Genomic DNA, 144,179 nt, shown 5'->3' on the forward strand with positions numbered 1-144,179 from the left:
CTCCGTGCAATTGGTATACTTGTCCTGCAGGTGAGCTGACCTTCCCTTTATATTCAAAGAAAGAGGCGTATCATTGCACAGTAGCACTTCTTCTGTCCGGTAATGTAATTCTAAGTATCTCTTCTGGCTCCTATTCTGGTCTTTATGGGGTGTGGTCTTTAGGGGGCATGCCAAATGTCCTTAAAAATTTTAGGCTCTCCGGAAATTTGGCAACTCTGACTCTGATATCATCCAATTGATATTGAGTAAAGACAAACCTGGGGGACAGCAACAGGCTTGACCCAAAGGAGTTTCCTGGGCCTGCCTTGACTGTGGGAGGATAAGGTTTTTGATAGCACACAGGAGAGAGTGAGAAGGTGCTGGGACAGTTCTGTTGTGAGCAGGAGAAGCTGAGGAGCTGCACATGTACGTCAGCCTCTGCAGCACAGAGGAGAGTGTGTTACTTGTATGTGATGTATCTGTAGTGTGGATGTGTGTTTGTGTGTGTGTGTACACTTGTCCAGAATACATGTGCTGTGTATATGATGTGTACCTGCTGAGCATTTGTTATATAGCATGTGTGAACTATGTACATGTATGATGTTTGTGTGACCATATGATGTGTATGTAATGTGTTTGTTGTCCAGTATATGTGTGCTGTGTACTTGTACATATTGTATGTCTAAGTGTGGATGTTTATATGTTTTATACATTATGCAGTATTCAAAAATTGTATGAAATTTAAAGGGAAGCTGTCGGCAGGGACGAGCACACTTCGCAGAATGAAGGGATGGATCAGAGCAGAACCGGAGAACACTACAAGAAGATAAAACTACAGTTTAATGTGCAATACAGCCTGCAATGTAAAATTACATACTGTGTGCATGTGAATGGAGAAGTGAGGAAACTGAGATATAATGAGCAGAGCAACATTAATAAGATACGTGTATGTGCAATATGTATTGTGCAAAAAAAGGAGGGAGGGATAATTGTACATACAGTAGTGTGAAAAAGTGTTTGCCCCCTTCCTGATTTCTTATTCTTTTTCATATTTGTCACACTTAAATATTTAAGATCACAAAACAAATTTAAATATTAGACAAAGAGAACACAAGTAAACACAGAATACAGTTTTTAAATGAAGGTCTTTATTATTAACGGATAAAGAAATTCAAACCTACAGGGCCCTGTGTGAAAAAGTGATTGCTTCTAAACCTAATAACTGGTTGGGCCACCCTTAGCAGTAACAACTGCAATCAAGTATTTGCGATACCTGGCAATGAGTCTTTTACAACGCTCTGGAGGAATTTTGCCCCACTTATCTTTGCAAAATTGCTGTAATTCAGCCACATTGGAGGGTTTCCGAGCACGAATCGCCTTTTTAAGGTCATGCCATAGCATCTCAATCGGATTAAAGTTAGGCAGAGGCGTAGCTAGGGTTTTCGTTCGGGGGGGGGAGGGCGAAACTTCTGAGTGGGCCCCTAACCAGGTAACCCTGATTACAACTATGGTGGCGCATCCTAATAGAGGATATAGGAGAACCTCAGCAGATGACCGGCTGTTACTGAAAAAAATCTCTATACAAAGACCAACACTGACATTACTGTCATATTGTGACATATATTGATAGATGCCAGTCCTGCAGAATATATAACAGATTACAGTAAAGTTATATATAGTAACTTACGGCTGATGAAATCATTCACTTTTCCTGTCTTTTCCTGTCTTCTGATGAAATCATTCACTTTTCCTGTCTTTTCCTGTCTTCTGATGAAATCATTCACTTTTCCTGTCTTTCCATCTGGCCCAGACCAACATGACGACTTCTCCAGCCAGGACTCGGCTGCAGAGATTACAACAAAGACACATTTGACTCCTTACATTTCAGGCACCGTCTCCATCTATTTCCAACCTGCACAAACTCCTCATCCTGCTGATACCCCAATACTGAGCCGTTGCTGTCGTATGTGTCCCTACTACTGCACCTACTGTGTGCCCTCTAGATGGTAAAACAAACCTCTAGAATAAAGTAATGCGGTGTGCAAGTGCCCCAGAAAACAGTGCCCACATTGTGCCCCATATAAAGAAATAATGCCCTCTGTGTGCTCCTTTGACAGTCACAATAACCTGAGTTCCCCTATAACAATAAGTGCCCACTTAACATTTAATAATGTCCTGTGTCTCCCCCCATGTACAGCTCACCTCTACACAGTATGATTCTTTCTTATACACAGTATAATGCCCCTTCACTATATAGTACCGCCCCACGCAGTATACTGACTCCTTAGTAGCCCCCAAACTGATGGCTCCAAAACTGTATGATGGCCCCCACACTCTACAAAGACCCCACATTATCTCTCACACTGTATGATGGATCTCACTATAATCCCCACTGTTATCCCTTAAATAGCCTTCATATAGTATAATGCACCAGATAGTCATGAATATAGTATAATGCACTCCCCATAGGCCTTTATATAGTATAATGTACTCCTCATAGGCCTCTCTATAGTATAATGAACTCCATACAATATAATGCACTCCCCATAGGCAGACTTTATATAGTTTACTGCACCTCATAGGCTTCTATAGTATAATGCATTCCCATAGGCTTCCATATAGTATAATGCACTCCCCATATGCAGACTCTATATAATATAATGCACACCCATAGGCCTCTATAGTACAATGCACCCCCAATATGCAAACTCTATATAGTATAATGCACTCCCCATATGCCTCTATAGTATAATGCACTCCCTATATGCCTCTATAGTATAATGCACCCCCATAAGCAGACTTTATATAGTTTACTGCACCCCATAGGCTTCTATAGTATAATGCACTCCCATAAGCTTCCATATAGTATAATGCACTTTCCATATGCATTCCCATATGCCTCTATAGTATAAAGCACTCCCCATATGCAGACTCTATGTAGTATAATGCACCCCCATCAGCCTCTATAGTATAATGCACCCCCCATATGCAGACTCTATATAGTATAATGCACCCTCCATATGCAGACGCTATATAATATAATGCTCCCCCATAGGCAACTATAGCATAATGCACCCCCTCATATTCAGGCTCTATATAGGAGATGCACCACCATATGCCTCTATAGTATAATGCACTCCCCATATGCAGACTCTATATAATCTAATGCTCCCCATAAGTCCTCTATAGTATAATGAAACCCCATATGCAGACTCTATATAGTATAATGCACCTCCATATGCAAACTCTATATAGTATAATGCACCCCCCATATGCAGACTCTATATAGTATAATGCACCCCATATGCCTCTATAGTATAATGCACCCCCCATATGCAGACTGTATATAGTATAATGCACCCCCATATGCCTCTATAGTATAATTCACCCCCGATATGCAGACTCTATATAGTATAATGCACCCTCATAGGCCTCTATAGTAAAATGACCCCCCATATGCAGACTCTATATAGTATAATGTATCCCCATATGCCTCTATAGTATAATGCACCCCCATATGCAAACTCTATATAGTATAATGCACCCCCCATATGCAGACTCTATATAGTATAATGCACCCCCATATGCCTCTATAGCATAATACACCCCCCATATGCAGACTCTATATAGTATAATGCACCCCCCATATGCAGACTCTATAGTATAATGCACCCCCATATGCCTCTATAGTATAATGCACTCCCCATAAAAAAAAAACAAATACAATACTCAACTGTCCTCCTCGTTCCCCGTACTGATCCGAGCGCCTGCACATCTCAGGACAGGTTCAAGTGATGACGTCATCGTGCCCGGTCAGTGTCGAAGTCAGATGCAGAGGAGGACTGATGGGAGAGGGAGCGTCGTGCTCCCGCTCTCATCATTGAACTTGCGGTGGTAGACCCAATGCTGGCACTGGGGGCCACCCACCCTCCTGCTCAAGGGCCCCATAGCGGCTGCCTGGCAGTGCAGGGACATCGAGTCTCCCTGCTCTGCGCCAGAGTGTAACAGTAACGGTGTGCTGCGCATGAAGATACAGTTACACTGGTGTGGCTCCAGGTGGGCCCCCTCAGAGCGTGGGGCCTGGGCCACTGCCCCCTCTTCCCCCCCGGTAGCTACGCTACTGAGGTCAGGGCTTTGACTAGGCCACTCCAAAGTCTTAATTTTGTTTTCTTAAGCCATTCAGAGGTGGACTTGCTTGTGTGTTTTGGATCATTGTCCTGCTGCATAACCCAAGTACGCTTCACCTTGAGGTCACGAACAGATGGCCGGACATTCTCCTTCAGGAATTTTTGGTAGACAGCAGAATTCATAGTTCCATTTACCACAACAAGTATTCCAGGTCTCGACACAGCAAAATAGCCCCAGACCATCACACTACCACCACCATATTTTACTGTTGATATGATGTTCCTTTTCTGAAATGCTGTGTTACTTCTTAGCCAGATGTAATGGAACACACACCTTCAAAAAAGTTCAACTTTTGTCTCATAGTCCACAGAGTATTCTCCCAAAATTCTTGGCGATCATCAAGATGTTTTCTGGAAAAACTGAGACAAGCCTTTGTGTTCTTTTCCTCAGCAGTGGTTTTCTTTTTGGAACTCTGCCATGCATGCATTTTTGCTCAGTCTCTTTCTTATGGTGGAGTCATGAACACTGACCTTAACTGATGCAAGTGAGGCCTGCAGTTCTTTGGATGTTGTTGTGGGGTGTTTTGTGACTTTTGGAAGTCGTCTCTGTGCTCTTGGGGTAATTTTGGTCGGCCGACCACTCCTGCAAGGTTCACCACTGTTCCATGTTTTCGCCATTTGTGGATAATGGCTGGCACATGGTTCGCTGGAGTACCAAAGCTTTAGAAATGGCTTTATAACCTTTTCCAGACTGATAGATCTCAATTACTTTGTTTCTCAGTTGTTTCCGAATTTCTTTGGATCGCAGTATGATGTCTAGCTTTTGAGGATCTTTTGATCTACTTCACTTTGTCAGGCAAGTCCTATTTACGTTATTTCTTGATTGAGAACAGGTATTGCAGTAATCAGGGCTGTGTGTGGCTAGGGAAATTGTACTCAACTTCTCAGAAATGTGATAACCACAGTTAATTCATATTTTGGGGGGGCAATCACTTTTTCACACAGGGCCCTGTAGGTTTGGATTTCTTTTTTCCTTAATGATAAAGACCTTCATTTAAAAATTGCATTTTGTGTTTACTTGTGTTATCTTTGTCAAATATCTAAATTTGTTTTGTCATCTGAAACATTTAAGTGTGAAAAACATGCAAAAGAATAAGAAATCAGGAAGGGGGCAAACACTTTTTCACACCACTGTATAATAATATGTTGGGAGTAAAAAAAATATAAAAAATATATATAAAAATATATATATATAAAATAGGTGGAATACATGTGAAATTAAAAACTGTCATGGTGAAACAGAGCATCGTAGTGTAAAAATGTATGAATTGAGATGCGAAAATGTGAGAATTGAAAAAGAAAGAGAAAAGATGAAAGTGAGAAGTGAAAAAGAAAAGAAATAATAATAATAAAAAAAGATAAAAAATAAATGATAAAATATATAATAAAATATAAAGTATAAAAAGGTGTGTAGAAATAATAGAGTAGGGCATGACAAATACAATTTCATGATTCACAATGTACAAGTGAGAAAAGAAAAAATAATAAATCAAAAATATTAAATAAAAAATATTGCACACATGCACATGACTTGTGCCAATATAATAATGTTCATGTACATGTGTACATGAAAGGTAGATGTATAGTCATGTGACATTAGGGACCCATGAAGGCACAAAAAAAACAAAAAGAAAAAATAATTATTTTGCATGGAGATGAAGGTCATCAAAATCCATCCTGATTGAAGTGGTGGAGTCCACAACAGGACCTCGTTAAGTTCTTTTTAGAAACCCAAACGCTGCCAATAAAGGAAGCGAGTGACATGAAACAGTGTGGTGATGGACTTTGCTATGGGTAATTACCTGCGCTGATATACTTTTCATTAGATTTATAGGTGCAACTCTGCATCAGATGTGCGTTTGTGGGTACTATTACAAACAGTATAACTCTATGTGTATATACCCAGGCCTGCACATGTTATGTGGTTGTAGATGTTACTAGGAACAACCACTTAATATCATATGATTTTCTGCATGACTGATACATTTATTGTACTTAGAGATAGCATTGTTTAGCCCGTCATCATTTTTTCACCAGTGATAAGTCTGAGAACCTCAATAATGGTGTTTTAATTTAATTAAATAAAAGTTTGATAATTTTTACTGAATTATGACTCCTTTTTCTCTTTTTTTGTGGTAGCATATATGAGGCTGTAAAGTTCAGGTCAGGAGACCTGTGGTCAGTTGGTGAATAACTGTCTGCACTCAGCCTGTGACACATAGATGTGCTGCTGCTCTCTCACTTCCTCCGGATGTATGTGATACTTCCGAAGGCAGGTAGAGTGAAGCCAGCACTGATTGGCTACAGGAATCGCGTGACATAACATTGATACACGATCCGAGTGCCGACACCTCTGGAACGGCGCTGGAGCTGGAGGTGAGTATAAGTTTTATTATTTTAAAAGGAGAAAACATTTGGATTGAGAAGAGGTTGTCCGAGTAGTGGGCAACCCCGTTAAAGTGGTTATCCAACATGTTTAAGCAAGTGGTGCAAGAAGTAAAGCAAAATTCGACATGACCTGTCAGTGTTCTTTGTTTGGGTTGAGGACACTTATTGTATGTCGGCTGGTGAATTTTGTGTGCCAGGGCTGCTTTTTAGTCTCAGTCTGGCCCTGAATCACCCCTATTATCTCAGTGCAAGGAAGAGTGTGAACTTGTGCTAATTGTGCAGTAACACTTTGTCATCTATGCTCTGTCCTGTCTTCCAGCACAGGCTTAAAAATGCTCTGACTCCATATCTGGCTTCATGGCTTGATCATAGATGATGGATCCTGATTCCCAAGAAAATCCCACCAACCCAAGATTGTGAAACAATTACACAAAACACTTTTATTGGATGTTAAATAGACCGAATTTTATTACCAATCAGATTATTATTACTTCATTCAGTGTCTGAAATTTAGAATTAGCTAAATGCTATGGAAAAGACACTGAAAATGGCAAACCTCTGACTCACAAAGAATCATCCTTCAGCACTCAGGAGAGGAAAACCACCTGTGGAGGAAACCTCTAGGGAACCATGGCTGGAGGACTGCCCTTTCCTTGGGCTTAGAAGGTTAATGCCAATACATAACAGCAAATTGTACGAGAATTTGTGCATTGTATTATATTTACAGAGAGACATAATATACATACACTATAGATATGATAGCAGTGACATCACATAGTCACACAAATTACACATTACATCTGCAGAAAACAGACAGTAATGGAGGTCAAAGCAGGTGCTCTGTGCGAGCGCCATATGGAGAAGCCTAGTGCAACCTCTCCAGGCTGTGCACATAAAGGTGAAAGCGGCTAGTACAGGACGTGAGGGAGATCTGGCTGCAACATCTGTCACTCCATTGATCGCTAGGGTTAGTTTGATCTGGCTGGCTTGGTGGTATGGCTGATCTAGCTGGTTAGGTGGTATGGCTGATCTGGCTGGCTAGGCGGTATGGCTGATCTGGCTGGCTAGGCGGTATGGCTGATCTGGCTGGCTAGGCGTTATCCCCTTCCTCCCTTATAGATTGTGGAGTGATGAAGCTTCAGGTCTCCAGACACATCAAGTACGGCGCTTCATACGGCTGAATGACTTGTGGTTCTGGAATCTTCTTTTCTATCATAGATGTATGTGTTTATGACATCAGCACAGTTGCCATAGTTACCACAGGTGTTTAATACTGATGCTTCATTGGACAGAAAGGCCCTCTCAGTGTTCCAAAGAATTAACCCTTGAATGACTGACATTGTGCCTTTCTCCAGAAGTCTGTAAATTAATCTTGTCACTAGGCAGGACCATTATCATGATTATATTTTAACGTTTCACTAACCAAAGTCTAATTAGTGAGCGCATCTACAGATTTGATGTGCAACGTGGTTATCCAACATGTTTAAGCAAGTTGAGTAACAAGTATAGCAAAATTCGTCACGACATGTCAGTGTTCTACGATTTGGGTTGAGGACATTTATTGTATGTGGGCTGGTGAATTTTGTGTACCAGGGCTGATTTTTAGTCCCAGTCTGGCCATGCATACTATAATATAAATAAGCCTCTTATGGTATATAACATCCACATTGTCCGCCTTAATGAGTTACACCCGCCACACTGTCCACCTTAATGAGATTTAACCATCACACTGTCTGCCATTATCAGCTCTAAAAGCCACACCGTCCACCCCTATGAACCATGGCCTATACAATGGCTGTCCCTTCTCCACTGTTTTCCCTGACACTCGCTATTTCTCCACACTGTTCCCCTGCCATTCTAACCGCTCTCCATACTGTGCCCCCATTTCACGCTGTTCCCTCTCCATGTCCATTCTGTAGCCCCTCATCACACTATGTCCTCATACTGCCCACCACATTGTCTTCTTTAAATTGTACCTCATCTTCATACTGTCCCCTACACAGTATGATGGTCAACACAGTTGCCCATACAGTATGATATCCACAACAGACCCCAATATACACTATGATGTCCACCACAGCCCCCATGCAGTATGATGTCCACAACAGCCCCCATTATACAGTATGTTGGCCCTCACAGAACCGCATACAATATTATGGCCCCCCAGTCACTGATACAGTATAATGGCCCCACAACCCCTTATATACAGTATAATGTCCCCCACAGCACCCACATGTATGATATTCACCACAGCCCCCAATATACAGTATGATGTAAACCAGAGCCCTGTATACAGTATGGTCACCACAGCCCCCAATATAAGGTCACCGACCACCCCCAATGCAGTATGGTCAACACAGCCTCCTTTACAGTATGTTGTCAGCACAGCCCTCAGTATAATGTCTGCCACAGTCTCCCATATAATATGATGCCCCCACCGCTCCTCTTGTAATGTCCCCACATGCCTCTCTTTTGATAGCTCCCATTCATTAGGAAAATAAAAAAATCTCACCTACTCCAGGCTACCTGTCCAGTGCAGTTGCCGTATTTTCTTCTATGAAGTACAGAAGTGGGCGGTGGATGGGGCAACAACGTCACTGTATCGCACCATCCGAAGTTCCCTGCATGCACCATCTCTAACAGGGCACAGGCCGGAAGTAGCCTGCATTCTGATGGAGTTCCTAGTGGTGGTCACAGCAATTGTATTTGAGTCTTATAGACGTGTATACAATTGAGTGCAGGGAGGGAGTGACAGCCAGGGAGGAGACAGAGAGAGGGGTGAGCAGTGTCAATGACTGACACTGCACACCTGTGTGCCCGCACCCCGTCTGTCAGTGTGCTGAACGCCTGTGGCCAGAGGAGGATGCCAGGCCGCCGCAGACATTCAGCAATGACAGTTGTTTTGTTTTATTTTCCCCAAAGTGCGCCCCTCTCAGGGAGACAAGAGGTAGTGCCCTAGACGGGTGCCTTCCCTGCCTACCCCTCGTCCTGGCCCTGTTCTGAGTTAATAGAGGTGCTCTTAAGTTCTAGATCCTCCTCTCTTGACCAGTGTGGAGAGTGGCTACAAAATGTTTGAACACTTACAGCCAGGTTTCTTCACAGATCACTGCTGTTGGTTGTGAACTGTAAAGAAAATTGGCAGAAAGTGTTCAAAGCCTAGTCACCTGGTTAATAACTAGGCTCCTAGGTAATATATATTTACAATCCTAAGTAAACTATGTATTCTTACCACTCTGATCATACCACTCTTCCACCAGCATGTTACCAATTCTTATCTATATTCCTTCCCCCAGTGAGATCCATGTATATGATGGTCGAAGTTGATAACGGAAACATCATACACAGTTTACTTTGAATTGTTAATAAATATGGCCTTAATCACATAGCTGATTACATATGCATGATCAAATTGAGAATTGGAGTCCATGTCAACACCTTGATCTTTTTCTCCTGTTCTTCAATGCATTCCTGAATATTTTTTTCCAGTGTAATTGGATTATCTTTCTGACAAATGCCACTACTATTAGGGAATAGCATTACAACGAAGAAGGTTGTAAAAATGTTTGGGTAGGTGGTATGTGCCAAAGCAAAATGTCAGTACCCAATGTACACTGCCTCCCAAAGATTGCCTTCTTCCCATAGTGCATTCTGGTGCGATTCTTTGTTAAGATAAGTGATGGACATGCATGATGGACACAGTCGTCTACATGATGTAACAGCAAAGATTTCTCAGACCAGGCTGCATTTTTCCAATGCTCCATAGTCCATTAAGTACACTTTACAGGGGGACGCATGGACAGTCCCTCTAACAGGTCTGCAGCTAGCTAGCTAGCTCCATACAAGCTGCGATGTACTGATACTACTGACACTAGGATGTTATGACATGAGGGCAGGGTCAAGTTTTCACAAGTGTGTCAGGTGTGACAGACACGTAAAGGATAATCAGCCGCACTCGTCAATGAGGTGCTAGTCTTTTTATTGCATTTTTCAAAAAAGAGTCCACCACAGTGCAAGTACAGGATATTAGACGTTTTAGCGATTTTCTTAGCGAATTTTCAACGTTTCGACCCAAGCCTGGGTCTTTTTCAAGAATCGCTATTTAGCATTTCACAGTTTATATGGGATCAAGATAAAGTTGTATGGTGTACCCAGTAGGGCATTGGTGCCAGTGGAGTCTCCTGGATAGCGCAGTCTGTGCTCTCTGTGTAAACATTGAAACTTCGCTAAGAAAATCGCTAAAATGTCTAATGTTCTGTACTTGCACTGTAGTGGACTCTTTTTTGAAAAATGCAATAAAAAGACTAACACTTCATTGATGAGTGCGGCAGATTATCCTTTACGTGGTTATTTGGATGCTGAATCCACTCCAGCCTGCACCATCTGAACTGAGTGAGCATCCTTTTCTTCTACATAGGTGTGACAGACAGTCGCTCTAGATCCGGCTGTAGAAGGTCACTGCGCTTGGCATTGCAGACGCCTTCTTGATCCTCTCATATCTGTAGTATAGTTATATCCGTCTTCCTTTAGGACCCAGCAGCGACCTCCACCTTCTGCTGCTGATTGACACACCCTTGCTTGGTAGTTAAAAACTCTCAGTTTCTCCAGAGAGTTGACGGTGATAGTTCTATGTACCTCTGTGCAGACTTGGAGTACTGGCAGTCGGCTAGTTTCATCTTTGGTGCCCTTGGAGGACAGTTGGCGTTATCTCTCTGGTGTCCGCTCAAGCTAAGTGTATCCCTTTTGTTTGTTTACCTTGTTGTCTTTAGTTTGTAGTGGGGCCTGACAAGTGCTCAGCCCTTCCCTATCTAGGGCCTAGCTCTAGAGACATTCAGGGCTTAGGTTCCTGCTCGGCGATAGGTGCAGAACCTATGTAGGAACGATAGGGTAGACAGGGTGATATTAGATCTTCCTAGGAGTCTCCACTTTCCCTTTCCCTAGTTGTTGCGCTCCCTTCCCTTCGTTGTACACTTATTCCTTCCCTCACCTTGTGTGACACATGTACTAGAAAGGATATTTTTTTTTTTGTTAAAAAAATAAATAAACCTAGTTAAAAGAATAGTGATTTGAAAAAAGACAAGATATACTTAATGCAAGACTCCTAGTCCTGATACCCAGTTATAATTAGCTATAGCGGACATTATATTTACCTTTTTAACCCCCCACTCCAATGTACCACAGCAATTCTGCAATAATGTTATGTCCATCTTTCACGTGACTGCAGTAGCTGAGCCTGCTCCAAATAAGCAGTGTGCTCTTCCACTATATTACACTATATATTGTATGTATGGCTGATGTCATTAAAGGGTCAAAGAAAAATAGGCTAGTCAAAAGATTTTTCTTCAATTTAGTATCTACAGTATATCTAAAATAAAAAAAAAATAATCAAAATGTACAACTTGGTTCACGTCAATCTTTACTTCCATATTATTTTGTCATTTCCTTGATTCTGTCTCATTTTCAGTAAGCACTTCTCATTTAGAGTAAATGAAATGCACATGTATACAATAAATACCAGTAATAGGAACAATATGCTTTATCAGTATGTCTCTTACTAGAGGTTAATATTACAATTTACCGAAGCCTGCCACTTCTTCATGACCCCTAATTATCCCTGTAAATATATCCCTCCTATGATTTCAACCAAAAATGACTAATGAAAATATTTTGCTCTAGCACTAATTGCCTTCCCTAATTAGTAATTGCATATCTGCTTTAAATTTGTTCCTTCTGTTACTTAGTGGGACCTGCATCATATCACCTACTTTACTAATGTCCTTTATCAACATAGTCTGTATTTTGTAATCCTGAGACGTTCACCACTATATGGTTATGTATTTGATAAAGTTAAAAGTCCAACTTCAAATAGTACCATGTTGATTCAGTGGAAGGCAAGAACCGTGGATGCTACTTACCCACTATTAGTAATATTATTGAAGACATTCCTTCCTGACTCCAAATATAACAGTTGGACTAAAACCATGAATCAACACCTCATCTCCAGAATCTGGTGTTGCAATAATCTATTTTTCAAGAAAGGTATCTAAACTCCTCAAGAACGTGTTCAATTAAATAATTACCACAAAATGGAGTAGCAGAGTTCGACAGTAAAGAATCCCCCTCTACGCCGACGGTGAAACCTTCTTTCTTCTAGACATAGAAAATGCTCCCTGTCATGGTTGTAGGCCTAGGTGTGAAAAGAAAATTTGAAAGATCTCTATACTGTTCATTCATATTTGTCTTCATTGAAATCTGTATGTTACGGATCCGGATAGTGGAACCTCTGTGTTGTGATACAAGGAGGGAACAGAGGGGCGTAACTAAGTGCCTACCCGGACCGACCCTGGCCACACGGCGGCTTAGTCGACTCCGTGAACCAAGGAGGGACCGGGAAGGTGAACCAGGCGCCACTCTGGGACTGACCCTGTGTGAGAGCAGGTGACTCCCACGGGACTAATGGACGAGGCCGACAGGCACAGCAGATGAGCATGGCTGGTAGACAGGCAGGTGATACGGGTAGACAGGCACGGCCGATAGGCAGGCTGGTGGGCATGGCAGATAGACAGGCAGGCTGGCTCGACTGATAGGCAGGCGGGCATGGCTGATAGACAGGCTGGCGGGCACGGCTGATACACAGGCTGGCGGGCACGGCTGATAGGCTGGCGGGTACTGGAACCTGAGGGCTGAGGAGAGTGTTAGCACACAAACAATCTTGCACAGGCACCTCCATTTTGGAGGAGGTGCCTTATATAGGGGAAGTCCTCCGGCCATTGGCCGGGGACTCTTTAGGACGGCGTGCGCGGCCCCTTTAAGAGGGAGGGAGCGCAAGCTTTAAGCATAGTGCCTGGGGAACTGCACGCGGTGCGCGCACCCCGGGCATGCTCAGGAGGGGAGCCGGAGGATGACGGACCGGGACCGCGGCGGTGAGGTGATCAGCGTCTCTGCCCGGCAGGAGGCAGAGACGCCGATGCTACAGTACCCCCCCCCCTTTACGCCCCCTCTTCTCCCATAAATGTTCTCCCTGGGCTCCCAAGACCTCTCCTCAGGACCAAACCCCTTCCAATCCACAAGAAAGAAGGTCATTCCTCTTACCCTCTTGATGGCCAAAATGTTCTCTACCTCAAAGACATCCTCTGAGGAGACTGGAGCTGGAGTGGTACCTGGATCGTCAAAGAAAGGATTAAGGACAACAGGCTTGAGGAGAGACACATGAAAGGAATTGGGAATCCGTAAGGAGGCAGGGAGTTTCAGCTTGTACGCCACTGGATTTATTTGGTTCAGAATCTCGAAAGGACCGAAGAACCGCGGGCCCAACTTATATGATGGTATCTTGAGACTGACATATTTGGAGGAAAGCCAGACCTTGTCTCCCGGACGATATAGAGGCGGATCCAGATGTCTCTTATCAGAATGTTTCTTCATCTGCTTGGAGGACTGAAGAAGCGCAGATCTAGTGTCTTCCCAAATCACCGAAAATTCACTGATGAGAGACTCCGCGGCAGGATTGTCCACTGAAGAAGAGACGGAAAACGGAATTCGGGGGTGTCGACCGTAAACCACAAAAAACGGAGACTTAGCAGAGGACTCACTCACATGGTTGTTATAAGAAAACTCGGCCCAAGGCACGAGTTCTACCCAATCGCTATGGTAAGCGTTGACAAAGTGCCGAAGAAAACTGGTAAGGATCTGATTAATACGTTTCACTTGAACATTGGACTGAGGATGATAGGCAGAAGAAAAGTCCAAAGAGACATCCAGCAGCTTGCTTGTGGCTCTCCAGAAGCGAGAAGTGAACAGAACTCCTCGGTTCGAGACAATGTGTAGGGGTAAGCCGTGGAGACGAAAGATGTGATGGATGAAGTCCTTAGCCAGCACAGGTGTGGATGAAGACCAGGCAGAGGGATGAAGTGAGCCATCTTGGAGAAGTGGTCAGCGACCACCCAAATGACGGTAGAACCGGAAGATACCGAGATATCAGTGATGAAGTCCAAAGCAATGTGTTGCCAAGGAGCAGAAGGCACGGGAAGAGGAAGAAGAAGCTGGAAGTTGCCTAGGTATCTTGTTACGGGCACAAGAGGAACAAGCTGCAACAAAATCTGCAACATCCTTGCGCGTGGTGGGCCACCAATAATGTCGGGCAATGAGCAGAAGCATCTTCCTCGGGCCGGCATGACCAGCCAGGTTAGACGAATGACCCCAGAGTAAGACCCTCTTCCGATCCTGAGCCGCTACAAAGGTCTTACCAGGAGGTAAATGAGACAGGTCGAACGGAGCAACAGTCATTATTCTGGCGGGGTCAATGATGCATAGAGGCTCCTCCTCTTGGTCGGTAGACAGAAAAGAGCGGGATAGAGCGTCAGCTTTAATATTCTTGTCTGCCGGGCGGTAATGGAGAGAGAAGCAGAAACGAGCAAAGAACGAAGGCCATCTGGCCTGACGCGGATTTAGTCTTTGGGCGGTCTGCAAGTAAGCGAGGTTTTTATGGTCAATGTAGATGACCACCGAGTGCAGAGCCCCCTCAAGCAAGTAGCGCCACTCCTCCAGCGCTAATTTGATGGCCAGCAGTTCTCTATCTCCTATGGAGTAATTGCGCTCGGACGAAGAAAAGAGTTTGGAGAAGCCGCAGGTCACCATTCGCCCGGACGAGGATTTCTGGGTGAGCACTGCTCCAGCCCCGGAGGAAGAGACATCAACCTCCAGGAAGAACTGTTTATTGCAATCAGGACGATGTAGCACTGGAGCGGAGGAGAAGGCTTGCTTAAGAGAAACAAAGGCATTTTCCACCTCGGAAGTCCATTCCTTGGGATTTGCTCCTTTACAGGTGAGAGCAGAGATGGGAGCAGTCCGGGAGGAGAAATGAGGAATGAAGAGGCGGTAATAGTTAGCGAATCCCAGAAACCGCTGAATAGCCATCAACACCTCGGGTCGGGACCACTTTAAGACAGCAGACACCTTCTCGGGATCCATCCGCAGTCCGGTCTCAGAGATGATATATCCCAGAAATGGTAGGGAGGTCTGCTCAAAGAGGCATTTCTCGCACTTAGCGTACAGGCGATTCTTCCAAAGCCGCAGTAGTACCTGACGAACATCCCTCCGGTGAGAGGGCAGATCAGGGGAGAACACCAAGATATCGTCCAGGTACACCACCACACAGGAATATAGGGGATCTCGGAAGATGTCGTTTACTAACTCCTGGAAGATGGCTGGAGCATGACAGAGACGGAAGGGCATCGCGCGGTAATCGTAATGATCATCCCGAGTGTTGAATACCGTCTTCCACTCGTCTCCCTGGCGAATCCGGACCAGATTGTACGCCCCACGAAGATCGAGCTTAGTGAAGATCTTCGCGCCTTTCAGGCGGTCAAACAGCTCCGAGATGAGAGGCAGGGGGTACTTATTTTTGATGGTAATCTGGTTTAGACCCCTATAGTCAACACATGGATGAAGAGAGCCGTCTTTCTTCTTGACGAAGAAGAAACCTGCTCCAGCCGGAGAGGTGCATTTCTGGATAAATCCCCTAGCAAGATTCTCCTCTATGTATTCAGACATAGCATGGGTCCTGGCCAGCGACAAGGGGTAGATTCGCCTGCGAGGAGGTGAATCACCAGTATTAGGTCGATGGGGCAATCATATGGCCTATGAGGTGGTAGTGTCTCTGCCTCCTTTTTATCAAAGAAGTCCGCATATCACCAGTAGGGTGCCGGCAGGCCAGGTAGGTTAGCTGGAGTAGACGGAGGTCGAGCAGGACGAACCGGAAACAGATAGGACTTATGACATTCCTGACCCCAACGGAGCACCTCACCCGAGCTCCAATTCAGGATGGGCTCATGTCTCTGTAACCAAGCAGAAGGGGATGAGAGAGACCGGACAGCACGTAAAAGGAGATCTTCTCCGAATGTAGCATTCCCACCTGAAGAGTTACAGTCTCAGTGACAAACAGGATGGTCTCAGAGAGAAGCTTTCCATCCACAAAGGAAACCGCTAAAGGATCAGCCAGATGTATGGTAGGAATCTGATAACGCTCCACAATGGCCTGTTGAATGAGATTCCCAGCGGCTCAGAAATCCAGATAGGCAGTCTCGAAGAAGCGGGTCTCATCACTGGTAACTGAAACGGACAGAGTCAAGGGCGGAGAGGAAGAACTTTTGCCTAGGACGACCTCTCCGAGTGGTCCTAGGCACTGGAGTTTCCCGGTCTCACCGGACAGGAGCGGATCTGATGCTCTATACTGCCACAGTAGAAGCAACTCCCCTCGGCGCGGCGGACTCCTGGCGAGACTTGACCATCTTAACTTGGTCTATTTGCATAGAAATGACACTGGGGGAAATGCTGGCTGGTTGCGAGACTGGCCTTTGGAAGGTTGGTGCGAGGCGCAGGGGTCTTCTCTCATGGGTCGTCTCCTTAGAACGCTCCTGAAAACGGATGTCAATCCGGGTAGCTAATGACACCAGGTCATCCAGAGAGGGAGGTATGTCACAACAGGCTAGCTCATCCTTGATCCGTCCGGAAAGGCCCTCCCAAAAGGTGGACACCAGAGCCTCATTGTTCCAGGCAAGTTCAGATGCGAGGGTGTGGAAACGCACGGCATACTGTCCCACAGAGAGACTCCCTTGGCGGAGTCGGAGAAGAGAGGAGACAGTCGAAGATCTTCTTCCAGGCTCATCGAAAACCTTCCGGAAAGCCGCGAGGAAGGCCTATAGATCGGATACCAGAGTATCCCCTCTCTCCCACAGAGGGTTAAGCCACGCCAACGTCTCTCCGGTGAGGTGAGACATGATGTATGCCACCTTGGCCCGGTCGGAGGTGAGCTGGTATGCCAGGAGCTCAAAGTGCAGCGTGCACTGATTTATGAAGCTCTGACATAGGGCAGGGTCACCACCAAAACGTGAAGGCGCAGAAAGCCGGGGTCCAAAGCCGGACACCACAGTGCCACTGGGTTGAGGTTCCGCCGGAGCGGGTGGTGCTCGGTTGGAGGCGGACACAGTCAGGGTGGACAGCGCGTCCAGGCGGGAGTTGACTGTCCACAGATAGGACAGGATAGTATCCTGCTGGGCTCTCTGGCGAGAGACCTCTTGGTACAGGTCTGAGAGCGAAGGAGCCTGGGAGCCACCGGATTCCATGGCCTGTGCAAACTGTTACGGATCCAGGGACCGGGAAGGTGAACCAGGTGCCACTCTGGGACCGACCCTGTGTGAGAGCAGGTGACTCCCACGGGACTGATGGACGAGGCCGACAGGCACAGCAGATGAGCATGGCTGGTAGACAGGAAGGTGATACGGGTAGACAGGCACGGCAGATAAACATGCAGGCGGGTACGGCAGATAGACATGCAGGCGGGTACGGCAGATAGACAGGCTGGCGGGCACGGCTGATAGGCTAGCGAGCACGGCTGATTGACAGGCAGGCGGGCATGGCTGATAGACAAGCTGGTGGGTACTGGAACCTGAGGACTGAGGAGAGTGTTAGCACACAAACAACAATCTTGCACAGGCACCTCCATTTTGGAGGAGGTGCCTTATATAGGGGAAGTCCTCCGGCCATTGGCCGGGGACTCTTTAGGACGGCACACCAAAAGACTGAAAAACACAAGAAGCGGCTTAGTATACATTTTTTGCAAAAAACATGTCAACCAAATACTCTGTTTTTTATCACCTTTTTACTAGCACTTGCTGTTTACTGTTACTTTTTTACAACAGAGTATTTTTATACGTTTGTTTTACTGTGTCCTTGTGTTTTTAAGTCTTTTGGTGGTGTGAACACTGTCCTACAGACTTGTTCACCGTGTGCATGGCCCATGTGTTTGTATTCAATTTGTTTCTTGCTCTTGCAAGATTAGGGAGGTCTCCACCAGCTATTTGCAGGTGGTTCGGACGTAACCACCCACAGGGCCACTGAATGTGGGGACGAACGAATGCAGTGTGAAAGCACACTTACACGTACAATATGTGTATTTATTACACATGTGTATTTTTCTAACAGAGACTGTTGTGGTCTCTTTAAAAAATGTAAACATATTTATTTATTTTACTCACTTATATAGCGTCATTAATTCCACAGCGTTTTACAGACATTATCTATGTCTATGGTTGTAAATAACAATATCTATTAAAAACAACCTTTTATAAGCATAAACAAGTCACGTAGAGAACACATTATTCTAATTACCAGCAACAAGAACAGAGTAGACGCACATATATAGGACAACTTCTGGAAGCCAAGGGAAACACTACATCCCTAAGATTTATGCTCAAACACTATAACTACGGCCTCCTCTTGGTTGATATTTTGTTGTTCTACAGCTTCTAACCCTAAGGCACACGTGCCACGTATCACAGCCCACTGACAGGTATTGGCTGTGCACTGTGCCATTAACTGACATAGAGCTTTCTGATATCACCCTAGCAAAAATACCAACACGAAACTTTATACCATTCGTTTCTGAATGGACCTTCAATAAGTGGTGGCTTTCTGTTAATGTGTATGTGGCAGGATCGAGACAAGGGGTAGGAAGGGCACCAGCCTAGGGTGCTACCTCTTGTTTCCCTCAGCTGAGCACAGGGTAAAAATACCAAACACCTGAGAGTGCTGTGCCTGTGGCCGCCACCTAACGGCTGTGGTGTAGGCGCACAGGTGAGCAGTATCAATGAGTCACTATCACCGTTCACCACCAGGATCCTGGCCGTCGTTCCATTCCTGCACTCAATTCTATTTGCGTCTTCAAGACACAAATACAATTGATGTAGCACAGCCTGGGACAGGAGCAGAATAGCTCTAAAGAGCTTCCAGCTCCAATGGTAACTCCAGTAGGACACAGACTTCTTCTGGCTTGAAAGAATGGCACCACGAAGGGGACATCACTGCCTCATGCTGTCCAGTGCACACTCCTATACCAGATAGAAGAGGAAACGGCGACCACGGTGGACGGGGAGCCTGGATTAGGTGAGTTTATGACACCTAACGTATAGGAGGATGTGGGGGACATTATACCTGGGCTGTGGAGACATCACATTATATGGGGGGTTGTGGGGGACATTATACCTGGGCTGTGGGGACATCATATTCTATGGGGTGGTTGTGGGGGACAATATACCTGGACTGTGGGGACATTATATTATATGGGGGCTGTGGGGTACATTATACCTGAGCTGTGGAGATATCACATTATATGGAGGGCTGTGGGGGACATTGTAACTGGGCCGTGGGGACATCATATTATATGGGGTGGTTGTGGGGAACATTATACCTGGACTGTGGGGACATTATATTATATGGGGGACTATGGGGGACATTATACCTGGGCTGTGTAGACATCACATTATATGGAGGTTGTGGGGTACGTTATACCTCGATTGTGAGGACATCATATTATATGGTGGGCTGTGGAGGACATTATACCTGGGCTGTGGGGGATATTATAATGTATAGGGGGCTAGGGAGGATATTATACTGGGGGCTGTGAGGACATCATACTGTATAGGGGGCTGTGGATACATTATACTGAATGTGTGCACATACCCTTGGCTACACGCTATACAACTACACAAATAGCTCGAATGTCAACCCAAATGTTTTGGTCCGACATGCCTTTTGAATATCCTTCCAATAAATACTTTTTTTAAAAAAAATATTTAAAAGGGGTTGTTTGCTAAAGGACAACCCCTTACTGACATATGACGTACAGTTCCGTCATATGCAACTTGGAGTTGCACCTAAATCTTGCAACTTTAGGTGTTTTCTTGCAGGTTTCTCCAAGCTCCACCAAAATGGACAGACCTGGTTTTGGGACGGAGGTGCGATCTACAGCTCATCTGATTCATGACAAGCTGTGGCGATTCCAGTGCTAGAAATCTCACCCTAGTCAGGAGTGGAGTGAGATTCCTGGCATAACGCACAGAGGAGCACGCCACTTGTCATACGCTACAAATTCATGAAAAGGCGTGAATCAGGTGCGTCTGCCTCCAGCACTCCCACTCAAGACCGGCATGAACAATGCCAGTTTTGATTAATCGGGCTCATAGTATGGATGTTGAAGAGTGAAAATTACAAATATGCCACCTTAGTGCCCAATACTTGGTGCAAAACTTGTGATTCTGGAGACATGCACCGTGTACATTAAATTGTTTCTCCTCGCTTCACCAATGGTGTGAATGTTAACGCTAACTGAGGTTTAGGCACATTGTGGGGCTCAGAGAAGAGTGGAAGCCATTTGAATTTGGGAGCTCAGATTTTGCTGGATTGGTTTTTGGACGCTATGTCGCTTTTCCAGGGCAATTGAGCTACCAGTAGGGCCGGGTTCATAGTCCATATTCGGACTGCAATGCACAGACTACCTGCAGGTTTCCCTCCCAAAATTACAGTCTCGTATGTGTCTTTGATGCATTTTTTTCATTGACTGATTACTCACCTTAGTGAGGACTTGTTATTTGTTGGATAAGTAGAAATTTTTATTGTTGCCATTTTCGGATACATAACATTTTTTGATCGCTTTTTATTCAGGTTTTTTTGTCACAGAATGAATAGAAAGCTGCAACTCACTAGTTGTTTTATTTTTTCACTCTGTTCACTGTACGGTGAAAGTGATAAGACAGTGTTGTTTTTTGGGCCAATACAATTACAGCAATACTAGATTTATGTAGGTTTTTTTTATGCTTTGTTACTTTTGGACACTAAAAAACATTATTTTTACAAAAAATATTGGTTTTAACAAGGCCATTTTCTGAGAACTGTCATTTTTTACATTTTTTTTGCCATGACAGCTGAGAGCTTGTTTTTTTGTGGGATAAGATGACATTTTCAGTGATAAAACTTTTTTTAAATACATTTTTTATCAACTTATTTTCAATTTTTTTTTTATGTCACTATGGTACCTGCAGGTCTCCGGTGTCCAGGATAGCGGTTTTCATTAAACGGTCACAGTGCAAATTCATGATGTGATAGTTTAATGAAAATCATGTACAGTATACAGTATGTATAGCAGAATGCACCACATCCCCTAATGCCAACATGATTTTGCATTAAAGTGTTAATAGTGGCATTCAATAGGAAGCTACTTAACCTTTTCATCCCCGGAGATTTTCCATTTTTTCGTTTTTTCCTTCCCTTCTTTCAAGAGCCATAACTTTTTTTATTTTTCCGTCAATATGGCCATACGAGGGCTTGTTTTTTGCGGGACGAGTTGCACTTTTGAATGACACCATTGAGTTTACCATATCTTGTACTGAAAAATGGAAAAACAATTCCAAGTGCGGTGAAATTGCAAAAACAAGTTCAATTCCACAATAGTTTTTTTTTATTTTTTATTTACCATGTTCACTATATGGAAAAACCGACATGGTAATATGATTCCCCAGGTCATTACGAGTATGCAGATACCAAACATATATAATTTCTTTTTTATTTAAATACTGAAAAAAAAAATCGAAATGTGTATGAAAAAAAGTTTTTGCGTTTGTCGCCATTTTCCAAGACCCGTAGCGTTTTCATTTTTCGGGTGGGTGAGGGCTTATTTTTTATGCCCTGAGCTGACGTTTTTATTGATGCCATTTTGAGGTAGATATGATACTTTGATCGCCTGTTATTGCATTTTATTGCAATTTTAATGTAATTCTGCAGTTTAGATTTTTTTTTCTTGTTACACCGTTTACTAATCTGATTAATTTAATTTACTTTATACTTTCAAAGATCGGACTGCTATGTATAGCAAAAATCACGATCTATGAACGCTGGCCATGAGCTGGTGTTCACGGGAGATTCACAATGACAAGCACGGGGGTCTTCTGTAGACCCCCAGATGACATGACAACCCATGACGTGACAGGGGCGCCGATGGGCGGGACTTGTGACTAGCTGCAGGACTGCGCTTTAAATCAGTGATTGACAGTGGTATTTAACTTGTTAACAGCCGCGGGTAGATCTCGGATCCTAACAAACAAGCAATCCCTGCATGTGTAGCTGCTGTCTAACACAGTGAGACATGCAGCCGTGGTGACGGAAACATATTTTTCGAGCACGCTGAAGACACTCTGTTAGCACACGTGCATGCTCAGATAACGCCTTACCCGAGCACGTTCGCTCAACACTAGTAAATATACGTCATCGGTCATGAAGGGGTTAAAGGGAATCTGTCACCAGGTTTTTGCCTCCTAATCTGAGAGCAACATGATGTAGAGACAAAGTCCCTGATTCCAAAGATGTGTCACTTGCTGGGCTGCTTAGTGTAGTTTTGATACAAATGAAATCACTGTTTTATCAGCAGGAGATCATCACTAGAGGACTAGTATACCAGCTGCCAGGTAGTCGTCCATATTCATAAGCTCGGTATAACCCTACCTCCCACCACTGATTGGCAGCTTTCGGTGTACACTGTACATGGGCAGTGAACGGCCAATCAGTGGTGTTGGCGGGGTTATAGAGAGCTCAGCATTCAGAGAACTGCTAGATGTGTAGCGAATAAAACAATTATTTTATCAAAATGACAGCAAGCAGAGCAGTAAGTGATACATCACTGGAATCAGGGTCTCTGCTCCTATATCATGCTTCTTTCAGATAGGGTAGCAAGCCACTGGTGACAGATTTCCTTTAAGGGTACACACAATGTATTTAACAGGTAGATTCCTCCTGGACCCGCCTGAAACAGTGCTAAAAAACAAAAAAAAATAATATATGCACTGCAATGTCAAAACGCCTTGTTGTAAATATGTTCTGTTTTAGTAACTTCTTTTAACTGCTCCAGGCTTCTAAAGCCATGAAGTGGCTAAGAGTCATTCTTCAGACTTTTAAGAAAAATTTGCCACAATTGACGTCATAAAAGACACTTCAGGACGTCTGGAATCTACAAGAGAAAGCACCGCAAAAAATGGACATAATGCACAGCAATGTAAAAGCGACATTGCTGTGCACATATTCAGTATTTTGTTGCTTCTTTTTTCGGCTTCAGGGTTTGGAAACTAGGAGCGGATAAAAGAAGAAACGTGTTAATTCTTCAGGTGGCTTCTGTTCTCTTATTGAAGGTATAAAGGAAAAGACGCTGGCGGAGGAGCGCTGCCCAGAGACACGTCAGTTGTTCCTGAAGCAGCTTCGCCTGGAAAGCTCGGGGCAAGGCTGGCATCTAAGAGACGCCGTGTACACATCGCCATTGAGCGGAAACTACATAAATCCCCCTCAGAAGCTCAAATCTCCTTAAAGAAGTGGTCCCTGCTTCCTCAGTGTCTTCATGAGAGGCGTAAAGCACTTTGATAAGTTGCTACATTTTTGCAACTGAAATTTTTTGCAATTCCTGACGAGATGCGGTGTTCTTTACACCAAAAATCTTACTCCAGTCCCTGTAGCTGTGTGTGAACATACCCTAACAACTGTCCTCTACCAGTAGGTGCACACTGAGGTTTTTGAGGAAGTTATGGAGCAGAAATTCTCCAAATCCTCCTCAAAAAAGTGGAGTTTCTGCTCCAAAGACTCAGTGTGCACGTGATATAACCTTATCTTCATGGCCCATAAGTTTTCTAACTGTACCCTCCTAAGGCAGGGACTGCATCCAGTAACAAAAATGGCGCCCAATACTCAGACGTGTGACGTCACTGCGCTCGCCATCCTGCCTCCTGACGCTCCGCCTTTGCTGCGGTGATCAGTGAACATGCTATGAAGCTAGTGACCCGGTCTTCAGCCCGGCGACCTCGCCTCACAGTGATGAGTGCAGGCACATGTGTGCCATATCTCCATCAGTGCGGGCAATGCAGCTGCTCCGTTCAATCAGCTGTCAGCCAGCAGCACGGGGTCTCCACCCCGGCCCCTCCCCCTCACGTGTTGCCGGGTGTCAGTAGGTGCAGTGTAGGGCAAAAGTGTCTCCTCCGGGTGAGGACTGACCGGCACCATGCTGCTCTCCGCCGTCCTGCACACCTACTCCCTGCGGTACATGCTCCCCGCCACTGTCATGCTGGGCACGGCGCCCACCTACTTGCTGGCATGGGGCTGCTGGAGGGCCCTGAGCGCGGTGCTGCCGGAAAGCGTATACCGGCGGTGGGACGACCGGCTGTACAACGTCTACCAGAGCATGGTGCTCTTCTTCTTCCAGCACTACACCGGGGTGCAGGTCAGGCTAACGGCCGGGGATGGGGGAGACACCGGGGGCAGGTGGTGCGGGCACAGGAGCTGCTGCTACACGTGCTATAGATCGAATATAGGTGAATGGTGTCCGCTGATATGTATACATGTCACCAGGATATACTATATACAGAGGACATACATCACCGGTGTATAGTGTACAGCGCAGTATACAGAGGACATACATCACCGGTGTATAGTGTACAGCGCAGTATACAGAGGATATACATCACCGGTATATAGTGTACAGTGCAGTATACAGAGGACATACATCACCGGTGTATAGTGTACAGCGCAGTATACAGAGGACATACATCACCTGTATATAGTATACAGCGCAGTATACAGAGGACATACATCACCTGTATATAGTATACAGCGCAGTATACAGAGGATATACATCACCGGTATACTGTATAGTGTACAGCGCAGTATACAGATGACATACATCACCTGTATATAGTATACAGCACAGTATACAGAGGATATACATCACCGGTATATAGTGTACAGCGCAGTATACAGAGGATATACATCACCGGTATACTGTATAGTGTACAGCGCAGTATACAGAGGATATACATCACCTGTATATAGTATACAGCACAGTATACAGAGGATATACATCACCGGTATATAGTGTACAGCGCAGTATACAGAGGATATACATCACCGGTATACTGTATAGTGTACAGCGCAGTATACAGAGGATATACATCACCTGTATATAGTATACAGCACAGTATACAGAGGATATACATCACCGGTATATAGTGTACAGCGCAGTATACAGAGGATATACATCACCGGTATACTGTATAGTGTACAGCGCAGTATACAGAGGATATACATCACCTGTATATAGTATACAGCACAGTATACAGAGGATATACATCACCGGTATATAGTGTACAGCGCAGTATACAGAGGATATACATCACCGGTATACTGTATGGTGTACAGCGCAGTATACAGAGGATATACATCACCGGTATACTGTATGGTGTACAGCGCAGTATACAGAGGATATACATCACCGGTATACTGTATGGTGTACAGCGCAGTATACAGAGGATATACATCACCGGTATACTGTATGGTGTACAGCGCAGTATACAGAGGATATACATCACCGGTATATAGTGTACAGTGCAGTATACAGAGGATATACATCACCGGTATATAGTGTACAGTGCAGTATACAGAGGATATACATCACCGGTATATAGTGCAGTGTACAGAAGATATACACCGGTATATAGTATACAGCGCAGTATACGGAGGATATACATCACCGGTATATAGTGTACAGCGCAGTATACTGAGGATATACATCACCGGTATATAGTGTACAGCGCAGTATACAGAGGATATACATCACCGGTATATAGTGTACAGCGCAGTATACAGAGGATATACATCACCGGTATATAGTGTACAGCGCAGTATACAGAGGATATACATCACCGGTATATAGTGTACAGCGCAGTATACAGAGGATATAAATCACCGGTATATAGTGTACAGCGCAGTATACAGAGGATATACATCACCGGTATATAGTGTACAGCGCAGTATACAGAGGATATACATCACCGGTATATAGTGTACAGCGCAGTATACAGAGGATATACATCACCGGTATATAGTGTACAGCGCAGTATACAGAGGATATACATCACCGGTATATAGTGTACAGCGCAGTATACAGAGGATATACATCACCGGTATATAGTGTACAGCGCAGTATACAGAGGATATACATCACCGGTATATAGTGTACAGTGCAGTATACAGAGAACATACATCACCGGTGTATAGTGTACAGCACAGTATAGAGAGGATATACATCACCTGTATATAGTATACAGCGCAGTATACAGAGGATATACATCACCGGTATACTGTATAGTGTACAGCGCAGTATACAGAGGACATACATCACTGGTATATAGTCTACAGCGCAGTATACAGAGGATATACATCACCGGTATATAGCGCAGTGTACAGAGGATATACACCGGTATATAGTGTACAGCGCAGTATACAGAGGATATACATCACCGGTATATAGTGTACAGCGCAGTATACAGAGGATATACATCACCGGTATATAGTGTACAGTGCAGTATACAGAGGATATACATCACCGGTATATAGTGTACAGTGCAGTATACAGAGGATATACATCACCGGTATATAGCGCAGTGTACAGAAGATATACACCGGTATATAGTATACAGCGCAGTATACGGAGGATATACATCACCGGTATATAGTGTACAGCGCAGTATACAGAGGATATACATCACCGGTATATAGTGTACAGCGCAGTATACAGAGGATATACATCACCGGTATATAGTGTACAGCGCAGTATACAGAGGATATACATCACCGGTATATAGTGTACAGCGCAGTATACAGAGGATATACATCACCGGTATATAGTGTACAGCGCAGTATACAGAGGATATACATCACCGGTATATAGTGTACAGCGCAGTATACAGAGGATATACATCACCGGTATATAGTGTACAGCGCAGTATACAGAGGATATACATCACCGGTATATAGTGTACAGCGCAGTATACAGAGGATATACATCACCGGTATATAGTGTACAGCGCAGTATACAGAGGATATACATCACCGGTATACTGTATAGCGCAGTATACATGGGATATACATCACTAGTATATAGTGTACAGCGCAGTATACAGAGGATATACATCACCGGTATATAGTGTACAGCGCAGTATACAGAGGATATACATCACCGGTATACTGTATAGTGTACAGCGCAGTATACAGAGGATATACATCACCGGTATAGTGTACAGCGCAGTATAGAGAGGATATACATCACGGGTATACTGTATAGTGTACAGCGCAGTATAGAGAGGATATACATCACCGGTATAGTGTACAGCGCAGTATAGAGAGGATATACATCACCGGTATACTGTATAGTGTACAGCGCAGTATAGAGAGGATATACATCACCGGTATACTGTATAGTGTACAGCGCAGTATAGAGAGGATATACATCACCGGTATACTGTATAGTGTACAGCGCAGTATACAGAGGACATACATCACCTGTATATAGTATACAGCGCAGTATACAGAGGACATACATCACCTGTATATAGTATACAGCGCAGTATACAGAGGATATACATCACCGGTATACTGTATAGTGTACAGCGCAGTATACAGATGACATACATCACCTGTATATAGTATACAGCACAGTATACAGAGGATATACATCACCGGTATATAGTGTACAGCGCAGTATACAGAGGATATACATCACCGGTATACTGTATAGTGTACAGCGCAGTATACAGAGGATATACATCACCTGTATATAGTATACAGCACAGTATACAGAGGATATACATCACCGGTATATAGTGTACAGCGCAGTATACAGAGGATATACATCACCGGTATACTGTATAGTGTACAGCGCAGTATACAGAGGATATACATCACCTGTATATAGTATACAGCACAGTATACAGAGGATATACATCACCGGTATATAGTGTACAGCGCAGTATACAGAGGATATACATCACCGGTATACTGTATAGTGTACAGCGCAGTATACAGAGGATATACATCACCTGTATATAGTATACAGCACAGTATACAGAGGATATACATCACCGGTATATAGTGTACAGCGCAGTATACAGAGGATATACATCACCGGTATACTGTATGGTGTACAGCGCAGTATACAGAGGATATACATCACCGGTATACTGTATGGTGTACAGCGCAGTATACAGAGGATATACATCACCGGTATACTGTATGGTGTACAGCGCAGTATACAGAGGATATACATCACCGGTATACTGTATGGTGTACAGCGCAGTATACAGAGGATATACATCACCGGTATATAGTGTACAGTGCAGTATACAGAGGATATACATCACCGGTATATAGTGTACAGTGCAGTATACAGAGGATATACATCACCGGTATATAGTGCAGTGTACAGAAGATATACACCGGTATATAGTATACAGCGCAGTATACGGAGGATATACATCACCGGTATATAGTGTACAGCGCAGTATACTGAGGATATACATCACCGGTATATAGTGTACAGCGCAGTATACAGAGGATATACATCACCGGTATATAGTGTACAGCGCAGTATACAGAGGATATACATCACCGGTATATAGTGTACAGCGCAGTATACAGAGGATATACATCACCGGTATATAGTGTACAGCGCAGTATACAGAGGATATAAATCACCGGTATATAGTGTACAGCGCAGTATACAGAGGATATACATCACCGGTATATAGTGTACAGCGCAGTATACAGAGGATATACATCACCGGTATATAGTGTACAGCGCAGTATACAGAGGATATACATCACCGGTATATAGTGTACAGCGCAGTATACAGAGGATATACATCACCGGTATATAGTGTACAGCGCAGTATACAGAGGATATACATCACCGGTATATAGTGTACAGCGCAGTATACAGAGGATATACATCACCGGTATATAGTGTACAGTGCAGTATACAGAGAACATACATCACCGGTGTATAGTGTACAGCACAGTATAGAGAGGATATACATCACCTGTATATAGTATACAGCGCAGTATACAGAGGATATACATCACCGGTATACTGTATAGTGTACAGCGCAGTATACAGAGGACATACATCACTGGTATATAGTCTACAGCGCAGTATACAGAGGATATACATCACCGGTATATAGCGCAGTGTACAGAGGATATACACCGGTATATAGTGTACAGCGCAGTATACAGAGGATATACATCACCGGTATATAGTGTACAGCGCAGTATACAGAGGATATACATCACCGGTATATAGTGTACAGTGCAGTATACAGAGGATATACATCACCGGTATATAGTGTACAGTGCAGTATACAGAGGATATACATCACCGGTATATAGCGCAGTGTACAGAAGATATACACCGGTATATAGTATACAGCGCAGTATACGGAGGATATACATCACCGGTATATAGTGTACAGCGCAGTATACAGAGGATATACATCACCGGTATATAGTGTACAGCGCAGTATACAGAGGATATACATCACCGGTATATAGTGTACAGCGCAGTATACAGAGGATATACATCACCGGTATATAGTGTACAGCGCAGTATACAGAGGATATACATCACCGGTATATAGTGTACAGCGCAGTATACAGAGGATATACATCACCGGTATATAGTGTACAGCGCAGTATACAGAGGATATACATCACCGGTATATAGTGTACAGCGCAGTATACAGAGGATATACATCACCGGTATATAGTGTACAGCGCAGTATACAGAGGATATACATCACCGGTATATAGTGTACAGCGCAGTATACAGAGGATATACATCACCGGTATACTGTATAGCGCAGTATACATGGGATATACATCACTAGTATATAGTGTACAGCGCAGTATACAGAGGATATACATCACCGGTATATAGTGTACAGCGCAGTATACAGAGGATATACATCACCGGTATACTGTATAGTGTACAGCGCAGTATACAGAGGATATACATCACCGGTATAGTGTACAGCGCAGTATAGAGAGGATATACATCACGGGTATACTGTATAGTGTACAGCGCAGTATAGAGAGGATATACATCACCGGTATAGTGTACAGCGCAGTATAGAGAGGATATACATCACCGGTATACTGTATAGTGTACAGCGCAGTATAGAGAGGATATACATCACCGGTATACTGTATAGTGTACAGCGCAGTATAGAGAGGATATACATCACCGGTATACTGTATAGTGTACAGCGCAGTATACAGAGGATATACATCACCGGTATAGTGTACAGCGCAGTATACAGAGGATATACATCACCGGTATATAGTGTACAGCGCAGTATACAGAGGATATAAATCACCGGTATACTGTATAGTGTACAGCGCAGTATACAGAGGATATACATCACCGGTATACTGTATAGTGTACAGCGCAGTATACAGAGGATATACATCACCGGTATACTGTATAGTGTACAGCGCAGTATACAGAGGATATACATCACCGGTATACTGTATAGTGTACAGCGCAGTATACAGAGGATATACATCACCGGTATAGTGTACAGCGCAGTATACCGAGGATATACATCACCGGTATACTGTATAGTGTACAGCGCAGTATACAGAGGATATACATCACCGGTATACTGTATGGTGTACAGCGCAGTATACAGAGGATATACATCACCGGTATACTGTATGGTGTACAGCGCAGTATACAGAGGATATACATCACCGGTATACTGTATGGTGTACAGCGCAGTATACAGAGGATAAACATCACCGGTATACTGTATGGTGTACAGCGCAGTATACAGAGGATATACATCAGCGGTATACTGTATAGTGTACAGCGCAGTATACAGAGGATATACATCACCGGTATATAGTGTACAGCGCAGTATACAGAGGATATACATCACCGGTATATAGTGTACAGCGCAGTATACAGAGGATATACATCACCGGTATATAGTGTACAGCGCAGTATACAGAGGATATACATCACCGGTATATAGTGTACAGCGCAGTATACAGAGGATATACATCACCGGTATATAGTGTACAGCGCAGTATACAGAGGATATACATCACCGGTATATAGTGTACAGCGCAGTATACAGAGGATATACATCACCGGTATACTGTATGGTGTACAGCGCAGTATACAGAGGATATACATCACCGGTATACTGTATGGTGTACAGCGCAGTATACAGAGGATATACATCACCGGTATACTGTATGGTGTACAGCGCAGTATACAGAGGATATACATCACCGGTATACTGTATAGTGTACAGCGCAGTATACAGAGGATATACATCACCTGTATATAGTATACAGCACAGTATACAGAGGATATACATCACCGGTATATAGTGTACAGCGCAGTATACAGAGGATATACATCACCGGTATACTGTATAGTGTACAGCGCAGTATACAGAGGATATACATCACCTGTATATAGTATACAGCACAGTATACAGAGGATATACATCACCGGTATATAGTGTACAGCGCAGTATACAGAGGATATACATCACCGGTATACTGTATAGTGTACAGCGCAGTATACAGAGGATATACATCACCTGTATATAGTATACAGCACAGTATACAGAGGATATACATCACCGGTATATAGTGTACAGCGCAGTATACAGAGGATATACATCACCGGTATACTGTATGGTGTACAGCGCAGTATACAGAGGATATACATCACCGGTATACTGTATGGTGTACAGCGCAGTATACAGAGGATATACATCACCGGTATACTGTATGGTGTACAGCGCAGTATACAGAGGATATACATCACCGGTATACTGTATGGTGTACAGCGCAGTATACAGAGGATATACATCACCGGTATATAGTGTACAGTGCAGTATACAGAGGATATACATCACCGGTATATAGTGTACAGTGCAGTATACAGAGGATATACATCACCGGTATATAGTGCAGTGTACAGAAGATATACACCGGTATATAGTATACAGCGCAGTATACGGAGGATATACATCACCGGTATATAGTGTACAGCGCAGTATACTGAGGATATACATCACCGGTATATAGTGTACAGCGCAGTATACAGAGGATATACATCACCGGTATATAGTGTACAGCGCAGTATACAGAGGATATACATCACCGGTATAGTGTACAGCGCAGTATACAGAGGATATACATCACCGGTATATAGTGTACAGCGCAGTATACAGAGGATATAAATCACCGGTATACTGTATAGTGTACAGCGCAGTATACAGAGGATATACATCACCGGTATACTGTATAGTGTACAGCGCAGTATACAGAGGATATACATCACCGGTATACTGTATAGTGTACAGCGCAGTATACAGAGGATATACATCACCGGTATACTGTATAGTGTACAGCGCAGTATACAGAGGATATACATCACCGGTATAGTGTACAGCGCAGTATACCGAGGATATACATCACCGGTATACTGTATAGTGTACAGCGCAGTATACAGAGGATATACATCACCGGTATACTGTATGGTGTACAGCGCAGTATACAGAGGATATACATCACCGGTATACTGTATGGTGTACAGCGCAGTATACAGAGGATATACATCACCGGTATACTGTATGGTGTACAGCGCAGTATACAGAGGATAAACATCACCGGTATACTGTATGGTGTACAGCGCAGTATACAGAGGATATACATCAGCGGTATACTGTATAGTGTACAGCGCAGTATACAGAGGATATACATCACCGGTATATAGTGTACAGCGCAGTATACAGAGGATATACATCACCGGTATATAGTGTACAGCGCAGTATACAGAGGATATACATCACCGGTATATAGTGTACAGCGCAGTATACAGAGGATATACATCACCGGTATATAGTGTACAGCGCAGTATACAGAGGATATACATCACCGGTATATAGTGTACAGCGCAGTATACAGAGGATATACATCACCGGTATATAGTGTACAGCGCAGTATACAGAGGATATACATCACCGGTATATAGTGTACAGCGCAGTATACAGAGGATATACATCACCGGTATATAGTGTACAGCGCAGTATACAGAGGATATACATCACCGGTATATAGTGTACAGCGCAGTATACAGAGGATATACATCACCGGTATATAGTGTACAGCGCAGTATACAGAGGATATACATCACCGGTATACTGTATGGTGTACAGCGCAGTATACAGAGGATATACATCACCAGTATACTGTATGGTGTACAGCGCAGTATACAGAGGATATACATCACCGGTATACTGTATGGTGTACAGCGCAGTATACAGAGGATATACATCACCGGTATACTGTATGGTGTACAGCGCAGTATACAGAGGATATACATCACCGGTATACTGTATGGTGTACAGCGCAGTATACAGAGGATATACATCACCGGTATACTGTATGGTGTACAGCGCAGTATACAGAGGATATACATCACCGGTATACTGTATGGTGTACAGCGCAGTATACAGAGGATATACATCACCGGTATACTGTATGGTGTACAGCGCAGTATACAGAGGATATACATCACCGGTATACTGTATGGTGTACAGCGCAGTATACAGAGGATATACATCACCGGTATACTGTATGGTGTACAGCGCAGTATACAGAGGATATACATCACCGGTATACTGTATGGTGTACAGCGCAGTATACAGAGGATATACATCACCGGTATACTGTATGGTGTACAGCGCAGTATACAGAGGATATACATCACCGGTATACTGTATGGTGTACAGCGCAGTATACAGAGGATATACATCACCGGTATACTGTATGGTGTACAGCGCAGTATACAGAGGATATACATCACCGGTATACTGTATGGTGTACAGCGCAGTATACAGAGGATATACATCACCGGTATACTGTATGGTGTACAGCGCAGTATACAGAGGATATACATCACCGGTATACTGTATGGTGTACAGCGCAGTATACAGAGGATATACATCACCGGTATACTGTATGGTGTACAGCGCAGTATACAGAGGATATACATCACCGGTATACTGTATGGTGTACAGCGCAGTATACAGAGGATATACATCACCGGTATACTGTATGGTGTACAGCGCAGTATACAGAGGATATACATCACCGGTATACTGTATGGTGTACAGCGCAGTATACAGAGGATATACATCACCGGTATACTGTATGGTGTACAGCGCAGTATACAGAGGATATACATCACCGGTATACTGTATGGTGTACAGCGCAGTATACAGAGGATATACATCACCGGTATACTGTATGGTGTACAGCGCAGTATACAGAGGATATACATCACCGGTATACTGTATGGTGTACAGCGCAGTATACAGAGGATATACATCACCGGTATACTGTATGGTGTACAGCGCAGTATACAGAGGATATACATCACCGGTATACTGTATGGTGTACAGCGCAGTATACAGAGGATATACATCACCGGTGTACAGAGGATATACATCACCAGTGTACAGAGGATATACATCACCGGTGTACAGAGGATATACATCACCAGTGTACAGAGGATATACATCACCGGTGTACAGAGGATATACATCACCAGTGTACAGAGGATATACATCACCAGTGTACAGAGGATATACATCACCAGTGTACAGAGGATATACATCACCAGTGTACAGAGGATATACATCACCAGTGTACAGAGGATATACATCACCAGTGTACAGAGGATATACATCACCAGTGTACACAGAGGATATACATCACCAGTGTACACAGAGGATATACATCACCAGTGTACACAGAGGATATACATCACCAGTGTACACAGAGGATATACATCACCAGTGTACACAGAGGATATACATCACCAGTGTACACAGAGGATATACATCACCAGTGTACACAGAGGATATACATCACCAGTGTACACAGAGGATATACATCACCAGTGTACACAGAGGATATACATCACCAGTGTACACAGAGGATATACATCACCAGTGTACACAGAGGATATACATCACCAGTGTACACAGAGGATATACATCACCAGTGTACACAGAGGATATACATCACCAGTGTACACAGAGGATATACATCACCAGTGTACACAGAGGATATACATCACCAGTGTACACAGAGGATATACATCACCAGTGTACACAGAGGATATACATCACCAGTGTACACAGAGGATATACATCACCAGTGTACACAGAGGATATACATCACCAGTGTACACAGAGGATATACATCACCAGTGTACACAGAGGATATACATCACCAGTGTACACAGAGGATATACATCACCAGTGTACACAGAGGATATACATCACCAGTGTACACAGAGGATATACATCACCAGTGTACACAGAGGATATACATCACCAGTGTACACAGAGGATATACATCACCAGTGTACACAGAGGATATACATCACCAGTGTACACAGAGGATATACATCACCAGTGTACACAGAGGATATACATCACCAGTGTACAGCACAGTGTACACAGAGGATATACATCACCAGTGTACAGCACAGTGTACACAGAGGATATACATCACCAGTGTACAGCACAGTGTACACAGAGGATATACATCACCAGTGTACAGCACAGTGTACACAGAGGATATACATCACCAGTGTACACAGAGGATATACATCACCAGTGTACAGCACAGTGTACACAGAGGATATACATCACCAGTGTACAGCACAGTGTACACAGAGGATATACATCACCAGTGTACAGCACAGTGTACACAGAGGATATACATCACCAGTGTACAGCACAGTGTACACAGAGGATATACATCACCAGTGTACAGCACAGTGTACACAGAGGATATACATCACCAGTGTACAGCACAGTGTACACAGAGGATATACAGCACCAGTGTACAGCACAGTGTACACAGAGGATATACAGCACCAGTGTACAGCACAGTGTACACAGAGGATATACAGCACCAGTGTACAGCACAGTGTACACAGAGGATATACAGCACCAGTGTACAGCACAGTGTACACAGAGGATATACAGCACCAGTGTACAGCACAGTGTACACAGAGGATATACAGCACCAGTGTACAGCACAGTGTACACAGAGGATATACAGCACCAATGTACAGCACAGTGTACACAGAGGATATACAGCACCAGTGTACAGCACAGTGTACACAGAGGATATACAGCACCAGTGTACAGCACAGTGTACACAGAGGATATACAGCACCAGTGTACACAGAGGATATACAGCACCAGTGTACAGCACAGTGTACACAGAGGATATACAGCACCAGTGTACAGCACAGTGTACACAGAGGATATACAGCACCAGTGTACAGCACAGTGTACACAGAGGATATACAGCACCAGTGTACAGCACAGTGTACACAGAGGATATACAGCACCAGTGTACAGCACAGTGTACACAGAGGATATACAGCACCAGTGTACAGCACAGTGTACACAGAGGATATACATCACCAGTGTACAGCACAGTGTTCACAGAGGATATACATCACCAGTGTACAGCACAGTGTTCACAGAGGATATACATCACCAGTGTACAGCACAGTGTTCACAGAGGATATACATCACCAGTGTACAGCACAGTGTACACAGAGGATATACATCACCAGTGTACAGTGTACACAGAGGATATACATCACCGGTGTACAGCACAGTATACAGAGGCTATACATCACTGGCAATAGTGTACAGTGGAGGTACATCACCCGTATATAATGTACAAAGGTTATAAATCACCAGAATGTTATAATGTACAATATAATATACAGAATATATAGTACTATGCAAAATTTTCAGCCATGTGTGGGAAAAATTGCTGCAACGTAAGAATTCTTTAAGTAATAGTAGTAATGGTTTTTATCAATTAACAAAATGCAAAGTAAATAAACAAAAGAAAAATGTAATTCAAATCATAGCATGAAAGCATCAGTTCTTTTAGGTACACTTGCACACAAGTTTTGTAGGAACTCAGCACAGAGGTTGTTCCAAACATCTTGGAGTGCTAACCACAGATCTTGTGTAGATATAGGCTTGTGCAAATCTTTTTGTCTCTTCATGTGATCCCAGACAGGCTAGATGTTGAGATCGGGCTCTATGCGGGTCATATCATCGCTTCCAGGACTCCTTGTTGTTCTTTATGCTGAAGATAGTTTATTTAGTTTCTTTGAACAACCTCCGTTCAGAGTTCTTTCAAAAACTGTGTAGAAGTGTACCTAGAAGACTTACTTTTTTGAAGGCAAAGGGTGGTCACATCAAATATTGTTGTGATTTTAGATTTTTATTTTCTTTATTTCACTTAGAATTTTGTTAATTGACAAATATAAACTATTAAGGCTGTGTGCCCACTATGCGTTTTTTAAGCGTTTCCACAGCGGCAATTCCGCTGCAGAAATGCTTAAAAAAACTTTTGGTAGAAGGCCTGCCATGTTCCCCAATGATGTTCCACATGTGCTCTGCACATGCTGCAGAAATTTCCGCTGCGGATTATCATTGCGGAAAAAAACGCAGCACTACCAATTATTTTGCGGAATCGGGGCGTTTTCGCCGCCATTGACTAGCATTGAATCGCATGATATCCGCATCACTGCGTGTGCACATGCGGATATCATGCGGTTCAATGTGTGAATGGTACCCGGGTTTAGAGAAGAGGAGACTCTCCTCCAGACCTGGGTACCATAGTACCTGCAAAAAAAAAAAAAAAGAATAAAATAAAAAATATACATTATACTTACCTTCCAGTGGCCCCCGGTCTCCATAGCGATGCGTCCTGGCTCGCTGGCAGCTCGCAATGGTCTAAAAGGACCTGCCATGACATCATTTAGTCATGTGACGGGTCATGCGGCCGCTGACGTCGGCTTTCGCGTGACCCATCACATGACTAAATGATGTCATGGAAGGTCCTTTTAGACCACCGCTAGACACCGGGGGCCATCAGAAGGTAAGTATAATATTTATTTTTTTACATTCTCTCGGGTCACACTACATAAATCCATGCCGTTTGCATGGATTTATATAGTGTGACCAAGTTGACAAGCACTTTCCAAGTGATGCTAAAATCGCTTGGAAAGTGCTTGTCAACCCGCATGCGGAAATGCTTGTGAAGAACGCTTCACATCCGCATGTCCCTGGCAGGAAAAACGTATGCACAATCCGCATGCACAATCCGCATGTACAATCCGCATGCATTTTTTCTGCCAGGGAGATGCAGAAACGCTCAGGAAAAAAATCCGGAGCATTTCTGCATTGTGGGCACTTAGCCTAACACTTTTTTTTTTAAAGCATTCTTCCTTTCGATACTGTACATCACCAGTATATGTTATTTGCCATGTAATATACAGAGGATGTACATCACCGGTATGTTAATGTACACTATAATATAGAGGGTGTACAGCATTGGTCAAAAGTTTGGTCATTCCTTTTCATGCAATAGTTTTCTTTGTTCTTATTGGAATGTGCACATTGTAGATTCAGACTGAAACCCCCAAACCCTGGGAGGAACATATGTGGAAACAAGGAGTAAAGAAACACCTGGTGTGAGACAAAACAGAGTATGTGTTAAACCTTAGATTCCTTAAAACACCCTACTCTGATGACAGCTTTGCACACAATTGGCGTTCTGTCAATCAGCTTCATCAGGTTGTCAACTGGAATTGCTTTCCAACAGTCTCGAGTTTCCAGAGCTGCAGACCACTTGTTGGCTGCTTTGTCTTTACTCTGCGGTCCAACCCATCTGAAAACATCTCAGTTGGGTTTAGGTTGGGTGGTCATGTAGGTCACATCATTTGATGGCAGCACTCCATCCCTCTCCTTGGTCACACAACATTTACATAACATGGAGGTATGTTTTGGCTTATTGTCCTGTTGCAAACCATATGGGACGGCATAGCCATGGTGATAAGTGTGTGCCTTGAATTTTTGATAAATCACTGTGTCACCAGCAAAGCTCCATAGCACCTTCCCCTTCATATCTCCCCATGGAAGCCACAAATTCAGATACATCCACTCACCTTTTCTGCATGTCACAAAGACATGGCTGTTGGTACCAAAAATCTCAAATTTTAACTCATTAGACCGCAAATACAGATTTCCACTGATTTATTGTCTTGTCCTTGTGTTGCTTGGCTTAAGTCACTACTGAGGACCACATGTTTATTTGCCGCAACTAGTCTCTTCTGGTCATTAGCTGTTGAGATGAGGGCTGATATCTGAGGTTCTATCAAATTGTGGTTTCTGAGGCTGGTATCTGTTGAATGTATCCTCTCTAGAAGAGGTAATCCTTGGTCTTCCTGTACTGGGACAGTCTTCATGGAGTCAGTTTCATCATATTGGTTTATATTTTTCATACCTTCAAAGTTCTAGCATTTTCTGGATTGACTCAACTTCATGTCTTAAAGTAATGATGGACTGTTTCTGTTTACTTAGTGGAATGGTACTCCCCACGTTTTGGCTTTGAACAGTTGGCACTGTATGAAATTGTACCAGCACTGCCTCTGCAAATCAGTTGATGCTTGCAAACATTATCTGAAGTCAGGTATTTACACAATGAGCTCTTGACGAGGCCTACCTGTTTATTAGAAGCCATTCCCGGTGACTACCTGATGATGAAGCTGCTTGAGAGAATGCCTAATGTGTGAAGCTGTCATCAGAGTAAAATGAGGGACTGTGAGTAAACAAAGGTTTAAAGAAGTTGTCCAGTACTTTATATTACTACCCCAATGTATCCCCCGGGGCCCCTAAGGATTTTTGTAATTACCTTCCTTTGCTGTTTCTGCCTGTGAGCGGCGCTATCGGTGGCCGCTCACAGGCATCACGTGACCCCGTGCTGACGTCACGACAAGTGTACTCCTTGTTTCTGTGTGTTCCTCTGTGTCTTGCTGCCTACAGTCTGATTCTACAATGTGCACATTCCATTGTGCTGAAGGAAAACCATTGCGTGAACAGGTGTCTTCAGACTTTTGATCTATACTGTATGCCACCAGGAATGTACACATGTGTAGCACATCTAGGTATAATCAGTATTTATTGGCTACTGTAATATACAAGTATGGTGACAGTACATCATCAGAACTTATTTATCATCATATACAAGTATGTGGTGACCGTACAGCACCAGTATATGTTATAACATACAAGTGTATATGATCTACTGTACACTACAATATACAAGTGTGCAGCAGATATACATCACTGTAGTGTACACTTTAATTTTGATTATTGCTCTGCGTTCTCGTGTATACAGATGGCATGTTGCCCCATGTTCCAGCATGGCATTAGTAGTACAGGATGTCCATCCCTCTGAACTTTGTATGTTAGAATAATGCACAGCCACAACCTCCTGCCTGCATCTGCGGGTGCTGGGTGTGTACATAGCTATATACAGTAGAGTCTGCAGTGACCTTGACTGTCGGAAGTTCCCTCCCTTCGTTCTGCACAGGGTCGCCAACCGTCTGCACATTCATACTGTCCATAAACAGGAGGATCTGGTGCCCCTTGATATTTTTTATTGTGGCAGTAAAGCTGTGCTCTATCACATATATAGTCTATGGTGGTGCTCACATGGTGGAGCTGCTGTACCCGTCCCTGTCTCTCCCTGTGATGTGGGGACACTGCTTTTGTCACATTTTTTTTTATCTGAAGTAATTCACATTGCTGGATCATCCTTGTGAGAACTGTACTTTTTGTTGAATTCTTTGGATCTAAGGGGATGAGTAAAATCCTTTATTTCTCAGGAATATCCAAAATGTATTTACCTAGGTTTTTTTCACTTTTGTATTTGGGTATATCACACACAGGGGTAAAAAAAATTACCGTAATAAAACGACAGCACCCATTAAGAATAATGAGATTCTAGATTAAGTATCTGCAGCAGTAAAGCTAGTGTAATAAGTGTAGGCTTTGTGAATTAAACTTTTTTTTTGAAAAATAAAATAGGAACATGTAGTTTTTTTTTATTGCCAGTTTTGCCTCTGGCTGATTGCCATGTTTTTCATTGCCCTTTTAACCTCTTCATGACCGGAGCAGTTTCCGTTTTTGCATTTTTGTTTTTTGCTCCCCTTCTTCCCAGAGCCAGAACTTTTGTATTATTTATTTATTTTTTGGTCAATATGGCCATGTGAAGGCTTATTTTTTGCGGGGCGAGTTGTACTTTTAAACGCCATCACTGGTTTTACCATATCATGTACTGGAAAACGGGGGAAAAAATTCCAAGTGTGGTGAAATTGCAAAAAATGCAATTCCACAGTTGATTTTTTTTACCACGTTTACTGAATGCTAAAACTGGCCTGCTATTATTATTCTCCAGGTCATTACGAGTTCGTAGACACCAAACATGTATAGGTCCCTTTTTATTCAAATGGTGAAAAAAAAATGCAAAGTTTGCTTTAAAAAAAAAAAAAAAAAAAAGCCCCATTTTCCGAGACCAGTAGCATCTCCATTTTTCGTGATCTGGGGCCGGGTGAGGGCTTATTTTTTGCGCGCCGGGCTGACATTTTTATTGATACCATTTTGGGGTAGATCCGATGTTTTGATCGCCCGTTGTTGCATTTTACTGCAATGTTGCGGTGACCAAAAAAATGTAATTCTGGCGTTTGGATTAATTCTTTTTTTAAATTGATAGATCGGGCGATTCTGAACACGGCGATACCAAATATGTGCATGTGTTTTTTGTTTTTTTTTATTTTGAATGGGACAAAAGGGGGGTGATTTAAAATTTTATATATTTTTTTATTTTTTTATATTTTTAAAAACATTTTATTACACTTTCTGCATGCTTCAATAGTCTCCATAGGAGACTAGAAGCAGCAGTTTTCTGATTGCTTCTACTGCACTGCATACTGGCGACAAGCAGATCGCCTGTTTGCAGTAGAAATGCTCATGTGCTATGAGCGCTGACCACTAGGTGGCGCTCATAGCAATCTTTTCATGACAACCACAGGGTTCTGCTGCAGACCCCGTCCACCCATCAGTGACCCACGATCACCTGACTGGGTCACTGATGGGCGGGGTAAGTACCGCGCTTCCGGCACGGCGCTGTTAAATGCCACTGTCAAAGATTGACAGCGGCATTTTACTGGTTAACAGCCGCGTGTGGATCGCAATTCCACCCGCGGCTGTTGCGCGCACATGTCACCTGTAAGAATCAGCTGACATGTGCCCGCTTCAGTGCGGGCTCAGCGCCAGAGCCCTCGTGGAACCCGCCTTTTCAACATGGTTCGTACTATTACTGACCACGTCGGAAAGGGGTTAAAGGGAAACTGTCATCTGATTCATGCCCCCAATCCAGCACTAATCAGATCCTGACCAATCGATTGCAGCTAGGTGTATTTTTTTCTTTGAAACGCACTAGCATTTCATAGACAATATAGCTTAATGATCTGGCCCCGGCCGGCTCTTCCCAGCGCTGCTGTAGATGATTGACAAGTCTCTCCCTCCTGTGTACATTGGGAGAGACCTATCAATCACCAGAAGTGTTCCTTGGAAGAGCCGGCCGGTGAAAGCGCCAGAAGAGTTTGGTCTCCGGCTATTGTCCCTGGCCGATCTTTAAAGTATAACTTCTCTGATATGCCGAAGGGTTTGAGAGAAGTACCATATATACCTACAGTGGTGGCCAAAAGTATTGGCACCCCTGCAATTCTGTCAGATAATACTCAGTTTCTTCCTGAAAATGATTGCAATCACAAATTCTTTGGTATTATTATCTTCATTTAATTTGCTTGCAAGGAAAAAACACAAAAGAGAATGAAGCTAAAATCAAATCATTGATCATTTCACACACAACTCCAAAAATGGGCCAGACAAAAGTATTGGCACCCTCAGCCTAATACTTGGTTGCACAACCTTTAGCCAAAATAACTGCGAACCACCGCTTCCGGTAACCATCAATGAGTTTCTTACAATGCTCTGCTGGAATTGTAGACCATTCTTCTTTGGCAAACTGCTCCAGGTCCCTGATATTTGAAGGGTGCCTTCTCCAAACTGCCATTTTGAGATCTCTCCAAAGGTGTTCTATGGGATTCAGGTCTGGACTCATTTCTGGCCACCTTAGAAGTCTCCAGTGCTTTCTCTAAAACCATTTTATAGTGCTTTTGGAAGTGTGTTTTGGGTCATTGTCCTGCTGGAAGACCCATGACCTCTGAGGCAGACCCAGCTTTTTCACACTGGGCCCTACATTATGCTGCAAAATTTGTTGGTAGTCTTCAGACTTCATAATGCCATGCACACGGTCAAGCAGTCCAGTGCCAGAGGCAGCAAAGCAACCCCAAAACATCAGGGAACCTCTGCCATATTTGACTGTAGGGACCGTGTTCTTTTCTTTGAATGCCTCTTTTTTTTTCCTGTACACTCTATGTTGATGCTTTTTCCCAAAAAGCTCTACTTTTGTCTCATCTGACCAGAGAACATTCTTCCAAAACGTTTTAGGCTTTCTCAGGTAAGTTTTGGCAAACTCCAGCCTGGCTTTTTTATGTCTCGGGGTAAGAAGTGGGGTCTTCCTGGGTATCCTACCATACAGTCCCTTTTCATTCAGACGCCGACGGATAGTACTTGTTGACACTGTTGTACCCTTGGACTGCAGGGCAGCTTGAACTTGTTTTGGTTGTTAGTCGAGGTACTTTATCCACCATCCGCACAATCTTGCGTTGAAATCTCTCGTCAATTTTTCTTTTCCGTCCACATCTAGGAAGGTTAGCCATAGTGCCATGGGCTTTAAACTTCTTGATGACACTGCGCACGGAAGACACAGGAACATTCAGGTCTTTGGAGATGGACTTGTAGCCTTGAGATTGCTCATGCTTCCTCACAATTTTGTTTCTCAAGTCCTCAGACAGTTCTTTGGTCTTCTTTCTTTTCTCCATGCTCAATGTGGTCACACAAGGACACAGGACAGAGGTTGAGTCAACTTTAATCCATGTTAACTGGCTGCAAGTGTGATTTAGTTATTGCCAACACCTGTTAGGTGCCACAGGTAAGTTACAGGTGCTGTTAATTACACGAATTAGAGAAGCATCACATGATTTTTCAAACAGTGCCAATACTTTTGTCCACCCCCTTTTTTAGGTCTGGTGTGGAATTATATCCAATTTGGCTTTAGGACAATTCTTTTTGTGTTTTTTCATTGAAGAAAAATTAAATGAAGATAATAATACCAAAGAATTTGTGATTGCAATCATTTTCAGGAAGAAACTGAGTATTATCTGACAGAATTGCAGGGGTGTCAATACTTTTGGCCACCACTGTAGCTGCGGCCGTGCAGTCAGGTCCTGATTTATGCTGCCTGCAGTTTCCGGAGCATGAATGGGATGAGAAGGTCCCATTTAATTCCAAGAGATGCCTTTTGCTTGTGCCATGTTTATAAAAGGTATATGTTTTCACAAATTTTTTTTTTAAGTGTCAAAATTCACATGCTATAAAAGTTACTTTTTTATATAGCTAAAAAAAACATTCTTGAGGTTTTGTCTTTTTATTTATGAAAAATAATTTTAAAAAAGGTCTAAATTTGTCTCTTGAAACAACAGAAGCTAAAAAAAATGCCCCGTGCACAAAAATTGCAACATTTTTTTTTTAAAGCTTAAAATCTGTGTAAATCTGTCTCCTTATTATTTTGCCTGGGCAGATCATGAAGTTTTATTACGTGGGTTGTGATTGAAGTTGCCCATCACACTTCTTATTTTCTGACTTGATTTGTCTACAATGGCTTTTAATATAGGAGTTTACCCTCCAAATATCGCTGTGGAACATTAGTTTGTTCCTGTCAGTACTGTAGATTTTATTGTACATAGTTACAGATTCCACCTTAAAACTTTTTAAAGTATATTTACCTATGTGTCAGCTGGGACCAGCGTGTTGTCTTTTCATCATTACCCTGGAATATAGCCGCAGGCTAGCAATGTGATCTTAATAATAGAAGCCTCTAATCTTGTTAGTTTATATGTTCCTATGACATACACCTATCTTATATATGAAGGTGTTGGGATACATTCAGTTTATAGAAATGTGCATTTCTTAAAGGAAATTGATAACAATTTTACAATAAAAATTATTATACCCCCTATAGCTACAGTCTTCAACATTGAAATTGCCACACCAAGAAGGAAAAGTCATAGAAATATGGAAGTCACAAGATCTATAGACAGGTTACTAGCATGCTAATCCTAAAAAAATGGAAACCACATTGTCAATTGCAAAGAGAGCTGCCAAAGTGCATCCAGCGTCGCAGAACATTCCAGACAACCATTAAAAACCTAATTTATAGCATTACAAGGTGTGTAAGGACACTTATTTTTGTGTCCTGCTCATTCTTAGCGCTGAATAATTAGAGATGTTTTGAAAATTTTGTATCCATTTTTTTCATAATTTCTGTTACATTAATGTGATTTCCATAATTCCACATTTTTTCTTTCTTGGTGTAGTAATTGTAACGTTGAGGAGTCCATTTAGACTGCTCAAACAATTAAAGTGTAATGTTCTGGGACTGGACCGGAGTTTTTCCTATTGCAACCACTAGGGGGATCAGAGGTAGGTAGCGTAGTCAAAGGAAGCCAGAGGTCGTACACGGGAAACAGCAGTAAGGTATAAAGCAGCAGCAGGTGAGAGAGTGACTAAAGGCTGGGAGCTCGGTAATCTCACAATGCAGGAAGTACAAGACCGGGATTAAATGGGGTGTTTGTCCAATCAATGACAGGATGAGCCAATCAGGAAAGCACAGTGGAGCTGAACAGAAACAAGTACAGGTAGCTGATTTAGCAAGGAGCTGTCTAGGGAGCTGAATAGCTCACAGCGAGGAGCTACTGCCTGGTGCACAGGCAATACCAGGTTCGAGTCCTGACAGAATGGTATGAAAGGATCACTTTAATCACACATCAGATCTCGCTGAACGAAACATTGAAGTAGAAATCTTTCCTTGAACTTCATTTTGTTCTCAAAATACAGAGTATCAATGGTAAATGGAAACTAAAATTGTCAACTTGGTGCTTGATTCCAAATCCCCTCAAAAATTAAAGTTAACTTTGAAATGGAAGGTGGATCCAATTTGTGAATTTCATCATGGCAAATCTTAATGTGACTAGCAGGGTTGTGGAGTCGGTAAGCCAAACCATCGACTCCGACTCCTCAATTTCCCTGACTCCTCAGCACTGCCTCACTACTGAGCGTGTACATAAAGTGCAGCACTGCCTCACTACTGAGCGTGTACATAAAGTGCAGCACTGCCTCACTACTGAGCGTGTACATAAAGTGCAGCACTGCCTCACTACTGAGCGTGTACATAAAGTGCAGCACTGCCTCACTACTGAGCGTGTACATAAAGTGCAGCCCTGCCTCACTACTGAGCGTGTACATAAAGTGCAGCACTGCCTCACTACTGAGCGTGTACATAAAGTGCAGCACTGCCTCACTACTGAGCGTGTACATAAAGTGCAGCACTGCCTCACTACTGAGCGTGTACATAAAGTGCAGCACTGCCTCACTACTGAGCGTGTACATAAAGTGCAGCACTGCCTCACTGCTGAGCGTGTACATAAAGTGCAGCACTGCCTCACTACTGAGCGTGTACATAAAGTGCAGCCCTGCCTCACTACAGAGCGTGTACATAAAGTGCAGCCCTGCCTCACTGCTGAGCGTGTACATAAAGTGCAGCACTGCCTCACTACAGAGCGTGTACATAAAGTGCAGCACAGATTCATCTCAACTAAAAGCCGAAATCCTTAGATCAGGAATAGGACAGACATTTATAGGACATTTCATAACTTTCCCAAATGGTTAAAAAAAAAACATTTACAGCACATCCTGCATTGTACTAATAAACCCAATATTATATATTTTAGGAGTCGAAATTGGTTCATTTTATACTGACTCCAACTCCACCAAAATGGACTCTGACTCCACAGTCCTGGTGACTAAGTAGTGTGCCTTTACGCACTCCTCAGATGATTGGACATGATGGCACAGCTGATGGTTTCCTGGAGCATTTGTTCCTAGACCTGGAATCAGGGCATCAGTGAGCTCCAGGGCAGTCTGTGGCACTACTTGGTGGAGTTGGATGCTTTAGTACATAATGTCCAGAAGTCAGTTGGATTCAGTTTTGGGAACGGGATGGACAGTCAGTGGCATCAATACCTTCATTATACAGGAACTGCCCACACGCTCTGATCAAATAAAGCCAGTTATCGTCTTGCACCAGGAGGAACTCTGGGCCCACTACACTAGTGTCTGACAGTGGCTCTGAGGATTCTTAATATCAGTCCGAGTACCATTGGGTTACATGTGACCCTCCCTTCCCCCATCACCCAAGAATATGCCTCCACAGACCCACTGTGAAATCAGTGCTATTGAATGATTTGAGAAGCAACATGGTGTTCACCACGGCATCTTCAGACTCTTTCATGTCTGTCACATCACATGTGCTCAGTATGAACATGCTCTCCTCTATGAGCAGACTCACCAATTTTGGCAAATACCAATAGAGCTGCATGGTGTTGAGCTTTTCAGCACAGTTCCTACTACAGGACTATGGGCCCTCATGCCACACCCAAGGAGTCTGTTTCTCACAGGTCAGAAACATACACCAGTGGCCCACTGGAGGCTATTTGGTGGGTCACTGCAATGCTTCTCCTCCCTTTCTTCCTTGTGCAAAAGAGCAGATTTCGGGCTGGTTGCTGCCTTCTGCTGCCGTGTATGGCTTTCCTCAAATAATGGCAGTGCTGTGTTTCTGCTCCATCATCTTAAAAGGAATCAGTCGGCAGGTTTTATTTAATCCCAGAGCAGGATAATATAGGGCACCTGAGCCTGATTACAGGGATGTGTCCCTTATTAAGCTGTGTTGTAGTTTCAATACAATCAATATTTCATAAATATGTTTAAAATGTTTTCTTCTACTTATAGGAACATGCTAAAATAAGTACCGTATGTAGTATAAAGATTAGAAAGCTGTAGAAATTTTTGGTGTATAATTTAAAGGGGTGTCCAGGCAATAAGCTTACACAACCACAAGAGTTTGCCTCACAGACCTGTACAGGCATCCAGATCCCATCTCCTAAAGCTTCAGAGTGTGGAGCATCTGACCTCTCAAAATAACACGATTTGGCATTAGGTCGGATTCACATAATTTCTGTATTCCTTGTTCAAGTCCAGACCTCAAGCTTTAATTTTGATTTTCTGTTCCGATGTCTGAGGGGAAAATGGAATACCCAAAATAGGTGTGAACCAGCCTTTGCCAGGCTTATTATAGTTCTCCCACTTTTTGTCTATAAAATACTAAATTGGTCTATTTGGAATTCCATTAAAACAGCCAAGTAAAAAAAAAAAAAACCAATGTGGATAAATATTATTGTCTCATCAGTCATAGACTTAAATTTAGGCTGTCTTGTGAACACAATCTCTTACAATATACCCTGATTACCTCTACTGCTTTGTAATATGGGAGAACAAGTTGGTTCTAGAAAAGCTAAAATGTCCAAATTCACACCAAAGAATATTGCTTTTATTCTATGAACTATTAAATGAAAGTTTGGAAAATTCATAAAATGTTAATTTTAACGTCTTCTAGAAGTTTCAAGTAGAGTATCCTCCAGCAAGCATCATTCAATAGTCTGGAATGTTCATGGATTTGTATAAATAGGACATATGGGCATCATTTAGGGGTGCCTGTACGGACGGGTCCACTACTGACCAGCTCCACTCTATCTTCCATTACATTTTTGCAAGTCAGCAGAAACATTGTATATCAGTCTTTACTAAACTCCCTTGGAACAATTATAGACATTGCATATTTATTATTGAATGTTGTAAGAAGTGTAAGAATCACTTGTATGGTCTTTTGCCAGGCTGTAAGAGCCTGGTCATGTGAAGAAGCATTAGGCAGCTTTTTTTTTTCTTTTAATCTGCACGTGCCTTTGTAAAGATTTAGTACAGCTGCTTTTTTTTTTTTTATTATTATCTCAGAGACCTAAAAATTACCTTGTGCTATAAAATTCCTGTTAGCGATTTCCAAGTTCAGGCTGGCACAGCTCTGCTTGTTTATTCTTTTGAAATCACATCTGACTACAATAATCAGAAGATATCAGTATTAGTGATGAGCGAGTATGTTCTGTTAACCCTTTCGGTGAGCATGCTCGGGTACTCGCCGAGTATCTTCAGCTTGCTCGAGTTTTATGTTTTAGTCACTCCATGTACATTATTTGTGACTGTTTGACAGCTTTAATACATGTGAGAAATGCCTAAGAAACAGGCATTCCTCACATGTATTAAAACTGTCAGTCGCAAATCATACGCACTGAGTGACTGAAAAATAACACCGGAGCATGGTCGTTCATCACTAATCAGTATATGTTGCCTGCTTGTGTATTGTTTGTACCCATGTTATATCACTACAGTGTCATTTCATATACTAAGATCTTGTTTCACAGTATAGTTTTCATATACTAAAATCGCTATTTTTTCCTTTCTTTTGTCAGATAGTGATATACGGACAGTTGCCAAAAAAAGAGAAAATCTTGTATTTATCCAATCATCAGTGTACAGGTCGGTATATAGCTAAAATGCAATGTACATTAAGGTGTACTCCTGGACATGCCTTCATAAACTGTAAAGCTAACACGCCTAGTGTTTCTAATCCTGACAGCACCTGCTATTGAATGTGACAATGGATCTGCTCCTCAGTGTGCCCCATCCCTTCTGGGACGATATGTCGCATATCGGTGGGTATGACCTGCTCCTGGCTGCTAGTAACATCTTCCATTCAGTCTGAGATCAGGGGGCATGGCCTGGCCTGCCCTGCCAAGCTGCATTCATTTTGTTTCTTCTCTGTTTGCCCCCCACCCACTCAGGATCCATCTTTGCTAGTTCACGATTCCTTTTATTACAGTCACATCTGCCTTCACACTCTTGGAAATGTCATAAAGAAGCTGCAAATATAGGCTGTGAGCGACTGCAGAACAAACCATGACAGTACCCATTATACTCTCATGGCTTTACAGGAGCTGATTGCACCCTGTATTTGCAGCTTCTTTATGACATGTCCAGGAATGTGGAGGAAGCTATGAATAAAGAAGCTGTGAATCTAGCAGGCATGAATTTCCGGTGGAGAGGGGAAGGAGATGATACCTGTTGGCTGGTTACTGTCAGCACAGAGTAGGTCGCGCCAACTGATATGTGACGTAACGTCCCAGAAAGGAGGAGTAGAGATCCACTCACATTCAATAGCAGGTGCTGTCAGGATTAGAGACAACACTATGCATGTTAGCTTTATAGTTTATGAAAGTATGTCCAGGAAAATACATTTTTATCTCCCTGGAGTATGAAGTGGGGTCGAAACGTGTGTCATGGCCTGGGGTGGAGACACACTAGTTGTAACTCCTAATAAAGTATTTTATTATTTGACTATTTGTTTAAGGCACCACTCCAGTGCTTTTTGTTTTGGTTTTTATTTTACTACTTGAGTGGTGCTTTTAATCTAAGATCAATGACCCTACTCTTATATTCACCTGCTGCCATTAGTCTCCAGTAGTTTGTGATCTACTGGATCGCTCCAGTGTTTCATGGAGCCAGCCGGAGGTGACAACTCAACACAAGTCTATGAGAACCTTGTTCTGGCTTTGATAGACTTGCATTGAGAGCTTGTGACGCAACGTCTGACTTCCAGCCAGTCAGGAGCTGCACTCACAAGATGGCGCCTCTGCACTGAAAAAAGGAGAAGAAGCCAGAGGGTAAGTACAAGACCGGGGCAGGGACCTTACACTAGAAGCACCACTCCAGCACTGAAAAAAACAACACTTTATTGGTGCTTTAATAGCAATAATTGCCTGCATTTCCATAAAGGATCTGTAATTTTCTGTCATAGACACAGACTGTGTTCTGAAAATATACAATAGACTGCCACAACAGATTTCCCATGATTCTTTTGAACGAATGATCATCAGACTGTATATCCCTGTGCTGATCTAAGTTCTTAGTAGTGGAATGATGGTGGATCCACTTGTGTCCACTCTGATATGGTTGTTAAAGTGCACCCATCTTACAGCTCTGTGAAACCGGACATTGACACTGATATACAGCTGTGTGAGAGACATAATGGATTCAGTGCTGTCAGGAGAAGACAGAAAATGCTTGTGCAAGGCTATTTTATATTGGGGTCAATATTTGTCTCACATGGAGGTGTAATGTTGTCATGGCTGTAGTCTTTAGGGCTTCTAAAGAGAATCTGTCACAAGGTTTTTGCTGCTCCATCTGAGAGCATTATAGGAGTAGTGGCAGAAACACTAATTCAAGTGATTTGGCTCGTATTGGGCTTCTTGCTGTAGTTTAGATAAAATCACTGTTTTATCTACTGCAGCTCTGCTAGTCCTCTCAGTGATGAGCTCTGGTTATATAGTCTTCAATATTCATAAGCCCTGGCTGTCACCACCCCCACAATTAACAGCACTGTGCATAGACAGCCTCCAATCAATGGGGTGGTCGCCATTATATAGAGCTCATCCTTGAGAGGACTAGCAAAGCTGCAGCAGATGGCAAAACTGCAGCAAACAAACCAGTAAGTGATCCATCGCTTGAATTGAACTCTCTGTCTTTATTGTATGGCTATTAGATTGTGAAGCATGAACCTAGTGACAGATTCCCCTTAAAACAGGGTGATTATTGCTCAGACATGTGTTAAATGATCTTTTCCAATCATTGACAACAAATGCATATGTTGGTGAGCAAACGATCAGTGATAATTATGTAAATGTGGGCTTCTATAAATGCAAGGTAAGTGCCAAAACTGATCTAAAGCCATTATTTGAGCCACTTTTCTGTGATTATTCTATGAAAAGCTGCTTGTACAGATGAGTCGGGATGCTGGCATTGATTTATTGGTGTCTTTTTTGCAGTTGACTGGATTATTGCAAACATGATGGCTGTACAACAGAATGCACTGGGCCACGTTCGCTACGTTCTGAAAGATGGTCTGAAATTTCTTCCTCTATATGGCTGGTATTTTTCCCAGGTAGTTGATTTTCTTATTATGAGACCTTTTGTCTTCTTCCAAACAAAAGAAATGTAGTTAACCCATTAATATTTTCTGATCTTATACCTGCTAATAAGATGAATGAAGCGCACATTTAGCGGGCATGGTTTGTTAAAACACATTTGTAAACTGCTGTAAGAGACTACTTTGGAAGCCCGACATCTTGGCAACGCATTCGCTTTACATTAATCAAATCAATTGGGTTAAAAAGGCAACCAGACTACACATTATTAACCTATAGGGCTGACCTTATAATGGGCATGGACATATTGTTGAACACTTTAAAGGCATATTCAATCTACAAATAGCACCTAACTCCATCGTGTAGGGGATAAAAATTAAATTCATTCATCAAAATTTGACACCAGAATTCTCTCGTAAAGGCTTTGAAAAGTCCTTAGATTCAGAAACGACTGAGTAGCACCTACATTTTGCGACTTTTGGCATTTTCACTCCGGTTTCTAACAGCTCTGCCAAAATGGATGAAGGTGGGGCACTTCGGGGCGTGACGCCACAGCTCGTCTAATTCATGATGGACTGTGGCATTCCATACACCAGAAATCTCACTTCAGTCCCTGACTAGAGTGAGATTTCTGGCATAGCCCACGGAGGCACGCGCCACTCGTCAGATGCTCCAGATTCATGTAGAGATGTGCTCCTTTTCATGAATCAGGAGTGCCTGACTCCAGCACGGCCGCTTATCAAAGCCGATGTGAAAAGCTAGCCTTAAATCCTTAGACTGTGATGTGAAGCTGTTCATATGGATTGGTGGTCCAGCGTACCCCACCATACAGACTGCGTGCAGTTACCATAGCGGCCGGGCATGTTCCAGTGTGTTGCTACATACATACAGCTGCTCACCCTCTTCTGCAGATAGGCCCAGTGTCCCCTATTCTTTTGGACGCTGAGGGTCTCAAATCTAATTCTATTTTTTTTCCAGTGAATAGTTAAAGGTCTCCATAGACTTCAATAGAATACAACCAATCCATAAGATCAAATCAGAAAAATACTAGGCGCACACTCTACTTGGCTAGCTTTTTTTCTGTGTTGTAAAAACAAAAAATAATTTACTGGAAGTCAGTTTTCATTAACAATCTGTAGAAAAACTTTTTTTATATGATGGTGAAAAATTTTCACTTTGACAGTATTAATGCAGTGATCCTTAACTGTTTTTGACAGCATGGTGGAATTTATGTCAAGAGAAGTGCCAAGTTTAATGAGATGAGGATGAAAAGCAAACTGCAGTCCCAGATGAAGGCGGAAACTCCAGTAAGTTCTAATGTGTAATAGGCCTTTCAGCTGATATATTTTGTTTAACCTACTTAGCTTCGCTTATATTTTGTCTTTATTGTAAAGCTTGACTTTCAGTTAGCCGAAGTTATTTTTCATAAAAACCACATATAGGTACTCCTATCTGAATCTAAACTGACAGTATAAGCTAAGCACATAGCCTGTAGGGCATATAGCCCCTATAAAACACAGTTTTAGTGATGATATTGCTGCTTCTGTTCTGCAGAAACGGAAGTTTCATCAAAGATCTAATTGGGGTGTCCACGGCAATGTTCTTCCCACTAGGTTCCCTCACCAGTGATTGACACCTCTGGCGAGCTAAGGCTGATTGACAAGCTCAGGCAAGCCAACACTGTCAATCATCCGAGAAAGAGGCAGGGGCATGCAAAACCCGTGGTCGGAGCAGTGATCTGTACCTCTTCACCATGCCAAGAGTGCACTGAGCACCCTAATTAGCATGTATGATTACACTTCAGTTTCTGCAGAGCAAAAACTGCAATTGGACCACTAAAGCTGCGATTTTATAGGAGTTTTATCCCTATAAAGCTATGTGCTTATTTTCTTCTGCCAATTTTGGCTCCATATAAAGCAAATCTGTCTCCAGATTTCACAGTACAAACCGCATGCATTATTAAATGGATCTCTTTGACCCAATGAGTGGTATACTTGCTTTGAAATCTTTTTGAATGGCTAATTCGGTCTCCACCCACCTTGCCTGATTGACAGTTACTTGGTGTCTCTCCCTTCCCCCATACAAGCTGCATCTGTCAGGCTGGGTGGGATAAGATTTAATTGCACTCATGAGCTCTTACTCTTTAGCTCTAAAATGCTAATTTTAATATCAGGACTATACGGACATTATAACATAGGTTTTCAAAGAAAGTACATCAGCCACATCAGGTCTAACAGATCTATTTAAAAAGTATGCAGATTGTACTGTCAAATCTGTTAACACATCCATTTTAAACTATTTTCTATATTTTGGTGCAATCGAGAGACAGTCTAATACCTCGTTGGACTGTGAAATATGGGACAAAGCGAAGTACTGGTAGGTTGGCATTTAACCTATTGACTCATTGATTTTCCATAGAAGACATTAGTATGTCCAGGGGAGTCTTTCGTGTTTATCCTTTCTGCTCTATCTAAATGATGTGTATAGTCTGCTGAAAGCAATTTCCTGTTTGTCTAGTTGTAGTTCTCCCATTGTGTCCCCAGTGTGGAGAAACACGTGCTTTCTGCTCTGATTGCATATATCCATTTGGAATCAAATTCCATAACTGTTTTTTATTTATTTTTTTCATTTTGGAATGACATGATCGAGATTTTTTTTCTAGTGCTGTAGGGCTTGTTCGCTCATGCAGGTCTCTGAAGAAAATGGGTTCCTTGTGTGCTGTGTGGTTTTTAAATATTAAAAAAACTTATACATGAAAATGGAAAAGTGTGCTACAACACTTCTTAGTGTTGAGCTAGTATGTTCTGTTAACCCTTTTTGGCGAGTATGCTCGGGATATGGTTGAATCGCTTCCGTGTGCATGATTTGCAACTGTTTGACAGTTTTATTACATGTGAGGAATGTCTATTTCTTACACATTCCTGCCATGTAATAAAGCTGTCAAACAGTTGCAAATCATGCACACAGGAGCGTTTTAACCGAGCAGCTGTAAATACTCGGAGCTCGGCCCGAGCATACTCGGACAGAACGTACTCGCTCAACACTAGTGCTTCTCAATCTATGAGGCACTCGTTCGTTGTTGGAGAGGCACAGCTTGGGGTTTAGTATTCACCAAAGGGAATTTCAGGTTCTGGACAGTAAATGACTTACAATGTACAGGAGAAAAATAAAAGCTAAATTGAGCTGTATTTATAATTTTGATATAGATTTTAACCTCTATTGACGAGGCCCAGGTACCATCTTGGTCTGTCTGGCGAGGCCCCTGAAGAAAAGTTTGAGAGCCTGTGTTAGACTAAAGGAGTATTCTAGGAGCGCATGTTTTACCATAATGATGCAGTCTAAGCAGACTGCTGATCACTTGACAAAAAAGCAAAATGCTCGTTCATAAACTGAAATTATGATGTTTTGCCAAAAAGATTGTCCTTTTCGGCAGCACATCATCCTTTGTAAGCAACCTGTGCTGCTGAGAACCATAGCAGATCGTTCAGTGGGCCTCTGAAGCGTGGTCTGCTTATGCAAACAGACCACCGACAGGTAAATATATACTGATTGGCTCATTTGACACCGCAGAATCGTTAAATTTAAATGCAACCTAACTGGCAAGGGCGAATGTGTCCTACGATGATGCCGTCTTGCTGTCCACCTCCAATAGGCATATACAGCCAAAAATAATGTACGACCAACCACACGTCTGCATCATTATAGTCATGGCCCCATCGGCGCATATACGCTCGAATCCAGTTTTGCAGAGGGTTTCGGATGTAAGGGGACCTCTGACATGGGAAAAAATGCAATGTGAAAAGGGCCCCAAGGTAGTCTTTTCATAAACTTGATGTATTTGTCAAAAGGTTAAAAGCTTATGAAATGGTTAGGCTATGTTCACACGTTGCATTTGTGCTGCATTTTTTATCTAAATTTATGTAAATTAAAAGCTGCTTTTACAGTATTAGCAAAAGCTATGAGATTTCAGAAATCTCATCCACACACATTGTTTTTTTTTCCTGACTGGATTGGAAAACTGATGTTTTTGCAAACTGCAGCATGTCACTTCTTTGCAGCTTTTTTTTCAACCATAAAAAGCAAGGAACAAGTGCAAAAATGCAGGAAAAAATGCAGGTATCAGGTTTTGCTGTGTTTTTTGTGAAAAGAAAGCAGGTACAGCAGTATGTGAAACACATTTTTGTGATTTTTTTTTCCTCAAGTTTAAACCATAATGTTTTAGTATTGTCACCTGAGATGGCAGTTTGGATTAGTACAGTTTAATTAAATTAGTGATGTTTGAGATTGAACAATGGCTGTGGCCTTGGCCGACCAAGGTGTGAAATTGAACAATAACTGACCAACTCAAGGGGCAAAGTGTGAAAGTAAACAGTGTCCTACAATCTCATTGCTCTGCCAATGTCTTAGATAAACTATTCCCCAGCAATTCACCTCCCCCCCGCTGTTACATTTGTAATGTATATTTTTTCATGAACATGTCTTGCATTGGTGACCTGTGTTCATGCTTCTGTGGTGGAAGCAAAGCTAAACTTTGGGATCCTGAAAACGCAGCAAAACATGCCTTTTGTAAGCAACTCCTTTAGTGCCAAGAGAACAGGTTTTATCTGCAGGCAAAACGCAATAGGTGAACGTAGCCTTATAATTGTACTTCAGTAACCATAGAGACATCTGACGATAAGATCTAAAAACACCTAACTAGGAAAATCTGTCTCTTAGACTGACATTGACCCGTAGGCTCGGTTAGTGTTCTAGCGTCATTGTTAAAGGGAACCTGTCATGTCATTTGTATAAGTTAAACTGTCCCCAGGTTGTTATTAGTGATGCAATGTGCATCACTAACATGCTTTTTCTATGATAATCAGTGCTATAGTGGTTTGCAAAAACCACTTAATATACTTAGAACTTACTTGTTAGTTAAGTCATAGGGGTGTTCTTTACTGTATGTAGTCATGCTGGTCGCCACCCACTCAATTTGAATTGTAATTCAGCTCTTGCGCACTTTTCATCTTGTTCAGGGTGTTAGTAACATTGCCAGCCACTGCGCAATGTGTAAGGCATTGATCCGCGCTTGTACAGTGTTCCTGGGGTCCACGTGCGCGCGGGGAGCTCTGATTGTGTGAGAACGGCTGCACCTAGTAATCCAAGTGATACATCGCTGGATTCAGCGTCTCTTTGCCTACATCAGGCTGGTCTCAGATGAGGTAGCAAAAACCTACTGACAGATTCACTTTAAATTAATGGTGTGATTGAGGTGAATCTGCATAAAAAACTATTCACATGCACTTAACCACCATTTTATTTATTTTTGCAGTAATTTGAGTTTTTTTAGCATTATTTGACCATTACTTTACACAAATAAGATTTTACACTACTGACCATCACCCCGCAAAACCATCTCCAAACATCTAACATCTCAGAAGAAATCTGCACAGGTGCTGAGAAATGTTCTGCTAATGAAGCACCCTCTTGGGATTTCAGTGGATCTGATGGCGGCCTGTCACCAACATTGCCCTGTACCGTGCCAAGTAAAATGCACGTCATGTTCTCATCTTTGCTCTTCTACTCTAGTAATAATGCTGGATTCTAGTTGAGTTTCTTTCAGCATCTGTAGCAATGTACATTAAATTTGATAGTTGAATACTTGTTGTGCCAGATGACATTTCCCATGACTTTTCCTGAAGATTGTAACTAAATTCTTCACTATTTTACTTTCTATACTTGATGTCATAGTGATTTCTCGGTGTTGTTGGCTTCGTGAATCACTTGACAACATTTGATAAATCCCAGTTGTTTTATTTTCCCTAATAATGTTAGTATCTCAGTAAATCAGATACTGGGATTTAATATCATGGAATCTTTACTCAATAGCTGACACATTTAATCTGCAGAACATGAAATTGCAACATTTGTAATGTCAATTCTAGTATTTTCCATTACTATTTATGGTAGCAAGAAAGGTAGTTTAATAAGGGTTAAATGTGACCATAAGCAGAAGAAATACACATAGTTTGGTTAGGTTCCTTAAATATTCCCAGAAACTTCTTTTTGGACTTGGACTGACCATCACATTGAATTAAATAAAACAAGTTGTGTGTGAACAACATTTCCAGTAAATCTGGTCTGTAAAAAGCAGATATATTCATTGATATATTATTGTAGCCTTCCAGTTACACCACCTATTATTGCTGCATTCAGCAGACATGGTTTGTTTAGGAAGCCATTCTAGAAATGCCTCCTTGGAAAAAAATGCACCTTGGTGCGCCATGCGGTTCTCATAGTTTGTGGTTATTCATGAAGCCAGTTTCTTTGTTTCTTTTGTCTTTGGTGGCCAAGCTACAAGAATTTTTTAATTTTTCATTCTAAGGCTGAGTTCATATGCTTTAGATTTGCTGCGGGATATTTCTACAGGGAAATGTAGTAATATCACAGCTCCAGATTAGAATTCAGAGACGATGAAGAGATGTATGCATAGAAATAAAACATTAAACATTTATTAGATAAAGCTAAAATCATTATAAAATATATATAAACATAGCAGGAAAGGGAAATCTTTAACCAATCCGCATTTCGACGAGCCTAATGCTATTTGAAAATTAGCTATGACTCAAGATAATCACTAATTGAACCACCCAAATTCATATCCCCACATATAAAGTGCATAGTGCTGGAGCAAATCTACCGAATGAATAAAGGTTTTGCATGGTAAAATCCATTAACAAGAGACAGCATGAGTCAAACAGAAACATATTATAAGGTATAGCCCAGTGTAAAATGCAAAGTGCAATGCTTACAGGCTTTTAATCCCAGTAGTTCTGGCTTAAAGGGAATCTGTCACCCCTTGGGACCTATCAGACCGCTAATATGGGCATACAGATGATAGAAATGTCAATCTATACTAGATTTACATTTCTATCACCTGTATGCCCATAGTAGCAGTCTGATAGGTCCCAAGGGGTGACAGATTCCCTTTAAAGAGAGATGTTACTGAGAACTTACTATTTGTAGGCTGATCTTCTTATGGATGGAACTCCGACGACGCCGTATCGCCAGTGCTTTTTCCAAAGGGAAATCTAGTAGCCAGATTTGCCCCATACCATGTTGAAATTGTCCTGCACAAAGTGGAGAGAAAGTGTTTTGGGTTAACCCCTTTATGGCCGGGCTTTTTTTTTTTTTATTCCCCTGTTTTTTTCTCCCTTTCTTCCAAGAGCCATAACTTTTTTTTATTTTTCTGTCACTATGGCCACATGAAAGGCTTTTTTTTTTGTGGGACAAGTTGTACTTTTAAATGAAACCATTGATTTTACTATATAGTGTACTGGGAAACAGGAATAAAATTCGAAGTGTGGTGAAATTGCAACAAGCGTACAATTCCACAATAGTTTTTTTTCTTTATTTACGATGTTCACTAAACTGACCATTATCAGTATCAAAAATATGGAAATGTGTATGAACTAAAATTTTGCTTTTGTCGCTATTTTCTGAAACCTGTAACGTTTTCATTTTTCAGTTTATGGGGCTGGGTGATTGCTCATTTTTGTGCCCTGGGCTGACGTTTTTAATGATAACATTTTGGGGTAAATACAATGATTTGATTACCTCTTATTTCATTTTATTACTATGTTGGCCAAAAAAAAGACATAATTCTGGCTTTTCGATTTTTATCTGTTACGCTGTTTACCGATCGGATTGATTCATTTTATATTTTGATGGATTGAATTTTATTTTTAAAAACTTTTTTTCGGACTTGTCTCTAAGGAGACTTGAAGCTGTGATCGTCCAATCTCCTGTGCTGCACATAGCAGGGCTTAAGCACTGCTATATACATAAAAAATCACAATCTTCTATGAATGCCGGCCACAAGCCAGCATTCACAGGACTATCGTAATTACAGACACGGAGGCACATCAGACACCAGACACCTCAGACAGGCACATCAGCAGACCACCGGCTGGCATGATAACCCATTGGCGCCTCATTCACATCACAGGTGCCGATGGCTGGGATGAATGACACACTTCCTGTCGCCTCTTGTTAAATCCCGCAATCAGTGAATGCCAGCGGGATTTAACTGGTTAACAGCCGCGGGTGGAGCACCGCTGATAGTCATGACAGCTGATTAGCGTGTGAGCCCCCATCAAAGTCAGGGACACAGCATATGACGTAAATCAGGGGTGGGGAATCTTTTTTTTTTTTTTTTCTTCTGCCAAGGGCCATTTGGATGTCTATACCATCCTACAGGGACCGTACAAGTTGCCTATTAAGTAAGTCTTGATGCTTGCACTGTTGTCAGGACATAATCTTTCATTGCACGTGCCTCAGCATACAGTAGTGAACACTGCGTGCACGTGCTCACAGAGCAAGGCGAAATTGATGGGCCGGTGACCAGCGAAATACAGCTGCCGGCCCAAGCACTGCGGTCCCCGGAAATTTGCCCGGGGGCTGGATAAAAGGCCATTGAGCGCTGTAAATGGCCCGCAGGCTTGAGATTCCCCAACCCTGACGTAATTATATGTCATGTGTAGTGAAGGGGTTTAACCCCCTTCACCCTGAAACCTGTTTTCACCTTCCTGACCAGGCCAATTTTTTGAATTCTGACCAGTGTCACTTTATGAGGTAATAACTCTGGAACGCTTCAATGGATCCCACTGATTCTGAGATTTTTTTCGTAACAATTTCTACTTCATGATAGTGGTAACATTTCTTTGATATCACTTGCGTTTATTTGTGAAAAAAATAGAAATTTGGCAAAAGTGTAGAAAATTTAGCAATTTTCAACATTTTAATTTTTATGTCCTTAAATCAGAGAGTTTTGTCTTTCAAAATAGTTAACAAATAACATTTCCTACATCAGCACAATTTTTTAAAGAATTTTTTTTTTTTGTTAGGAAGTTATAAGAGTTAAAACTTGACCAGCGATTTCTCATTTTTCCAACACAATTTACAAAACCATTTTTTTAAGGACCACATCACATTTGAAGTGACTTTGAGGGGTCTAGAAGACAGAAAATACCCAAAAGTGACACCATTCTAAAAACTGAACCTCTCAAGGTGCTCAAAACCACATTAAAGAAGTTTATTAACCCTTCAGGTGCTTCACAGGAATTAATGGAATGTGGAAGGAAAAAATAAAGATTTAACTTTTTTTCACTAAAATCTTCCTTTAGACCCATTTTTTTTTTTTTTACTTTCACAAGGGTAACAGGAGAAAATGGACCCCCAAATTAATTGGGGAATTGCTCAAGAGAACACAGATACCCTATATGTGGCGGAAAACCACTGTTTGGGCGCACCGCAGGACTCGGAAGGGAAGGAGCGCGATTTGACTTTTTGAATGTAAAATTTGCTGGAATAATTAGCGTATGCTGTATTGTGTTTGGCGAGCCCCTGATGTGCCTAAAAAGTGGAAACCCCCCACAAGTGACCCCATTTTGGAAACTAGACCCTTCAAGAAATTTATCTAGACATGTAGTGAGCACCTTGAACCCACAGGTTCTTCACAGAATTTTACAACGTTGATCTGTGAAATTGAAAAAATATATATTTTTCCCACAAAAATGTTGTTTTACAGGAGAAAATGGACCCCAAAATATGTTGTGCAATTTCTCCTGAGCACACAGATACCCCATACGTGGGAGAAAACTACTTTTGAGGCACAGTGCAAAACTCAGAAGGGAAGAAGCACCATATTGTAGTTCAGATTTTGCTGGACTGATTTAAGGGTGCCATGTCACATTAGTAGAGACCTTAAGGTGCCAGAACAACACAACCACTCATAAGTGACCCCATTTTACAAACCACATCTCATTGAATTCATCTAGGGGTGCAATGATCATATTGACACCACAGTTATGTCACAGAATTTTATACCATTGGGCAGGGAAGAAAAAATAATTTAATTTTCCAGTACGTCCCCATGACAGCACCATATGAGGAGTAATACCATATCCTGTGTAGGGACAGGAAGCACAAGAGGTTAAAATCCCTCCCACCCCCAACCTCCTCAGTGTTTTTCCTGTCCCTACACAGGACAGGGAGTGCAGGAGCACTGAAAAAAAGGTTTTTACCTCGAGGGACCCCGGGGGATCAGGGGGCGCGGCTCTCCTTCCCGCCGTCAAGCAGGTCCTGGGCCGACACTCCCTGCCCGAAGTCCCTCAGCCCTCCGGTGGGCTGGAGGCTCCGGGTGCTGCTTCCCCATCGCCGGGGCTCTCGGCGTCCTGCTCTGGGCGGGTACGGCTTCTCCCGGCTCCAGGACCGCCCGGCGTCGAAACCGGAAGTCCGGAGATGACTACTTCCGGTGGCGGTCGCGCGGGAAATTCAAACCGCGGTTAGACCAGACACCAGGGAGCAGGAGAAAATGACTGGACGACCAGGTAAGGGAGCAGCTTAGGCAGGCTTACAGCTTTGGCACCCCTGGCAGTACAATGGCTGACGTGTCACACCCTGATACCCACCCTGGATCGCCCCAGAGTCATGTAAGTGTACCATTACCCCTTTTTATATGGCTAATGGGGCTTACGCTTACCAGGCCCTCCATATATTTTATAGGATGTCTCTGGGCAGTTACGGGAAAAAAGGCCACAGTAAACTCCAAGAGGTGCCTGGATTGTAACATCAAACTTCCCGACTCATATACAAAGCGTCTATGTGCTGAATGTAGAGCCTCCATGCTAAATGAGGAGCACGGGGCTTTATTAAATGAGATGCGCAGTATAATTAAAGAAGAAATTCAGGCTTCTATCACGTCTCTACAGCCCCCAGGTTCAGGAGTCCAGGAAGTCCCGGGACCCAAAAGACCCAGAGAAGATATAGCACCATCTTCTGAGGGTGAAATCGACCCATCTGGCGACTCTGACAGTGAGACCATTAGTCTACCTCAGGGCAGGGAACGGAAAAGATATATGTTCCACTCAGATGGTATGGATATTCTTCTACGAGCCGTCAGAAACACGATGCAAGTAGAGGAAACGGAGAAGAGCAGTAACATTCAGGATGAGATGTTTGGTGGTCTTAAAACCCAGAGATCCATGGTTTTTCCTGTTAATGCTCATGTGAAGGACATGATACTGGAGGAATGGGAAGATGCGGAGAAGAGACTCTCTATACCACGAAACTTCCGCGCCCGACTATCTTTTGACCCAGAGGACACCAACGTGTGGGACACTGTTCCTAAAATTGACGTCCCAGTGGCTAAAGTGGTCAAGAAAACCTCTATCCCCTTTGAGGACTCGTCAGGACTTAAAGATCCTATGGATAGGAAGGCGGACGGACTTTTGAAAAAAGCCTGGGAATCTTCGGTGGCAATCATTAAATCTAATATCTCTGCTACATCTATTGCCAGATCCATGAGAATCTGGCTAGAAGAAATAGAGAGTCACCTACGGGATGGCACCCCGAGGGAAACTCTCCTTCAGTCATTGCCCCTGTTAAAGATGGCAACAAATTTTTTAGCCAACGCTTCAGTGGAATCGGTCAGATTTGCGGCCAGAAATAATATGCTTTCCAACTCTGCCCGTAGAGCTGTTTGGTTAAAAACATGGCCTGGAGATACAGCTTCTAAGAACAAGCTGTGCTCTATTCCATTTTCAGGGCTCAGAGTATTCGGACCTGTACTAGATGACATTCTAGAAAAAACGTCCGATAGAAAGAAGGGCTTCCCCGAGGAGAAAAAGAAGGAGCAGCCCTTTCGTAAACCCTTCCCCTCCCGTAAATATAACACTCACAAAAAAGGGGGGTCCACAAGCTGGAGTTTTAATAAGGGGAACAAAGATAGGAAATATCAGCCCAGTACTAGCTCCCGTCCAAAACGACAATGACTATATCAGAGTGGGGGGGCGATTAAAGTTTTTCAAAAACAGTTTGCATCGGGTCACTCAAAATCCCTGGATACTAACAACTATAGCACAGGGTTACAGGATAGAATTTTCTCAATATCCCCCTCAAAAATTCCGCCTGACAAAGGGTTCCCCTACCTCTCTTTTCCATCTATGGGCAGACATCGAGAAGCTGCTACATCAGAGGGTTATTGTGCCAGTTCCGGAACACGAACAACATCAGGGCCATTACTCCTCTGTTTTCAATAAAGAAACCGTCAAGGGAGTTACGTACAACAATCAACTTGAAACCCCTAAACCGATGGGTCAGTTACAAAAAATTCCGCATGGAATCAGTAAGATCAGCCATTCCTTTAATAGACGCAGATGCGGTAATGTGCACCCTGGACCTCAGAGATGCGTACTACCACCTGCCAATACATTCCTCAAGTCAGCAATATCTGAGGTTTACACTACCATCAGGCAGTCAGATTCTACACTACCAGTTCCGATGTCTTCCCTTTGGCCTGTCATCGGCTCCCAGAATCTTTACGAAGATCATGGCAGAGGTGGTGGCCTATATCCGACTCAGGGATATTACCATCATTCCGTACTTGGACGACTTCCTGGTGGTGGCCGGATCTCCTCTAGGTATGACGCAACATCTGTAAGTTGTGCTACAGACATTTACCAACCTGGGTTTGATTGTGAACAAAAAAAAATCCAATCTTACCCCCAGTACTTCACACATCTTCCTGGGAGTCCAGCTCGACTCCCGAAGGCGAATGTCTTATCTCTCGGAAGACAAAATGCTCTCAATTCCACAAAGGATTCGTTCTTTTTCAAGAGAGAAAGAAGCCTTCAATCCGAAAGGCTATGAGTATTTTAGGACTTATGACGTCATGTATCACCTGTGTCAGATGGAGCCAGTTCCATTCCAGGTCTCTACAGAAATGCATCCTGGAAGTGACAGACGGACATCAGAATTACCTAGACCGGAGGATGTCTTTGTCCAGAGACGCCCAGGACTCCCTACACTGGTGGTTCGACCAGAAGAATCTACAGACAGGAGTGCAGTGGATCCTGGAACCTTGTCTTTTAGTGACCACGGACGCAAGTCTCTCAGGATGGGGAGCTCGAGTGGCAGATTCTTATCTCCAAGGAACATGGTCCACAGAAATTCAGACCCGATCATCAAATTTTCGGGAACTACAGGCGATCTGGGAAGCCCTACAGAGCAGCCGGGCGGTCTTAAGAGACAGACATGTAAAAATCCTGTTGGACAACATCACGGCAGTCTCCTTCATCATACATCAGGGCGGACCAAGACATCCACTTCTCCAGTCCCTGACCAAAAGGATATTCTTAGGGATAGAGAAAATAGTGAGCTCCATTTCAGCAGTTCACCTTCGGGGATCCGACAATCAGGAGGCAGATTATCTCAGCAGGCGTCAGATGAAGGCTTCAGAATGGGAACTGAACGAAGAGGTGTTCTAGCAACTAACTCGCAGATGGGGTCAGCCGCACCTAGACCGTTTTGCATCCAGAACGAATGCAAAGACAACATCTTTCTTCTCTCTCGACCCAGGAGATCATCCTCTGGCCGTGGATGCTCTCTCACAATATTGGGGAGAAGGCCTAACATATGCCTTCCCACCTGCCCCTCTAATTCCGAGTATGCTGCGGAAAATTCAGGAAGATCGGGCGACAGTCATAGCAATTGTCCCGTTCTGGCCAAGGAGGAGTTGGTTCTCCCTTCTACGTCATCTAGCGTTGGAAGACCCAATAATTTTACCATTTCAGGAGGATCTTCTGACGCAAGGTCCACTGTTACATCGGAATCTTCAACAACTCCAGCTCTCAGCCTGGCTTCTGAAGGGGAGATCCTGAAGAATAAGGGCTTATCTGCCAGAGTGATCCAGACTATGCAGGCTAATAGAAAACCTGTAACTCAGGCCATATATAAAAAAGTCTGGAAGACCTTTTGTCAGTTCCATAGGATGGTAGACACCTCTCAGCCAGACATCCCTGCAATCCTTGATTTCTTGCAGGCAGGATTTGACGCAGGTCTTGGACCAAGTACCTTGAAGGTGCAAATTGCGGCACTAGGTGCTTTCTTCGACACATCATTGTCCTCGCATCCCTGGATAATCAGGTTTGTCAAGGCAATCCAGAGACTTAGGCCTACCCAGAGAATTTCTTCCCCTCCGTGGGATCTGAATCTTGTCCTGAGAGTCCTTAGTAAGCCTGCCTTCGGCCCAGTTAATGAATTGGGAATAAAGAACTTGACTCTGAAAACAGTCTTCTTGGTGGCAATCACCACGGCTAAACGGTTGGGTGAAATCCAGGCTCTATCTATTGTCGAGCCTTGTATGCAGATTCGGGATGATTGCAGCATTCTGAAGCTGGATCCAAGTTTCTCCCCGAAGGTGGTGTCATCAATGACCTTAAACCAAGAAGTGGTTCTTCCATCATTCTGTGAAAACCCTAGGAATCAGAGGAAGAGTTCCACCATCTCGATGTCCGCAGAGCAGTGTTGGCCTATTTGGAAGCCACTCGGAACTGGAGATTAGACTCTAATCTTTTTATACAGTTTGGGGGAGGGGGGGGGGATAGAGGCAGGAAGGCTTTAAAACCATCCTTAGCTAGATGGGTCACATCCATGATTAATCTAGCATATCTTTCAGAAGGACAGCCTCCCCCTGAAATTATCAAAGCCCATTCCACCAGAGCAATTTCCACCTCATGGGCAACTAGAGCAGGGGCTACCATTGAACAGATATGTACCGCAGCCACATGGTCAGGACATACTAGTTTCTGCAAACACTACAAGCGAGATGTTCTCTCACAGCAGAGATCTGCTTTTGGTAGGAAGGTACTTCATGCAGTTATCCCACCCTAAGCTATGAGTTCTTGGGTATACTCCTATGGTGCTGTCATGGGGACGTACTGGAAAACCGGAATTAGTCTTACCGATAATGATGTTTCCAGGAGTCCACATGACAGCACCCTTATTTCCCTGCCTATATTGCTACTGTATGTGATTCTAACATATGTCTAAGCAAGTCTAAAAAGAAAATTTTGTTGTACCCAGCCAGTTCTTGGAAAATCACTGAGGAGGTTGGGGGTGGGAGGGCTTTTAACCTCTTGTGCTTCCTGTCCCTACACAGGATATGGGATTACTCCTCCTATGGTGCTGTCATGTGGACTCCTGGAAACATCATTACCGGTAAGACTAATTCCGGTTTTTACCACCAAAATTTTGTTTTAGCCCCAGATTTTACATTTTCATGCTGGGGAATGGGTGAAAATGGCACTAAAATGTGTCCCACAATTTCTGCTGAATGTAGAAATACCTCATGTGGCTGGACAGTACTGCTTAGCCACATGGCGAGACTCGGCAGGGACGGAGCGCTATTTGCCTCCTGGAGCGCAGATTTTCATAGAATAGTTTGCGGACTCCATATACAGAGCCCTAAAGTGCTAGAAGAGCAGAACCCTCCCCCCCCCCCTCCCCATCAAGTGACCCCATTTTGGAATTGATATCCCTTTGGAAATTTATCTACAGTTGTAGTGCGGATTTTGACCTCATAGGTATTTTCCAGAAATAATCAGTAGTGGATGTTGCTGAGTGGACATTGCAAACTGCCGTTGTAGTGACCAGTACGCTGTAGTGACCAGCTCATGCTTCTGGAGACATGCAGCTGTAAACTAGGTGGGCTTTCTTCGCTACAGAAATGCCAAACATGTGGAGGCTAAATGTAGTTTAGGCTCACTGGGGCTCAGAAGGGAGGGGGGCATTTGGATTTGGGAGCGCAGAATTTCCTGAATTTCTTTTGGGGGACAGGTAGCCATAGTGCTTTTCCAGAGCCTTTGTGCTACCACTAACGTGGAAGCCCCCTATATTCCTGTTGACAGATGACACACCTGAGTGGGGACTTGCTTTGTTTGTGGATTGAGTTGAAGCATGTATTAGGAACATTTTACATAACATTTGGGATCACATTTATCCGGCGCTCTATGCTAAGCACTTATATCGTGGTTTCCATCTAAATCTCCGAGTGACGTGACAGATGAAACCCCCAATGGATCCATTCACTATAATGAGGCAGTTACTCTAGACTCAGTTTAGCTTTTGTTCAGCAGTGTCCTTTTCAGAAGTGCACAAAACTGTGGCCGACGGCACTTTTATGCACGCCTTAATAGATGGACACCTTGGGATCACAGGCCAGACGGCGTCCACAGTGCCTCCATCTGCCTCTTTATAGGAAGTCTTCCATCTGGGGTTCCTCCTGAATCACGTATTTCAGAGATTTACACAGAAACCCCGGTATAAGCACTCACCGTAGAGCACAGGATAAATGTATGCCGAGTCTTACTGCGATGTTTGGGAGGCTGAATATACAAATCAACAGCGAGTGAAGAATTAGTTTTATTTTATTTTTTACGCTGTTCCTTGTGCGGTATAAGTGATTAGACGACTTTATGCTTTGGGTGCGATTACAACAATACCAGATTCATATCGTGTTTTTATGATTGGCAGCTGTCACACACTCTAAAAGATTATTTTTATTGCAAAAACAAGTTTTTGCATTGCCATATTTTGCGAGCTATAATATTTCCATATTTCGGCCGACAGTCATCTGAGGGCTTGTTTTTTTGCAGGACAAGTTGACGTTTTATTGTTACCATTTTCGTGCACATGACATTTTTTGATCGCTTTCTATTCCGATTTTTGGGAGGCAGAATGAACAAAAACCAGCAATTCAGCAATTGTTTTTTTGTTTTTTTTTATGCCGCTCCATGTATGGTAAAATTGATAAGGTAGCTTTATTCTTCAGGTCAGTATGATTACAGCGATACCATATTTATTCATTTTTTTATGTTTTGATGCTTTTATATAATAACTATTTTAAAGGAAAAATTATTTTTGCATCGCTTTATTCTGAGAGCTATAGCTATTGGCTGATGAAGCTGTTTTGGGGCTTGTTTTTTGCGGGACAAGATGACGTTTTCAGCTGTATTTTTTACATACGTCTTTTTGATCATGTTTTGTTGCACTTTTTGTTCAGTGGTATAATGATAAAGCATAGTTTTTTGCATATATATATATATATATATATATATATATATATATATATATATATATATATATATATATATATATATATATATATATATATATATATATATATTTATATATATATATATTTTTTTTTACATTTTTACTCTGTCAGATCGCTGATCTGATACTCTGCAAAACTTCTGCACTGCAGAGCATCAGATCAGCATCTGACAGGCAGGGAGGAGGTGTGTCAGCTCCTGCTCTGATCAGGAGCTCACAGGCCACCTTCCCTGAAGGACCACGCGGCCCAGGGTCACCATGGAGACCATCAGCACAATGCAATCGCCTTGCGTTGTGACGATGGGAGCGGACAGGGAGCTCATTCATTCTGCGATGCTCCTCTGTCGCTGTCACTATTGACAGTGGCATCAGAGGGGTTAAACGCCCGCTATCAGTGCTAGCACCGATCTTGGGTGTTGCTGCATGGTGTCAGTCCTCATATAAAGCTGACACCTCCACCCGATCACTGCATCGCTCAGCATGAGCCCACACGATCACAGTGCCGTATATACATGGTGGTTTGTGGGAACACAGCTCCCGCAGTGCTGTATACACTGCTCATAAAGTTCTGTGGAGAACTTTGACTGTAATTTCAGTAGAGTTTCCAGTGGAATTACTGCCGCTTACTCTTCTATACAATTTTAAAAACTGTCATCTCCTATCTCAGTAATGTGTCTTCACTGAATACAGATCTTATCCCTGAATTGCGAGTTCTCCGATTTCCACCAACACTCCAAGGACGTACTGATAGGGAATCTAGATTGTGAGCCCCAATGGGGACAGTGATGAACTCTGTAATGCACTGTGAAAATTAATGGCGCTATATAAGTCAGTAAAATAACTGTTACAACATTTTCAACAAAATGTTACACTTTACACCAGGGATGCACAACTCCAGTCCTCAAGGGTCATGTTTTCAGGATTTCCTTAGCATTTCACAAGGTATTGGAATCATCACCTGTGCAATACTAAGGAAATCCTGTAAACATTCACTGCTGGTGACTCTTGAGGACTGGAGTTGTGCCCCCCTGCTTTACACCTATATGAGCTTTTATGACACCTTATTCCAAATCTATTGGCATTAATGGGAAATGCATGGTCTTCCCTTTGCAGTGTCTACTCTTCTGAGTAGGCTTTTTACGAGATTTAAGAGGGTCTGTGGGAATTTTTGAACATTCATCCAGAAGAGCATTTATGAGGTCAGAGACCGATTTTGGGCCCGAATTAAGAGGGCCTGATTTGCAACCTCTGTTGTAGTTTATCCCGAAGGTGTTCAATGGAGTTGAGATCCGGGCTTTATGCGACCAGTCAAATTCTTCCACCACAAACTCACCCAACCATGCCTTTTATGGACCTTGCTTTGTGCACTGGGAAGAGTCATTCTGGTGCAGAAAAGGTCTTTCCCACAAAGTTGTAAGCATAGAATTGTCTTTGCTGAAGTATTAAGATTTCCATTCACTGACACTTAAGTGGCATTACAAAATGCAGTCAGGCAGGAAACGTTCTGTCACTTGTCAAACAGATTGCTCCATCAGACTTCCAGATAGTGATTCCGTCACTCCAAAGAACAAGCTCAGTGACTGAGTGCTTTATACCACTCCATCAGATGCTTGGCATTGTGCTTGGTGATATAAGGCTTACATACAGCTGCTCACGTGCACCGTAGGAGACAGTGGTTGCAAGGTAATGCGATTAGGTGCAGCACTCGCTGCTGCTCTTTGCTCAAACCTGATGAAGTCTGGACACAGCAGAAATGCATTACTTTATTCTTCTTTATAAATAAAACCCTTCTCATCCGATGGTGATTGGCTTGCTGGAGCGCCTTGTACCTGGTGAATTTTCCTTTTGCTCAATGTAAAGTTGCTTGGGTGTGTTCTTCAGGAATCCTTCCAGCATGTACCTCTGGCCGATGCTACAAAGGGTTTTTAAAAAAAAAAATAACAAGATTGAGGGTGAGAACGCTACTGTTAGTTTAGCAGTGATCTATGCCGAGTGACATGTAATTGCACTTAGATTAAGTGCCTTTAAGCAGGTATTATATTCATATGACTCGCATAGATGAGGCCTGCTTCTCAAAATGAATCAAACAGTTGCAGACAAGTAAATCCATAGATGAAAAGACTTGGCACTCTTCGAGGATTATCATGAAATAAGTCTTCCAGGAAGTCTGCCAAGAAACTGCTTCTTGGTACTGTTTGTTGGTAGATTAAATTGTTAGGTTGGTAGTTACAATAGATATTATACCTTTTATATCTGTACTAATAAATGTTAAATCAGGGAAAAACTTGCTATTTTAATTTAAGGGAATTTTTTTTTTCTCTGCGTTTTCTTTGCATTTAGTTTTCCAGATAACATCATGCCCAACATTCTGTCCTTGACCAGAGTCACCATAGAGCTGGTGTTTTCCGTTGTGCAGCTACTTGGATTCTAGCTGCCATATAGAAATGTCAAGCCAACTTATATGCTAGGTTATTATAGTGGTTTTCCACTTGTAGAAAAGTGGACCTCTAAACTGTTTTTTATATGTAAAATAACACGCAGACAGTATTCCCCCTCCCCCACTTCAGCTCCCCGCCGCTGTGACGTCATTCTGACTGCACGCAATGCTGCTGCAGATTGCGGAGCTCAGCGGCTTGTACCTTCTACGTCAGCAGAGCCGCTGAGCTCCGTGATTGGTTGTAGGGTGATGTGAGCGATCGACATGACATCACCTTTTGTAGCCAAAACCAGAGCAGCAGTAGTAGGTTATTGCTGTGTGTTATGGTTATTTTATATTGTATTAATCGTTTGGGGTCCAACTTTCTAAAAGTAGAAAACCTCTTTAAATCTAGGTGCTTTATCTCTGAGTAATAATGCAAAGCATACTTTAGGGGGGAAAAGGAGTTTAATCATGTAGCCCCCAGCCAAAGTCCTATATAGGCACCCTTCCCACATATCCCTTGCCAAAAAGAAAAATATTCAACAGAGTGGATGCGATCTCTGCACATACCTGCAGTCACATATATCTCCCAACTTTCAAAGACAGGGAGGAGGACATATATTTTGGAACATGTACAGTAATTGTGTCCCTGCTGAAGCCCTTTGGTATTTTCACCCACTATGATACCCTATATAGTATTATAATTATACCATTGCCCTATATAGTATTATGCACCTCGCACACTACATGATTTATAATTACTCACATAACCCTGTTCCCCTGATGCGCTCCTCCGTTCTGTGCATTATGGAGTGCATGAACTGAGGCTCCTCACAGCAGGCGCAATTCTAGTGATGACATCACCCCTGCTGCACTGCAATGCAAGACATACAGGCTGTATGGTTGAACATGTTGTCGGCGGCCCCCTCTTCCCCCATTGCATTCAACTGTATCTGCAGATACCATTGACGTTGAGACGATGGGGGAGGGAGGCTGTGCTGTTCAACACCGGCCCCATCCCCAACTCACAGGTCCTATAGCGCCTGCTTGGTCTGCCACTAATAGCTGTAGCCACTGGTGGATACCAACAAATTGACATCCCTTGAAACGTTTGTAAGCAAGATATGTTCAATGAAGTATAATGGATGTTTCCATTATTTTTACAGTGAGGCTACTCTTATAAACTGTAGAACATAAGTCCTGGACAGCCTCTTTAAGGCTTCAATTCATTAAGGTTCAATTTTTGAGAAAAAGTACAGAGTAAAAATCTGCTTGCCCATGTGCTACATGTTTATCCTGACCACTGATCTACTCATCACCATCAATATGAATTAACATACTGACTATCATTCTGGTGATAAAGGTAAAAAGCACAAGATCAAAGAATGATTTTTTTGTATTTTGTATTTTACAGATGTACCTTGTGATTTTCCCAGAAGGAACACGATACAATCCGGATATACCGAAGGTTATTGCTGATAGTCAAGCTTTTGCTATGAAAGAGGGTAAGACAACAAAATCCTACGAAGCAATTTTCCATTTTTGTTGGACCAGATGGTGCAATCAATTTTACATAACCAGTTACATTTTTTGGTTATTTTTTTTCTTGTGTGAGCAGTTCAGGACGGTGGCGCTGGGTTCTTGGCACACTAGGTCCTTTAATACCATTTAATCATAATTTACACTTTTTTCATCTGTTTTGCAGTTCTTTTCACCCATTCGAATGAATGGGGAAAAAAGGCTGCAAAAAAAGCGAGGTTTTATGCAGAATTTTTCCTGCCAAGAAACACGTTTTTAATGTGTTTTACCAATAAACTTGCAATTGTCAGGCTTGTTGGCGAGATTGGATACACTTTGCCCCATGAGCTATTTTTTTCTATAGCTGGACTTCATATCAGGATTACACAGCCATGCTTGCGTGGATTTTTTAAAACAAGTACATCAGCCTTATCTGGTCTAAGATATTTATTTAAAAATGTATGAAGACTGTAAAAATGTGATCTGCTTTAAACAATTTTCCCCCTATTTAACAATATTGGACTATGCTGTAGATAAGCACGCTAGGTTTAGTTTCCATGCTGCCACCCCAAGCTCATAGAACATAAAATAATCTATTTTCTCATGTTTTTTTTTTCCATATTCACAGTATAAATACCTGTAAAGCTATATTCACATGTGGAAGATTTGTTGCAGAAATTTCAAACCATTCCATACCGCTCCAATGTTATTTCTGCAGCATGTATGTAAATTTCTGTGTACCTTATTTAATAGGAAAGTCATAGAAGTTTCTGCAAAAAATATAAGATCAGCACCATGTTGGGGTACGTTCACTTGCGGCAGTCATGTGCATTAGCGCTTATTTTCCTCTGAGGTCAAGAAATAAGCCATACGAGACCACTATGGTAAACTTAGAGATGTGCAATACTGGGCGTCGTTATTGAGCGCCTTGATCACGAATGTGTCTATTTTGGGTAAACCATTTCAGACCCAGCAATGTTCTTTGTACACTCACCATATACTGCTGAGAGTGTTTATGGCTCCCTGGCCAAAGACTATCTTATTTCAGGCAGGTTTTTGTTGTTCCAGAGCTCCGTGCGGTTTGGCTGAAGAACACAGGCATTCTTAGCCCTATTGTTGTCGGCCTCTGGTATACTTCTGCGCTGAAGTCTTTTATATTTAGAAATGTGAAATAGTGACTTAAAACAGGATATCAAAGTCAAAGCAGATTTGTGAAGCACGTTGTGCCCAAAAATACACGATTAAAAGTTATTCTCTCACAGGAGAATATGCAAAGTGATGCACAGTCATAGAAAGTATCTCAGAGAATTATCCTCTAAGTCTGTGCATCTGTCTGCGAGGAAGGAAGAAACGGTGTCCTCAATTAACCTTCGAGTGACAGTAATAAATTAATAAGGCAGTCATCATGTGAAGCAAAATCATGCCTGATTCTGCTTAGCATTACTGATTTCATATCTAGGTGCACTAAGCTCTTAGAGGATTCTAACCATGTCTGTATACTGTCTTCTCAATATGAAATAGAGGCCAAGTTAGCCGCACTCATCCCTCCAGGCCTTTGCCTAATACTTTCATCTTTGCCTGGAAAAAAAAAGACAATTTTAAACACTCTTTTTTTTTAAAGGGAATATACCACCAGGTTTTTTCTAACCAATCTGAGAGGAGCATAATGTGGAAGCAGAAACCCTGATTCTAGTGATGTATCAATTACTGGGCTGCTTGCTGTCATTTTGATAAAATCACTATTTTCTCTGCTGTTGATGTGGCAGTTCTCTGAATGCTGAGCTCTATGTAACCCCGCCCACACCACTGATTGGCAGCTTCCTGTCTACACTGTATATGGGCAGAAAGCTGCCAATCAGTGGTGTGGGCGGGGTTATATGCAGCTCATGAATATGCTTGACTACCTAGCAACAGGCTTACTAATCTTCTAGTGATCTAATGCTGTCATTTTATCAAAACTATACTAAGCTGCCCAGTAATTGACACATTGCTAGAATCCGTGTCTGAAAATTAGGTTGCAAAAACCTGATGACAGATTCCCTTTAAGAAGTTTGTATTGATACACCTCTATTTGTTGAAATAGCTGCTGGATATGAACTCTGAAATGGTGATTAAAGAACAATACCCTACCAAAGTGGTTTGTATGTGGTGTGTGTGGAGAGAGAGATACATATATACACGCATACACAGCAGGTGAAATAAGTATGTTTTGCAACAATAAGGTTGCAAAGGTATTGAGATAGCTGACTGGTTTTTACCCGTCATGAGATGTTTCTTGCGTGGCACCTTGCTAATGAGACACCGTTTTGTAGACCATCAGTTGAACCAGCTAATATTATTTGTCACTAAGTGGCAGAATTGCTTTCTAATTACTGATAGATTTCTGCTGGTGTCATGACTTTCCATGGCTTTTTGCACCTCTCTCTCTTCATGTGTCATTTCTCATTATTACATATAACTTAATTTATGGACATCTGTGGTTTGATTGTTTGATTTATTTGCCTGTGTGGATTGGATGGATTGTTACTGACATCTGGAGAGAATTTCATGACAATAGCACTTTTAGAATTATATTTACTTTAGAAAATTGGCGGTGTTCAATACTTATTTCACCTGCTATGTGTATATGTAATCTATGTATAGATAGATATTATGTATGTATACACTCTCACTTTGCTTTTCGATGCTTTTTTGATTCAATGTGAAGTATGTTTATTTTTTTTCCAAACAAATTCTTTGCATCATTGAATGGACTAACTTGGATATCTGATAGACTGCTTCCATAACTAATTGTACAATACATTGTTTTTTTCCTAGGGCTACCCGTTCTTAAACATGTGCTGACACCAAGGGTCAAGGCAACTCACAAAGCGATTGAGACCATGCATGACTACTTGGATGCTGTATATGATGTGACGGTTGCTTATGAGAAGACTACAACTGAGAGTGGCCAAAGGAAAGAAGCGCCTTCCATGACAGGTAGTTTTACAGTATACTGTATTCAATATCTGGACGTGGCTGTGATGCATTGGTTTGCTGTACCATTGACTTTGGAGGGTGTATAGTGCTACCCATTCCTACTCTTTTTACCAGTGTCTACAAAATCTATTCTGGCCAAGGTTTTCTTCAAGGTTTTTCTTCTAATTCCGTATATGATTCTCAAATGGAAGAAACAGATTTGTTTTCTTGAGAGGAACAAAACCTCAAATAAGGGATCACTGATCACATCAAAACGGTGTACTTTATCCTATACATATAATACATGCTGAACTGCATAAATTTACCAGAGTTCATGAAGCCTTAAAGGATATGGACACGTTTGGAGACAATTTTTGTTTTTTAACGCATGTGTTTTGGGCATAAATATTTTTTTCAGTTGGATTTCATTATTTTTTTTGCAGTTTACCTTCTATAGCCGCTGTGTTGCACTGCCTTTTGCTGAATGCAGAATGAGTAAACCCGGAATCCGTCAGTCAGCCCAGTCTGACAAAGCTTTTGTAACACTATTTTTCAGTCTTTTTTTCAGTTGATTTATGACCACATGAAAGCTCAGCTCTCCTTTGATGTGGTCTATCGTCTTAAATCACCAAAAGCTGAGTAAAAGACAACAGTTCCAAATTCTCTATCAGAATGAGCTCTTTGTGTTCTGAGTAAACTCCTTCTGCAGCCAGCAATGAGCAGGGACATAAACAGCAGTAAAGGGGTTATCCACCACTAGCCGACATCCATGTGAGCAGCGGAGACAGGGCACCATGTGCTGCCTTTATTTTACTTGGGGCAATGCAGCAATTAAGATTGGGGTTGCACAGTATTGGACAACTCCCTTTAAAAGGCATTGGGTCCAACATTTTTAATGAAACTCCATTTCAAATAAGTATTGTTAGCTCAAAATACATGCATGTAAATAAAAAAAATAATTCCTCCGAAGGTGTCCATGTGCTTCAAGTGGGTTTTTTAACCAAGTTAAAGGGAATCTGTCATGTCAAAAAATCCTATTAGCCAGTTTTTTTTATATGACAGATTCCCTTTAACCTCTGTCCAAACACTGTATTGGAGCATATGAACCACAAAGGGAGTCTGTTGGGCTGCCATAATGGAAAGTCGCTATGTAGAAGTGGCTCCAGGTCTGGTGAACTTGAGCCATCTTTGTATATTACATAACAGCAGTTTAACCCTATTATAGCCGTATTGGTGCATCTGGGAGAAGGTACTTTCCCTGAGCACCAAAATATGCCAACTCATATTACATGTAATCAAAATGGAGAAAAAAAGAGTTTTTTTGTAGGCGTAAAAAATTACAATTTTATTACATCATTATTAAAAATACACGAGACAATGTAGATAATAAAAGTTAAAATTACATATAGATGGTAGCGATGGTCACTGGTATAAAGGCCAGTAGTCACATCCCCAAAATCCCAAGTTATATCTAAAAATTCCTAAAGGCAGATAGAAAGTAAATCACTCAAGGGAATATAGGTAGTAAGGAATTTTACATATGTAAATAAACAATTTTTCATAAATATGCATAAATACCAAACAGACCCAAATATGTAACCCATGTGACATAACAATGATACTGCCTCCCAATAAGGGGGATTCACATAGGAGAAATATATGATATCAAATCATCTTACCCAGTAAGGGGTCAAAAGTGGACCAGTGATAGTTGGCGCGCAATGGCAGCCCCCCGATGCGCGTTTCGCGGCCCGCAACGGCCGCTTCCTCAAGGGGAATGAGAAGGAATAGGAGAGCGGAGCTCTTATCGGCCATAGTGTCGGTCACGTGTGGCCTCACGTGACCGATCACCTGGTTTGTAGGTAGGCTTGGCCTGGTGCTTGTGAGCGGCGCATGCGCCGCCACCCCCCGCCCCAGGACGCGCACCCACGCCGTCAGGAGCTAGTGCGCAAGCGCAGGCGCACGGCACAAAAAGTAACCAGGCTCCCGCGCGCGCACCAGCCCCGCACAGACAGCTGAGCGCGCGAACCACAACGGAGAGAGCAGAGCACGCGCACAGCACCTAATGCGTGCAGGCAGATCCAGAAGGTAAAGTGCGCACAACTTTCGCAAATCAACATCCGCATAAATAAACAGTGTATCCAATATCTTAATGCAGCATATAAGATGTTCAAATTAGACAATAATTTTCTCATGTCGCACTTTAAATAATCAATCCACCATCTTGATGCAGCATATAGGATGTTCAAGTTTAGGCAGTAATGTTTTCATGTCGCACTTTAAATGATCAGTCCACCAGCATATATAGTCCAGGCCAGTCGTGAATATATGTCATTCAACACAGAGGACCCAATTCTCCGGACATACAATAGAAACTAAGACAAACAAAAATTAGTAAAAATAGGGAATAACCCCATATATGCAGTAAAAAACACACATAGTACCAATGCGCAAAAAATATCTGAAGCACAAAGCAAGAAAAGGGGGGAATGGATACAGAGGAAACTGCATTGATTAAAATCACAATAATTTCACAAAAATGAAGAAAAGGACAGGGACTCATTAAGGCCATGGGGAGATAAAGTGCCCAACATGGTGATCCACTTCGCCTCTGCCCGTGCTAGTGCCTTTCTCACATTGCCCCCCCGAGCACCCATGTGGACTACATCGATTCCACGAATCTTGAGGTACCCGGGGTCACAGTTATGGACCGCCCTGAAATGTCTTGGGATTGTCTTCAATTTGGTGACATCAACCAATGTCCCGCACATGCTCCCACACACGTACCCGGAGTTCTCTAGAGGTCAATCCGATATATATCAGGGAACAATCGCAAGTTGCGTAATAAATCACATTGTTCGTACCACACGAGATATAATGTCTAATGTTGAATTGTCTTGTACAGTCCGAGGACGTGAACGTGGTGCAGGCACGACAGTGGCCACAGGGGAACATACCCAAGGTGGGGCCACGGGAGCCAAAAGGGTTAGATTTTGTCGGGACCTAGTGGCTGGAGACCAGGATGTCCTTTAAGTTATTAGACCGTCTAGGGGTCATTAGGGGATAATCCCCAAGAATTGGTCCCAGGGAGGTATCGGTCGTCAAGATACTCCAATGCTTCATCATTATGTTCCTTATATTATCCCACTCGTGGTTGTAGGTGGATATATATCGTATCTTCTTCTGCCCATCACCACTATTTTCATGTTGTTTATTCGGATACAGTAAGTGATTCCTTGGGGTACGTCTTGCTCGTTCGTAGCCTCGCTTAATGCATCTATTACTATAGCCACGTGATGCGAATCTTGATTTTAAGTCAGTGGCTTGCTCCTCAAATCTATGGTCCGAAGAGCAGATCCGTCTCGCCCTCAGGAATTGCCCGACCGGGACGGCCCTGATTGTTGTTGGGTGATGTGCGCTACTGGCATGAATGAGGGAATTGGTTGACGTCGGTTTCCTATAGATGTCCGTCTGGAGGCGGCCATAATCATCCACCTCCAGACAGACATCCAGGAACTCAATCTTGCATGTGTCATATTTGTATGTCAACCGAATTCCCCACATATTTGAATTAAGCTGTGCCATAAAGCTCTCAAGCTGCCGCACCGACCCACGCCAAAGAAACAAGATATCATCGATATAACCCAACCAGCACAGCACATGGTTAGCGACCTCCACGCCCTCGTCGCCAAAGATCATGTAATATGACATTTCCCTTCCATCAGTCAAGGAAAGGGAAATGCCTGCTTGGTTTCCTATTGCAATATCTACTGTTTGCCTGGATCAGTGCCTACAGTAATCTGCCGATCACCATGGTCTTGCCCTTGCTGAACCCCTTTGCAAAGATGGGACTGTGTCATGTATAAAATGATATGTAGGAAACAATCTTTGCAATCATCTTTGGTTTCAATCAATTAATTAAAAATAATCCTTTAAACTTACTCATGTCCGTAGTCTATTAATCATCTTTTAATAAACTGGAGTAAGTAAGTAGACATTGAGCTGCACTGCATGGATTTATGATGGTGTATTTTAATTCCTACTTTACATTCTCCAGCATGATCATAAGCTTCTCACAGAAAAGTTCTGCTTTGTGTAATCAGTTGTAAATCCGTTAGTGAAGCCTCTTCTTCTAAATAAGATGCATCACTTTGTGCTTCATCGCCAAATGTCTTCCAGGACAAGCAGTTCACTGTGTGACGGTAATTTCCCCTTGAGTTATTATCTCTATTAAAGTGCCGTATAAATATATAGCATCTTCCAGCCATATTCAGGATGTTCCTCAGTCCAGAATGTGTTCCTTTGCCAGTTCTTCCATTTGTTTGGATTCCGGATTAGGTTTATGGATGTGTTGACAAGTATTTCATATTTTCACAAACACAGTACCTAAGAAAAGATTAGTTCTTGAAATCCTTTTTTTTCCCCTTGGCATGAGATAAGGGTACAAATATGTTTGATGAAATCACGTTTTATACTCTAGAATACTGTACATTTTTTATCATATATCACATTTTGCTTTATATGTAATTTACAATAATGACATGCCTTAAATTAAATCTTAAATGTAGATTCCCTGTTGAGTTTCTGAGATTTAATGTTGTGGCTTGTCTCGATCTGCGGTCATTAACATTTATAGGTACATACCGTAAAGTAACTGTGCCAGCACACACTCAAAATCTGCTGACAAAAGGCAAAAAACCTCCATCTGCTGTTTCTGAGAATACGTCTTTTTTTTTTTTTTTTCCCTTTTTTTATTGTAGATGCGACAGTACTGTATAGGGCAGCCTTTCTGCATCATTGTAGTCCATGAACTGTTAAAAATGACCTTTCACCAGTTTGAGCATGTTAAACTGGCCACATCATAGAATAGTGGCCGCAGAGCTGAATAAAATGTAGCTTATATCCTTTTTTTAATTTCTCCTCTTTGTTGCAGAGATATCAGATGGTAAATTTTAGGTTATAATTTGTTATAGTGCAGCTGGGTGTAACCAGAGATTTGTCTCTGTGGGCGTGTATTTCTCCCCCTGTATGACGTTCACCAATTATAAGCAGGCAGCAACATACAATGGAAAAAAGTACACTCCCCCCCCCCCCCCCCCCATAATGGGTTAAAACCGGCTTTCTCCTGTGTGAGACATGTAATGACATACTAGCTGCTCTTATTGCAGAGCTGTGTGTGATTTACAAAGTTGCGGGAGCAGAGATGTGTGATTACATACACCTTTTAGATTTCATCACACAGCAGTCACTGTGGAGGGAGAGGCAGGGCTGAGCTTTGTCATATTACAAACACATCTTCAGCTCTCCTCTTATAATGCTATCTACTCGGATGTATCCCCATCTCCCCACACAGACTGCTGTGAGATGAAAGCTGTATATAATCACACAATATTCTGCAGTGAGAGCAGATGGTTTGTCATTACATGTCTCGCACATGAGAAAGACTGTTCTAACCTATTATTGGGGTGCATTCTTTTTCCACTGTATGTTGCTGTCTGCTTAGGATTTGTCAGTGTGATGCAGGGGAAGAAGTACACGCCCCCGCCAAGTAATCTCTGGTAACATCCAGCTGGGGTTATTTTATGTTACAACCTAAACTTTTTACAAGCTAATATCTCTGCAATGAGAAATAGAAAAAACACAAAAAAAATACGTTTTACTCAGGTCTGCAGCTAGTATTCCTTGATGTGGCCAGTTTAGCATGCTAAATCTGGTGAAAGGTCCTGTTAAAGTACTAATTCCTATAGTGGCCCTTAACCGTTTAGTCGTTTTTCTTTTCAACGCAAAAATCTGTTGGGCTGACACTAGGTGGTGAAATATAGTGTACTGCAATTCTTATATGAATATTATACACGATTTGTGCAGCATGTTATTGGTGTGCTTAGATTTCTTAAACGGAGTCTCACTATCAGAGACATACTGAAAAAATTATGGACCTGTGCTGTGGAGATCACATTAAGGCCACAGCCCCACTATCAGTATTTGGTCAGTGTTCGGTCAGCTTTTTTTCTCAGGAGTGGGAGCCAAAACCAGGAATGGGTGATAAATGCAGAATTGGTGACTCGTTTCTATTTTACCTTTCATAGAATCATAGAATAGTAGAGTTGGAAGGGACCTCCTGGGTCATCTGGTCCAACCCCCTGCTCATTTCACTAAATCATCTCAGACAGATGTCTGTCCAGCCTCTGTTTGAAGACGTCCATTGAAGGAGAACTCACCACCTCTCGTGGCAGCCTGTTCCACTCATTGATCACCCTAACTGTCAAAAAGTTTTTTCTAATATCTAATCTGTGTCTCCTCCCATTCCGTTTCGTCCCATTGCTTCTAGTCTTTCCTTGTGCAAAATGAGAATAAAGATGATCCTTCTACAATGTGACAGCCCTTGAGATATTTGTAGACAGCTATTAAGTCTCCTTTTCAGTCTTCTTTTTTGCAAGCTAAACATTCCCAAATCCTGTAACCGTTCCTCATATGACATGGTTTGTAGACCAGTCACCATTCTGGTCGCTCTTCTCTGAACTTGCTCCAGTTTGTCGATGTCTTTTTTAAAATGTGGTGCCCAAAACTGGACACAGTATTCCAGATGGGGTCTGACCAAGGAGGAGTAAAGTGTGATAATGACTTAACGTGATCTAGACTGTATGCTTCTGTTAATACATCCCAGAATTGTATTTGCCTTTTTTGCTGCTGCATCACAGTGTTGACTCATGTTCAGTCTATGATCTATTAGTATACCTAAGTCTTTTTCACATGTACTGTTGCTTGGCTCTATTCCTCCCATTCTGCACATGCTTTTTTCATTTTTATTGCCCAGATGTAGTACGTTGCATTTTTTCCTTGTTAAAAACCATTCTGTTAGTTGCTGCCCACTGCTCCAGTTTATTTAGGTCTTTTTGAATCCTCTCTCTCTCTCTTCTCTAGTGTTAGCTATCCCTCCTAGCTTTGTGTCATCAGCAAATTTAATCAGTTTACCCTCAATTACTTCATCTAAATCATTTATAAAGATGTTGAACAATACAAGTCCCAGGACAAAGCCCTGTGGTACTCCAATTGAGACATTCATCGAACTGGATGTGAAGCCATTTACGACCACTCTTTGAGTCCGATCACTAAGCCAGTTATGAATCCACCTAACAGTTGCCTTGTCCATTCCATACTTGGTCATTTTTTCAATAAGGATGGTGTGATTGTCAAATGCTTTGCTGAAGTCAAGATATACTATATCTACAGCATTTCCCTGATCCACCCAGTCAGTGATTCTGTCATAGAAGGAAATTAAGTTAGTCTGACATGACTGGTTAGTTACAAACCCATGCTAACTCTGGTTAATCACTTCATTCTTATCCAGGTACTTACATACATGTTGTTTAATAATTTGTTCAAAGATCTTTCCTGGTATAGAAGTCAGACTCACCGGCCTATAGTTCCCTGGGTCCACCTTCTTCCCCTTTTTGAAGATAGGAACAACATTTGCTTTTCTACAGTCTTCTGGGACTTCTCCTGTTCTCCAAGAATTTTCAAAGATTATGGAGAGTGGTTCTAAAATTTTCTTCTACGATCTCCTTCAGTACTCTGGAGTGTAATTCATCTGGACCTGGAGACTTGAACTCATTTATGTTAGCTAAATATTCCCTCACAATCTTTCTGTTTACAAATAACCTGGATTCTTCTATTCCTTTAATAGGACAGTGAAGATCAGTTGATGTTACATTATCTTTCTGAGAGAAAACTGATGCAAAATAGGAATTAAAAAGTTCGGCCTTCTCAACATCCTTTCTTATCATTTCACCATTTTCATCCTGTAAAAATCCTATAGCATCTTCTTTTGATTTTTCTTTTACTTTTGACATACCCCCAAAATCCTTTTTTATTGCTTTTGACATCTTTCAAGCCTTAATTCATTGTCAGCTTTAGCTAACGTGATATGTGCCCTGCAGGTTCTGCAGACTGCATTATAATCTTCTTTAGATATGCCTCCCTCTTTCCATTTGATAAACATTTCTTTCTTTTTAGCATGTGTTTAAGTTCTGTGTTCATCCTGGTTTCCTTAAATGCTTCCCATTCTTCCTACTTTTCGGGATTGTTAACGATTGTGCTTTGAGAATCTCATTTTTAAAAATTTCCCATCCTTCCTGGACATTTTTGTCCTTAAGGACATCAAGCCATTGGATCCTTCCTATTCTCTTTCTGAGTCGCTTAAAATCTGCCTTTCTGAAATCTAACCTTGAAGTTTGAGTCTTCACATGTCTTTCTGCTCTAGTCATCCAAAATTCTATAATAGCATGATCGCTGCCTCCTAGGGTCCCAGCCACTTTTACCTCCTCAACCATTTCCTCCCTGTTTATAAGGATTAGATCCAAAGTAGCAGATCCCCTTGTTTTCTCCCCTACCTTTTGGAAGATAAAGTTGTCAGCAAGAGAGGATAAGAATTTGCTTGACCTGTTAGTTTTACTTGAGAGAGCTTCCCAACAAATGTCCGGATAGTTGAAATCTCCCATGACCACTTCGTCATATTTTTTGGAGAACTTGGTCATTTGATACATAAAGAGTTCATCCATATCTTCAGTTTGCCCAGGTGGCCTGTAGTAAATGCCTACAATGGTGTCCTTTCCGTTGTTCTCTCCTTATATTCTTACCCAATCAGTTTCCACAGAACTCCCAGTCTCTGAAGCTTCAATCTCTGTGCAGATATACGCTTTTCTAACATACAATGCGACACCTCCTCCTCGTTTATCAAGTCTGTTTCTTGCAAATAAGTTGTATCCTTTTAGCCTTGTATTCCAATCATGTGTATCGTCGAACCAAGTTTCAGTGATTCCAATGACATCATATTCCTTTTCCTGCATTAGTAGTTCCAATTCTCCTTGTTTGTTGCCCATGCTTTGTGCATTTGTATAAAAACATTTTAGTTTGTGATTGGTTTCTCTTCCTCCCATATTTTTATTTAATTTTTTTTGTCTTTGTTCTTCCTTTCCACTTCCAGTAGCAGAGATCTCAATAGTATTTGTCAGCTGTATAGCTTTTTCTGGCCTTTTGCTTCCCTTCCCACATTGTTCTAGTTTAAAGCTCTCCTGATGTGTAGCAAAGCGACTTCCAAATACATGTTTTCCAGTCTTCGTAAGGGGCACCCCATCTCTAGCAAGTAGTCCATCATATAGGTAATTCATTCCGTGATCCAGAAATCCAAATCCTTGTTGACGGCACCATCGACGTAGCCAGTTGTTCACCTGTAGAATCTTGTTCCACCTCATTGTTTCATGGCCATCCACTGGGAGGATTAATGAGAAGACCACCTGCGCTCCCAATTCTTTCACTTTCTTGCCTAAGTTTTCAAAGTCGCTGCAGATGGTTTCCAGGTCCTTTCTTGTGGTGTCATTTGTCCCCACATGCATTAGCAGGAATGGGTAGTGATCTGTAGGTCTGAAGAGTCTTGATATCCTGTCAGACACATTTTTAATTTTTGCACCTGGAAGACAGCACATTTCTCTTGAGGTTATGTCTGGTCTGCAGATAGCGGCCTCTGTTTCTCTCAACAGGGAATCCCCCATGACCACCACTCTCCGTTTTTTCTTCACAACATTTATCTTTCTCCATGCAGGAGGATTCTGAGGGCTTACAAGGTTATTCATTGTGGGCAAAGTCTTATCTTGCTGTATTTCTTCATGGTTCTCCTGCATGAGAGCCTGGTACTGGTTCCTGAGCAGTATAGGTGCTGACTGCCTCTCGATCCTCCTGCTTCTCTGGGTCACATGCTTCTATTCCTCTGTTTCGTCAGGTTTTCTCTGATTATTCCTCACCTGGTTTTGGCTCCCACTCCTGAGAAAAACTGCTGAGGGAAGACTGACCAAATACTGATAGCGGGGCCATGGCCTAAGAGTAATTTCCCACAAGGACTTCCCATATTGAGAAGTATTGCTAGGGACATTATGAAAATGGTGCGTTAATCTGCATGGTTAATCTTTTCCAATGAAACCTGTGGAAATAACCACAGCATAATTTGATATGCTGTGGATTTTAAAGGTATTGTCTACTGAAAGTGACTTCTGGCATTGTCTGTGAGATATAACTTAAATGTCTAATAGATGCAAGTACCAGCTCTTAGACCTGCACCTATTTCTAGAACAGGGTTCCACTGATCCCCCTTATATATAGGTCTTCGTCCAACCTCTAGTGGCTGTATTTGGAACTCCCATAGCAATGAATGTAGAGAGCGGACACGTGCGGCGCCATCTCTCCAATCACTGGTGGTCAGATGCTGTCTGGAATGGGGAATAAAGGACATGCTGCTCTAGAGATAGGTTTGGGTCCCAGAAGTGGGACTCGCTTTTGATAGACAATTATGTCATAGTCTGTCGCTGTGCCACAAGTCTTTTTTCTTATATGCATACCTCTGGTACTATTTTCTATTTCTGGACAGTAAGCTCGCTGCATTTTCTCACCGGATGAATGTACCTGAACAGTTCAGGTAGTTTGAGGCATGCCAATCTGTTTTGACACCTTAGGCACTTGCCAACAGCATGGTTTGTTCCATTTAAATGCGGGTCGTATCTCTGAGGGCTATGTCTCTGCTCTCCATCTCTTATGTGAATTTCTGATATTGTTTTGTGAAGCTATGTCCTGTTTTTGTGCACATGTTGAGCTTAAAACTCCTATGTATAAACAGGGAACAGTATGCAAAGCGGCTACTTCACCCCAAATATCATTTTTGGATTGTGAGAAGATACTTTTCTAATCCTTGGCTTTCTTGTTCTCAGTACTTTGTGTTATCAGAGTGCCTTTTGGTTTGATTTTAAACAGTATGTTGGTGTTTATTTCACAATTAGGACAAGATTGGAATACCCCTTTAAGCAGCATGCAGACACTGCGATTTTTTAACTGATTGTTGAGCAATGGTTTGGTTTTGCAGAACAGTTATACTACAAACTTTGGGTGAAAAGGCTGTTCTGTAAAATCAAGAGATCGTTTAACAAAAAAAATACAAACCAGTAGCGTCTTCTCACAGACATACAATTGCTTCTCACAAAATTAGAATATCATCAAAAAGTTAATTTATTTCAGTTCTTCGATACAAAAAGTGAAACTCATATATTATATAGAGTCATTACAAACAGAGTGATCTATTTCAAGTGTTTATTTCTGTTAGTGTTGATGATTATGGCTTACAGCCAATGAAAACACAAAAGTCATTATCTCAGTAAATTAGAATAATTAACAAAAAACACATGCAAAGGCTTCCTAAGCGTTTAAAAAGGTCCCTTCGTCTGTTTCGTTAGGCTCCACAATCATGGGAAAGACTGCTGACTTGACAGATGTCCAGAAGGCAGTCATTGACACATTCCACAAGGAGGGTAATCCACAAAATGTCATTGCTAAAAAAGCTGGCTGTTCAGAGTGCTGTATCCAAGCATATGAATGGAAAGTTGAGTGGAAGGAAAAAGTGTGGTAGAAAAAGGTGCACAAGCAACTGGGATAACCACAGCCTTGAAAGGATTGTTAAGAAAAGGCCATTCAAAAATTTGGGGGAGATTCACAAAGACTGGACTGCTGCTGGAGCCATTGTTTCAAGAGCCACCACACACCGATGGATCCAGGACATGGGCCACAAGTGTTCCTTGTGTCACACCACTCATGACCAATAGACAACGCCAGAAGCGTCTTACCTGGGCCAAGGAAAAAAGACCTGGACTGTTGCTCAGTGGTCCAATGTGTTTTCAGATGAAAGTAAATTTTGCATTTCATTTGGAAATCAAGGTCCCAGAGTCCTGAGGAAGAGTGGAGAGGCCACAATCCACGCTGCTTGAGGTCTAGTGTGAAGTTTCCACAATCAGTGATGGTTTGGGGAGCCATGTCATCTGCTGTTGTAGGTCCACTGTGTTTTATCAAGACCAAAGTCAGCGCAGCCGTCTACCAGGAAATTTTAGAGCACTTCATGCTTCCCTCTGTGCTTGATTGGCCAGCAAACTCGCCTAACCGTAACCCCATAGAGAATGTATGGGATATTGTCAAGAGGAAGATGAGACACCAGACCCAACAATGCAGACGAGCTGAAGGCTGCTATCAAAGCAAACTGGACTTCCATAACACCTCAGCAGTTCCACAGGCTGATCGCCTCCATGCCACGTCTCATTGATGCAGTAATTGATGCAAAAGGAGCCCCAACCAAGTATTGAGTGCATTTACTGAACATACATTTCAGTAGACCAACATTTTGGATTTTAACCCCTTTACAACCCAAGGTGGTTTGCACATTAATGACCAGGCCAATTTTTACAATTCTGACCTCTGTCACTTTATGAGGTAATTACTCTGGAACGCTTCAACGGATCTCTCTGATTCTGAGACTGTTTTTTCGTGACATATTGTACTTCATGATTGTGGTAAAATTTCTTCGATATCACTTGTGTTTATTTGTGAAAAAAACAAATTTGTCGAAAATTTTTAACATTTTGAAATTTTCAAAATTTTAATTTTTATGCCCTTAAATCAGAGAGATATGTCACACAAAAAAGTTAATAAATAACATTTCCCACATGTCCACTTTACATCAGCACAATTTTGGAACCAATTGCACCATGCAGTTTGTTGTGCAATTTCTCCTGAGTAAGCAGATACCCGATATGTGGGGGAAAACCACTGTTTGGGCACATGGCAGGGTTCGGAAGGGAATGAGCGCCATTTGACTTTGTGATTGTAAAATTTGCTTGAATAATTAGTGGACGCCATGTTGCGTTTGGAGAGCCCCTGATGTGCCTAAACAGTGGAAACCCCCCACAAGTGACACCATTTTGGAAACTAGACCCCTCAGGGAACTTATCTAGATGTGTGGTGAGCACCCTGAACCCCCAAGTGTTTTACAGAAGTTCATAACATGGAGCCGTGAAAATAAAAAAATCAAACTTTTTCCACAAAAATTGTTTTAGCCCCAATTTTTTTATTTTCACAAGGGTAAGAGGAGAAAATGGACCCCAAAAGCTTTGTGCAATTTCTCCTGAGTACGCCAATACCTCATATGTGGGGAAAATACAGTGTTTGGGCGCACAGCAGAGTTCAGAGGAGAAGGAGCACTGTGTGACTTTTTGGACGCAAAATTGGCTGGAATCGAGAGCAGACGCATTTGGAGAGCCCCTGATGTGCCTAAATAGTGGAAACCCCCCCACAAGTGACCCCATTTTGCAAACTACACCCCTCAAGGATTTTATCAAGGGGTATAGTGAACATTTTGAACCCAAAGGTACGACACAGAATTTGATAACATTAGGTCATCATATTGAATAAGTTGTCATTAGTCTTGAGCGCAAGTGCTCGCTACTTGAGTTTGCATCGGGTACTCTGGTATGCACCATGTATCGTGGGTTCTCGAGTGACATGCTCGAGTGCCCGCCCGCATGTTTCACGGTTATTAGACACGCAAAAAAAAACATGCGGGGATCGCTCGTGCATGGCAGGCAATCCCAGCAAGGTTTTTTTGGCCGCAAAGCATATGGGGCGGAGACTCGAGCATGTCACTCGAGCACCCGCGATACTCTGTGCATACCCGAGCACCCGATGCAAACTCAAGTAGTGAGTACTTGCGTTCAACACTAGTCGCCATATCGTCGTTTTTTTTTTACTTTTGAAAAAAATCCCTAGCCCAACCCCAACCCTAACCCGAGAGTTTATTTTGTGATTAGACGACTAAATTCTTCGGATCGGTGCGATTACAGCGATACCAGAATCATATCGGGTTTTTATGATTGACAGCTGTCACACACTAAAAGACGCATTTTTTTGTAAAATCTAGTTTTTGCATCGCCATATTTTGAGAGCTATAATTTTTCTATATTTTGTCCGACAGAGTGTTGTGACGGCTTCTTTTTTGCAGGATCAGTTGACGTTTTTATTGGTGCCATTTTCAGGCACGTGACCTTTTTTTGATCGCTTTCTATTCCGATTTTTGGGAGGCAGAATAAACAAAAAAAATCCTGAATTGTTGGTTTTTATTTTTTTATGCTGTTCCGCATGTGGTAAAATTTATAAGGTAGCTTTATTTTTCGGGTCAGTACGTTTACAGCGGTACCACATTTATATTGTTTTTCTATGTTTTGGCGCTTTTACACAATAAAAGCTATTTTATAGAAAACATTATTTTTTTGCATTGCTTTATTCTGAGAGCTATAACTTTTTTTATTTTTCGGCTGATGGAGCTGTATCAAGGCTTGTTTTTTGCGGGACAAGATGGCGTTTTCAGCGGTACCATTTTTATTTATGTTCGTCTTTTTGATCGCGTGTTATTCCATTTTTTGTTTGGCAGTATGATGATAAAGCATTGTTTTTTGCTTCATTTTTTATTTTTTACCGTGTTCACTAAAGGGGTTAACTAGTGAGACAGTTTTATAGGTCAGGTCGTTCCTGAGGCGGCGATACCAAATATGTGTACTTTTATTGTTTGTTTGTATTTTTATTTCATAATATTTATTGATGGGTACATTATATTTTTATTTTTGGTGGATTATTTTTTTTTATTTTTACAATTTTTTTTTTTCACTTTCTGATATTTTTTTTACTTTCTGACACTATTTTTACTTTTATTCTTTGTCCCACTATGGGACTTTCACTTTTTTTTATTCTGATCACCTGTATAGCATAGGGATGGAGCACCATCCCTTTGCTATGCAGGCTGTCAGCGCTGCAGATGCAGAAGATATTTTGGTCATGCATTGCGCATGACCAAAATATCTTCCTGCTGTCTGGTGACCCGAATGTTGTCATGGCAACATCCGGGAAGCCGCGGCAGCCAATGCTGAAGGCCGGCAGGAGAGGTGAGTATCTCGATCACCTCCCCTTGCCACCGCAATGCTGCGATTGACTTCAATCGCAGCATTGCGGAGGTTAATAAAGCTCAAAGCAGTTCGGTTTCCTGGGATCTTCAACTTCTCGAATGCCGAGGTTCTCCAGAGGGATGATACCTCTGGGCTCTTTATCCGTGGTGTACTCAAAATAATACGGATAGTTGTCAGTGAGGATGAACCAGCGCCTCTTCCATGTTTTCACCCGGCGACCCAATTTAAGAAGCCAGCCTTCTCGGTCAGGATTAAAGAAGGTGTGCATGAGGTCATTCCCATCATCTTCTGGGATCTTAAATGGTTCATTTCTGATACTGTCATACAAGTTCCGGGACCGCTCCCAGCACATAGCATCGGGTGTCAGCTGTGACAATCAGCTGACACCCGGCTGCTATTGCCCCTGCGGGCGCGATCTCAAAGACGTATTAATACTTATCAGGCTCTTAAAGCCCAGGTCGCAGATACGTATTAATACGTCTTGGGCTTTAAATGAGTTAAAAACATTTTTCAAGCTGGTGTTATAAAGTATTCTAATTTACTGAGATAATGACTTTTGTGTTTTCATTGGCTGTAAGCCATAATCATCAACACTAACAGAAATAAACACTTGAAATAGATCACTGTTTGTAATGACTCTATATAATGAGTTTCACTTTTTGTATTGATCTGAAATAAATAAACTTTGATATTCTAATTTTGTGAGAAGCACCTGTATCTACCAGCTTTGCCTTCAGTTTCAGGCTTCAACCTCTGATCATGTCTGTATTTAGCGGGTTGCCCTTTCTCGTCTACCTTTTAGATTTTCATCTCTGCTTCACAAAATATTGTCTTGTGCAAAGGTGAATACTAAAATATAAAAATGAAGGAATTTCTATAACATAACATAGTGCTAACATAAATTCAACACACCTAGGGCCACCATCACATAATACTTTGCATCCTAACAGTATATATAGTACAATACATAATATAGACTTTTAATGCGACTAATTACTATAGGCCTCTTGCCTGGTCTGCAAGTTCTTATCAGTGACTTGTTCTTATAGGACATTGTAATCACGTCAGACAAATTGTCCCGTACAGTTGTCCTGTACATTATAAATAGAAGATAAGAAGCCATTTGTTCTGCCATTCTCATGGAAATCATGTTTATGAGAACTTGAGTAGGATTAAATATATCAGTAAAATGTAAAGCATTGGTTCAGAGCAGCATATTCTCAAGCATGAATATAGAAAAAAGAAAGTTGGAGTAATGCTGTAATCATTTTTTATCCATAACATTTGTTTTTACTGTGAGTAGTTTACATGTTCACTTCAGCTTGACCGCTGTTCTATGTTGTAAATCCCTAAATAACTTGTCTGCATAGAAGTGTGCAATTCACAATCCTCACTGTATATTTCTGTGTGTATTATACAATATTTATATGCATAAATGCGGTGGTCGAGATGTTTTTTTAATATATGATGCATATAAAGTCTGCACACACCTGTTATAATGTCAGGTTTTCGTCTTCTAAACAGAAAATCATTCCAAGATGAATCGTATCAGAACCTTTTCCACACTTAACATAATCTGTACAATTCAATTAAAAAATAAACTGAAGACATTTCGGGTGAAAAAAGAATAACTAAATGTGGTTGAATTAATATGCACAAAAACTAACTAAAAACTAATCCTTTGTTGAAGTTCCTTTTTGAATTTGACAGTATTCAGTATTTTTGGGTAGGAGACTATCTATCAGCATTGTACATCTACAATTGGCAATTGTGCCCAGTCTCAGCGCTCCAAATCTGTCAGATTGTAAGCTCAGCTCCTGTTTACAGCCCTCTTCATGTCAACCCACAGATACAATGGCTTGCGGAAGTATTCACCCTCTTGGAATTTTTCATGTTTTACTGCCTCACAACCTAGAATTTCACAGGTTTTTTTGAGGTTTGCATCAGTTCATGTAATAAAACATGCCTACAACTGTGAACATTTGTTTTTCTTTTTATCGTGAAGCAAACAAATAGAACAAAGTAACTGAAAACTTCAGTGTGCATAACTATTCACCTCTCTAAAGTCAGTACTTTGTAGAGCCTCCTTTTACGGCAATTACTGCTGGAAGTTGCTTTGGATAAGTCTCTGAGCTTTCCACATCTTGTCACTGGGTCTTTTGCCCATTCCTCAAGGCAAAATTGCTGAAACAGGTTATGCTCAAGAATTTGGTGTTCTTGAGGTGATGAGCTGTGTTGGTTTGGTGCCAGACATTTACCTTGGTAACCAAAATGTTCCATTTTGGTCCCATATGATCACAACACCTTTCTCCATATATTTGGCAAGTCGTCCACATGTCTTTTAGCACACTGAAAACAAGCCTTACAATTTTTGTGTGTAAGTAAAGGCTTTTTTCTGCCACTCTTCCATAAAGGCCACAGGCCACCTCTATAGAGATGGACGAACCGAAACAGTAAAGTTTGGGGTCCGTAGCGAACACGTACTGTTCGGGCACGGACTTCATCAGGAAGTCTGTGTTGCTATTTGGGTCCGGGTTTTTCCCGCGCTGTCAACTGCATGACAGCGCGGGAGACATGGGGTCTGATCGGCGATAACTTTGTTACCGTGGTCAGAGCGCTGCGGGATCACGCTACCAGCATGATCCCGCAGCTAAAAGCTTACCGCAGGCAGAGGGACCAGCCGATGAGACTATTACCCCCATCAGCCGGCGCCTGCTGTCACTGTAGTCTCTCATCAGCTGGCGCCTGTGCTGAAAGTAAAAAAAAAAAGGAAAGTTAAAATTAAGAAAAAAAAAATATTAAAATAAAAAAAAAACCACATTATACTCGCCTACACCTTGTCCCCGATGCCCTCGTCCACTGCAAAAAATGAAAAAATAAAAATACACCATATACTCAGCTTAACACCTAATCCACTGATGCCCATGTCACTTGTAATAAAGAAAAAATAATAAACCACCATAATCCTCACCTATCCACCGTAATCCCGAGTGTCCCATGCCGATCTCATTAATAGAACAGCCACATCGTTACATGTGACTGCTCTATTCAGCAGCCGGCGATACACTGACAGGAGCGTAATCGCTCCTGCAGTGTATAGCGCTGAGCTGCCGGGAGAGAAGTCACTGGAGTTCATCAGCTGAATTCATAGAGCTATTTACAATGACAGCAGGCACCAGCTGATGGGAGTGGTAGTCTCATCAGCCGGCGCCTGTGACCCATGGTAAGCTTTTTACTGCGGGTCACAGTCACAGCTGTGGGATCACTCTGACAGCGTGATCCCGCAGCTCTGTGACCTCGATATCGATGTTACCACCGATCAGAGTCTGTGTTTCCTGCGCTGTCACGCAGATGACAAACATTTCACTCGAGCATCCGCGATACTCTGTGCATACCCAAGTACCCATTGCAAACACTCGTACCTGTGGGTTCAAAATTCTCACTATACCCCTGGATAAAATCCTTGAGGGGGTGTAGTTTCCAAAATTGGGTCCCTTGTGGGGGGGGGTTTACACTGTTTAGGCACATCAGGATCTCGCCTAACACGACATTGCATCCGCTCTCAATTCCAGCTATTTTTGCACATGGGCACACGGCAGGTACTCCTTCCCTTCCAAGCCCTACCGTATGGCCAAATAGTAGTTTTCCCCCACATATAGGGTATCTGCTTACTCAGGAGAATTGCACAACAAATTGTACAGTGCATTTTTCTCCTGTAAGGATATGTGCAGACGATCAGTAAACACTGCGGATTGAACGCAGCACACTTGCGCTGCATGCAATTCGCAGCGGCCAGATGTTACAGCATAGTGGATGGGATTTGTACAAATCCCATGCCCACTATGCATTCCCATGCTCCTGCGGCTTACCCACGGAGACAGACATGCGGCGCGTCTTCACAGACCGCAGAATGTTAATTTCTCTTGTGGAGATGCTGGTCTCCGCAAGAGAAATTCTACCAGTGCAATGGCTAGGATGCAGTGAAGCCGCATGTGTTCAATGAACACATGCGGCTTCACCTGCGTGCAGGGCTTTGAACGGGGCATCAAGTATGCTGCATTCGAAGCGTTACCATTCCTGATTGTGTGCACATACCCTTACCCTTGTGAAAGTAAGAAAAAAATTGGGACTAAAGTAAAATTTTAGTGAAAAAAAAATGTAAAATGTCATTTTTTCCTTCCACATTCCAATAATTACTGTGATGCACCTGAAGGGTTAATAAACTTCTTGAATGTGGTTTTGAGGGGTGCGGCTTTTAGAATGGTGACACTTTGGGTCGTTTTCTGTCATATAAGCCCCTCAAAGTCACTTTAAATGTGATGTGGTCTCTAAAAAAAAATGGTTTTGTAAATGTTTTTGGGAATAATGAGAAATTGCTGATCAACTTTGAACACTTCTAACTTCCTAACAAAAAATTGTTTAAAAAATTATGCAGCTGTAAAGTAGACATGTGGGAAATGTTATTTAATAATTATTTTATGTGGTATAAGCTATCTGGTTTAAGAGCATAAAATTTAAAAGTTTGAAAATTGCAAAATTTTCTAATTTTTTTGTTAATTTTCGATATTTTTCATAAATATATGCAAATCATATCAACCAACTTTTTACCACTAACATGAAGTACAATGTCAAGAAAAAAAACTATCTCAGAATCATGAGGATCTGTTAAAGCGTTCCAGAGTTATTACCTCATAAAGTGACAGTGATCAGAATTGTAAAATTTGGCCTGGTCATTAAGGTCAAAATTAGCTCCGTCACTAAGGGTCGCTATACGTATATGTATGGACACCTTTGACAAGGAAAATGTTTACTCCCTGTTGTCAATTTATTGCTAAATTTTTAGGAGAAACTGCACAACACAGGTCTAAGAAAGTATTTATTTATTTTACTCACTAATATAGCGCCATTAATTCCATAGCGCTTCACAGACAATATCATCACTGTCCCCATTGCGGCTCACAATCTAAGTTCCCCATCAGTATGTCTTTGGAGTGTGGGAGGAAACTGAAGAACCCAGAGCAGAAGCGGTGAGATGATACGGGGGCGATGTCAGCGGTGAGGCAGAGTGGCATGTGCTGCTTTTCCGACAGGCTCGGCCATCTTCTCAAAGCCGTGATCTACAGGAAAATGGCTGCCCGAGCTGGCACATGTGCAGACTGGGAACTCGGCGGCCATTTCCCTGAAGCCCACATTTTTCTGTACAACACAGCTTCAGGAAGATGGTCGCAGCCTCTGGAAAAGCCGTGCACAGCGCTCTGCCTGGCCGCCGACAGCAACCCCGCAGCATCTCACCGCTTCTGCCGCCGCCGCTGGGTTCCTAAGGGAGGGGCCCTGCTTCCGGAGATCCTGCTTGACCACCACCGCGAACCCCTGCTGCCGGGGCACTCCCTTCTCCCACCCATGGTCCGCACCATTCATCCACTTCCACCGGCTTCCTGAAGGACCCTGCCCCCACAGGTAAGATACCTATTCAGACTATAGGACAGACCCCCATCTTATAAAAAAAATAATTTTTTTCCTATTTTCCACTCCTAAATTTGGGGTGCATTTTATGGTCCTGGGTGCGTCTTATAGTCCAAAAAATAAGGTACATACATTAGGTACACAGTTTGTTGATCAAAAAGCATAAAATCCATCCAACCATGACAAGACTTAGCTCATAGAATAGTTCTTGGCTCTAATGACCCATTGATCAATGTGCCCAACAATGGCTCAAATTAAATGTGGGGAAGATAGGAACCAGGCTTAGCTCATAATAAAACTTTTTTGGGAAAGATGTTTGGATAAGGTTACACAGCCCAAAAAGGGGCCACTGCCCGCCCAATATAAACTACAAAAAAGCTAAAAAGACCTGCATGTCTCTAGTATTGAACTAATATACAGGTGCACAAATATGCTGTGGCCAATGTACAAACATATATACATATAGGAGTGGCCCCGACCCGAGCTGTACACCCTTATCCACCCTTATCATACATGTCAAACTCTGGACCGCAGGCCAAGTCTGGCCCGCAGGGTGGTTTTATTTGACCCACGACACCAGAACCACCACCCCTATGAGAGGCACATAATACTGTATGGAGGACTATGTGGGTCCCATGATACTGTATGGAGGACTATGTGGGGCCCATTATTCTGTATGGAAGACTTTGTGGAACCCATTATACTGTATGGAGGACTATGTGGGGCCCATTATTCTGTATGGAAGACTTTGTGGAACCCATTATACTATATACTGGTTGGCCCATGACTTTGTCTAAGTTTTTAATTTTGACCCTCTGTGTGTTTGAGTTTGACATCCCTGCCCTAGAGATAGAAGGGTTTAATATAAAACGGACATTTAATTTTCCTCACAACAAACCATTTATTAGAATCCTCTAGCTTCTTGTTTTTCTACCTAACTTTTATATGATTTATACTATAACTTTCATGTAATTTCTTTCTTCAATTGAGACCCCTCAGTTTTTGGTTACATCTACCTAAGGATATGGTTTTGCTCTTATGGTCTAATTTATCTATTGTTTTTATGACTGTATGATAATACTGGTGAAGTGAGAGATAAATGTACCATATACTCGAGTATAAGCCGACCTGAATATAAGCCGAGGCACCTAATTTTACCACAAAAAACTGGGAAAACTTGACTCGAGTATAAGCCTAGGGTGGGAAATGCTGCAGCTACTCGTAAATTTCTCCATCCTGGTAAGCATGGCCCCCTCATCCCCAATTCTGGTATGCGTGGCCCCCTCATCCCCAATTCTGGTATGCGTGGCCCCCTCATCCCCAAACCTGGTATGCATGGCCCCCCCATCACTGCACACATGAAAAACAATAAACAATTTTACTCACCTTCCCTCTGCTCCAGCGCTGCCTCTTTAATAGCGTACACTGTCAGTCGCAGACGCTGGTTTCCTGCTGCTGTTCAGTGATCCTGTGTGCCCGCTACTAAAGAGAATGAATATTCACTCCTCTCCACGCCCATGGGAGTGGAAGGAGTGAGTATTCATACTCTAATAGCTGGCACAGAGGATCGCTGAGAAGCTGCAGGAGCCGGCGGCTGCAATTGACAGTGTGCGCTATTAAGATGAATGAATATTCACTCCTCTCCACTCGCATGGGCGTGGAGAGGAGTGAATATTAATTCTCATTAATCGTGGGCACATGTGATCGCTGCAGCAGCCGGCTACTGCCTGTGCCCCGCTCGTCCGCCGCCGTGCCTCCCTTCCCCCACCATCCACAGCCGGAATGTAAGTGGGATCCTCACTCGAGTGTACAGTGGGTACGGAAAGTTTTCAGACCCCTTTACATTTTTCACTCTGTTTCATTGCAGCCATTTGGTAAATTCTGAAAAGTTCATTTTTTTCACATTAATGTATACTCTGTACCCCATCTTGACTGAAAAAAAAACAAATGTAGAAATTTTTGCATATTTATTAAAGAAAAACTGAAATATCACATGGTCATAAGTATTCAGACCCTTTGCTCAGACACTCCTATTAAAGTCACATGCTGTCCATTTACTTGTGATCCTCCTTGAGATGGTTCTACTTCACTGGAGTCCAGCTGTGTTTAATTAAACTGATAGTACTTGATTTGGAAAGACACACACCTGTCTATAGAAGACCTCACAGCTCACAGTGCATGTCGAGAATCATGAGCTCAAAGGAACTGCCCAAGGAGCTCAGAGACAGAATTGTGGCAAGGCACAGATCTGGCCAAGGTTACAAAAGAATTTCTGCATTACTCAAGATTCCTAAGTGGCCTCCATAATCCTTAAATGGAAGAAGTTTGGGACCACCATAAGTCTTCCTAGACCTGGCCGTCCAGTCAAACTGAGCAATCGTGGGAGAAGAGCCTTAGTGAGAGAGGTAAAGAACAGCCCCAAGATCACTGTGGCTGAGCTCCAGAGATGCAGCAGGGAGATGGGAGAAAATTCCATAAAGTCAACTATCACTGCAGCCCTCCACCAGTTGGGCCTTTATGGCACAGTGGCCCGACGGAAGCCTCTCCTCAGTGCAAGACATATGAAAGCCTGCATAGAATTTGCTCAAAAACACATGAAGGACTCCCATACTATGAGAAATAAGATTCTCTGGTCTGATGAGACAAAGAGAGAACTTTTTGGTGATAATTCTAAGCGGTGCTCATCACCTGCCCAATACAATCCCAACAGTGAAACATGGTGGCAGCATCATGCTATGGGGGTGTTGTTCTGCTGCAGGGACAGGGCGACTGGTTGCAATTTAAGGAAACATGAATGCGTCCAAGTACAGAGAGATCTTGGTTGAAAACCTCTTCCAGAGTGCTCTGGACCTCAGACTTGGCCGAAGGTTCACCTTCAAACAAGACAATGACCCTAAGCACACAGCTAAAATAACAAAGGAGTGGCTTCAGAACAACTCTGTGACTATTCTTGACTGGCCCAGCCAGAGCCCTGACCTAAACCCAATTGAGCATCTCTGGAGAGACCTGAAAATGGCTGTCCACCAACATTCACCATCCAACCTGACGGAATTGGAGAGGATCTGCAAGGAAGAATGGCAGAGGATCCCCAAATCCAGGTGTGAAAAACTTGTTGCATCATTCCCAAGAAGACTCATGGCTGTACTAGCTCAAAGGGGTGCTTCTACTCAATACTGAGCAAAGGGTCTGAATACTTATGACCATGTGATATTTCAGTTTTTCTTTTTTAATAAATTTGCAAAACTTTCTACATTTCTGTTTTTTTCAGTCAAGATGGGGTGCAGAGTGTACTTTAATGAGAAAAAAAATGAACTTTTTAGAATTTACCAAATGGCTGCAATGAAACAAAGAGTGAAAGATTTAAAGGGGTCTGAATACTTTCCGCAACCACTGTAAGCCGAGGGGGGGGCTTTTTCAGCATAAAAAATGTGCTGAAAAAGTCTGCTTATACACGAGTATATATGGTAATTTAATTAAGTGATGGACATTTCTATTTGCTCTCCCTTTTCTTCTCGCAGTCTAATATTATTTTCCCTATTTCTGCAGAATTTCTTTGCAAGGAATGTCCAAAAATTCACATAAATGTAGATCGTATCGACATTAAGGATATACCCACAGAGCAGTCCTTCATGAGAAGATGGCTTCATGAGCGCTTTGAGATTAAAGATAGGTATGTAAATAAATTGGGGTACATAAATTGGTTTACATGTCGGATTTAGCATGGACTAAATGTACACATTAAAGTGGTTGTCCAGACATATAATAGGCACCCCCCATTGATTAACCATTATTACCTTTAGCACTAGCTGGATGTAACCGACAAACCTGAACTGTAAACCTCCATTTATTGTGCAACAATTGCTGCCAGGTGCTGCAGATCAGCTACTATTCTCTTCAACCAAAACTGATCTGCAGTATTTGGGAGTAACCACTACATAATGCACAGAGATGATGTTCAGCCCCTTACCACCCCTTGATTACAGCTGATCTTTGGGGTGCTGGGTGTCAGATCCTGACTTATATGATCTCGATGACCTATTTTATGGATGACTTATCAGTGTTATATGCCTGAACAGCCCCTTTAAGTATTAGCCTGTCAGAGACTATTTGCTTTTATGTGTTTGGTTTAATGTATGGGCAGTATCTGCTATTAGAGCTCATTCCTTCCTTGCATTATTGGCCTCTTTGCTGTTTGCACTTATACCTTGCATATTTCATGGATTAATGTTTTAACCCCCTAGGCAGAATATATAGTTCTAGTAAAAAAAAAAAAATCGAATCATCCTTTTTTTTTTGCCTTATTTCTAGGTTACTTACAGAGTTTTATGAAGCTACAGATCCTGAAAAACGTAATAAATTCCCTGGAGAAGGTGACATTGCAAAGCTCAGCTTGAAGAAAACTATGCCATCATTGTTCATTTTAACTGGTATAACAGCTGGCATGCTTTGCACAGAAACTGGGAGGAAAGTTTACATGAACACTTGGATATATGGAACTTTAATTGGCTGCCTTTGGGTCAGCATCAAAGCCTAAACGGACCATTAGTCTTTACCAGTTGCACATTATACCAAATCTTTTGTCCAGAACTGAACACCTTGTATGTTCTGCCTTATTCATGACTACATTGAAATCGGTAGAATGTAAGCGTGCTGGAAATGTGTCTAGTCTCAAGTGCGATTTGTGTGAGATAATTTGTTCTAGTGTCCTAAAGTTCAGCAAAATTCCTATTGTTATAATCCATCCTTAACTTTATCAGCATAGATGCTTACCATTAACCAGAGCACCATTTTATTGAGTGCAACATCCATTAATTCTAGCCACACATGTGCCAATGCCTAACCCTGCCATGATGATAGTGGTATGATTGACCTTGTACCGTCCGCCAAGAACCCTGGTAGCTGGGAGACTTTGCCTATCCAACATATTCTATGTGGCCATTGTATGTCTGTACAGGTGACAGATTTACTTGTGTAATGGCATCTTGGTCTCTTGTTCTAATATTTTTTCCCCCATTTCTCATCTACATTTAGGGTGCTTCCACATGACATTTCAGCTGCATTTTGTGTGATTTTAGTATAGTTTTCAGCATTTACGTTGCAAAGGATTAAGTCTGCAGTGGAAATGTGAGGCAGAAATTGACACGTGGATGTCAAATCTACAGCGCTGCTCAATTTTTGCAACAGATTTTCTCTGCTTTATGTGGATGAGATTTGTAAAATCTGATCCTTTACACCATTATTGTAGTAATCTACTAAATATTGGACCCCTGTGGACGTGCAATTGAGGGATTCTTCAACCTTGGCCACTTTCTCTTGCTTAATATTTGATAAAAGTTTTTGTTATTCTTGGATATATTTGTACGGAACTAGCGGAAGGTTGCAGAGCAGCAGTGTTCTTAAAAGGTCACCCCATGTGTTTGTCATAAGCGGTGAATGGTTAAATATTCTTTTTTTTCTGTTTTTTACATACTGGTCAATTTTCAGTCTAACACAATTGAAAAGCAATTTGTGGTGCTAGCATCTGCATTCACGGAAAACGTGTTTTTTTTCCCCTTTGTGTTACATCTTTAACCGCTATAATTTTCTGTGCTTTTTTGCATTCTATTTTACACCTTGCTTTGCTCAATCATGTCAGTGGAAGCGTTCAGTCATTTATAAAAATTGCAATGAATGAAATAATGCAGTAGTGTCATGGGTTTAAGCAATACCGTCCGATATGGTGCTATGCCTTACTGCAGGCTGATGCTGTAGAGAAATATGGAGTCATCATCCCCATCAATGCTTATGTGCCTTTTTACGTTGTTTTGTTTATGGCCTTTTTGCATATAAATGCTTATCAATCAGAGAGACATTGATTAGTCGGTATAATTTATTCCTTGAAGTTATATTAGAATCAGTAAAAATATAATTTAATTTCATGGTAACGGGTTGGGTATTTAATGTTTAAGAGTGATCAAGCAGTAAATATCCCGATATGTAGATATAGATATGTAGTTGAGTACCATTACATAGCCCTGATGGAGTTGAGCATTATCTCCGCTTATGGAAGAATAATCAGCACTTACATCGAGGTTTAATTCCATGTCGCCCTCTCCTGCAAGGGTCTGTCAACTTGTTGCAACAAGAGTCGGGCAGCCACAACTTGTAGGTACAAATGTGGCTTAGAAAATATTCACTTAAAGAGGTTGTCCGCTACTTTAGCATTGATGATCTATCCTTAGGATGGGTCATCAATGTCTGATCTGTCGGGGTCTGACACCCGGCACCCCCACCGATTAGCTCTTCTCGGTGTCGGTGGCAGCAGTCGCAAATGCGGAGCTGGCCATCTTCTGATAGTGGCAGTGGCAGGGTACTGCACACCCTCCTCCTATTGAAATCAATAGGAAGTGGATCTGTAGTACCCAGCCCGTCCAGTATCAGAAGACAACCAGCTCCGCAAGTGAGCTTTTCCGGCTGGTGGCCTCCAACATTGAGAACAGCTGGACGGCGGTGCCGGGTGTTGGACCCTGACCAATCAAACGTTGATGACCCAACTGAAGGATAGGTCATCAGTTCTATAAAGTAGTGGACAACCTCTTTAAATTATACGGAAGTGTTTTTTTTGTAGTTGGGGATGAGGAAAGCTAAAGGATAGTTTGTACTCAGTTATGTTCTTTCCTTTTGTTTTGATGACATAGTTGCTGACATTTCCCAGTTAACCAATGTAAACGTCTGCCTCTATGTATTGGTATCTCCTGTATACTATAACTGATTCAGCAACGTGCAAGCTTCTATAAAAAAAAATTCTGGACTCTGCTATGGACAGTCTAGCAATGCTATTCTATACCTCCAGGAGGACAAAAGAACATTCCTTCCTCCTCCATCTATAATGGAGCACTATGGACATTTCCCCCTTTTTTAAGCCGCATTACATGTTTGCTCCTTTGTCACCCTCTTCTGTCTCCAATGTGGAAACAGATGGTTTGTCCTTTACTTGAAATAAGCAGTTTTCATTCTTTCTTTAAACTTGTTTTTCAGAAAAATTTGGTACATTGTTTTATACGTATCATATGACTTTGTGAAATTACTCTGGAAAAACATGATTTCTAATTCATTGTGGGAGCCATGTTTCACCCATGTTGAGCTGACACTTGACAGATTTTTTAATGTGTGGGAGGAAGATATATTAGTAAAAGTTGTTTGTCTAGATAACCAAGGGCCCCAGAGCTTTCTGGCTCTTTGATGTCTCCACTACATCCAGCCTTTGTGGGCACTCAGACTCTTTTTCATGTGTCAGGAATAATGAATTCTGTAGAAAAAATGGAGATTGCACTGCTGTTCTTTATCACATTTAACACATTCTGTTGCCAAAAATTAGTTTTAACAATGTATTTGTTTAAAAGGATATATATTAAAGTGTATCATTATTACATCATGCTCATTATTGTGTGTTTATATAAAATGCCCATTACCTAATGTAAAGTTTCTGTGCTGTGTTGCCAAGTAAAAAAAAAAATAAAAATCTACATTTAATATTACAAGTTGCTTTACTTATGTTATTATTATAATGTGTGTGTTTGTGTGACATACAGTGGTTTGCAAAAGTATTCACACCCCTTTGGCTTTTTACCTATTTTGTTATATTACAACCTGTGTTTAAATATTTTTGTAATCCGATTTGTGTGTGATGCATCAGCACTAAATAGTCTAAGTTGCTGAAATGAGAAAAATATATGGGTATAAATAAAATTATGGGATCAAATAACTAAAAATTGGCATGTGCATTTCTATTCACCCCTAAAAATTTCTGATGCAAGCAATTACCTTCATAAGTCACATGCTTAGTGAAAGGAAGTCCATCTGTGTGCAATCTAAGTGTCACATAGTCTGTCAGTATATAGACACTTTTTCTGAAAGGCCACAGAGGCTGCAACACCATTAAGCTAGCGGCACCACTAACCAAACAACACCATGAAGACCAAGGAGATCTCCAAACAAGTCATGGACAATGTTTGTTGAGAAGTCAGGGTTGGATTTTAATAAAAAATATCCCAATTCTGATGATCCCCCTGAGCACCATCAAATCCATTATCATCAAATGGAATGAACATGATACCACAACAAACCTGCCAAGAGAGGGCCGCCCACCAAAACTCTCAGCCCGGGCAATCAGGGCACTAATCAGATAGGCAGCACAGAGACTAAAGGTAACCCTGAAGGAGCTGCAGAGTTCCCAGAGACTGGAATATCTGTCCATAAGATCACAAGTCGAACACTCCATAGAGGTGGAAGATTGGGCAGAAAAAAAGCCTTTACTTACACACAAAAATTGTAAGGTTCGTTTTCAGTTTGCCAAAAGACATGTTGGACACTCCCCAAATGTATGGAGGAAGGTGGTGTGGTCAAATGAAGCCAAAATTGAACTTTATGGCCAGTAAGGTAAGCTCTTGTTTGTCAATAATTTGAGACTGGGACTAAGGTTAACTTTCCAACAAGACAATGACCCAAAGCATACTGCTTAAGCAACAATTGAGTGGTTTAAGGGGAAACGTGTAAATGTTCTGGAGTGGTCTAGTCAAAGCTCAGACCTTAGTCCAATTGAGAATCTGTGTCCAGACTTGAAGATTACTGTTCATAAGAGGAAACCATCTAACTTGAATGAGCTGGAGCAGTTTGACTTGAGGAATGGGCAAAAATCCCAGTGGCAAGATGTGGAAAGCTCATAGATGCTTATCCAAAGCGACTTGCTGCTGTAATTGCCGCAAAAGAGGAGGCTCTATAAAGTACTGACTTTAGGGGTTTGAATAGTTATGGACACTGAAGTTTTCAGTTATTTTGTCCTATTTGTTGTTTCCATCACAAAAAGAAAACCAAATATTAACCTTTGTAGGCATGTTCTTTACATGAACTGATGCAAACCCTCAAAAAAAAAAACCTGAAATTCCAAGTTTTGAGGTAGCAAAACACGAAAAATGCCAAAGAGGTGAATACTTTCACAAGCCACTGTAGTTGCCAATTGTTAGAAACTCACACTCCAAAGAGATTTGGACCTGCAGAAATGCAGCCATTGCGCAAGATTGCTGTTTTTGATAATTTTTTCTAGTATTTAACCTTTCTACCTGCTCAAAAATATTGCATATTGCTGCAAAATAGCTGCCTTCACTCTAAAGCCCCATTCAGACATTCTCGTTTTACATGCGCGTTCCATCCGTGTTTTTGGCCATGTCCACATTCATTATTTTGGGAAGAATGTTATGGAATACTAGAAAAAAAAACTTTTTATGCTTTTTGTGGATCAAAAATGCCTATTTGTGTACATATATACATCAAAGGAACCAATAGCTCTCGGTTGCCATCTGTGTGTTATCTGAATGCTGTCCATTTTTACTGTTTATTGGGTAGGAGAAGGTGATGAGCGCAAGTTCTCGTTACTTGAGTTTGCTGAGGGTGCTCTGGTATGCACAGAGTATCGCGGGTGCTGGAGTGACATGTTCGAGTCCCTGCGGTTGCATGTTTCGCGGCTGTTAGCCACAAAACATGTCTGTGTTTGTCAGGCAATCACCGCATGTTTTGTGGCAGTCTTAGCATCCGCAAAACATGCGGCCACGGGGACTCGAACATGTCACTCCAGCACCCGCGATACTCTGTGCATACCAGAGCACCCTCAGCAAACTCAAGTAACAAGCACTTACGATCATCACTAGTAACAGAAACTTGAATTTATTTTTTTTTTTTTTGAAAGGAGAAAAACTGATGCCACACACATGTTCAAAATGGACACCTGGAACAAAAAAGGATGAAAGTCAGATCCAGCACACTGAAAGTGAGTTTTCAAAAATAAATCGCATACACATTATCTCAGAACAATTTAATTGACACACAGATGTGAAGTTTATATAGGAATGTATGGTAACCAATACAAAACCATCAACTCTTCATGAACCACAGTGTTTATTAATTTTGGGCTCTGTTGCTGTGTTTGTTAGAAAAATATCATGACATTTGTGACTATATAAAAGTACTTCTCACTAAATTAGAATATCATCAAAAAGTTAATTATTTCAGTTCCTCAATACAAAAAGTGAAACTCATATTATATAGTCATTACAAACAGAGTGATCTATTTCAAGTGTTTATTTCTGTTAGTGTTGATGATTATGGCTTACAGCCAATGAAAACACAAAAGTCATTATCTCAGTGAATTAGAATACTTTATAACAACAGCTTGGAAAATGTTTTTAAATTCCGAAATGTTGGTCTACTGAAATGTATGATCAGTAAATGCACTCAATACTTGGTCGGGGCTCCTTTTGCATCAATTACTGCATCAATGTGGCGTGGCATGGAGGCGATCATCCTGTGGCACTGCTCAGGTGTTATGGAAGCCCAGGTTGCTTTGATAGCAGCCTTCAGCTCGTCTGCATTGTTGGGTCTGGTGTCTCTCATCTTCCTCTAGACAATACCACATAGATTCTCTATGGGGTTAAGTTTGCTGTTAGACCAAATGTAAAAAAAAATTCTGAATATCACATTGTATGATTTTTATATAATTAATTTGCATGTTATTGCATGAAATAAGTATTTGATAAACAGTGAGGGCGGGCACCACCCAAATAGTCAAGAGATCAACCCAAAGCATATGAAGCAGACATGATTAAGAATAAGAAAAGATTTGCAAAACTGGGGATCTCTCAAAAATCAAAGAATATTTTTTTTTATTAACAAATGATGTACAAGTGTTTCTCACTAAATTAGAATATCAAAAAGTTAATTTATTTTGGATCTTCAATACAGTGGCGCCTACTGAAACAGACTAAGTGACCTTTTTAAACGCTTAGGAAGCCTTTGCAGGTGTGTTTTGTTAATTATTCTAATTTACTGAGATAATGACTTTTGTGTTTTTTCATTGGCTGTAAGCCATAATCATCAAAATTAACAGAAATAAACACTTGAAATAGATCACTCTGTTTGTAATGACTATATCAGGGGTCTCAAACACGTGGCCCTTCAAGATGCTTCATGCGGCCTGCAGGCACCATAGACCCCGATCGCGGCCCTGTCCAGGAGCTGCCGGCAGCTGCTCCTCAGTTCAGTGTATTGCCGCACAGAGATCGGCTCTCTGCACAGCAATACCAGTGTCAGCCGCCGGCCTATCAGATTCAAGCAGCTGACATCTGCGTCCCAGAACAGCAGCGTATGACGTCACTGACACGTGCAGATGTCAGCTGCTAGGCTCTGATAGGCCACCTGCTGGCACTGGTATTGCTGTGAAGAGAGCCGGTCTCTGCGCAGCAATACACTTAACTGAAGCGCAGCTGCCGGCAGCTCCCGGACCGGGCCGCGATCAGGGTCTATGGTGCCTGTGGGCCATAGGTGCAGAAAGGACGCCGAGGGAACGGAGGACAGGTGAGAAGATTCTTTTTTTTTTTTTTCTCTTGTATGTGTAGAACGGCACAAGGGACAGTCCTCCAAGATGGGGACCAGGCTGGGGACAGTCCTCCAAGATGGGGACCAGGCTGGGGACAGTCCTCCAAGATGGCGACCAGGCTGGGGAAAGTCCTAAAAGATGGGGACCAGGCTGGGGACAGTCCTAAAAGATGGCGACCGGCATGTGACATTACGACAAGATGGGGACAAAGATGGGGGACATTACAAGATGCAGACCAGGGAGGGGCACATTACTACAAGATTTTGGCAGAAAAACTTCAAAATAAAGCATGAAAAAATATTTTGCCACTAAAAATGCTGCTTTATATCTAAACAAAAAGTAAACAAAAAAAAGTGCATGTTTTATCGCCACATCCATAACGATCCAAGCTATGAAAAATAAAACAGCAAAAATGTTCAAAAGGTGTATAGAAAAAAAATGGTATCACTAAAAATGTCACTTTGTCCTGCAAACAATGCGGCCCCCCAAATTAAATTTTTTTACGTGTGCGGCCCATATACCCAGTCGAGTTTGAGACCCCTGCTCTATATAATGAGTTTCATTTTTTGTATTGAAGAACTGAAATAAATTAACTTTTTGATGATATTCTAATTTAGTGAGAAGCACTTGTATATAGACAACAGAATACAATTAAAAACAGTTAAAACAGCCAAAAAGCCCATGATTACAACCTATAAACTCCAAGTAGAGAGTCATGGTATACCCACGCTAATAGGTATTATGATAGAAGAATAATTGATTAGAAAAAGGTCATAAATAACATGATCTGTAATGAAAACAGGCAAACCCGAGGAATTTGTTCAGAAAAAAAGTATCTGTGACCACATTTGATGTATATAATGCACAACTTACACAAAGTGATTATTGATAAATCCTCCAATATTAAAGTGCCATGCAAAATAGTGTCAGGCACAAATTCGCCTGCAAATAAGGTGCTATATGTTAACCAAGGGTAACCTGATCAATCCTGGCAAGTGTCATATATAGGAAAAAGACAAAACCCTATATCCAAAATAATATCCTGAGCAAATGAGAAACATGTGAAATTATGGATTATTATGTCCAAGAAGTAATACAAAACCTGCATGATCCATAAGGTTAGGGGAAGGTAGGAGCAACCCTACGTGTATCGCTACAAAGAAGTGTAGCTTCCTCAGGGGCAATGGTATAATTGCCAGATACCTGTTGCCAATATATATATATATATATATATATATATATATATATATATATGACAATTTGTTAATTACCAGCTGCTGGCGAGAGGACACGATACCTATTTCCTGAAACGCTGTGATGCCGGGGTTAAGTGGCACATAGTGATCACGTAGGATCACATGCTCAGCGCTAGCCAATCAGGTGAAGGACGGCAAGAATAACTGGTGGAATCAGTGCACGATGGACCTACTGCGCATAGAGTAGACCGGAAGTCAGTTTTAGGTAAATACTGTACAAAGATAGAGAATGATACATATTAATCTTAAATGCAGCACAAATATAACAATGGTTGACAGCAGCACTTGCATCCATCATGGCAGCATAGTAAGTCCCCAATAACTACAAAAGTAAACATGAAAATAGATATGACTAAGGCACATGCCTAGTCTATACAAATACAAATAACCATTCATTGTATAACATTACAATCAGCATACAATGATATTAGAAATAAAACATTCATTATGTGCTTGCACAAATGATGAGAAAAAAACGTAATCACAATTACATTATAAATAGAATAGCTGGGTTTTAGCCAGCAATAGAGAATAGACCACTATGTACAATTAGGGGAGAAATAGGGAGTTGTTCAGAAAAAACGATCACTGTCACTTACCACCTTTGTGGTTATTATGTTTTTCGTCATGAATTTCAGCACATCATTTTTGGTCTATCTCATATTCTTTGGTATTTTATCATGCCTTTTTAATTATGCATATATTCATGTCCATTGTGTATTATATTTTTTTTCTAAATTGAAGTATTTTTATTACCTATACACTATGTTCCAAATTATTATGCAAATAATATTTTCTCAGATTTTCCCAAATTACCTATATGAATTGCAGTCATTGTAATGTTCCAGTCAAATAACTATTAGAGTACAATTGAAAGGTTTTTGTACAAACTGCCTATGATAACAGGATATTTTTAAAAAAATAAAAAACTCAAACTGCACTCAAAATGCATGTTCCAAATTATTATGCACAGCAGAGTTTTCAACCTTTTCATTTTAATAAAGAGCAAAAAAATGGTCATTTTTGAAATTATAAGCATTAGCAGGTTATTACACACTGAAATCAAACAGTTTTCAACTCAAAACTTTATTCTAGGTGATGTTACATTTGCACATAGGACCCCTTGTTCGAAAGGAGCTTCTGAACTCTCTCGTCCATTGAATTTGTCAGGTTTTGGATGGTTTCTGCTTTAATTGTTTTGAATGAGGACAGAATACCCTCCCAGAGCTGTTGCTTAGATGTGAACTGCCTCCCGCCATCATAGACACTCCTTTTGATGATGCTCCAGAGGTTCTCAATGGGGTTGAGGTCATAGGAGCATGGGTGCCACACCATAAGTTTGTCCCCTTTTATGCCCATAGCAGCCAGAGATGCAGATGTGTTATGTGCAGCATGAGACGGGGCATTATCATGCATGAAATGATCTCGATGGTCCAGATGGATGGAGTGGAGGATGGCTGGTTGATGGACACCCCATGCAAACACGGCTACGGCGCTAACAAGGAGGAGGTGGAGTAATGTTTTGGGGAGAGAGCCCTTTTAGGATCCCTGAAGGGGTAAAGATGAACTCCATAATGTATGTTGAGTTTCTCAAACAGCACTTCCTTCCATGGTTCAAGAAGAAGAACCGTGCATTCCGCAGCAAGATCATTTTCATGCATGATTCTGTCCTCATGCAAAACAATTAAAGCAGAAACCATCCAAAACCTGACAAATTCAATGGACGAGAGAGTTCAGAAGCTCCTTTCGAACAAGGGGTCCTATGTGCAAATGTAACATCACCTAGAATAAAGTTTTGAGTTGAAAACTGTTTGATTTCGGTTTGTAATAACCTGCTAATGCTTATAATTTCAAAAATGACCATTTTTTGCTCTTTATTAACCGGTTCCCGACCGCCCACTGTAGATAAACGTCGGCGCTTGCCGGGCTCTGTGCAGCGCCGACGTTTAAAAACGGTGGGTGGTCTCGCAGCGCTCAGGACCCCCAGGGTCCTGCAAGCTCTGCGATTCCGGTGCAGAGCGTTAGCTCTGACAGGGAACATCATCGGGACCTGATTAGATCAGGTCCCAGTGATGTTAACCCCTTGCTGTCTTCTATATGCTGCGATCTATAGTGATCGCGGCATATAGGAGACAGCAGGAGGAGAGTGGGTCGTCTTACCTCTCCGAAGACCTCCGTTTCCTTCCAGGACCTGGGGTTGCTATGGCAGCTGGAGGTCACATGACCGCCTCCAGCTCTGCCATATATGGTGTCCTGTCTGGCTCAGCCTGCAAGCTGAGCCAGACAGGAGACTGACTGAAACAGTCAGGGAAGATCTCATGTAATGTAATATATGTCTATTACATTACATGAGATCAGTGATCAGAAAAATAAAAATTAATGTCCCATACAGGGACTAAGTAAAAATGTAAAAAAAAGTTTTTAAACTATTAAAAAAAAAAAATCACAAAATAAATAAAAATAAATAAATAAAATATTAAACCAATAAATCCGTATATTTTTACAAAACCAAAAAAAGTACACATATTTGGTATCACCGCGTCCGAAACAACCCGAGCTATAAAACTGTCACACTAATTAACTCCTTCTGTGCACACCGTAATAAAAATAAATAAAAAACGGAGCAAAAAAATATGCTTTTTCATCATATCGCCAAACAAAAAGTGGAAAAAAATGCGATCAAAAAACAAAATAGAAATAAAAATGGTACCGCTGAAAACGTCATCTTGTTCCGCAAAAAAAAAGCTGCCATACAGCTCCATCAGCCGAAAAATAAAAAAGTTATAGCGCTCAGAATAAAGCAATGCAAAAAAAATATTTTTTTCTATAAAATTGTTTTATTGTGTAAAAGCGCCAAAACATAAAAAAAATACAGTAAGTGTAGTATCGCTGTAAACGTACTGACCCCAAGAATAACGCTGCCTGATAATTTTTACCACACGCAGAACGGCATAAAAAAAAACCTCAAAAAACAATTCCTGAATTGTTTGTTTTTGTTAATTTTACCTCCCAAAAAACGGAATAGAAAGCGATCAAAAAATGTCACGTTCCCAAAAATGGTACCAATAAAAATGTCAACTCGTCCCGCAAAAAACAAGCCGTCACATGACTCTGTCGGCCGAAATATGGAAAAATTATACCTCTCAAAATATGGTGATGCAAAAACTAGATTTTGCAAAAAAGCGTATTTTAGTGTGTGACAGCTGTCAGTCATAAAAACCCGATATAAATCTGGTATCTCTGTAATCGCACCGACCCGAAGAATAAAGTAATCTAATCAGTTATATCACACTAGGAACGGCGTAAAAAATAAATAAAACCAATTCTTCACCTGCTACTGATTTGTTTATTATGTCTCCGAAAGATCCCAGTAAGGCTCTGCTCACATTTATCCTGTGCTCTGCGCTGAGCACTTACACCAGAGTTTCCGTGTAAATCTCTGAAATACGTGATTCAGCCGGAACCCATGATGGAAGATTCCCTGCAATGAGGCAGATATAGGCCACTGTGGACGCCGTCTAGCCTGGGATCCCACGGTGTCATTTGTTTTAGGCGTGCATAAAAGTGCGGTTGGCCACAGTTTTGTGCACTTCTGAAAAAAAGGACACCGCTAAACAGAGGCCAGACGGAGTCCAGAGTAACTCTGCTGCCTCATTACAGTGAATGGATCCTGCAGGCGTTTCATCTGACTTACATCACTTGGAAATTTAGATGGAAACCCCGATGTAAGTGCTCAGCCTAGAGCGCCGGATAAATGTTACGTAAAATGTTCCCAATAAAAGCTTCAACTCAGTCCTCAAAAAAAGCTAGTCCCCACTCAGGTCCGTCATCTGTTAAAAATATAAGGGACTTCCAAGTTACTGGTAGCAGAAAGGCTCTGGAAAAGCAAAATGACCCTTGCCCCCCAAAAGAAATTCAGAAAATGTTGTGCTCCCAAATCCAAATGCCTATTCTACAATAATTTGTTCTCCAATTGTCAAATAGCGCTCCGTCCCCCCCAGATCTCGCCGTACGGCTGAGCGGTACGATACAGCCACATATGGGGTATTGCCACTTTTAGAAGAAATTGTGTGACACATTTCGGCACCATGTTTACCCATTGCCCTGTGTGAAAATGTAAAATCTGAGGGTAAAACATTTTTTTGTGGTAAAAATATAATTATGCTTTTTTCACTGTCCAATGGTATAAATTAAAAAATTAAAAAATACTCACTACTTCCCTAGATGAATTCCTTGAGAGGTGTAGTTTACAAAATGGGGTCACTTGTGGGGGTTTCTGCTGTTTTGGCATGTCAGCGACTCTTCAAATGTGACATGGCGTCTGCTGCCTATCCCAGCCAACATAGCGCTCCTTTCTCTTCCGAACCCTGCCGTACACCAAAGCAGTGGTTTTCCCCCACATATGGGGTATCGGCGTACTCAGGAGAAATTGTACAAAAAGTCAAATGGCGCTCCTTCCCTTTCAAACCCTGCCATGTGCCCAAACAGTAATTTGCCTCCATATATGGGGTATCGGCGTGTTCAGGAGAAATTGCACAACAAATTTCATGGTGCAATTTATCCTGTTACCCTTATGATAATACAAAATTAGGGAATGAAAAACATTTTTTGTGGGAAAAATGTGAAAATTTTATTTTTACGGCTCAATATTATAAACTTCTGTGAAGCAGCTGGGGGTGCAAGGTGCTCACCACACATCTAGATAAGTTCCCTAAGGGGTCTAGTTTCCAAAATGGTGGCACTTGTGGGGGGTTTCCCCTGTTTAGGCACATTAGGGGCTCCCCAAATGCGACATGGAGACTGCTAATAATTCAAACAAATTTTACATTCAAAAAGTCAAATGGCGCTCCTTCCCTTTCAAACCCTGCCATGCGCCCAAACAGTAATTTGCCTCCACATATGGGGTATCAGCGTGTTCAGGAGAAATTGAACAACAAATTTCATGGTGCAATTTATCCTATTACCCTTATGATAATGCAAAATTAAGGGATGAAAAACGGTTTTGTGGGAAAAATGTGAAAATTTTATTTTTACAGCTCAATATTATAAACTTCTGTGAAGCACCTTGGGGTTCAAGGTGCTCACCACACATCTAGATAAGTTCCCTAAGGGGTCTAGTTTCCAAAATGGTGTCACTTGTGGGGGGTTTCCACTGTTTAGGCACATCAGGAGCTCTCCAAACGCAACATGGCGTCTGCTAATTATTCAGACAAATTTTACATTCAAAAAGTCTAATGGCGCTCCTTCCCTTCCGAACCCTGCAGTGCGCCCAAACAGTGGTTTTCCCTCACATATGGGGTATCAGCACGCTCAAGAGAAATTGCACAAAAAAATTTGGGGTCCATTTTTTCCTGTTACCCCTGTGAAAATAAAAAAAATTGTGTCTAAAGTAACATTTTTGTGAAAAAAGTTAAATGTTAATTTTTTTCTTCCACATTCCAAAAATTCCTGTGAAGCACCTGAAGGGTTAATAAAGTTCTTGAATGTGGTTTTGAGCACCTTGAGGGGTGCAGTTTTTAGAATGGTGTCACTTTTGGGTATTTTCTGTCATAAAGACCCCTCAAAGTGACTTCAAATATGATGTGGTCTCTAAAAAAATGTTTTTGTAAATTTTGTTGGAAAAATGAGAAATCGCTGGTCAACTTTTAACCCTTTTAGCTCTCTAACAAAAAAAAAATTTTGGTTCCAAAATTGTGCTGATGTAAAGTAGACATGTGGGAAATGTTATTTATTAACTATTTTGTGTGACATATCTCTCTGATTTAAGGGCATGAAAATTCAAAGTTTGAAAATTGCAAAATTTTCAAAATTTTCGCCAAATTTCCGATTTTTTCACAAATAAACGCAAGTTATATCGAAGAAATTTTACCACTACCATGAAGTACAATATGTCATGAAAAAACAATCTCAGAATCAGGGGAATACGTTGAAGCGTTCCAGAGTGATTACTTCATAAACTGACAGTGGTCAGAATTGAAAAAATTGGCCCGGTCACGAAGGCAAAAACAGGCTCTGGCGCGAAGTGGTTAAAATGAAAAGGTTGAAAACTCTGCTGTGCATAATAATTTGGAACATGCATTTTGAGTGCAGTTTGAGTTTTTTATTTTTTAAAAAAATATACTGTTATCATAGGCAGTTTGTACAAAAAACTTTCAATTGTACTCTAATAGTTATTTGACTGGAAAATTACAATGACTGCAATTCATATAGGTAATTTGGGAAAATCTGAGAAAATATTATTTGCATAATAATTTGGAACACAGTGTATATATATATACTAGATGGTGGCCCGATTCTAACGCATTGGGTATTCTAGAATATGTATGCGGCCGACCGGGCGCGACTAATCAGCGAAGCAGTGTATAAATGGGTTGTGCACTACTTTAAATTAATCCCCCAATGTATCCCCCCGGGGCCCCTAATGAATTTTGCAATTACGTCATGTTGTCAGTACTGCTTGTGACAGCATCGCTGACCACGCACAGCCAGTACGTAATTCCCCCGGCTGCAGCCGGCTCTTGCTTCCGCTTACATCACGACTATTTGCGGCTGCAGCCAGGGGTCTCCTGTTCCGCGTACCACGGTGAATGAAACGTGACAGAAGTACATCACACTGTGACTGACAGAACGTGTTGACTGAACGTGACAGAAGTACATCACACTCTGACTGACCGTGTTTAGTAAACGTGACTGAACTATGTCTCACTGTGACCAACAGAACGTATTCATTAAACATGACAGAAGTACATCACACACTGACTGACCGTGTTTAGTAAACGTGACTGAACTATGTCGCACTGTGACTGACAGAACGTATTCCTTAAACATGACAGAAGTACATCACACACTGTGACTGACAAAACATGTTCAGTACGTCATGGGCAGTTGGTGAGTCACATGACCACATGGGCGAAGTCAGCCCTGCTATCTCCCGACTTGTTCTAAAATCCTACGTTGCTGATTGGCTGCGGCCGGACCAATCAGCGACGCGGGATTTCCTGGACGGACAGACAGACGGGATAAGGCGATTATATAGTAGATATATATTTATGTATATATATTTTTTTTTATAAGAAAAAGGGTGGTTCTTTAATAAATAAGCAGATATTGATTTCTCATAACCTTCCCACTGCTGCCTTTAAACCCAGCTATTCTATAACATCACTATTGCTGGCTAAAATCCAGCTATTCTATTTACAGTAGTATTCAAAATAATAGCAGTGTGTTCAAAAACATGAGTTAAGCACAAAATCTTTATACTAGTTTTTATTTCCATGCAGTGGGAACATTGCACACTGTTTTCTAATTCAAAACATGAAGAGAAATGTATATAATTTTTAACTACTTTACAGAAAATAACAAAAAATGATCATTGGGCTGTTCTAAAAAAATAGCAGTGTCTGCATTTGTCTTTACAAACTCACGATATGTACTCTTTCTTTTGAGGATTTAGCATTCCTGTGAATCACTAACCTAATATTTAGTTGTATACGCACAGGTTTTTAGAACTGCTTCTCATCTATGTTGCATAGAGTCAACTAACTTCTGGCACCGGTCAACTGTTATTCCAGTCCAGGATGCTTTGACTACATCCCACAGTTTTTTGCCATTTGGTGGCTTTGTCTCAGAAACGGCATTTTTGATGTCACCCCACAAGCGTTCTATTAAGTTAATGTCCAGGGATTGGGCTGGCCACTCCATAATCTCAATTTTGTTGAATTGGAACCAAGATTTTGCTTGTTTACTGCTGTGTTTAGGGTTGTTATCTTGTTAAAACACCCATTTTAAGGGCATATCCTCTTCAACATAAGGCAACATGACCTCTTCAAATATTTTAATATATGCAAACTGGTCCATGATCCCTGCTGTACAGTAAATAGGTCTGGCACCATAGTAAGAGAAACATGCCCATATTATGATGCTTGCACCACCGTGCTTCACTGTCTTCAGAGTGTACTGTGGCTTGAATGCAGAGTTTGGGGGTCATATGACAAATTGTCTGCCGCCCTTGGACCCAAAAATAACAATTTTACTTTCATCAGTCCAAAAAATGTTTCTCCATTTCTCTTTAGGCCAGTTGATGTGTTCCTTGGTAAATTCTATCAGCTTCAGTACATGTCTTTTATTTAACAGTGGGACTTTGCATGGACTTCTTGCTAAGAGATTAGCTTCACACAAGCGTCTTCTAACTGTCACAATACTCACAGGTAACTTGAGACTGTCTTTTATCATCCTGGAGCTGATCATTGTCTGAGCCTTTACCATTGTGGCTATTCTTCGATCCATTTGAATGGTAGTTGTCACATGTGTGTCAGATCTTACTAGGAGCAGCCATATCCATATACAACTAACAAACAAAGTAGCACTCTGTAACACTAAGTATGCGAACATGAAATATATGAAATATGAATAGGATTACTGTTGCAGAAAATAGAAATAAATGAGAAATCTTAGCGCATAAATTGGCCAATTCATGTGTACCTGGTAGCCGCGATAAGGCATTTCTCAAAATACCAGGACCCTTTTCTACAGCAGTAATGCAATTGATATTTCATGTATTTCATGTTCGCATACTTAGCGTTACAGGAGATGGCTGCTCCTAGTAAGCACCTGTTCACACCTATTTCTTGTTTTAGAAGTGTTGGTCAGTTTTTTCTATTTTTATGTATAAGCTTTGACTGAGCACTCCGCCTTTATTCCACAGGCAATTTTAATTACAGCAGGATCTTATTATCCCACACATAAGCAGATGGACGTCTTTTGGAGAGGTATTCAAATTGATAGGGTCCTGGTATCTTGAGAAATGCCTTATCGCGGATACCAGGTACACATGAATTGGCTAATTTATGCGCTAAGATTTCTCATTTATTTCTATTTTCTACAGCAGTAATGCTATTCATATTTCATATATTTCATGTTCACATACTTAGCGATACAGAGGATTACTTTGTTTGTTAGTTGTATATGGAGATGGTTGCTCCTAGTAAGCACCTGTTCACACCTATTTCTTGTTTTGGAAGTGCCGGTCAGTTTTTTCTATTAAAAACGTATGTCTGACAGGATACGCTCGCCAGATCCAGACCTAAGTGTGAATGATTTTGTGTGGTTGTCCACCAGGAATATCAAGTTAAAGGTTCCTTCCTGGAAGCTGGGACCTAGATTAATTGGTCCCTATAAAATAACCACCGTCATTAACCCAGCAGTGTTTCATCTGGAGTTACCTCAGGCTCTTGGGATCCGCAATGTGTTTCACAAGTCTCTGCTCAAGTATGTGGTAAATCCTGAGTCCTCCCCCTTGCCGCCGCCGCCCCAATCAATTTAGAGTACTAAATATCGAAGATTGTGGATTCTCATCTTCAGTGTCATTCCCTTCAGTACTTGGTGCGCTGGAGGGGTTACGGTTCAAAGGAAAGGATGTGGTTTTCAGCATCGGCAGTGAATGCCCCTAGGTTGGTTCGTTCATTTCATGCCTCTCATCCAGAGAAACCTGGTCCTGAGTGTCCGTAGACCACCTGCAGAAGGGGGGGGTACTGTCACGATTGTGTCAGGTTTGACAGACAGTCATATGGGGTCCGGCTGTAGAAGGTCGCTGCGTTTGGCCTTGCAAACATCTTCCTGATCCTTTTATGATCCCTCTCTCTCTAGGACCCAGCGGTGATCCTCACCTTGCTTGGGGATTATACTTTTAGGACCCAGTGGTGATTCTCACCTTCTACTGCTAATTACCACACCCTTGCTGTATCCTTAAATACACTCAGTTTCTCCAGAGAGTTGCTGGTGATAGAATGATTCTTATCTATTCAGGCCTGGAATTCTAGTAGTCGGCTAGAATATTCTTGGAGTTCCTTCTTGGATTATTGCCTTGTTTTCCGCGGTGTCATCTTTAAGCTAAGTGTGTTCACTTGTTTGTTTCCCTTGTGTGTACTTTAGTTTGCAGTGGGGCTGGCTAGTGCTCACCCCTCTCCCTCCCTACCTAGGGCCTAGCTTTAGGGTCAGCTAGGGCCCGGTTTCCTGCTCGGCGATAGGTGCAGAACCTATATAGGGTTCATAGGGGAGTCAGGGTTTGTTTGAGCTGTTTAGGGGTCTCCACACCCATTTTCCACACTTTTAGTGCACCCTTCCATTTTCCTGTCGTTATGCGCTGGGTTCTCCCCATACCCAGTGTGACAGTAGTCTTCCATTTTCTTCCATGTCTCTCTAGCTTTGCTTTCCATTTTAAAACATTGGAGATCATTTTAGCTGAACAGCCTATCATTGTCTGTACTTCTTTATAAGTTTTACCCTCTCCAATCAACTTTTTACTCAAAGTACTCTGTTCTTCTGAACAATGTCTCAAATGACCCATATATCTCAGGCTTTCAAGGAGAAATGCATGTACAACATGTGCTGGCTTCACCCTTAAATAAGGGCCACCTAATTCACACCCGTTTCTTCACAGAATGATTGACCTCACTAATTGAACTCTACACTGATATTATTTTGAACACCCCCCCCCCCTTTCAAATAATTATTCAAATACACAGACTCAGAAACCTGCAGATCATGAATGCTGAGTCTGTTGGTTTTCTTACAATCTACTGCACCAACTGGTAAATTGTTTGACATGTGGTAATATAATTTATCCCAAAAACAGTGAATAATCTGGTTAGTCATATTGGACTGCTATTATTTTCAACACTACTGTATTATGCAATTGTGATTATTTTTTTCCCCCATAATTTTCGCAAGCGCATAATGAATTTATTTTCTTTCTAATATCATCGTATGTTCATTGTAATGTTATACAACGAATGGTTATTTGTATTTGTATAGACTAGGCATGTGCCTTAGTCATATATAGTTTCATGTTTACTTTTGTAGTTATTGGGGATTTACTATGCTGCCATGATGGATGCAAGTGCTGCTGTCAACCATTGTTATATTTGCGCTGCATTTATGATTAATATGTATCATTCTCTATCTTTGTACAGTATATACCTGTGTTCCTAAAACTGACTTTCGGTCTACTCTATGGCTGGGCACGCATGTGCCATAGTCAATTGCAGAACACTTCTGTCAGCTTCTTTCTCAAAACTGACTTCCGGCTTATCCCTTGGCCGGGTACGCATGCACAGTAGGTCCATCGCGGACTGATTCCACTTATTCTTGCCATCCTTCACCGCATTGACTAGTGCCAAACATGTTATCCTATGTGATCACTATGTGCCACTTACCCACTTCCTGAAACACTGTGCCGCCAGGGTTATCGTGTCCTCTCGACACCAGCTGGTAATTGATTAATAAATTATTGACATATATATATCGACAACAGGTATCTGGCACTTATACCATTTCCCCTGTGGAAGCTACACTTCTTTGTAGCGATACGCATGGGGTTGCTTCTACTCTCCCTAACCTTATTGATCATGCAGGTTTTGTATTACTTGTCAAATGATGGATTATTATGTCCATGTTTCTCATTTGCTCAGGATATTATTTTGAATATAGGGTTTTGTCTTTTTCCTATATGTCATTAACAGAAATAAAAGCTTGAAATAGATCACTCTGTAATGACTCTATATAATATGAGTTTCACTTTTTGTATTGAAGAACTGAAATAAATTAACTGTTTGATGATATTCTAATTTAGTGAGAAGAACTTGTATGTGGTCACAGATACTTTTTTCTGAACAAATTCCTCGGGTTTGCCTGTTTTCATTACAGATCATGTTATAGCCCTTGTATCAAATTTATGAGCTTTTCCTAATCAATTATTCTTCTATTATAATACCTGTTGTTAGGGTGGGTATACCATGATTCTCTACTTGGAGTTTATAGGTTGTAATCAAGTGCTTTTGGGCTGTTTTAACTGTTTTTAATTGTATTCTGTTGTCTGTATACATCATGTGATAATAAAAAATATTCTTTGATTTTTGACAGATCCCCAGTTATGCATATCTTTTCTTGTTCTTAAATTCTTAAATAAGTATTTAATACAATAGAAAAACAGAATAATATTTGGTATAGAAACCTTTGTTTAGAATTACAGAGGTCAGCTGTTTCCTGCAGTTCTTGACCAGATTTGCACACACTGCAGCAGGGATTTTGGCCCACTCCTCCATACAGATCTTCTCCAGATCTTTCAGGTTTTGGGGCTGTCGCTGGGAAACATTGAGTTTCAGCTCTCTCTAAAGATTTTTTATTGGGTTAAGGTTTGCAGACTAGCTAGGCTACTCCAGGACCTTAAAATGCTTCTTACGAAGCCACTCCTTAGTTGCCCTGGCTGTGTGATTCGGGTCATTGTCATGCTGGAAGACTCAGCCACGACCCATCTTCAATGCTCTTACTGAGGGAAGGAGGTTGTTGGCCAAAATCTTGCGATACATGACCCCATCCATCCTCCCTTCAATATGGTGCAGTTGTTCGGTCTCCTTTGCAGAAAAGCACCCCCAAAGTATGATGTTTTCCCCCACCATGCTTCATGGTTGGAATGGTATTCTTGAGGTTGTACTCATCCTTCCTCTTCCTCCAAACACGGCGAGTGGAGTTGATACCAAAAATTTCTATTTTAGTCTCATCTGACCACATGACCTTCTCCCATGCCTCCACTGGATCATCCAGATGGTCATTGGTGAACTTCAAACAGGCCTGGACATGTCCTGATATGAGCAGGGGGACCTTGTTTGCCCTGAAGAATTTTAATCCATGATGGTATAGAGTGTTACTAACGGTAATGTTTGAGACTCTGGTCCCAGCTCTCTTCAGCGCATTGATCAGATCCTCCCATGTAGTTCTTGGCTGATTCTTGACCTTTCTCCGAATCATCCTTACCCCACGAGGCGAGATCTTGCATGGAGCCTCAGACCGAGGAAGATTTACAGTCATCTTGTGTTTCTTCCATTTTCAAATAATTGCACCAATAGTTGTTGCCTTCTTACCAAGCTGCTTGCCTTTTGTCCTGTAGCTCATCCCAGCCTTGTGCAGGTCTACAATTTTGTCCCTGGTGTCCAAAGAGACAGCTCTTTGGTCTTGGCCATGATGCAGATGTTGGAGTGTGAGTGTGTGGACAGGTGTCATTTATACAGGTAACGAGTTCAAACAGGTGCAATTAATACAGGTAATAAGTGCAGAGTAGGAGGGCCTCTTAAAGAAAAGCTAATAGGTCTGTGAGAGCCATAATTCTTGCTGGTTGGTAGTTGATCAAATACTTATTTAAGCAATAAAATGCAAATTAATTATTTAAAAATCATACAATGTGATTTTATGTATTTTTTCTTTTAGATTCTGTCTCTCACTGTTGAAATGTACCTACGATAAAAATTACAGACCCCTCCATTCTTTGTAGGTGGGAAAAGTTGCAAAATCGGCAGTGTATCAAATACTTATTTTCCCCACTGTATGTACCCCTAAATTGTGCCACTGATAAATACACCTCATCCCCCGAAAAACAAGCCCTCATATGGTTGCGTCAACTGAAAAATAAAGGTAAAAAATATATAAAACAACTTGCGCTAGTGTATAGGGTATGTGGCAAGAAATAACAGATGTTAAAAATGTCCAATTTTATTAAATACGTAGGTTACAAGAAGTTAAAAATCATTGTTTTAAAAGATGACTAGTAGGCTAAAAGCAATGGGAGGAGGGAAGATAGTCAGGATGGGAGCCCTAGAAGTTTTTCCTGGTTGAGAGGCAGTTATGAGCTTCCTGGAGGGTCTTTTGATGACCAGGTCAGAGGGTCCCCCTTATATGGAGAAAAGGAAGGGAATTGTTTAGTGGCAAGTTTTAGAGGTTGCCTTCTTATATTATTGAGATATCTAGTTACCTGATCTGAGGTGTAGGAGGGTTTTGGGGAAGGGGTCCGGTCAGGTGTTGGTTATCCACATTCCAGTTAGACTGCAATGGAATGAGAGTCGATTTTCCTTCAGTCACGGGAGGTCTTAGTTGCCTAAGATGTGATGTGATTTTATCTGGACTTTACAAAGGCATTTGATACCGTTCCACATAACAGCCTTATGCTGAAACTCCAGAAGCAGGGAAGAGGGGAAATTATATGCAGATGGGTAAGGAATTGGCTAAATGACAGGAAACAAAGAGTCGTAAATGGTACATTCTCTAAATGGGAGATAGTCAGCAGGGATCTGTGCTAAGAACGATTTTTTTAATCTCTTTATTAATGACCTTGTGGATGGGGTTGAGAGTAAAGTGTCAGTCTTTGATGGTGATGACACAAAACTATGTAAGATATGAAAAAATTTACATTGACATTAAGATATTAGAAAACAATCTGGATAAGATGTCTGAATGGGCAAACACTTGGCAAATAAGATTTGATACTGATAAATGTAGAGTAATGCACCTACGACGAAGTAATCCCATTGCTGCATATACATTAAATGGAAGTATACTCGGGACTACAGAACAGGAGAAGGACTTGGGTATTCTGGTTACAAGTAAGCTGAGCAGCAGTACTCAATGTCAAGCAGCAGCTGCAAAAGCAAAAAGATTATAGGATATATAACAAAAAGAGAAAATCTCAAGATCCCAAAGTATTGTTACCCCTCTATAAATCACTTGTAAGGCCACATCTAGAATATGGGATCCAGTTTTGGGCTCCACGTTTTAAAAAGGATATTTGGAATTTAGTCAGTTCAAAGGCGGGCAACTAGATTATTACAAGGGATGGACGGTCTCTCATATGATGAGAGGTTGGAAAAGTTGGGCTTGTTTAGCTAAGAAAAAAGACATCTCAGAGGAGATCTCATTTATACACTACTCATAAAAAGAGATATTTGGCTCTCGTGTGAAATGTATGGAAAATGTAAAAAATTCACGCTACAGTGATATTTTATCATGAAAGTAGGGCATTTAAGTAGAAGCATGCAATGGTGATTTCCTCCTCTCAAACAATTTATTGAAACAAAAGCCAACAAGAGTGGTGGGTATACACCCCAAAACATGTCAATGTCTCAATAACTTGTCATGTGACCTTGAGCATCAATTCCAGTTTGACACCAATGTCTCATGCTGTTCACGGCATCCCACTGTTCTTGAAGGGTGTCCCTCAGGTCATTGAGGTTCTGGGGTACACTCTGTACAAGCCTCTACACAGTGACTCAGCTGATCCCATAGGTTTCTATGGGATTCAAGTCTGGGGAAAGTGCAGGCCACTCCATTTGAGCTACCCCAGTCTCTAGCAGCCGTTAATGATGCGAACTCGATGAGCTGGAGCATTGTCGTCCATGAAGAAGAAATTAGGCCTGTGTTGTTTATGCAGAGGCACAATGACTGGATTAATGATGTTATTCAAGTAGTAGGGGCTTGTCATTGTACCATTCACAAAGAGTAGGGCAGTTCTGTAATGACTAGACACACCTGTAAACACTGTAACACCACCAAAGGCTTGTCTGGTGATAACAGTGTGTGATACATAGCGCTCTCCTTGATGTCCCCAACATCATTAGTGACCATCATTTCTGCTCAGCGTAAATCGACTTTCATCAGTGAACATCACTGAGGCCCACTGGTCTTTCATCCAGCGTAGATGCTCTCTGGCCCATGAAAGACGTTGAGGCCTGTGGTTGGTGGTGTGGTCAGGTACCCTTGCAGGTCATCTAGCACGCAGACCACACTGATGTAAACAGTTTGGAATGGTCTGATGTGAAACTTAGGTGCCTCTCACCTCCCTTAAATGTGCCTGGAGTTGTGTGCATTCATCATCCAGTTCCGACGGACATTGTTCACAATGAAGCGGTCATCAGTGTGGGATGTGGCCAAAGGACGTCCACTTCTCTGCCTTTCTGTGACTCTTCTAGTCTCTCTGTATCTCTGTTGCAACCTGCTGATGACACTCTGACACTCTAAGCTCAGTGGCCACTTCCATCTGAGAACATCCAGCTTGAAGCCTCGTAATGGCAAGGTACTGTTGATCAATTGTTAGGTGTCGTCTTGTTCTCATGATGTCAAAATGTGAAGAGCATGATGAGGAGGACTGTTTAAATACCATTTCTAATTGAACCCGAAGTGTATTGGCCAATTCATGGATCAAACACCTGTTGTGAATTTTGCTATTAAGCTCCTTGTTAGAGAACAGCAAGTTGTGCAAAAAGTACTGAAACACTGAACAGTTGGACAAGTGCATTCAAAGGTTTAGAGACGGTCCCACTAAGTTCACCTGAAAAGATTAGAGTGCATTTTAGGATCATCCTGAAATTGCACCCAAAAACCAAATATCCCTAACTTTTTGTGAGTAGTGTATGTATAAATACATGTGTGGTCAATAAATAGGACTGGTACATGACTTATTCCTTCCAAAGACCATACTAAGAACCAGGGGGCACTCGTTGCGGGTGAAAGAAAGGCTATTCTGGCAGCTAAATAGGAAACGGTGCTTTACAGTTAGAGCAGTCAGACTATGGAATGCCCTACCACAAGAGGTTGTAATGGCAGACACTATAACAGCTTTTAAAAAAGGGCTGGATGATTTCCTCAGCACAAATGGCATTGTGGGTTATAGATAATTTAGCGACAAAATGTATAATTGGTAGGGAAAGGTTGAACTTGATGGACCTAGGTCTTTTTTCAACCTATGTAATCATGTATGAAAAATGGTCCATTTTTTCCGAATGTGAAAAATTATGGATTTGTGGAAAAATCCTTCCCACATGACATGACATTCCATTGCGTCTCATTTGGTTTCTTATCCTAAGTCATATGGTATATGCAGCGCCGCCGCGCTATGGGACCCGTGAGCGGAGGAGAGCGGTGTGAGCGCCCGCTCCCACCCCGTTTGCTCAAGGCCCCGGCAGCCGGCACAATACTTAACTCTCCCCGTGCCGCCGCAGCAGCTCGGTCTCTTCCGCGTCCTCTGACTGTCGTATCAGGTCAGAGGGCGCGGTGACGTCTTTACACCGCGCTCTCTCCTGAGCCGTCTCAGCACAGAGCGGGAAGACGCCGGCGATGCTGGAGTCCGGAGCAGCGGCAGCAGGTGAGGAGAAGTGAGGTGAGTATTTGATCTTTTTTTTTTTTTTTAATATATGGAGGCATGGGGCATTATATGGGAGGGTGACATCCTGCATGGAGCATTATATGGGAGAGTGACATCCTGCATGGGGCATTAAAAGGGGGGGAGTGCCATACTGCATGGGGCATTATAAGGGAGGGGGGGTGACATCCTGCATGGGGCATTATAAGGGAGGGGGGGTGACATCCTGCATGGGGCATTATATGGGAGGGTGGCATCCTGCATGGGGCATTATATGGGAGGGTGACACCCTGCATGGGGCATTAAAAGGGGGGGGGAGTGACATACTGCATGGGCATTATAAGGGAGGGGGGGTGACATCCTGCATGGGGCATTATAGGGGGGGGTGACATCCTGCATGGGGCATTATATGAGAGGGTGACATCCTGCATGGGCATTAAAAGGGGGGGGGAGTGACATACTGCATGGGGCATTATATGGGAGGGTGGCATCCTGCATGGGGCATTATATGGGAGGGTGACATCCTGCATGGGGCATTAAAAGGGGGGGAGTGACATACTGCATAGGGCATTATAAGGGAGGGGGGTGACATCCTGCATGGGGCATTATAAGGGAGGGGGTGTGTGACATCCTGCATGGGGTTTTATATGGGAGGGTGACATCCTGCATGGGGCATTAAAAGGGGGGGGGAGTGACATACTGCATGGGGCATTATAAGGGGGTGACATCCTGCATGGGGCATTATAAGGGAGGGGGAGTGACATACTGCATGGGGCATTAAAAGGGGGGGAGTGACATCCTGCATGGGGCATTATAAGGGAAGGGGGGTGTGACATCCTGCATAGGGCATTAAAAGGGGGGTGAAGTGACATCCTGCATGGGGCATTAAAAGGGGGGGTGACATCCTGCATGGGGCATTAAAAGGGGGGGAGTGACATCCTGCATGGGGCATTATAAGGGAAAGGGGGAAGTGACATCCTGCATGGGGCATTATAAGGGAGGGGGGGAAGTAACATCCTGCATGGGGCATTATAAGGGAGGGGGGAAGTGACATCCTGCATGGGGCATTATAAGGGGGGGAGTGACATCCTGCATGGGGCATTAAAATGGGGGGAAGTGACATCCTGCATGGGGCATTATAAGGGAGGGGGGTGTGACATCCTGCATGGGGCATTAAAAAGGGGGGAAGTGACATCCTGCATGGGGCATTAAAAGGGGGGGACATGACATCCTGCATGGGGCATTATAAGGGGGGGAGTGACATCCTGCATGGGGCATTATAAGGGAGGAGAAGTGACATCCTGCATGGGGCATTATAAGGGAGGGGGGTGTGACATCCTGCATGGGGCATTAAAAGGGGGGAAGTGACATCCTGCATGGGGCATTATATGCGGGGGAAGTGACATCCTGCATGGGGCATTATAAGGGAGGTGGGGGTGTGACATCCTGCATGGGGTATTATAAGGGGGGGTGACATAATGCATAGGGCATTATAAGGGGGGTGACATCCTGCATGGGGCATTATAAGGGGGGGTGGCATCCTGCATGGGGCATTATATGGGGGGAACAGCCTGCATGGGGCTTTATGTGGGCGGAACAGCCTGCGTGGGGCATTATGTGGGGGGAACAGCCTGCATGATGCATTATGTGGGGGGGAACAGCCTGCATGGAGCATTATGTGGGGGGAACAGCCTGCATGGAGCATTATATGGGGGCCAGTATTCTGTATGGAGCGTTATATGGGGGTCAGTCTCCTGTATGGAGCGTTATATGGGGGCCATTATCCTGTATGGAGCATTTTACGGGGGCCAGTATTCTGTATGGAACGATTTGATGGTTTCTGAGCTATTGTAGAATTTACAATAGATATCGGTCATGTAATGTAAGAAGTGAAATCTTTGGCATTGTATTATATATATATATATATATATATATATATATATATATCTGCAGTATCTGTGCATCATGAAACGTGGTATGTGTTAAAGGAGCCCACTAAGACTCTTTCGCTCAGGGCCCACAAAAACCTGGAGCCGGCCCTGCAAACAAGATAGGTTCAGGTACAAACATGACGACTTAAGGTTCAGGTACAGACAGAACAGTTTCAGGTTCAGGCAAGGGCGTACATAGAAATCATGGGGCCCCATTGCAGAAGCTCTAATTGGGCCCCCCCCCCCCAAAATAAATAAATAAATAAATAATTGTCTGTGTCGCAGAAGAGCAGATCTCACAACTTTCCAGCCTTTACATAATAATTTTCCTCCTGATAAAGTCCTAGATCCCTCTTTCATTTCCCCATAAAGTATGATGCCAACAAAAGTGCCCCCCAAACACAGTATGATACCCCCATGGTGCATTCCTCCACATGCACAGTATAATGACCCTACAGTACCCCACTTCAACTCCCAAGGCAAAGTATGGTGACACCAACACAGTATGATCCCCCAACTGTGACCCCCACAGAGCCCTCCATACACTATAATGGGCTTACATACAGTATAATGGCCTGCACTAGCCCTCCAAACGGTATAATGGTCCCCCACATAGCCCTCAAAATATTATAATGGCCCCACATAGCCTTCCATATAGTATAATACGCCACTGATAATCCTCCATATAGTATAATGCGCCCCCATAATCCTCCATATAGTATAATGCCCCCCCATTATCCTCCATATAATATAATGAACTTCCCATAGTCCTCTATAGAATATAATTCACTCCCCACAGTCCTCCATACAGTATATAACACACCCCATAGGGTAAAATGCAGCCCCCTTATAGTATAATGCACCCCACAGTCCTGCAGTATTATGGGCACCACGTACTCACTGATTTTTAAAATACCGTATATTTTAAATAAGCCGACCTGAATATAAGCCGAGGCCCCTAATTTTACTACAAAAAAACTGGAAAAATGTATTGACTTGAGTGTAAGCCTAGGGTGGGAAATGCAGCAGCTAATAGTAAATTTCCCAATCCTGGTACGTATGGCACCCCTCATCCCCCAATCCTGGTATGTGTGGCCTCCTCAATCCCCCAATCCTGGTATGTGTGGCCTCTTCAATCCCGCAATCCTGGTATGTGTGGCCTCCTCAATCCCCCAATCCTGGTAAGTGTGGCCTCCTCAATCCCCCAATACTGGTATGTGTGGCCTCCTCAATCACCTAATCCTGGCATGTGTGGATTCCTCAATCCCCCAATCCTGGCATGCGTGGCCTCCTCAATCTCCCAATCCTGACATGCGTGGCCTCCTCAATCCCCCAATCCTGGTATGAGTGGCCCCCTCAATCCCCCAATCCTGGTATATGTGGTCCCCTCAATCCCCCTATCTTGGTATGTGTGGCCCCCCAAACACCCAATACTGGTATATATGGCCCCCTCATCCTCCAATCACTGCACACACAAAAAAAAAAAAACACTAATACTCACCTTCCTTCCTCACCTCTCCTCCAGCGCTGCATCCTGTCTGCTGCAGCTCATGTCGGCATCTGAGCAACGCGCATTCTCAGATCCTGAGGTGAGCTGCTGCTGCCGGCATATTCACTCCTCTCCACGCCAAGGACTATGGGCGTGGAGAAGCGTGAATATGCATTCTCTTTAGTAGCAGACACTGTCAGCAGGAGCAGCGACTCAGCGCTCCTCCGTGCCCACTACTAAAGAGAATGATTATTCCCTCTTCTCCATGCCCATGGGAGTGGAGAAGAGGGAATATTCATGTCCCTTTAGCAGCGGGCACACGTGATGTGCTCCGCCCCGCCGCAACCTCTCTCCCCCCACCCCTATCCACCAATACTCACCTATACAACTCGTCCCCACGCTGCTTGGTTCCACCTGCTGCTTGGGGCCCCTCGGCTCATGGGCCCCCCGCGGTCACGGGCCCCATAGCAGTGGCGTGGTCTGCCGCCATTGGCGGTACGCCACTGGGTTCAGGTACCGACAGGACAGATTCAGGAACAGGGATCTAACAACTAAGTAGCAAATGCAAGACTAACTAGACACTAAAGTTGCTCAGGCATCTCCCTACAGGGGATGGGTGCCTTAAATACATGATGCCTCCCATCTATAAGCTGGGGACAGTTTACAGTGAGCACGTGCTGCCCCTTTAAGAAGCACGCACGCCCTAAACGCGTTGCTGGGAGACCTGCGCGGCATGCACAAGCTCTGGGACCTGGGAGCTGCGGTGGGAGCTAGAGCAGGCGGAACAGCTGAGCGGTTGTGGCGGTGAGCATGTCGGCGTCCATGACGGGGGAGGGGGAAGAACCATGCAGAGATGGAGGTGTTACAGAAGTCATCAAAAAGTATCTCCAAAAGGAACTTAACCTGTAGAATGGTCTGAAAATGCACAGCTTTTGTTTTTTTTTTCTCTCTAATGTGATTCCCAGTTATTATAAAGTTGTAACTTATGCATGACCGACACCACCAGCAGCTGGCAGATCCTATTAACTTGAAAGGACCGTCTACTGTGTCCTGAATGGCCGTCATGGGTGGTTCTATCTTTCAATAAAGTTTCATGGAATTTGTGATAGAATCTTTGAAGGAGCCCATGACATAGATGTGAACAAAGCCTTAGACACTCTTTCATGCATGGCATACTCTTACACAAGGCATCTGGAGAAAAATCTGTTATTGCCTGTCAAATACAACCATTAGTTTTGACAGGCTGTAGATAATCTGAAACATATTTGCACATTGGATGTTTTCTCTGGCAGCAAACTTTACAGAATGACATCGCATGCAGTGAAAATAATTGTCCACATTCTTTATCCTGGTGAAATAATGTCATTTTTCTCCTTGCAATATACCAAGCAAAGAACAAATAAAAAGTGTCACATGACCAGGTCAGGAGATCAGAAAATGCAAAAGTTAAGTAAACCTTCATAAAATGTAATTAGTAATTGCATACAAAATATCATCTAAATAGAGACTGTAGGTAAACATAAAAAGGACATGGCCATTGTACTCCACACATAGCACTGTGTACATATACATTAGCTACACATGTATACTATCGGTATCCAAAGTGTTTGCCATGAGAAACAGTCCTTCTGATGTGCACAAGGTACCTAAGATAGTCCAAAAGTTGTTGTGCGTGCTTGTCAGTGTAATCTAAATGATGTGAAAATAACTTATATAATTATTGTATGACATTAATAAATTATCTATAGTGTATTTGGCAATAGCTATCTAAGCCCAAGAGAAGAAAAATTATTCAGTTATGTATCTCCAAAGTTTCACATTTTTAAGGCTGATAAATAGTGGTAGCCTAAATATTGTTAACAGCCATACTAGGTGTAGTACCGTTAGTAAAGTAGCAGCAGAAAATAGTATAGTCAGTATAAAGAATTACCTAATAGTATGATTCAGCAATGGCAACAACTATATACGGCACCACGTCCCTCCACCCTCACGTGCGTTTCGCCCTTCTTCTTCAGGGGGCGTGTCATACTATTAGGTTTATGTGCACACCGGTGTGGGTTTGAAGCTGCGTATTATGCAGCATCAAACCCGCAGCGACCAGATGTTACAGCATAGTGGATGGGATTTCTAGAAGTCACATATCCACTATGCGTCTGTGGATTACCCATGGAAACTGATCTTTCTAGATCGCAGCATGTCAATTTCTCTTGAGGAAAGTCTGCAGGTGGAAAAAAAATGGCGCCGCTCATTTGCATAAAATGAGCGGAAGCTGCTGGCAGCTACTTTGCTGTGTCGGGGCCGCAGGCGGCTCCAGACAGTGTGCGCATATCCTTAGGTAATTCTTTATACTGTCGATACTATTTTCTTCTGGCTGCAACTTAACTACTAGGATTACACCTAGTATAGCTGTTAGCAATATTTAGGCTACCCTATTTACCAGCTGATATGCTATTATTATCACTAATAAAATATTTATTTTACATTTTGGAGTTTTTACTTCTTTTGCCCAGGGAATCATCATGTCCTAGGCTGCGTTTATGTGTCTGTTATTTGAAGTGTACCTTTCGGGGTCTCCCTTTAACATTAGGACGTTTACTATGATTTATCTATAAAGTAACATGTTGTTACTTTATAGTAACAACAGGCACCTACTAATTGCCCTATTGTAGGGAAAAAATTCCTTCCTTTTTCCCAACCACACATATGGCATTGTGATTAGTTCCCTGGATCTGCATCTTATTATAGATAAGATGTAATATCTATGATATAGATAGGGTGTAACGCACAATCACTGTCCCCACCTTTGGACAAATCGAAGAGGAAGTCTGGGCTGCGGCTGCTCTCTGACTACCTCTTCATGTTCAATAGGACAGGAGGCAGAGAAAATGACGCCGCCGCTGATTGAGCGCTGGCGTCATGTGTCACAACAGCATGGGAGCCCTGGAGAGAGCAAGTGCTGACACCGTGGGAATGCGCCAGCATGGGAGGTGAGTATAAGCTTTTTTATTTTAACGGGGCCAAGCGTGGGGGATGACAAGGAGTTGTCCAAGTAGTAGACAACTTCTTTAATAATGTATTAAAAATAAGAGGGCCCAATTCTGACCCATGTGGTATCCCACTATTTTCAACTAAAGTGTGTTTCATTAATAACCAGCCTTTGTTTCCTAACACTGAGCCAGTTGTTACTCTAATTGCACATGTCACATTGTTCTCATTTTATGTACCAACCTTTTATGTGACACTGCATCAAACGCCGCTGAAAAGGCCAGGTAGTCTACATGCATGGCCTTACCCTGATCCAGTGTAGAACGGACATTCTCATAGAAGTTTACCAGATTAGATTGACAAGACTGATCCAAAGTTTCCTTCACATTGTTTTATTTTTTCTTTTCCTCAGTACTGGAGAATGCCTATTTTTGAGTGGGGGGTGCCATTTTCAATCAATGCCTCTTTCACATATCTTGGCCTGATTCCTTATATAAATATATACATTTGTGGCAAAAATTATGTGTCACGGATATAACAGTGATTGTTATAGTAATGTGATTATAAAGTTTTGTTCATTTTAGCCCAAATTAATGTGTTTTGTAAATGTCTTAGGGAAAATATAAATTCTTGTACCGTGTTAGCCAGTAGATAGAAAAATAAACAAATATATAAGGACTATATACAAAAATATACTCAGGCGTAAATGTGTCTATATACGAGACAGCCTACACGTATGACACAAACTACATTATTTAAAATATGCAATATTTATTGAATGAATAGATATAGTAAAATATACATAGAAGGATAAAATGGGGAAAGGATAACACAATGAAGAGGTTCCTATGTACTGAGTCCATTATCAGCACTACGCACTTCATTGTGGACTTCATTTAAACACAGGTTACACATGTATGTTTTGCTTGGTGTATAGAAATTGATCATATAATGTAAAAATCATATTATTATTATTGTCTTACCCAGTAACCTCTAGATAGAAAAATATTTAGATTTGAGAGTCCTCAGTGGTTGATACCCTTTAATGGCTAACTGAACAGATGGTAACAAATTGCAAGCTTTCGAGACTACTCAGGTCTCTTCATCAGGCATAGTATACCACAAAATCTGAAGAGTTACATATTTATATACAATAAGACACACAAAAAATGCAATAGGTAAGACAGGTGATGAAAAGCAGAGTTATTATGGAAGAGGTAAACAGTTCTGGCTATAAATATTTTAGCAGTTAATAGATAAGGAGTGTGAAGGTTTTATTGTCCTGTGACTAGGTCCAGTGTTGTGATGGCCTCACAGGTCTAAGAGTCTGAGGAGCACATTCCTTAGTTGATGTAGAATGACATAAATCCATGCGACACATTCATTCCTGCTCTGAAAGTGTCAAAGGTCATCATCAGTTTATATTCTGAGATTCTTCTTTCTCTTTGAGATTTGAAGTTACCTTTTAATACTAGTAATTTCATGTCTTTTATGCTGTGATCAGGGGAACAAAAATGCTTGGCTACAGGGAGATCTATTCTTTTTTCTTTTATTGTGTGGCGATGATGATTCATCCTTGTTCTAAGTTTTTGCCCTGTCTCCCCTACATAAAGACCCCCAGCTGGAGATTTGGTACATATAATTAAGTACACTACATTAGATGTGATACAGCTGAACGTACCTGGGATCTTATAGTCCTGATGTGAATTGGGAATCTTTATCTTGTCTGTGGTCGTTATAAATGGACAGGTTTTACATTTTTTCTGGTTGCAGGGAAAGGTACCTGTAGCTGGTGGATATGACAGGGAGCTTCTGACAATGATGCTTCTTAGGCTGTGTGCCCATGATGCGTGTTTAAGCATTTCCGCAGCACAAAAACGCTGCAGAAACGCTTAAAAAACGCATGGTAGAAGGCCTTCCATGTTCCCCAATGATAATCCGCATGTGCTGTGCACATGCTGCGGAAATTTCCGCTGCGAATTATCATTGCGGAAAAAAACGCAGCACTACCAATTATTTTGCGGAAGTGCTGCGTTTTCGCCGCCATTGAACGCATCGGAACGCATGGATTCCGCATCACTGTATATGTAGATGCGCATTCCATGCGTTCCAATGTGCGGATGGTACCCAGGTGTGGAGGAGAGGAGACTCTCCTCCGGACCCGGGCACCATAGAAACTGTAAAAAAAAAAGAATAAAATAAAAAATAAATATTATACTTACCTTCTGACGGCCCCCAGTGCGCTCATCCTCTCTTGCCAGCAAATCGCGATGGACTGAAGGACCTGCGCTGACGTCATAGTCATGTGACGGGTCACGCAACGCTGACGTCGGCAGGTCCTTCAGTGTACCGCGATCTGCCGGCAGTCAGCACCGAGCGAAGCAAGACTGCGGGGGCCATCGGAAGGTAAGTATAGATTTATTTTTTATTTTTTTACATTCTCTCGGGTCACATTATATAAATCCATGCCGTTTGCATGGATTTATATAGTGTGACTAAGTTGTCAAGCACTTTCCAAGTGATGCTAAAATCGCTTGTCAACCCGCATGCGGAAATGCAAGTGAAGAACGCTTCACATCCGCTTGTCCCTGGCAGGAAAAACGCATGTACAATCCGCATGTACAATCCGCATGCGTTTTTTTCTGCCAGGGAGATGCAGAAAGGCTCAGGAAAAATCCGGAGCATTTCTGCATCGTGGGCACACAGCCTTAGATTTGGGGGCTGCCTGAAACACAGAAGTGGGGGGTCTGGAAATATGGATTGTAATCGGGCATCTTTTTGTAGTAATGGTTGTAGTTTCCATGCAGCTCTTCTTAGCGCCTCCAGATTTGAATTGTAGGTGACTACTAGAGGCACCCGGTTGTTTTCTTGGTTGGTTTTGTAATGTAGGAGATGATTCCTTGATATTCTGGTGGCTCTTGTAATCTGGTTCTCAATTGTTCTTGGATGGTAGCCCTGTTTCAAAAAGGTCTTTCTGAGGCCATCAAGGTGTTTGTCTCTATCCATCTGGTTGAAACATATCCAATTGTATCTGATGGCTTGGCTGTAAACAATAGAGTTTTTTATGTGTTTTGGATGGAAACTGTCCCATTTAAGGTATGTAGGACAGTCGATTGGTTTCCGGTACAAGGATGTCTCTATTTCATTGTTCTGTAGCTTGATGATGGTGTCAAAAAAGTTAATTTCAGTACAGGAGTAGTTGAGTGTTAGGCTGATGGTGGGATGAAATCGATTAAAGTGTTCATGGAACGTCTTCAGCTGTTGCTCAGACCCCGTCCAGATCATTAAAATATCATCAATGAAAAGATAGTAGGCCAGAGACCTCATGGGACATGAGGACAAAAAGTCACTTTCAAGCTTGGCCATGAAAAGATTTGCATACTGTGGAGCCATTTTACTTCCCATCGCTGTACCAGTTTCCTGTAGATATATGTTGTTATCAAATTCAAAGTAATTGTGGGTGAGGATGAATTCTGTAAGTTTGACCGCAGAATCAGCAACAATTCCTGTATTTTCTATGAAGATTTTGCAGGCATTTAATCCATCCTTGTGTGGGATACTAGAATACAAAGATTCCATATCCATGGTGGCCAGAAAGCTGTAAATGTATTATGTATTGTGTTTTTTTAACATTTTCTTAGGCTTGGAACTTTGTGTAGATAACATTAAGTAGGACATACATATACTATTTGTATCGAAAGCTTCTTCTGATGGGCACAAGGTACCCATGATAGGCTGACAGTGGTTGCCTGTTCTTGTTGGTGCAGTCTTCACAGCAAGGATGGCTCAAGGAGAATATCTGGTTTCAGAAGAAAGTATTGCAGAGGTCTAAGAGCTTGGCCATCACAGTGGCATACATTGAAGAAAGGGATTTCCATTATTATATTAGTTGTATCCGCATCTATGCAGTTTCCTTGACCATTGGAACAAATCTCTATATCCTTCCTTGCTAACAATGCAGTCCTTCTTACCCGATAGCATACTGTGATGGAGGCCAGGTGATGGAACCAACCAGGGCTGGTTCTTCTCCCTCAAAGGGCCCTATAGGAGCCACATGGTCTCTCTATATGATATGTACATCCTTGCCTCCTAGCTATCTTCTTCCATTTTTCTATGAGGTCAGAAAATGAAACTTTTAATTTTCCCTTGGCAATAAACGAAAATACAAGTCTAAAAATTACATAATAATTTACATTTACTATTTTAATTAGTAAAGCAAAAACAAGTAGAAAAAAAGCATGTATTTTCCCGGCAAATACAAACCTTGATTTCCCATGAGACTAAAATTATAATGAGAAGGAAACTAGATTAGTTTAATAATGATATTTCTTTGTGCAGTGGCAGCTAACAAATATTAAACTCTCAACAGGACAATGATTACACAAATTCTGGCTGCCAATCCTCTATCGAATGCCGAAACAGCTTCTATCTTAGTGTGGAGTTGACACCCTATTAGCTGCCTGCAGACTGTTATCAGTGGAGAACAGAGACTCTCCAGAATTCAGCATTTTCATTGTGTCAGTACAGAGTTATGAAACTAAATCTATTTTCCTTCATATTGTAGAAAATTAATATACTGCTAGTTTTCACTATATTGAGAAGGTGATAAAATATTGAAAACGATAAAATAGATGTAAATGAACATTGCTGGAAAAAAATAAGATCATCAGTATCAGGAAAACCATCATAGATACAGTAAGTGGTAGCTTTGTGTGATATGTGTGATGCTAATGGTATCTGCTAGGTCTCTGTTCATATTAGTGTCATTGTGTCTGTTTTTAACGCAATAACAGCAATCACTGATCCTTTTTCAAGTGGATCTTAAAAAATCACAACGAATGGCAGTGAAAACGGGATCTGTCTGTTTTCCATCAGGTTTTCAAACAAACAAATTTCAGTATAATGCTATTGAAAGCTGCTTTACAAAATCCTATTAGAATACAGCAGAAAAAAATAAGTGCAGAGTTTAAGGAGTATTGCAGATTAACAAATTCTGCATAATCTGTGACCACAAGTGGTAACACGTAAGGGAGGGCGGTGTAGTAGAGTTAAAGGTTATGGACACCTTTGGCATGGACAACATGATTTTTAGGTGTGTTAATGGTTACTTTTAGTTACAAAAAAATAATATTTAGATCCCTAGGTATGTAGTTTTCAGCCTGTAGACTATAGATTATTTCCCCTTCCTTCACACTGAGGACATCTGTGTACAATCCCTCAAAGCTTTTATCTCTAATGTTGCACTCACATGAATGTGTTATGGCTGCAACAACCTGCCCAACTGAAGGTTTCCTGGCCTGAGAGGCTCATACATGCCAATGAGGCAGTTAGTTCAGACTAGGAGACCTGTGTTTGGGCAGGGCATTGCAGCCATAACACAGACAGTAAAATACGGTTTTGTGAGTGCCTCCTAACTAGAGATGAGCGGACCTGTGGATGTTCGAGTTCAACCAAACTTTAGTCCAAACTTCGGTTCTTGTAACAGAACTCTACCCGAACTTGAACTCTATAGAAGTCAATGGCGACTCGAACCTTGGTGCTGTAAAAGGGCTCTCTCTCTCCGAACACTCTCTCTCTCCGAAAACTCTCCAAACTCTCCTAACTCTCTTTCTCCGAACTCTCCAAACTCTCTCTCCGAACTGTACAATGGACTTCTAGTTGTCCAGTACGAACCCGAACTTTACAGTTTGGGTTTGCTCATCTCTACTCCTAACACTGAGAAAAGAAATGGGGAGAGCAGAGAGATTTGTCAGAACCAGGAACACTGATGGAATTGTATCAGTTCTCCAGATCAATCAGCCAGGTAACGGTGACATTTATTTGCAATCCAACATGCATTTGTATTATTGAGCAGTTCGGTCAATGACTTTGACCTTCTTCAAATACGCTCAAAATAACAAAGGAAACTAAGCAAATGTCAAAATAATAATAAAAAAAATATGAAATACTCAGAAGTTTGGGTCAGCCAAACATGACAACATAAGAAAATGGGGACAAAGATGTGTGTTACAGACAAAGTATAAATATATGTGGCTTCATATGTAAATGTGTGGTAGACAGGCAAATACAATGTTAACATTAAAGATATGGAAGATCCCAAAGTAGTTTATGTAGGTAGGATAAGTTACCCCACATGTAAGGTAAAAGGGAAAGATCCGTGAAGCAATGTCTTGACTGTGTGAAATATGTATGCTCATGTACAGTACGAATGAGAGATCAAATATGTGTCCGGTGTGATGGATAAGTATGAAGTAGGGAAAGTGCGGAGACATGGACAGTGGCTTGCAAAAGTTTAGACCCCCCTTTAGCTATTTTGTTACGTTACATCCTGTATTTAAATAATTTTGTAACACAATTTGTAGGGGATGCATCAGCACTAAATAGTCTAAGTTTGTGAAGTGAAGTGAGAAAAATATAGGCACAAATTAAATTTATGGGATCAATCATCAAAAAATTGGCATATGCATATCTATTCCCACCTTTTTGCTATGAAGCTCCTAAAAATTTCTGGTGCAAGCAATTACCTTTATAAGTCACATGCTTAGTGAAAGGAAATCCACTTGTGTGCAATCTAAGTGTTACATGGTCTGTCAGTATATACACACCTTTTCTGAAAGGCCACAGAGGCTGCAATACCATTAAGCAAGAGGCACCACTAACCAAACAACACCATGAAGACCAAGGAGATCTCCAAACAAGTCAGGGACAAAGTTGGTGAGAAGTACAAATCAGGGTAGGGTCAGGGCCGTATTTGCCCTTAGGCACTTGTAGGCACGTGCCTAGGGCGCTGGAATTCGGGGAAGGCGACGCCTGAGTGTGGTTTTTTTGTGTGGTTTTTTTTGGGTTCGTGCCCCGAGCCGGCCGGGTGGCTCCCCCCCCCTCCCCCCGGTCGTCGCGTCCATAGGCGGATTATAATGAGGGCAATCCGGGGTGTCTATAGCCGGATTGCCCTCATTATATGTGTGGCGCTGCGGCACATACTGGCAGACAGTGGCGGGGGGGCCCTCTGCTTCTTCTCCGGCCGGGCCAGCACTGCAGCAGTTAACTTCCCTGTGTGCTGGCCCGGCCGCATCACTGATAGGAGACACGGCCCTGTGCACGGCCGTGTCTCCTAGCTGTGACGTCACACAGTGCGCGCCCGGCCTGCAGTGCTGCATCGGAGAGGACTGGAGCCGAGCCGGGGGATGGTGAGTCTGTGTATGTCTGTGTGTATGAGAGAGTGTGTGTGTGAGAGAGTGTGTATGTGTGAGAGTGAGTTTGTGTATGTGTGACTGAGTGTGTGTGTGTGTGTGCAGGCAGATATCATTGTGTGATGTCTGTTTATATGTATTTTTGTGTTTCAAATGTGTTTATGCGTGTATGTATATGTCTGTATATGTTTGTGTGTGCGTGACTGCGCGCGGCCTCCCGCTGTCTCTGGGGGGGGCGCTGTGCGGCCTCCCGCTGTGTATAGATGGCACAGTGCGGCCTCCTGCTGTGAATAGATGGCGCTGTGCGGCCTCGTGCTGTGTATAGATGGCGCTGTGCGGCCTCCTGCTGTGTATAGATGGCGCTGTGCAACCTCCTGCTGTGTATAGATGGCGCTGTGCAGCCTCCTGCTGTGTATAAATGGCACTGTGCGGTCTCCTGCTGTGTATAGATGGCGCTATGCGGCCTCCTGCTGTGTATAGATGGCGCTGTGCGGCCTCCTGCTGTGTATAGAAGGCGCTGTGCGGCCTCCTGCTGTGTATAGATGGCACTGTGCAGCCTCCTGCTGTGTATAGATGACACTGTGCGGCCTCCTGCTGTGTATAGATGGCGCTGTGCAACCTCCTGCTGTGTATAGATGGCGCTGTGCGGCCTCCTGCTGTGTATAGAAGGCGCTGTGTTGCCTCCTGCTGTGTATAGAAGGCGCTGTGCGGCCTCCTGCTGTGTATAGATGGCGCTGTGCGGCCTCCTGCTGTGTATAGATGGCGCTGTGCGGCCTCCTGCTGTGTATAGAAGGCGCTGTGCGGCCTCCTGCTGTGTATAGATGGTGCTGTGCGGCCTCCTGCTGTGTATAGATGGCGCCGTGCGGCCTCCCGCTGTGTATAGATGGCTACATGTGGCCTCCTGCTGTGTATAGATGGCTACGTGCGGCCTCCCGCTGTGTATAGATGGCTACGTGCGGCCTTCCGCTGTGTATAGATGGCGCCATGCGGACTCCTGCTGTGTATAGATGGCTACGTGCGGCCTCCCGCTGTCGGGCAATCCGGCCATAGACACCCCGGATTGCCCTCATTATAATCCGCCTATGGGCGCGATGACCGGGGGGGCGGAGCCACCCGGCCGGCTCGGGGCACGAACCAAAAAAAAAACACACACAAAAAAAAAAACACGCTCAGTCGCCGCCCTCCCCGAATTCCGGCGACCTAGACACGTGCCTACAAGTGCCTAAGGGCAAATACGGCCCTGCCGCTGTGTATAGATGGCTACGTGTGGCCTCCTGCTGTGTATAGATGGCTACGTGCGGCCTCCCGCTGTGTATAGATGGCTACGTGTGGCCTCCTGCTGTGTATAGATGGCTACATGCGGCCTCCTGCTGTGTATAGATGGCGCTGTGCGGCCTCCTGCTGTGTATAGATGGCACTGTGCGGCCTCCTGCTGTGCATAGATGGCTACGTGCGGCCTCTTGCTGTGTATAGATGGCTACGTGCGGCCTCCTGCTGTGTATAGATGGCGCTGTGCGGCCTCCTGCTGTGTATAGATGGCGCTGTGTGGCCTCCTGCTGTGTATAGATGGCACTGTGCGGCCTCCTGCTGTGTATAGATGGCACTGTGTGGCCTCCCGCTGTGTATAGATGGCTACGTGCGGCCTCCCGCTGTGTATAGATGGCGCCGTGTGGCCTCCCGCTGTGTATAGATGGCTACGTGCAGCCTCCCGCTGTGTATAGATGGCTACGTGCGGCCTCCTGCTGTGTATAGATGGCTACATGCAGCCTCCCGCTGTGTATAGATGGCTACGTGCGGCCTTCCGCTGTGTATAGATGGCGTCGTGCGGCCTCCTGCTGTGTATAGATGGCTACGTGCGGCCTCCTGCTGTGTATAGATGGCTACATGCAGCCTCCTGCTGTCGGGCAATCCGGCCATAACCATCCCAGATTGCCCTCATTATAATCCGCCTATGGGCGCGATGACCGGGGAAGGGGGGCGGCTCGGAGCACGAACCCCAAAAAAACCACACACAAAAAAAAAACACGCTCAGGCGCCGCCCTCCCCGAATTCTGGCGCCCTAGCCACGTGCCTACAAGTGCCTAAGGGCAAATACGGCCCTGCCGCTGTGTATAGATGGCTACGTGTGGCCTCCTGCTGTGTATAGATGTCTACGTGCGGCCTCCCGCTGTGTATAGATGGCTACGTGCGGCCTACCTCTGTGTATAGATGGCGCCGTGTGGCCTCCTGCTGTATATAGATGGCTACGTGTGGCCTCCTGCTGTGTATAGATGGCTACGTGCGGCCTCGTGCTGTGTATAGATGGCTACGTGCGGCCTCCCACTGTGTATAGATGGCTACGTGCGGCATCCCGCTGTATATAGATGGCTACGTGCAGCCTCCCGCTGTGTATAGACGGCTACGTGCGGCCTCCCGCTGTGTATAGATGGCGCCGTGCGGCCTCCCGCTGTGTATAGATGGCGCCGTGCGGCCTCCCGCCGTGTATAGATGGCTACGTGTGCTCAATATTGAGTCATACAATTAATGTAAGGCTATGTGCCCACGATGCAGAAATGCTTCGGATTTTTTTTGAGCGTTTCTGTATCTCCCTGGCAGAAAAGACGCATGCGGATTTTACATGCGTTTTTCCTGCCAGGGACATGCGGATGTGAAGCGTTCTTCACTTGCATTTCCGCATGTGGGTTGACAAGCGATTTTAGCATCACTTGGAAAGTGCTTGACAACTTGGTCACACTATATAAATCCATGCAACCGGCATAAAAGATGCAACCGACCGTAAAAGAATGGTAAAAAATAAAAAATAAATATATAATTACCTTCTGATGGCCTGCCAACGTCAGCGGTCGTCTGACCCGTCACATGACTAAATGACGTCACGGCGGATCCTTTTCAGACCATCGTGAGCTGCTGGCAAGCCAGGACACATCGGATAAAGACACCGGGGGCCATCAGAAGGTAAGTATGATATTTATTTTTTATTTTATTCTTTTTTTTGCAGGTACTATGGTACCCGGGTCTGGAGGAGAGTCTCCTCTTCTCCAAACCCGGGTACCATCCGCACATTGAAACGCATGGATTCTGCATGTACAGATGCAGTGATGCGGATTACATGCGTTACAATGCAAGTCAATGGCGGCGAAAACGCAGAGCTTCCGCAAAATAATTGGTAGTGCTGTGGATTTTTCCACAATGATAATCCGCAGCGGAAATTTCCGCAGTATGTGCATAGCACATGCGGATTATCATTGGGGAACATGGCAGACCTTCTACCAAGTGTTTTTTAAGCGTTTCTGCAGCGGAATTGCTTAAAAAACGCATAGTGGGCACACAGCCCAAAAAAAATTATTATAATTAATATTGTGCCAAATTAATTTTACGTGAACTATCACATGATCTATCACAGGGGATCATGTGACATGTGATACATCAGGTGTGTGTGTGTGGGGGGCCGCGCCTTCTTAACTGCCCGGGGCCCTTGCTACTCTTAATCCACCCCTGATCGCGCCCTCTCGCCCTCCGGTCACTCCCACCCACCTCACCTCTCTAGTCTGCTCTGCTGCTGCGATCTGGAAAGAAGAGGAGGAGCCCGGGCACTTGAAGTTCCCGCGGAGGCCCGGGCAGCACATCGCTGGCGGCGGCTCATCTCAGCAGGCAGCGCCGGTAATTGTGTCCTGTTGTGATGTGCCATTGTGACAACACTGCCACCCGGGCAGTTGTGCCGGTGCATGATGCCGCTTCTGCAGTCTGCTCTGCAGCATAATTGATGATGGCGGGCGGCAGGCGGCGAGGCGGGCGGCGGGATCATAGTTTAGGCGCAGACGTGAAGTCAGCAGCTGCCACCAGTACTGTGTTCTGTGCTGTGCACAGACAGTACAGCCAGCGGGCAGCAGTGCCAGCCTGACAGAGCCCAGACTGCCCGAGTCTCTGACTAGTCTCAGACTCTGAGGAGTCTGACTAGTCTGTGACTGTTGTCACTGGTCAGACATGATGGCAGGCAGCAGCAGGGAGGGACACAGTGGGGTCTGAATCCCAGACATGGGCTGCATCAGGCACTGCAGCATTGCATATGGGCCATATGCAATGCTGCAGTGCCTGCTGCAGCCCAGTTCTGTGTGGGCCGCTCCCACCCCCCCCCACCCCCATATACAATGCTGCAGCCCTGTGGTCTGTGTGGGCCGCTCCCACCCCCCCCACCCCCATATACAATGCTGCAGCCCTGTGGTCTGTGTGGGCCGCTCCCACCCCCCCCACCCCCATATGCAATGCTGCAGCCCTGTGGTCTGTGTGGGCCGCTCCCACCCCCCCCACCCCCATATGCAATGCTGCAGCCCTGTGGTCTGTGTGGGCCGCTCCCATCCCCCCACCCCCATATGCAATGCTGCAGCCCTGTGGTCTGTGTGGGCCGCTCCCATCCCCCCACCCCCATATGCAATGCTGCAGCCCTGTGGTCTGTGTGGGCCGCTCCCATCCCCCCACCCCCATATGCAATGCTGCAGCCCTGTGGTCTGTGTGGGCCGCTCCCACCCCCCCAACCTCATATGCAATGCTGCAGCCCTGTAGTCTGT

The 144,179-nt window shown here is 42.5% G+C and overlaps 1 protein-coding gene across 1 annotated transcript; it reads left to right on the top strand.

Annotated features, from left to right (window-relative positions):
- The first annotated feature begins 24,313 nt into the window (after window positions 1-24,313).
- AGPAT5 (1-acylglycerol-3-phosphate O-acyltransferase 5) lies at window positions 24,314-103,886 on the top strand. The gene is made up of 8 exons (XM_073675398.1): window positions 24,314-24,636; window positions 49,774-49,840; window positions 52,186-52,301; window positions 53,502-53,591; window positions 73,053-73,143; window positions 75,974-76,135; window positions 99,943-100,066; window positions 100,705-103,886. The coding sequence occupies exons 1-8, from the start codon at window positions 24,418-24,420 to the stop codon at window positions 100,928-100,930; spliced, it is 1,095 nt and encodes a 364-aa protein (XP_073531499.1). The 5' UTR covers window positions 24,314-24,417; the 3' UTR covers window positions 100,931-103,886.
- Window positions 103,887-144,179: the final 40,293 nt, after the last annotated feature.

The sequence above is a fragment of the Phyllobates terribilis genome, unplaced genomic scaffold (assembly GCF_046119375.1).
Source record: "Phyllobates terribilis strain yellow unplaced genomic scaffold, ASM4611937v1 Scaffold_3__8_contigs__length_932513732, whole genome shotgun sequence".
Lineage (NCBI taxonomy): Eukaryota > Metazoa > Chordata > Amphibia > Anura > Dendrobatidae > Phyllobates > Phyllobates terribilis.

Bases quoted from the DNA above. Each gene is read 5' to 3' on its own strand.
- AGPAT5 (XM_073675398.1), top strand. From the start codon at position 24,418: ATGCTGCTCTCCGCCGTCCTGCACACCTACTCCCTGCGGTACATGCTC. The intron at 53,592-73,052 runs GTAAGTTCTAAT...TGTATTTTACAG, and splicing joins AGATGAAGGCGGAAACTCCA to ATGTACCTTGTGATTTTCCC. The intron at 100,067-100,704 runs GTATGTAAATAA...CCTTATTTCTAG, and splicing joins CGCTTTGAGATTAAAGATAG to GTTACTTACAGAGTTTTATG.